Source organism: Mirounga angustirostris, unplaced genomic scaffold, assembly GCF_029215605.1.
Source record: "Mirounga angustirostris isolate CCGP_5_RB_7025 unplaced genomic scaffold, mMirAng1.0.hap1 SCAF_7, whole genome shotgun sequence".
Lineage (NCBI taxonomy): Eukaryota > Metazoa > Chordata > Mammalia > Carnivora > Phocidae > Mirounga > Mirounga angustirostris.
This window is the reverse complement of record NW_026991715.1, coordinates 140441004-140585182: the sequence shown is the minus strand read 5'-3', so window position 1 is coordinate 140585182 and position 144179 is coordinate 140441004. Positions and strand designations below refer to the sequence as shown.

Below are 144179 nucleotides of genomic sequence, written 5' to 3'. Positions count from 1 at the left end.
ATACAATTGTGGCTTACAGCAACCCTGAGCGTTTGAACTGTGACTGACTTACTCATCCCCAAGTCTATCCATATTTCCAGACCTACGCAGGCACTCAGTGACTGTTCAATAAGTCATGGTTTAGGGAATTAATGTGAATCCAAGAGAAATAGCATTTTAAATGTGCATGTTTGTACATGAACTGAGGGTTTATACTCTCCCTGCCCAAATTCATGTGCTAAAAGAAGGGGCCTTTGGTAGGTGACTAGGTCATGAGGGTGGAGCACTCATGCGTGGAATTAGTGGCCGTATAAAAGAGACCCAGACAGCTCTTTCCCATCTCTGCCATATGAGGACACAGCAGGAACAGGGCCATCTATGAACGGAACCTGGAGGCAGGCTCTCACCAGAAACCAAATCTGCCATCTTGGACTTGCCAGTCTTCAGAACTGTGAGAGATGTTTCTGTTACGTATAAGCCACCCAATGGTATTTTGTTATAGCAGCTTGAATAGACTAAGCCATGTTTCTATACATTTCTATACATTTCAATGCTATTTATCATGGACTTAACTTTTCCTTTCTTTCTTGACTGTGTCAGATTTATTCGGTGGAATTTAGAAAACATTTCACTATCTCACGTTTAATATTAAGCGTTTCAAATGTTACAATTATTAATAAATCCATGTCTGGTCAGTACTAATGTCCTTAATTTGCATAAGGGTAGATGGAACGAAACCCATTTCATTTGTGTGAAGCAGCTTGCTTAGAACTGGAACTCATCTTCCCATCACTGCCATCCATCCCCAGGGCTCAGTCTAGATAGACAATGGCGGGTTTCAGATGCAAGGCGGAGATAAGCAAGAGCATACTGCGTGGGGACCAGTCCCTCACTTGGCAGTACACGGCCTTGTGGAGATGAAGTTTGTTTTCTTCAATCACACATTTAAAGAACACTGTGCCCTAGCTCATATGGTCTTGGAGAATCTCTGAAAAAAAAAAAACAAAAAACCATCACATTCTTTTCTCTCAACTTGACCAACCACTGTGTAATTCTAAATTCCCATGAGACGTTGGGTTTGACTTGCCTGGACTCAGCCTAGGGTCTGGAACTAGGTAGTTTTTTTATTTGATAAGATCCTGGCTAAGGTTTCAACAAGACTGGCAGTCATTCTCGAGGAAACGCTATCTCTTTATCTTCAGAAAGTCTTTTCGTACCAAATTTTCAGTGTTCTGATGGATCTAAAAAATTAGGAGTGGAAGTGTTTGCTGTCAAAAGAGTCTCGTCCTCCCCCCAAAAACCCCAACCTATTTGAATCATGAGGGGGTTCGTAGAGATTCTCTGTTCCGAAACCCCTTGATTTTTTTCGGGTTGGGAAACAGAGGCCTAGGGAGGTTCACTGAAATGATCCCAGGTGCTTGCTCTGCAGGAGAAGGAACAGGATCCTCGGTTTTGTGAATGAAACACGACGCCTTCAACATCCTTGCCTGGTTATAAGTTGCACTTTAAGTTCCCGATTATGTGCAGAGCCCCTGAGCTTGGCTGGGTGCTACGGTTCACAAGTGTATCTTTTTACTTAAGGATTACAAAATGTGTGCTGACTTAGCACAAGTGAGCTTTGATCTTGCTCAAGGTCAACGTTGAAAACTGTGCCTTTTATGAAAGAGGAACAGGAAAATCCAGTATGAGATTTCACATACATATTTATTCTCCCGATAAGCTTCATGTTTCCTAATGCTGTGGCTTTCACTTTCCTTGTTAATGATTTTATTGTACCTCTTGGTCCAGATTCTGGTTTCTCTGAAATAGTACGTGTAGGTCAGGGTCGAAGCCTCAATCTGCCTCCCTCCATCATGTGGCATTTGACTGTGGTCTGTATCATCTGGTTGCTGTTTAACCTATAATTTTTTGTTAGTTATTATTTTTTTTCTGAGTGAACTTCACACCACCCCTAAATGTAAGCTACTTGGAGGAACAGGCTCAGCTTAGTGACTTTCACATAACTAATTCTAAATAACATTCCTGAAGCTACTTGAAAACCAGAATTTTATAAGGTGAGCAACTTAAAAGTAATTATGACAAGGTGTTAATTTATTGCCCTGGCAAAGATGAATTTCTGCCTGTCAGAACTGCACTGAGTGAGCTATTCTTATAGTCCCCCAAGTGCATCTTTCCCAGGGATTTCTGGCTACAGCTCAGACCTTTACAAACATTGTATCTTCCCTTTCTTGGTTCCTGTTCTCCTGGAATCAGCTGTTTGAATTACCAGGTGCTTGGCCATTTCCAAGCATGGATCTGTTTTGGAAATTTTGAGCTATTCCCCTTTCCTTAATATGGACGTGTGTGTCTCAAAAGAAATGACCATGAATTGGCCAGCGTCTCACCGATGATGTCCTCCAAAACTCCTGTAAATTTACTTACAGATAATGGACTGTAACTGGGGGCGGCAGGGGGGGCGGTGGTGTTGGGAAACACCACCGTTGATTCCATCCTGTCTATAGGCAATAATTCTTGGCCACTAATCCTATGCCCAGAGAATATTTTTTCTCTGTGGATATGCCTTTAAGACAGAAAACCAAAAGGCTTAAAACCACCAGGCAATTTCAGGAGGAGGGTAACTTCTTTGTTGTGCTTCTGTTAACACCTCTGTTCTCAAGGTTAATTACACATTTGGTTAATTGGTTTAATTAGTTAATTGGTTTGCTGAGCCTGCTTCCCTGGTGAGAATTACAAAACCCAGCGAACAGCCAATTCATGCATGGATATGCCTTTTCACTGCTCATGGGCTCTAACCCAGGCACACACACTGCTTACTTTTTTCAAAAAGAGTTTGTTTTCGGGGGGTTTACTTCTTGTTCTCTGAAACAGGTTTTCTTTTCATTTAGGACACAAGTAGAGCAAATGCCAGCTTACTGCCACTTCCAGAAAAGTCTGCAAGGGAGGCGGTGGGAATGGCAGGTCCCTGGAACCAGGATGTGCTTTCAAAGAACAGTTGAGGTCCAGGAGGTAGTGACCATCCACCTGAGGTTTGGAGGTGTCTTCCTTCTAGGGTGTCCCCTTAGCAGAGGAGACCAGAAAAAGAAACAGAAGTCAGCGTGTCAATTCTGGACGCTAACATTTTCTGTATAACTATTGAAAATGAATTATTTCAGGGCACCTGGGTGGCTCAGTGGGTTAAGTGTCTGCCCTCAGCTCAGGTCATGATCTCAGGGTCCTGGGATCGAGCCCCATGTAGAGCTCCTTGCTCAGCGGGGATTCTGCTTCTCCCTCTCCCTCTGCCTCTACACCCTACTCATGCTCCTTCATGCTCTCTCTCTCTCGCTCTCATATAAATAAATAAAATCTTAAAAAAGAAAAGAAAATGAATTCTCTCTACGTTGCTGGTGGGATAAAAGGAAATAGAAAAAATAGTTTTTAATCATAGATGGGTTTTACAGCTATTGACTAAATTCTGTAATCATCTTTAGCCCTGTTTATCTTCAATTTGCTTCAAATTCTATTTTTCACAGGATGACTTTAGGGATGCTGAACAAATTTATAGCATATCTCATTTGGCATCCTGGGGATTGAAGCTTAGAGAAGAAATACTCTAGGATCCTTTTCCCTTGGTGAGCTGCCCCAGAGTGGTGTGGGAGGACAGCAGGTCTGGCCGTGCACCTTCACTCACATGGCTCTAAAAGATCTGGAAAGAACACAGGGAAAGACTGTAAAACTGGTCATAGGTCTTTTTAACTAGAGAATGGAGCTTCCCCAGTTTAGGAATGATGCTGTTTTGTCCTGAACATCTCTAACTGTTGAGTTTCTCATTTCATTCTACAGGGCTAACAAGTCTGTAACCTCCTTTGTCAGAATCACCTAAGAATCTTCTTTCCTCTCATGATTAGAGAGTTTTTTGGTAAGTTTTAAACAAACTTTTCTTTGAACAAATTTAACTACATCTCATTTTGGCTTTATTGACCAGTGTGGCTAATTGACCTTCTTTCTTCCATAATATTGCTTTATGCATTTTAAAGGCAATTATAGCTCTTTTTATTTTCATTCTTTCAAATGCCAAATATTCCCTGAAAAATTATAATTATTTTTAAAATTACAGAAGTCCTGTAACAGTAGTACTATTTGACTTTTGTTTTTCCTCCTGAATTAGCCTTTATGTTGTTCCCTACAAATCATACTTCAAGTGACATTTTCTTTAGATTCGAGATTTGAAAACCAAACCTGAGACCAGCATCTTGTAACCAGTGCGGAAGTCCACAGGCAGAAGTTCTCATGCCCTTGTGCCATGTGTGGAACTCTTGTTCATACATCCCGATGTCAGAGGCCATTTCCTCTTTTTTTTTTTTTTTCTTTTTTTTAATAGGGAGGCTTGGGGGAGAAGAGCGGGTGGTAACAGTGTCTCATTGATGACTCATGCGCCTGTGTCTGTGAGCATTGGATGAATGGCAGAACTCTCCGGAACAGTGTTCTCAGGGTTTTAGGGGTGGGCAGCCTTACCTACTGGGGTCTGATTTCTTCCGCTTTTTTATGCCTTTCCATCAAATTCTGGCTAGGTGTTCAAATAGCACCATAACCTTAGTGAGGAAATAGGAAATGAGGTCAGAACCCAAGCAGGTAGATCACACTATATGATTAGAAAAGGAGAAGAAGAAGGAAAGAAAAAAGAAAACAACAAGACAAACAACAAAACCAGAGGGGAAAAGAGGGTGACGGAAGGTAGAGAAAGAAATGACATGCATAGAAACACTGCTGAGAAAATATGAAGCTTATAGAATTGCCTTAAAGTAGTTACTCTTGTTCTGGTTAATCCTGTCTTTGTATTGATGGAAAGGAGATGGTTTGGTATCCCAACTCTAAAATGTTCTAGCTGTGGATTTATGAGCCCGGACATGTTCTGTGGGAAAGACGTTTTCATCATCTGCTGACTGTTCCTGGCACCTTGGCAAAGGGTATCTCAGTGAGCTCTGTGTGGTAGGGTGGGCTGTGTGGAAGAGGAGAGGAGGGGCATGGAGTCCCAGAGAAGGACGAGGTGGTTCTGCTGGGAAGCTCCCCTCCGGGGAAGCCAGCAGCCTGGTGAGTCAGGAGAGACCAGGGTGGGTCTGGGTTGGGGAGATGTTGGAGAATGGTCACAGGCAGCTGGAGTGGGATGAGCTGATGGATAAGCTCCCTGGGGCCACGGGAAAGATGAAATTAGATGGCTCAGTCTCCTGCTGGCTGCACTTTATCTAACAAAACAGCCAGGTGAGTGAGGATTTCATGAGAATTAGCTCATATACCCATGCTGCATTTTTTATGCTGTGAAATGATTAACTTCAGGTGTCACTATTGTAGTCCGTCGTAACCTAATCACCTCTTCTGATGTGAAGGGTTTTGTTTTGCTGCTCCTATCTAATATTAACGTAGGCTGTTTGTGTCAACTATAAACTAACATTAAATATTTGCCTTGGAGGCCAGTAAAGTCAGAGATAAGACCGAAACTGGGATCACGCATGCCTCTGGTTTCATCATCTGCGAAACTATCAGGAGAAATGATGAAGGTGATATTAATCGCGTCTGGCTGCCAGGCCACTTCTAACACCTTCCGTTTTTCTTATCTTATGTGCTGGGCACTCTGCTTGGTGCTAGAGATACCAGTAGTATTGCTAGGACCACTGTGTCTACTAGCAATGGAAATAATAAATCACCCCAACAAGTGCTTACTCCACGTCCAACACTGTTCTAAGCACCTGCTCCTGAGCACCTCATCAATTGTTTAATCCTCCAAACTATGAGGAACATTACACTGTGTATATTACTCATATTTTATAAATAAAAAAACTGAGACGCAGGTCAGGTACTATGAAGTAGCAGAGCAGGGACACAAGGTTGGGGGGACACAACCTAACAAGATAGGTTCCCACTGTGCCTTCAGAAAGCTGGTAGCCTAGGAAGAGAGATGGACCATTAAACACATAGTGGCAATTAAGTGTGACTGGTGCTAGAGCCAAGGAATCTCTAGCAAAGGCAACCAACTAAACCAGGAGGCCAGGCAAGACTGCCCAGAAAAAGTGTTACATGAACTGTGTCTGATGGCCAGGGGGGTGGGGGTAAGTGTCAGCGGAGCTTGGGATAAACTGCCTGCCAAGAAAGGATGCTGACAGTCCAAGGACAAAAAGAAGCTAAATGTGGTTGGGATGCTAAGAAAGGGGGGTGGGGGTGGAGGGGATGGTTTGAGGCAGGACACAGCAGCCACAAGAGGGAAGGAAGGCTCGGTGAGTCACATTAGAGATGGATGATCTCTACAGTGAAGGGAAGCCATCCTAGGCTGTTGAGCAGGGAAGTGAACTTGGCTGCTGTGGGAAAGCTGGTTGGGGTTTAGGTAGAGGAAGAGAGATCTGAGAAGAAACGCTTTAGTGATGGGGATGAGAAGTAATAGCTCCCTGAACTAAGGCAATGGCCATGAAAAAGGAGAGAAGATGGATTTGAAAACAAATGAAGAGGTGGACATGTGAGATTTGGTGGTTGACCAGAAGTCAAGTATTCAGGCCTGGGAAACTGGGTCCAGGGTGGTGCCACGTGCTGATGGAAGGAACAGGTTGCACCCTCCTGTTCTATCTCCCGGCAGCCCTCCCATGTCCTGTGTTGAATCCAGGAGGGTGGGATTGAGCCAATGGAGGTGGGAGATTGGTAAGCTTCTGTAATAAACAGAGCGCCCCTGGAAGACCTGTGCTGAGGGTGATGTTGGTGCCTCACCAGGGACACTGCCCCCCCCAGCTGCTTGAGTGCTTGAGTAGACCGTGGTTGACAGCTGCTTGACTCTCTCCAGAAGAGTGCTCTTGGCTCACAAGAGTCATCTTGTCTGGAGATGCATGGGCAGATACTTGAAAGCTCCCCCCACCCCCAACCAGACACATCTTGATGGCTGGCAAGTGAACTAACAGATACGGTCAGAGAATGACCCAGACTCCTCATTTCAAGAAGGGACCAGTCTGTGGTTTGATTAATGGCAGTGATGCCCCCTCACCCCATGGACCAGGTTGAGACTAGGCTTTCCCAGAGACCAAGTTCTGTCTCCCCTCCTTCCTCTTTCTTGTTCCCCTTTTCTAACTTCCCATTATGCACTGAATTGTGTTCTCTCACTTTTATACATTGAAACTCTAACCCCTAGTCCTCAGAATGGAACTCAGTTTGAAGATAGGGCCTTTAAACAGGTAATGAAGTTGAAACGAGGCTGTTAGAATGGGCCCTAATCCGATTTGACTGTTGTCCTTACAAGAAGAGGAAATCAGGACACAGAGAGTCACCAGGGAAACGTGTACACAGAGAAACAACCCCATGAAGAGGCAGCAAGAGGGTTGCCGTTTACAACATAGAGGCCCCACAAGAACCCAACCCTGCTAACATCTTGATCTTATGCTTCCAGCCTCCAGAACTGTGAGAAAATAAATTTCTGTTGGTTAAGCCACCCAGTCTATGGTATTTTGTTACAGAGCTTTAGCAAACTTATACACTTCTTCCGTGTTTTCCTGAAGAGGACTCCCTCAGGAAACCACAAGCCCTGATATCCTGCTCTCAGGCTCTGCTTCTGGGGAACATGACCCAGGACATCAAAGTGCTAAGGAAAAATGTTTGATTGTATTCCAAATGTGTTGATTACTTTGTTGATTACTTCTTTAACTTGTTAGTGGAGAGTCAATACCAAGGAAACAGAAAGGCTGCCAAGGGCTTCCCAGGTCAGTGTGCCCTGCAGCTGCTCCAGGCTTTAGAAGAGGGGTCTGCAAGGTGCATCTGGGACTAAAGCCTCTCTCTTTTTTCTCTCTGTTGCTCAGCTTTCCATGTCTTAAAAAAAATGTCCGAGTGAAAGGACTTCACTACCCTCAGCTTCAGGTTTCTTGTTTTGTTTTGTTTTATTTTATTTTTTAGAATTTTATTTATTTATTTGACAGAGAGAGACACAGCAAGAGAGGGAACACAAGCAGGGGGAGAGGGAGAGGGAGACGCAGGCTTCCCGCAGAGCAGGGAGCCCGATGCGGGGCTCGATCCCAGGACCCTGGGATCGTGACCTGAGCCGAAGGCAGACGCTTAATGACTGAGCCACCCAGGTGCCTCTATTTTATTTTTTAAAACAAAACCAGACAGAAAAAAGGAGTCTCAAATCTCCCCAGTTCCCCATTCCCCTAACGTTCCAATTCTTCTGACAATAAAACGGGTATTTCTTACAAAGGTGTTGTTAGGGGTTCTTGCGTCCTTCCTGTCAGAGCAGTCTCACCCCCTCGCCCTGTGCATGGTGGTCAGAGCCCATTCCTGTGCACCTGTCTCCATTTGGGGGCTTCACCTCCTGTACCTTTCTGTCCTCAAGTCCCACGGCAGGCTCTGCATGGCAAATCAACCTCTCCAAATAGACTGGGAGTCTGGCTCAGCAGTATTTATTGAAAACTCATTATGTCCTGTTTACTTATTCTGCAATCACATTTCTGATACACACTAATGGGAAAGTTTTGGCCAAAGTGGACTCAATTGTTCTGGCTCTGTCCTGTCTCATGATATCAAACATTCATCTGTGGAACCTATTGGAAACCTTTTGTCCACTGGTAGCTACAGTGGTTAACCTTCAGAGAGAGAGACAGAGAGAAATAGAGAGTACTGGGGGTGGTAGTGTTGATTTTATTAGCTTGGGACATGCTATGCTGTGTTTTCCAGGAACTCTCAAAATCCCCAAAGTCTTCTTAGCGTGCAATTTATTTTGCTAAGCCTCTGCTGACAGTGAACTGACCGAGGGACCCCAGCGGTGTCTGAAACGTTGCAGGAAAGAAAAAAGTCTTTTTGCCTTTGTCCAGCAGAGTAGGTTCCTTTCACCTCTCTAAAAAGCTTCCCAATGACCCCCGTTTAAGAAGCTTGAGACATGACTCAGGAAAACTTATCAAAACGTGGATTAGAGACACTCATATTTTTCAGTGTACGATGGTGGTGGAGAAAGCAGTAAGACTTTTTAAAAGCAAGCACCTTCCAGAGATCTGTAACTCCATCCATGCCTCATTTGTTTTTGTATTATCAGTGTTGCCCGCACTCAGCGTGTAGTAGGCGATGGATAAATAAAGTGATGGGTGATGACATTCTGGTTCATGCTGCAATGTTAATCCTGTGTTTTGAAACTGGCAATAGCTTAAGTGTGACTCAAAGTTGCCTACTAACCTCGCATTGTGTGAAGCTGCACCTCTATGCCCGTACCCTGGCTCATTTCTTCGTGAACCTACTGCCTTCACCAGTGATTCTCTACCTTCCCGTGTAGGGCATGTATTGCTTGTCTCCCGGCTAGAATGTGAGCCCCAGGGGACACACACTGTGCATTTCACTTGTAACTGATCCCGCCACCTACGTACATTTGGACAATAATACATTTTTTAATGAATGAATGAGTGTATAAATAAATGAACGAATGCAGAAGGTGTAAAAGCATCACTTACTTAAATAAATAGGGGAAATGGGAAAAGTGTATGTTTTGTTAGACCCTATAAAAGAACCAGATCATGTTTTCAAGGAATGTATAAGCTTCTTGGAAAGAAGAAACAATTATCTACACCCACCTGTAGCCTTCACTTCTCCCACCTGATAGACCAGGTACCCCTGACTCCGTAGTCATTAGGAAAACAATTTCACCATCTACTTCCTGGAGCCATTCACGTGCCTCACGTGCCTCTAGCATTAGATATGGCTCCACACACGTGATTCCACACGTATGAATTCCGAAACAAACAAAACTAACCCATGGTCATGGAAATCAGAACAGTGTTTGTCTTTCTTGGGGAAGGAGGGGGCACAGTTGACTAGAAAGGGAAAGAGGGAAATTCCTAGGGTCTTGAAAAGATTTTTAAACTTGATTTGGGTGGTGGTTTACATATTGTATGCAGTTGTCGAGTCCCCTTGAACCGTGAAGATGCAGGCGTTTCATGATTTTTGAATTATGTCTCAATTAATTAGGGAACAATGCTTGACATAAGTATGATAAAGCCCATTTCCATCCAAGCACACTTGCTTGCCATTAGATCTCACTTTGTTCCTGACCAGATCCCAGCGCCCCGTGGACTCCCCTCCCCTCCAGCAGACATGGGAGGAGGGGTGGGGAAGGCCACGTTCTTGGAAACTTTGAAAACATCTTAGGTTTGTTTGCATTATCAAAGGGGGCAGAATAAATGTGTTTATCCAAAAAAGTGGTAGGTTTGCACCTGGCCTGAATTTAAGCACCTTAAAAGATCAGGAAACAGGCTCAGATCTATCAAGTGATATTTCCTAGGGCCACTCAATTAACCAGTCCCAGAACTGGGTTTATTTATTTATTTTTTCTTTTTAAAGATTTTATTTATTTATTTGACAGACAGAGACACAGAGAGATAGGGAACACAAGCAGGGGGAGTGGGAGAGGGAGAAGCAGGCTTCCCGCTGAGCAGGGAGCTCGATGAGGGACTCGATCCCAGGACCCTGGGATCATGAGCTGAGCCGAAGGCAGACGCTTAACGATTGAGCCATCCAGGCGCCCCCCAGAACTGGGTTTAAAACTCAGACCCACTCCCTCAGCCTACCTTCCAATGTCTAAGTCCTGTTTCCGTTCCATCATAGCATGTGAAGCAGGAAAGAGTCTTTCCTTGAACTAGCCTAGGGTTCCAATCCTTGATCTATCATGTTATTACCTGTATGAACTCCAAGTAGTTTACTTCCTGTCTCTGGGCCTCAGTTTCCACATCTATGAAATAGAGATACGGTACTTACCTGTATGAACCCAATGAAATAATGCCTGTGAGTACTGCGTGTTTAATAACTCTTGGCCCCTTTTCCTTCCACCTCTCTTCATTATTAATTCCATGTACTTCCTCCCCATACTCAGGCCGTTGGTCTGTTTATTCACAAGCTTACAAGATAATGAATCAGCTCTTTAAATAAATATTTCTCTTCATGAGAATTAATAACCCTAAATGTCCAAGTAGAGTTTTAAAAATTCCCCAAGCCTCTTTTTCCCCATCCCTAGCAAACTCTTGATCCAGTAAGAAAATAAATCTCATAAACATGACAAACTACAGTGTACTACAAAGAAACCAGATACTTTTTGTTAAAAAAGAAAATACGTGAAGAGGTAAAAACTCTTGAATTTCCAGCAGACTCTCTGTCGTCTTTGGCAAGTCATTTCACTTTCCTGTGCCTGTTTAAGAACCCTGCCAACTAAAAATGGCTGTTTCTTTCACGAAGTTCTTTGTCTATCTGAACACCTTTCAGGAAAAGTTTGAGGTCCTGCACCAAACTGTCACGTGGCCCCTCGGATGACCTTGAGGACATTCCGATATGGACAGTCTGCTATTCGAAGGGGCCAACTGGGCCCCCTGCTGCTTGGACAGTGATGCATTATTTTGCTGCTTGGCCCATCAGCACCCACCCCCCTTCAGTGTGCACTGATTCTGTCCATTCTGTCCTTCCTCCCCATCGATTCCAACCCTGGCAACAGCTCCTCAGAGGGTTGACAAGGCAACTAAAAGCACAAATAGGATTAAAAAAAGAAAAAAAGAAGGTCTTGTAGACTTTATGGAAGAAAAGCAAGCAGTCCAGAACAAAGTGATTGATATACCCACTACCCTTGCTTCCCGTCATGCAAGGCCTGGCCTTGCCAAGAAGGGCTCTGTCAGAAGACAAGGCCAGGGAGGACAGTGCCCTGGAGAAAGCCATTCGAGAGAGACTGTGCCCAGCACCCTCACAGCCTTCCCTGCAGCTATAGATCTAGCTCACAACAGTGATCTAACTCTGTGCATAAAGTGTGGCTTATCCAGCGTTCAGCATTCCTGCAGCCAACGTTACATGGTTGCTGCTTTTCTTTGGAGGTAGAGTCAACTGGGCTCTAAGAAGGTACATACTGCACACAGGAACACATAAAACGAACATGCTCATCCAGTCCCCACAAAAGCCAGGCCAGGCTGAGAAACAAACGCTAACCCTTCTCACTTATACAGGACGGAATTTGACTGGGAAACTTGAACTTTCCCTTGGAAAATATCAAACACTAAAGCTTCGTTCTTTCTGGGCTCATCTCTTAGACTTGGCACCTCCAGGGACGCACCTAGTGGATTTACGCTAGTCATATGCTTATGCTTAAAAAACAAAAAAACAACACACATTCTGTAGATTCTAGCTGAGGTTCTCAGGTTGGTCTTCAACACAAACTATTCCTTTTCATCACATGGGAAGAGAATTTGGCTTCAGGGCTCTGTTTTTCAGGAGGCCCAATAATTGTTGGGTTGTGCATAGCACACACTGAGTCTTGGGGTTGAAGTTAGTACTGAGACGGGCTTTAGAAATTAGACAGCCAAGATAATTTGAGATATTGGCTTTATTTCACATAGCATGGAACTGGTACATGGCAAGGAGGTCAGGTCCCAGAGCCACGTGACGGCAGACGAGGACCTCAAACCTGGAGCTCAAGACTCCCGGTTGGGTGTCCTCGGCACAGATTTTGTTTTCAACAATTGTGTGGTTTAACCTGCCCATGCTTCCCCGGAGCAAATCATGGCACTGTTTCCCAGAAGCCCATCTGATTGCTTTAGCTTGCGGCCAATGAGATGGGGACAGTGTTGGAAACAAACCGGCGCCCCCCCTGCTCCTGTCCAGGCAAGGCTCACTCCTGCCCTCTGTCTCTTCTCTCCTTGTGCCTTCCTCGTTCTTAGAATTGGGAGGCAGAGCAAGGCAGGAGACAGAGAAGATGCCAGGTGCTGTGTTCTTCTCATAACCAAAGTGAATAGGGGGGTAGGGACTGTTGTTCATCCCAGGTGTCTCTCCAAAAAGTTATCAGTGGAGAATATTCATTGATTCAGATTTCGACTGAATTTTGTAGTTTAAGAAATGGAAGAATTTGATGGAAACTTCTTTCTGTTTGGTTCACCAGAAAACCTTGGGACTGAAGACTAGAAAAAAAAAAAAGTACACTTTGTCTCATTTGCATATGTTTTTCAAAACTTTTCAAAACTAATAGAATGTAGAAAGTTCTGTAAATGGGGAAAAGAATCAATAAATAATGGCATAATGGCAACTTCCAGCTCAATGGGGTATTTTATTCTAGTTCTACTAGCTGTCAGCAATGGTCAAATAAGAGATGAAAGGGAACTAAATTTTGGGAGAGCCCCAGGTGCAGTGAAGGTGGCCCTAGCCAGAGCTGAGGACAAATGAGCAAATCCTGAAAATAAGAATATGCTGCAAAGTCTACATGTCCTTCCAAAGCGTCTTCTCCTAGCATTCCAGGAATCTGGGCTCTTGCCTCTCTTATCCTAAAACCTTGGGTTACATCTCAAGAGGAATAAGAAGAGTCTTTCTTCCCAAACGTTTGCTTCACAACCAAATGGACTGAAATCTATAAGCAGGGTTTGGCACCGGGAGTGGGGTGTATACTTAGGGAAATTCATTTTCTAGCATGACAGAACTATCTTAAATAATGCATAAGGAGCCATTGACTAGAAAGCGCTTATTGAACCCCAGCAATATGCTGAGCTCTATTTATTAATAATAAAACTAACAAAAATAAAGACGGCACTTGGCCCTACTTCATTCACCAACTGGGAAATGAAATCATGAACATGCTTTATAAGTGGTTGGCTAGTTTCCATCAGGTAGAATGCCAAATTTAAAAATAGGAAACCTAGCTTTGAAGTATATATCACAGAAGTTCTTCAATTAATTCCACATTTTACAAAACTGTACAGTCATTCAAATCTGGGTATTTAGAAGGGGCACTTGGTTTTAATTCTTTTAACTAATTAATTCCAATTAATTCCAATTCTTTTTCCTTCCTAAGATGTTCGTAAATTCCAAATTAAAGACTATTCTGCTGGTTTTTACTGCTGGGAATAAAAGAAGCCCTCTTGTGGTCAGAAATTGCATAGATTAAAAAATGCAGAATGCATCCCTTGTGTAGTTTCAGGGTGTAGGGCGGGTTTTTTTTTTTTTTTCCTTTTTTCCCCTTTTCTTTCTTTCTTTTTTTTCCCCCAGGGTTTAGTTTTAACTAGACTAACATTTTAAGCCTCAAAGCTGGTTTCTACCAACCATTAGGAAAAGGATAACACAAATAAAAAGCAATGTTTTCATATACATTCTGAAAGAATAGAGTGCCTGAGAAGAAACAGAATAATTGTAAGTTGTAATTTTAATGAAAGCAGAAAAACAAGCCCATTGTATAGGTTTTATAACTGCTCCTGCTTGCCATGACTTTCTTGTGGGTTTTTAAAATTAGGTGTTGCATCATCATGTGATGAGCAGCATCCAGCTTGGCTTGTTAAGGCCATAAAACATTCTTTGTGGATTTGGAAGGCAGTAAACTCCTGTAGCTGGAGGACAGGGGTCTGGGATCAGAATTGGTTTGGTTTGTACCAAAGCAATTATTTCTCTCCTTGTTCCCCTGTGTTGATTTCTAGATCTAAGAAATGGATGTTGGCATACCTCTCTGTTTTCACTGGGCTTCCGAGGACCCAGTTCTTGGATTTTCAATCGGAGCTACTATCTGTGAGGCCCACCTTTGTCAACCAGTTGTTGCTTTTCCTAAGGACTTTTATTTTTGGATGTATTTTTTTTAATAAAATAATTACAGCTTCATAGGAAGTTGCAAGAAAAAAAATGGACATGTACTCTTCACCTAGTCTCTTCCAATGATTGCATCTTATATAACCATTAAAACCAGGACATTGACATTGGTACAACCCATAGAGGTTAATTCAGCTCTCACCAGCATTATAATCACTTATTTGTGTGTATGTGTTTGTGTGTGTGTGTGTGTGTGTGTAAGGTTCTATGCAATTGTATCACCTGCGTATATTCGTGTTAGCACAACCACAGACAAAATATCAAATTGTGCCCTTAACACAAGACTCTCATACTACCCTTTGTAGTCACACCCAACTTCTTTTCTGCCAACCCCTACCCCACAGCAACCACTAATCTGTTCTCCATCTCCCTTATTTTGTTATTTTGAAAATATGTACATGGAACCAAGTAATACGCAACTCTTTAGAGATGGACTTTTTTCACTCACCATATTTCCCCTGAGAGCTATCCAAATTGTCGCATGTCTCAAGCACTCATTCTTTTCCATTGCTGAGTTGTATCCCATAATGTGACTATACCACTGCTTGCTAACAATTCACCCACTGAAAGACAATTTGGGTTGCTTTGGAACGTCTGTTTGTGGCTATTATGAATAGAACTACCATAAACATTCTTGCTTTTTGCTAAAAAATTCAGATTTTTGCTAAATTACAAAATGTTAATGAAAGAAATCAAAGGAAACCTAAAACCTTTTCTTTAAGGAGAAACAGCTCAATTTCTTCAGCTGAAAGTTACGATTATTAATCTCATGTTAGCCTTTTTTAATGGCTTTTTATGGGACCTTTCTTCTGACAGACGTCATTCTGGGCTCTAAGCTTAAATTCCCATCTTTTATTAAATGCCAAGATAAAATGTCATTTACTGGTGTGGTTTAAATCTTCATATATGGACAATGGCATAAAGTTTTCATCCTTGCCTTTGTTCCCATCCCTAAAGTGTGTGTGTGTGTGTGTGTTTTAAGATTTTATTTATTTATTTGACAGAGAGAGACAGAGAGAGAACATAAGCAGAGAAAGTGGCAGGCAGAGGGAGAGGGAGAAGCAGGCTCCCCGCTGGGCAGGGAGCCTGATGTGGGGCTTGATCCCAGGACCCCGAGATCATGACCTGAGCTGAAGGCAGGTGCTTAACCAACTGAGCCACCCAGGCATCCCTAGAGGGAAATGAATTTTAAAAGAAATCAGTGGGGATGCCTGGGTGGCTCAGTCAGTTAATCATCTGCCTTCAGCTCAGGTCATGATCCCAGGGTGCTGGGATAGAACCCTGCATTAGGCGCCCTAAAGTGCGGTTTTAGGATCAGTGGTTTTCTAAGAGCTGAGTGTGTCCTAGACCAATAAGGTTCAATATGGTAGCCACTAGTCACGCAGCTGATGAGATTGCAGTATTCTTAAGTGAGATGTGCAGAAACTATAAAATACACACCAGGTTTGAAGATTTTGAAAAAAGGAATGTGAAAATGTCATTAGTATATTTTTTATATTAATTACATGCTGAAATATTACTTTGGTTAAAATAGACTAAATAAAGTATATTATTAAAATTAATTTTATCTACTTCTTACTTTCTTTAATGTGACTAGTAGAAAACTTTAATCTACAGTAGTTTCTCCCTCCTTATCTGTGATTTTGCTTTCCACAGTTTCAGTTACCCATGGTCAACCTTGGTCTGGAAGCAGATGATTCCTTCTAATATATCCTCAGAAGGTCAATAGTAGCTTAACTCTGTCAGAATGCCTACATCATTCACCTCACTTCATCTCATCATGCAGGCCTTTTATCATCTCAAATCATTATAAGAAGAATTTTGAGTGCAGTATAAGAGACTTTGAGAGAAAGAGAGGACTCATTCACATAACTTTTATTACAGTATATTATTATAATTGTTCTATTTTATTATTAGTTATTGTGGTTAATCTCTTACTGTGCCAAATTTACAAATTAAACTTTTCCATAGGTATGTATGTATAGGAAAAAACATAGTATGTATAGGGTTTGCTCCTATCCACAGTTTCAGGTATCCCCTGGGGAGGCTTAGAACATATCCCACATGGATAAGGGGGGACTACTCCATGTATGTGGCTTGTACGATGTGTTTGGTGGACGGGGATATCCACTGAGGAGATGAAGGTCTAGGGCAGCGAAGTAACCTACCCCAAGTTACACTGTAAACACTTTATGAGATGTCATCTGCTTATGCCTGTTCTCATTCCAATGACGTAGTAACTGGCTATGTGTCAATGTCATGCCTTTGCATTAAGCTTGTGAAAGCAGGAAGAGATCCTTGTGTTTCTCTTGATGAAACAGTCAGGGACAGTTTAAATGCTTTCGGATGGTGGGCTTCATTTCAGGGGGGCACTGAAATGCTTTCCTTCTGTGCCTCCTGGACGCCGCTGCCCTATGTCAACCTCAAGGAAACCTTGCTTCATACGTTCTAGCTGGTACAGATATTTAAAACTGCCTTCCATCTCCTGCCCCCTCCTATCTTTCATTAGTCCTGAAAGCAGATACTAGAAGCTGTGCTTTAAAACCTAGGGCGGAATTTGTATTGTATCCTAAGCATGTCTGGCTAATAACGGCTAACAATTATTTGGCATAATGCTAAATACCGTGAATTAGGTGCTAAGTACCAATGCTAAGTACCACGAATTATATCACTCAGCCCTCACAGCAATCCAATGAGGTACTAGCATGGCTCCATTTCACAGATGAGAACACTGAGGTTTAGGGAGATTACATAAATTGCCAAGATGCACTGACAAAAAGGTATATACCAGAATTCTAGTCCTTGCTATCTGACTCTGGAATTCCTGCTCTTAATCATTATTTTGTATTGCTCTTTCAGTGGATGAATTGCTTTGCACAGAGGAATGAATCCTCTATTCACATGAGAAATTTTATGAAAAGATTCAGTACCAATATTCTAGAACATCCCTGTAAAACCCACAAAGCATAACCATTTATAGACTGTATTATAATCACATGGCACTCACTAGCACAGAGATTTTAGAATGTGTGCTTGGCACCTATGGACTTACCTTCCATTCCGTTCCGGGGAAGATGTCTGCTCCTATGCCCTCCCAGAACAATATAGAGAATGGTTTTGCTGTATGACCTCAAAGTCCTGAAGTTTCTTTGATCTTATCTGTAGTTCCATCCTTATGTAAAGTGATTTATGGTGACTAAGACTGGGGTCCACGATCCACTATTCGCGCAAAAGCCTTGGCTAATCTGCTACATCCTGGGATGCTCAAATATTAGAGTGGAAGGAAACTGATTTTCTACCGCAGGGGTCCACGAATGTTTTCTGTAAAGCTCCAGACGGTAAATAATTTAGAATTTGCAGGTCATATGGTCTTTGTTGTACCTGTTCAACTCTGCCATTGTAGAACAAAAACAGCCACGGACTATATGTAAACAAATGGGCGTAGGTATGTTCCAATAAAACTTTATTTACAAAAACAGAGGGCCATAGTTTGCCAGCCCCTCTTCTAGTGAAACACTTCCCTTTTTAAAAGATTTTATTTATTTATCAGAGAGAGACACAGCGAGAGAGGGAACACAAGCAGGGCAGAGTGGGAGAGGGAGAAACAGGCTTCCTGATGAGCAGGGAGCCCAACACGGGGCTCGATCCCAGGACCCTGGGATCATGACCTGAGCCAAAGGCAGACGCTTAATGACTGAGCCACCCAGGTGCCCTGAAACGCTTCCCTTTTATAGTTGAGGAAGGAGGCCCAGATCAAGCAGTTCGCTCAATTTCAACCGCTGGTGTGTTGCAGAACAGGTCTAGAAATCAGATATCCTGACTATCAGCAATTTTTCCTACTGAATTAAACTTATGCATCCTTAGTTTCCTTCCTCACTTTTTAAAAAAAATATAAAAATTTCAAACATTCGAAAAGAGACGAAGAATAATGTAAAAATCAGCTGCACGTTATCATCACCAAGCCTAAGGAAGAAATTGCAAATCTGCTTGAAGGTTCCGGACACTTTATAACACACAGTGTCTCCTGAAATGGTGTGTAAGGTTGCTTTACATATGTTAGAATATGCAAATGGCATCATACTATACGTATCTTTCATCACTCCCTCACAATGAAAAATAAACAGTAATTTTAGAGAAACATTTTTTTTTCTAATGGCAAAAGGTTAGAAACCTAAATTACCATTAGCAAGAAAATGAATAAATACCACTTAGTACAGATCCAATTTTTTTCCCTAAAATTCCTGGTCAGAAAAGATTGTTTAAAGGTGAATTGGCAACAAGATATATATAGAATATTTTTGAAATCTAAGGCTACTTGTAAAGATGTAGGCAAACTTTTAGCTGAGTGACCATGGGCAAATTATGCACCGTCTCTGTGCCTCAATCTGTAATATTGGAAGGAACAATAGCATCCACCTTTTAGGGCTCCGGTGAAGCTATGCAACATGCCTACGGCAGTGCCGAGAATATCTTAGCTCTTAAGGCTTTTAACATCTATCCTCCAAGGGTTAAGTTCTAAGCTTCCATATTAGGAATGAAGATAATGCAAATACACCACAGATGTAACTGATTTAGAAGGAATTGCTAATTCTCGAGATTGACAGCCAGCGTAAATTTGAAAATGACCTTGATAAATCGGGAAAGTAGTTGAGGGAACAATTTGCTGACTACGACTTGAGTAGATATGTATGAGAAAAGATGCTGTTAATTACAATCCACGGATAGATCCCGAGAAGGGAATGCAGCATTGGTTGTAACTGAAGACGGGAAACCCAGGGATCCAGCTGCCTACAAGGCAGGCTCCACCACTCACCAACGGGATCATCTCAGGCCAGTTTCTGAATCTCTCCCCATCTGTGTCCTTCACTGTCAAGTGTGGATAATGACAGACCTCCCACTTAGGGTTGCCGTGAGCCTTAGCACAAGGCAGCAAGTTTAGATACCATGTTATGGTTGTTCTTGTTGGGATGATTACAAGGTGGACGTTCAGTGGCGAAATGACCTGGGTGGAGTGGACTCAGTTTACTAAATGACTGTTGCTCAGAAATAGGGTAGTTCTGTGGGAAAAAGCCAGCATGGCACTGAGACTCCAGAAATAAAACGGAAATGGTTTAGGGACTCTTTCTCCTTTGTGTATTCTTCCTTTAAGCGTTCCACAGTAGCCCAAACTCCTCTAGGAAACACACTGGGGGGAGTGGGGGAGGCGGGTTGTTTGTTTCTGCTGTTAAAAAAAATGACGTGAGGAAACCAAAGTTATAAAAATGTTGTAAAGGATGACAATTAGTTCTATGGGAAAGGGTTCAAGGGTTTGGGGTTGTTTGTTCCAGAGAAAAGCAGGCAGAGGGAGGCTTAATGACCATCTTTAGTTAAATGAAAGATCTTAATGTGGGAGATGTGAGCCAGTTTTAAATCAGGTTTGCGGAGGACCAAATTAGCGGGAATGGACTTAAATTAAAGAGGAGGGATTTCCCATCCATAGCAAGTTCTCGAAAGTCTGGCAACCAACTGCTGTTTCAGGGAGCTGCCAGGTGAGACTGGGAGTTGGCATCAGGAGGCTTGAAGAAAAACAAAACAAAAGTATGTCATTAAGATGCTCCTTTCTGAAATCTCTTTCAGGCCAATAGGTCTGTTATTCTTTGGACCTCACTCAGGGCCAAGAATGGAAAAGCTAGAGTAAAAAGCATACCATTATCTTCTTTTCAGCTCAGACAAAATGGTATCTGCTCACTGGTATCAGGGATGTTTATCAAGTCCATCCCAGAACCGCTTTCTCCCGGCCGTTTCTCTGGCTCCACTATTAAGCCAGTCGAACCTGCCCCTGGATGTTTGTGCCTAATAGACTCCTCTCCTCCCTCCCTCTGTTCTGATCCCTTGGGATTCAGCCCTCAGTCTCCAATTAGAGTCACTGGTTTCTTTCCTCCTTTCGAAAACCTCTCTGAGTTGCGTGTATGTGTTTTTATGTGTTTCCTCTTTTATGATTTGTATTTCTAGACCTTAGAATTAAGTAATGTCTTGACAGCATCTGTGATGGTCTGCGGGTTATATGCATTTACATTTTGTGATCCAGAGGCATACATTCCAGAGAAGTATTTCCAGGTATATTTTCTACGAACATGGCCATGGTCAGCCCTTTCATAAAGATAAAATTGGGGTTCATTCTAACATTATAATACAAGTACAGAATAGCATGGTACCATAGGGCATATGTGAGTGGCAAACCAGGGCCCGGGAGTCGAAGCTGGCTGTCCTCTTGTTTTTGTACTACCTGTGGACTACAAATGGCTTTTCCATTTCTTAAATGATAAACAACAACAACAACAACAACAACAACAACACTGAGTCGGAGGGAACACTTACAGTTGGTACCTTCTGTTCTCCTGCTCCTTAAAGCCATGCACCCGCGGGGTGCCTGGGTGGCTCAGTCGTTAAGCGTCTGCCTTCGGCTCAGGTCATGATCCCAGGGTCTTGGGATCAAGCCCCGCATCGTGCTCCCTGCTCAGCAGGAAGCCTGCTTCTCCCTCTCCCACTCCCCCTGCTTGTGATCCCTCTCTCGCTGTGTCTCTCTCTGTCAAATAAATAAATAAAATCTTAAAAAAAAAAAAAAAAGCCATGCACCCAAAGAAGAGTGAAGCCTGGTCCTTGACTTTAGGAGACTAGTTGAGTGAACTAGTGGAAAATCATATTCTCTAAAGCCTTGTTTTGTGCTGTCAGAACTGCAGGCATAGGACCTAGCAATTCCGCTCTCAGGTGTGAACTCCAAATTACCAGAAACAGGCACTCAAGCAAATACATGTGCATGAATGTTCATAGCAGTACTATTTATAGGAGCCAAAAAGTGGAAACAACTGTGTCCGTCAATGAATGGATGGTAACAAAATGTGGCATATTCATTCCGTGGGATGTTATTCAACGATAAAAAAGAGTGAAGTTCTGATTCATGAGACAACATGAATGAACCTTGACAATACTATGCTAAGTGAACGAAAGACACGGAAGGTCATGTGTTATATGAAATATCTGGAGTAGGTACATCTATAGAGACAGAGAGCAGACTGGTGGTTGCCAGGGGCTGGGGGAGGGGAATGGACAGTGCTTAATGGCTAGAGGGTCTTCTTTGGGAATGATGAAGATATTTTGAAGCTAGACAGGTTGTGGTTGTACAACATTATGAATATGCTAAATGCCACCGAATCACACTTTAAAATAGTTAATTTTATGGTAAGTGAATTTTACCTTAAAAGAAGCCCCAATCTATAGGCAGATGGACCTGCAAATAAGCATAACCACCACCACCATCATGGTATTAGCCAAGACTGTGTGCTTCCCATGGGCTGTGAAGCTTGTCATGTGGATTGCCTTACTGAATCTTCAAATTAACCTGGGGACGGAGATGCTTTTTATACCATCATCCTATGTATGGGCAAACTGAAGATTAGAACAGTCAGGTGTTACGTCTAAGGTCACAGAGCTTATAAGAGTCCCACATGAACTTCACCCTTGGTCTAGCACTTACCAGTCCTCTGTTCTGACTCACCAGTTAGGATCCCTTGCATCTCTGCTCCCTACTTTCCCAATGCCTATGTTGCTCTTACATTTCCTGCTTCTTACTTCTCAACCTGCTAGAAGATTTGCCAGTCAGGTCCTTGCTCCACTCTCTACCGAGATTTCTCCAAGCACCTCTGCACTCCTAGACCCCAGATAATACTCAGTTCCCATGGGGCTCACCTATCAGCAGTATTTTATACAGTGACCACCTCTTCTCCGTGGCTTTCTTCTTTGGCCTCCAGGATATCTATTCTCTCCACTTTCCTCCCTACCCAGGCTCCACTGCTGGTTTCCCCTTTTCTTCCTGACCTGTTAGATTGGAGGCACTCAGAGCTGCATTCTTGAGCCCTCTCTTCTCTCCCTGAGTCACTCTCTTGGTGGTGTCATCCAGTCTCCTGACTTTAAGTACCATTTATGAGCTGATGATTCCCAAATGTCAGCCTTCAGCCTGCACCGCTCTCAACTCCAGACTCGTGTGTTCAAGTGCCTACTTGGCATCTCCACATGAATGCTGACTTGAGATCTCAAATGTAAGGGGTTTAAAACGGACTTTCTAGGCTCCCCTCAAAGCTGCTTTACTCACAATCCTTCCATCTTGGTTGATGACAATGTCAGCCTTCCAGATGCCCAGGCTAAAAACCTTAGAGTCACCCCAAGCTCCTCATTCTTTCACTCTGCCATCCAGGAAAAGCCTTTGCTTGGGTTCAACCAACGAAGGGGCACCATTTTCTGCACAACGAAGGGGCACCATTTTCTGCACCAAGCAGGCAGGGGCTCTGCCTGCTTAGCTGTCTAGAGTTGGATCATTTAGAAGTTTGTTTGTGCAGAAGCCATGAATGAAATCTAGCAGCAGGACTACTTCTACTTGGAAAGAGAAATTAAAGCAAAAATGGGTTTCTTACCTTGCCTAAAGTCAAGCGCAGCTTAATGGTTTCAACCATAGCTCCTCAGCATTCTAAGCCCTGCTGCTTCTTCTGAGGCTCAAACAATGTGATACTGTGGTAGATTATGAAAATAGCCACAAGTTTTGTCTCTCTCTGTATCTGTGTCCTCACAATGTGACAGTGAAGATCCTTCTATCAAGAGATGGAGTTTATTTCTCCATTCCTTGACTCCAGGCTGAACTCGGGACTTGTTTTGATCAATAGTACAAAGTAGAAATGATCTGGGTCCATTCTGAGCCTAAGCCTCAGGAAGCCTTGCAGCCTTTGTGCGCATGCGCTCTCTCCTTCTCTCTCTCTCTCTCTCTCTCTGCCAGCCTGGCCTAGGCACTGGCAAGATGAGATGCCACGTAGAAAACAACCAAGGTGCCTCAGTCAACACCTAGCCAACTGTGAGACACGTGCATGAGGCCAATGGGGATGAACTGGCTGCCAGAGGACCCGCCAACTGACCGCACAACCAACAGCTGTTCACAGGTCCAGTGACTAGTAGAGAGAACACAGGAGTATCACCCAGCTGAGCCCAGTCCAAATCTCTTACTCACACAATAGTAAGCTAAAAAGGGAATTGAGATGTGATAATTGGTTCTGCAGCAAGAATTTAACTGATAACAGATTACCATCTTTAATTTACTTCTCTTCACTTTGCCTAATTATGTTAAATTTTCTTTCAATGCAATAATGTGTATGCACATTATCTTGTTTTATAATTTGAAATTGAAGCCTTTGACCTTTTTAAATACTGTGACTCCCAAACCTTACCGACAGGGCAAGGTTTTGTTGTTGTTTCTACTGCATTACTCTTAGGAACCACATCTAGTTATAAAAAGTTTGTATTTTTAAGAGCCCAAAGCCAGGAACCACAAAAGCAAACCCTTGAAATTCAAAGCCTTGAGTAGACGTTGTGACAGCTGGTTTCTTCAAATCTTTTAACCTATAGGTTGTAAATTCAGAGAAAGAAAGAAATTCATAGCCCCAAGAAAAAAGAAATACATTTAGAACATATGGCCGCCCCTACTACCTGTCCAAACATGTTACTTCAGGAAAGGTTAAGTAGGTTAAAATGAAAGGTAATTTTATCTCATTCATTTAAAGAGAAATTATTCTAACCCTTTTCAGTGCTCTACTGGTCAATAATAAAAAGGGATTATTTTAGGGTATTGCCCCTTATGCCAGGATATGAAAGTTAGAATTGTATCATCAGGTAGCAGTAATGATAGGCACGAAATTTATAAAATTTGTAATAAATGAATACATTGAGAAATCAGACGTGTATTTCCTTAATGTCATGGGCACAAGCCATTATGAATACCAAGAAATCTGGGGGGAACAAGAGTCTTTCAGGAAAAAAAAACCCAAAACAAAAAACAGCTGTTCTTAAACATTTGATGTGCAGGAAAACAAATTCCACCCAAACCATTGTTTCCTAAAGGGCAAGAGCTTCCCAAGGGGTTCTTTTCATTGTAAATGCTTTTGCCCCCATTAGGAATTCATAGTGTCTGCTTGTAAAGTCTGCTTTTGATTTTCAACAAACCTGGGGGCCAAAATGAAAAATATGTCACCCTTTTCTTTTGAACTTTAAAACAATTTATTTTGGCCAGCATAGAGAATCTTTCCACGTAGACAGTATTAATCTCCTCATCATAAAACAATATGAATATAAATATGAAATGACATGTATTTTGAAATGTCAAACAAAAAGTTTCACAAGCAACACATGAAATATTCATGCTAATCGATTTCATCTTAATGTGGGGACTACAATGACTCTGCGTGTGTATTACCGTCTAATAAATATCCCAAAGCTTTCCATTGACAAAACGCTCCTTCATGCTGCCACTTGAACACGGGAAATAAGCAAAACCTTCCAGTGAATTAGGGCTAGAGCCAATGATGCCACAGAGTATAAATTGTCAGGTTAGCAAACTAATTTGTGAGATGCTTGTTTTTCCTCATTGTTGTTCTTTAGGTAAATGTTCTTCTAATCCTTATTTTATGTTGTCATATTTTTTTGGATGCGTGAGCTGTGACTAATGACCCCCTACTAAACCTGACACCCGGGGATGGCTTTATAAGTACCTTCTGGGAGTAAGATTACTTTACCAAACAGCAATGGGAATGGCTTGCGTTATATGTCTGACTGGAAATAAAGTGAAAATTATTCCCAGTCTATGCGTATTTATGTCCTTTTGGCTAATGGCTGCTTGCCAAAAGCCTATGGTCAGTATATGTAAAATACTGCTTATTCCAAGTAATGAGGACCCATTGTTGTTTTAATTTTAATTTCTCACAGCTTCGAGGAATAAAAATAAGCAGATGACAAAATGCTTGTAACAGGTTTTGTGTCATGACCTAATGATGGCGGAGCGTACTTTCTCCAGGATGTGTTTTCCCCTAAATTCATCCCTTCCCTCTTTGGGAGAAAGCCCCACGTGAAGTGTCAAAGGCCTGGCCTTGCTCTGACCAAAGCCTGCTGCAGATCTGCGTTGGAATCTGCTGTGGGCTATGGAATCTTCTATTTAAAACCAAATAAGGTGACTTCGGGAGGTAAGCTTTTGAAAAAAATGAAGTGGCAGGAGGTTAGTGCTACTGATATAGTTACTCATTTGGGGAGATTTTTCACAAAGAGTTTCCTCTGGGCTCCTAGGACCCTCACAGCCCCTAAAGGACTTCCATTTTGCGATGATGGAGCACGGGATCTACTGATCCAGCACTCCTTTTTATCTGTCTATGTTCTCCCCATTTTCATCTATTTTTGGTAGCTAGCTCCAGGATCACATAAACATCAATGAAGTCATCCATTCCTACAAGCCCAAGAATGAAGTATGCGGTGTCTTCATTTCAGAAAACTGTTATTGCAGGCCCGCCGTTTAAAAGGCTTTGTCCTGGGTCCTGAGCGTCCGGTGTGGGCTTTGCATTCCGTGCATAGAGCCAAAGGTTCCCTCGAGATGGGGTGCTTTCACATACTCACAGACACGTGTGCCCAGGCACCTGCCTGAAAGAACTTGTGCTTCACAAAATCCACACACTGAGTTAAAAAAAAAAAAGGCTCTCTTTGAGGCCTCCAGTTATAATGTCGGGGGCAGCCTTGGTGCAAACTGTTTCAAATGGGATAGGCCAGATATGACGACCTGACGGGTACCCCGGGGGTCGGGGGATGGCTGTGGAGTCCCCAGGCTCAGCCTGTCAAGTCATGCCAGGTTATAATGAGACACTTTCTAAAGCTAAGAGGGGTGTAGAGTTCATCGATGAGCTTGTTGAGACAGAGTTATTACCTACTTTGGCCTTGTCTTCTCGATATTTCGATCATCATATGGATAGAAGTTAACTAGGGAAATAAAGAATTCTTCTGATTTAACATGGATTTCTCACTCTGGCATTCTTCGTTCCTAACTTTGGGTAGATCAAAGATGTCTTAAGTCTCTGTTTCTTTGGAGGAAAAATACGCATTTTCTTCTCATGTAGACTCGTCAGTATTATAAAACATGGCAAATGAAGGCCCACCACAACCTAGTCTCATTTATAGACACTTGAGTAAAGACAGCCCATACATAAAAACTGACAGTGGAGTTTGGGGGTAGCAGGGATGAGTAGCAGATTCTAGCCGTTAATCTGCCTTCATGGAGGCAGTAATCCTTGCTTCTTGATTCCAATCACCCCCGAAGTTATTGACTCTGAGCAACATTTTCTGGGCTGTGCTCAGGTCTTCTTTAGGTAAGTTAACCAGCTTGTCTTGGTTTGCTCAGAATCATCTGAGTTCTAGTCCCAAAAATCATGTATCCTGGGAACCTCCCCCAACCCTGGGAAAATCAGGGTGGTTGTGCTACCCTAACTCCAAGATAAATACTAAGCATGAAATGGTTCTCAATTCAGTCAAAGAATTTTAGAAACTATTTCCTATCATTTTGCACTTTTGAGGAGATAAAGGACATAACATATTGAGACATTTAAGAAGCTCTCCAGCAAAGACCCCTGTTAAAACTTACTGTTTCCCTAACTTATTTTGCCATGGAAACTTTAGGCAACACCTCTTTAACACTGTTGACCTAATTTGGAAAATACACCTATGGCTACAGCTTTATTTAAGTGATTTCATTTATTTATTTATTTGAGAGAGAGAGAGTGTTCGGGTGGGGGGAGGGGGAGAGAGAGAGAGAGAGAGAGAGAGTCTTAAGCAGACTCTGCACTGAGTTTGGGGCTGGATGCAGGGATGGATCTCACAACCCTGAGATCATGACCTGAGCCAAAATCAAGAGTTGGACACTTAACCAACTGAGCCACCCAGGCGCCCCAGGTTACTCCTTTTTATCTTGTGCAGTAATAAACATATTGGGTGATGGTTTCTATTAAGCAAGTTTCTGCTATCTGGAAGCATCTACAAGATGCTACAAGAGTGGGAGAGACATGTGTTTCTGATGTCCAAAGTTCTAACTAAGAATGTGCTTCTTCCTTCGTAACAAGGTGTCAAAAGCAATGGTCAGAAATATCTAGAATCACATATGGGTTGAGCAGGCTTTTGTGCTTTGACCTAGGAGATTTCCCACTGCAAACTCACAGCCTCTAGAGGAGCAAGAGCGAGTACCCCTGGGGTCCGGCACAGTGATTGGCATACGGAACTATTTATATGGAACTGAACTAACCTTCACTGATACTCTTGCTTCCATGGGGTAATGAATTACCATGGGGTAATTTTTGAATTACCAACATTTATGGCACAATTTGTTTAAAAACCAGAGACTGCCTACATTCGTGTTTGAAGGTTGCCTGTGATAAAAAGATTTTTAAGAGTCTGGATTTTATAGGTTAAAACAGCTCATTAAATTCTCCACCCAAAATAGTTCTATTTGCTATGATGTTTCTGTCTTCTGAGAAGTACATGCACAACCTGTTAGAATTTCAGGATGTCAAAAAATCGCAGTGAGTGTCACCTTATTAATTGAACCAGGTGCCTCAGGGTCATCTACCTAGATGAATAAATTCAAGCCCAAGAAGATGAAGTTGTCTATCCTGTCAGGATGGAGGCCAGAACCTACCTCACCTGAGTCTTCATTCCATGAATAATAATAATTCTTCTTCCCCTTCTTCCCCTTCCCCCTCCTCCTCCTCTTCTTCTTCTTCCTCTTCTTCTTCTTCTTCTTCTTCTTCTTCTTCCCTCCTCCTCCTCCTCTTCCACCTCCTCCTTCTTCTTCTTCTTCTTAAGATTTTATTTTATTTTTTTTTGGCAAACGTAGCTATTCTTTTTATTGTATGTGCAGTTTTGTGTTTTTTTTCTATTTTTTTATTATGTTATGTTAATCACCATACATTACATCATTAGTTTTTGATGTAGTATTCCATGATTCATTGTTTGCATATAACACCCAGTGCTCCATGCAGTACGTGCCCTCCTTAATACCCATCACCAGGCTAACCCATCCCCCCCCCCCTCTAGAACCCTGTTTGTTTCTCAGAGTCCATAGTCTCTCATGGTTCATCTCCCTCTCCGATTCCCCCCCTTCATTTTTCCCTTCCTGCTGTCTTCTTCTTCTTCTTCTCCTTCTCCTTCTCCTTCTCCTTCTTCTTCTTCTTCTTTTTAACATATAATGTATTATTTGTTTCAGAGGTACAGATCTGTGATTCAACAGTCATACACAATTCGCAGCACTCACCATAGCACATACCCTCCCCAATATCTATCACCCAGCCATCCCATCCCTCCCACCCCCCACCACTCCAGCAATCCTCAGTTTGTTTCCTGAGATTAAGAATTCCTCATATCAGTGAGGTCATATGATAATGTCTTTCTCTGATTGACTTATTTCGCTCAGCATAATACCCTCCAGTTCCATCCATGTCGTTGCAAATGGCAAGATTTTATTCTTTTTGATGGCTGCATAATATTCCATTGTATATATATACCACATCTTCTTTATCCATTCATCTGTTGATGGACATTAAGATTTTATTCTTAAGTAATGCCTACATCCAATGTGGAACTCACAACCCTGAGATCAAGAGTCACACACTCCACTGACTAAGCCAGCAAGGGACCCCCAATGAATTCTCCTCAGATGTCATCTTATATTCCTCAGATATTTCTTTCCCTGAGAAAATATAAGGTGAGGATTTAATTCCAAGTCCACAGGAGTTAGCACAAGCTCTTTCCCTTCCCCGTTTCAATACCCAACAAATGGCGTTATATTTTCTGCAAGCCAATGTCCCAGTATCAGATCAGATTTCCTCAAGTTTTTCTTTTTAAGGAACTATGTCATTTGTGGCTCCTCAGAACTCTGTGATGGAGATTAAATACAGGGTGTTTATTAAGGAGTGTTTTTGAGATGGACACCTGTAGAAGGGAGGGAGAGGGGTCAGGATTAGAGGAGGGAGGCTGAGCTGTGATGCCAAAGGCTTGGGCTGACCCATGAGGCTCTGAAACCAAGATGGCCCTGCCAATGGGACTCATCCTGAGGCAAGGGGGCTCAGCCTTTATATCCCTGTAGGGCCGTCACTGGATGTGGCTCTCTCATGATGGAGATACAGCCTTGAGTGAAGAAACTCCTTCCAGCCGGCCCACCGGCCGGCCATGGCAATCCCCACAGGGGGCGACACACTGAGGGTTTGGGGCCTGCAGCAGTGCCAGCAGCAGGGGAAGTCAGCCTTCATTCCTGAAGGGGAATCTGTGCTGAGCTCTCCACAGGGCGCACCACGTGACTCATTACCCCCACCCCCACCGCCGCCCCCCGGAGTTCCACTTTCTCTGGGCAGGAGATTATTAGATGAAACTATTCTGCACTAACTTCTCTAATGCATCAAAGAACATGGACTAACCCAGAAGTTGCTACATAGCAGATTCCTTTTTAAAACGAATCCAGGACAGATAATAATAAGCCTTTTAATGTCAGCCTGCTGGATGCTAATTCTGTTTACTTCAATAGAACGGGCAATAAAAAGGCCTGAATTTCTTAAGGAAGGCAACCATGATGGTGCTGGAGCATGGTCATGGTTCCCCCTTTCTTTTTTTTTTTTTAAGATTTTATTTATTTATGAGAAAGAGAGAGAGAGCACAAGCAGGGGGAACGGCAAGCAGAGGGAGAGGGAGAGAAGCAGATTCCGCGCTGAGCAGGGAGCCCGATGCGGGGCTCCATCCCAGGACCCTGAGATCCTGATCTCAGCAGAAGGCAGACACTTAACTGAGCCATCCGGGCGCCTGTCATGGTTACTTTTATTGTTTCATTAGTTGTATATTCCCACACAATCACGTTTTATGCACCATTTTTTTAAAGTGCGAGTATTGCATACTAGAAGTACAAATTCCTGTCCCTGCTTTGGAGGCAGTCCTTGGAGCCCCGACCCCCAGGGACAGCACAGAATCCTGGCTAATGGCCTCAAGAGCTAGACTGCCTCGTTCTGTTTCTCCAGTTTTACTCAAATGGGCTGTGTGACCATGGGTCTCAGCTTCCCAGGATCCTGCCTCCGAAGGTGGTTGGAGAGTTTTACTCCAAGACACTGCTCAAAGTGTCCATCCTCCAGTTGATTTTTCTCCTTCTACATCATAGCCTTCTCGAGTTCATCTGCTTTGATTCATCCCCTCTTGTGCAATCCAGAACCTCCTATCCTGGCCACTGTAAAGACTTTCTCTATTTCTTCAGCCCATTGTAGACTAATACGTCATCCTTCCGCATGGACACTGTTTTTCTTGGATTAGGTCCTCTCCAGTGGGGGCTGCTCTTTCTCCTATAGTCCCTCTTAATCTAGGAGAGGGAGGTCAACCTTGTCCTCCATTTCCTTTTCTGTGCCTCGACATTACTCCATTTCCCCTGGCTTAAAATCCTCTTCATTTTGGGTCACGCCATCTACTAAAATCTACCCTACACTGTTATGGATCACTGTTATCTGCTGGCCTCCTGCCCTCTCTCCCACATTATGGAAAACCATGGTGCTTGGTTCAAGGTCTCTTCTAGGGTCACCATCTATGACAGTTTGACAAGATCCCTTCTAGGTCACCATCTATGACAGTTTGACATCCGTGTAGATAACCCCCAACATGGCAGCCTCTAGGCCTTCCTGATCTTAGAACAAATAGAATTCACCTCCGTAGCATTCTGGCAACACTCTTCCGCTGGTACGTTCTGCACCCTTTTACCCCCAAACAGTGTCACCTCTGAAAACTTCGACAGCAATAGCCTCCTGTTTTGATTTGAGTCTCACAAGAAGCAGACCCTGAAAAGAGACTCCAGCACGAGTGGTTTATTGGGAGCTAATCCCAGCAGGAGCGTGGGAGGCCAGAGACAAGGAAGGGAAAGAAACAGAGCATCCTTAGAGTTACCTCATCTGGGGGAAGGTGAAGGAGTTGGGTAGTTACTCACTGATTCCCATATGTCATGGGCTGACGTTGCTTCCAGGGGACATCAACGAATTGGTGTTTCTGGCCTGAAAAGGCACCGAGCCAAAAGCAAGTCATGTTCTGGCCAGAGTGGGGGGCATAAAAATCAGGATTGCTGCAGAGATATTGGGGGACATCGAGAGCATCCTCTTGGGCTACAATTTCAGCTTTCTAAGTGCCATGGCATTTCCCCTAAACATGCCTTTTGTCTTTACTGGGGTTCTTAATCCCTTGGCTCATTCATTTTCAGCTAAAATGATCAGCCTCCTGAGAACCACAATTCCTTCCATATGGAGCCTGGGCTCCATGGACAATTTGAGCTTCTTTCTCTCAAGCCTCTCGACTTCATTGTCTCCTTGGTGTTGTTGTTTTTCTTTGTTCTTTTTATTTTGTGACCGCAATTTGGTATTTCTCAACTAAGTTCAGACTGTGATAGCTAGAAAGAATTGCCCATGCAGGCAAATTGGTGCCACTACAAATTAATGGAAGTCTAAGTCTGTCTCCCCAGTTCTTATATTTTTTTACTGGTTTGAGGCCATCTGTCTCTTTAATAACTCTCAGCTGCTCGTCTAAACTTCCCCTCTCTCCTCAAGGCACCTTCTCAGCTTCTGTCCCTTTCATTCTCAGTCAATGACTCAGCCAAAGTTCTTGGTGGAACTGTCTATATTTATTGTCTCCATTTTGTCCTTCTTCTCCCCATCCCTCAACCCGTTCCAGTGTGATTTCTGGCTCCATTATCACATGACAACCATTTTTGCTTGACCTCTGTGTCAGTGGACATTTCTACTCTTTTTTTTTTTTTAAAGATTTATTTATTTATTTGAGAGAGAGAGAGTACATGAGAGGGGGGAGGGTTAGAGGGAGAAGCAGACTCCCTGCCGAGCAGGGAGCCGGATGCGGGACTCGATCCAGGGACTCCAGGATCATGACCTGAGCCGAAGGCAGTCGCTTAACCAACTGAGCCACCCAGGCGCCCCTCTACTCTTGTCTTTCTTCTTAGCAACATTCTTGGATATTTCCTCTTCCTCAAACTGTCTCATCTCTTATTTTTGGTGCCATGAAACTATCTTAGTTTTATTCTTATCTTTCTGGCCATTTCTTTCCTCTCTTCAGTCTGACCATCTTCCATCTAGCCACTGAATGTTTGAGCACCTCACAATTCCAACGTGGGCCTTGTCCTTTCCTCCACATTCTTTCCATGAGGAGTCTTATTCTATCGATGCCTACTCTTTATACGTACAGTTTAGATGCGTCCTCCGAGATCCAGGCCCACATGTCCAGCAGTCCACTTGATATCTACTCTTGAATGCCTGAAAGACACATGAAAGTCACTGTATCTAGAAGTAAACTTGTGATTGTTCCCCCAAACCCAGCCCACTTCCAGTGCACTTCACTTCAGCAACCCACCCAGTCTGTGTAGACTGAAAATCTATGAAGCAGCCTCAACACTCTTTGACTTTATCTTATTGGATTTCACTTCATAAATATCTTTCAAAAGTATCTACTCTCTCAATTTCCACCACTACCATCTTCTCCAAGTGACAGTCCTTTCTTCCAAGGATGACAGAAATGGGTCTATCTTTTCCTTTCCTGACTCCTCTAACCAATTCTCTGGTCTACAGAGAAAGTCAACTTTGTCAAATACGAATGGGATCATATGACTTCTGCCCCCAGCTCTTCTTAAAATTCTTCTATGGCTTCCTAGTTCTTTACAAATGAAGATGACCCTCCTGGACATACCCTACAAGGTCCTACCTGGTGTGGTCCTACTTACATCTCCATCTTCATCTTTCCCCACACTCCACCCCACTCTCCCCACTCAGCCACCCTGTCTTTTCATCCCGGTTCTTCAAATACTCCCCACTTTTGCAGAGCTTTTGCATGTACTGAATCCTCCTCTTGTCCCTTTAGCTGACTCCAACTTGTGGAAGGCTTCGTTGATACCTTAGTAGGTCAATTCTTATAATTTTAAACTCTTGTTGCAGCCTGTAAATCTTCATAGCATCTGTCACCACAGCAACTTTACATTTATTTCTATGAGGTTTTGATTAATGCCCGCCACCCCACCAGATTTTAATTTCTAAGAGGACAAGAATGACGCCGACTATGGTGCCCAGCTACTTAGCAGGTGCTGAGGAAATATTTATTGAAATCCCTGTTCTATTTGACCTCCTTCAATTGTGCTCTTAAATGCTCTTCCTAACCTAGATTCAGTGATACTCTCTGTATCATTCTTCAATCTCTCTCTTGCCTTATTCTTCTCTTGCATATACAGATAGTTTCAAGTCCCATTAGAAAGAAAAATATCCGGGCGCCTGGGTGGCTCAGTTGTTAAACAACTGCCTTCGGGTCAGGTCATGGTCCCAGGGTCCTGGGATCGAGTCCCATATCGGGCTCTCTCCTCTGCGGGAAGCCTGCTTCTCCCTCTCCCATTCCCCCTTGCTTGTGTTCCCTCTCTCACTGTGTCTCTCTCTGTCAAATAAATAAATAAAATCTTTAAAAAATAAATAAATAAATAAATAAATAAATAAATAAATAAATAAAAGTTAAAAAAAAGAAAGAAAGAAAAATATCCTCCTCAACCTTGCATTTTGTCTGTTTTCCTTCACAAAGTCCCCGGACAATAACCCACACTAGCTATCTCCACTTCATCGTTTTCATGTGCTGTCACCTTCTCTTGTGACTTTGAAATAGAACTCAAATCTGTCTCTTGAACTCTAGACTCAAATTGCCAACTGGTGACTCATCTACAGATTTATCTGCATGGTTCATGGGCTCTTCAAATTCAACCTATTTCAACCCTTCCAGACCTGCTTGTCTTCTACTTTTGAATTGGTAAAAAGTGGGCTATCCTTTACTCAGTTACCAGAGCTAGGGTTCTGATAGCTATCCCAGTCTCCTGCCACACATCCTCTAGTCCAGTTAGTCAACATGTCTTGTATATTGTGTTTCTTAAATGTTTCTGGAATCTCTGCATTAATCCCCATGGACACTCATCTTTCGTTCTCAGACGATGATGAGAGCTTTTCAGTGATCTCCCAGGTCGGCCTAGCCCTTCTATAGTCTGGTATTTACACTGCTATAGTGATCTTTCTAAAGCACAGATCTGATCATGCGTAACACCCTCTGAAGACACACGCATGTGTTGTGTCTTTCCACAGTGTCAGCTTCATGCAGTCATAAAGCGAGGTTAACATAATTATAAAGCAGGCTCAGGATTCCAAACTCAATGACATTTCACCACGTGATTAACTTGGCTTCTTACAAGGCACACGAAGCAGAACACAAGACGAGTCACACAACAGACAAGATAACAGAGGGGGTAGGAAGTTAACAAACCAAACTCCAAGTCAGTTTGTGGGTGTGTGGTTGAGATAAGGCCTCGGTCTGGTCTGGGGCAGCTCTCGGCACTTACTGCTCCTTAGGTTCAAGCAGGGAAGGATTTTGGTTCTGTTCTGAGATCCATCCAGAGAGCTTCCGGCAGCAGCTGCCTTTTTAAGTGGTCAGACATAGAGCGGTCAGGTCTGAAGAGTCTGATGGTTTGCTGCCAAAATCCTCCCTTTTCAAAGGGATTTAGCTGGTCTTGGGCCCCTGCAGACCTCCTCCGGTTCTGCTTGTTATCAGTTCCAGGGGGGTCAGCTGATGCCAGTTGGGCGGTATCTCCTAGCAGCAGCCCCTGAACTGCTCGCATCATTGCTCGACCCAGGCCCCTGCTTGACATGAGAAACTCCATCTTGCCCTCTCCAGTAATCCGTTCTCTCAAGGACATGGGCCCCAGATCCTCCCCGCCACAGGATCCCCATACTCAGATGCGGTGGCATAGCATGCAAGTCCCCACAGGAGAGTGTCTTCAGCTTTGCCTCCAGCTCTGCTCCCATTATCTCCTCTGCTCTAGGTCTTCACCAGTCCTTGCTAATCTTGCAGTACTAGGAAGTTTTGCTGTTTTATGCTTCTGTGACTCATCACACACTCTTTCTTCTCCCTACAACACCTTCCCCAGACCTTGGAAAGAGTAGAAAACCCCTACTCGCTTCAGGGTTCAGGTCAATTACTTGTTTTGTACAGCTTTCCCTGATCTTCTCAAAGAGAGTTGAACACTCTGCCTACCATGCTCCCAATGTGCCATGTACACATTCTGTTAGAACTCATGCTGGCAAAGCTACAGCATTGGGTTGTTCAGGTTGTGGACTGCACAACCCCTGGGGCCTTGTCCACAAAATGCTGCACAATTAGCACGGCCACACATCATGATGTTTTCTTTGAGCTGTTTTTCCATTCTTTGTTCTTAAGGATTACAGGAATGGGGAAGAAGGATAAAAAGAAGATTAAGAATATAGTATGTGAAATATACATATGCTGGATTGCTGTGTTAACTCAAGAGGAATGAAGGACAAAGACATGGGTACATGTCGGGAGGCTTGTGCATATAATGCAGGAGCTTAAGAGATCAGTTTTGTGGGGCTTTGATGTACCATGCCCAAGTGGCAAATTGTGCAAGAGATATGACAAGGGGCTGGCTGAGGGTGGTGCTGTGCATGCTTAACACAGAGCAGAAAGAGCTAGAAGAACATAAACAGAGTGTTTAACAATGACCACAGCACAGTTGGCCACTGAAAGAGGAGAGGGGATCCTCCTGCATCTTCATGGAGTTGACACTTGGTGTCGGCAGTGGGGATCTCTCAGATAAATCTCCTGAGCTGTGAGCACTCTGCCATGGATACCCTGGGGAAACCACTACTAGGGTTTGGGGGGAGCCATTTGTTTTTATGTTTGCCCCTCACCTCTCCCAAAGGATTGAGAGCTTCATTAAGCCAGGCATTGGCTCTTTTGATTTTAAATCACCAGTATCTGAGGTGATACCTGGCCCTTAATGGGCCGGCCCACACCTGCCCTAGCCAGAGCGGGAAAGAGAAGGGAGACTTAGGGACTTTGACAATAATAGTAATAATAATAATTATAGTCAACAGGGTGCCTGGGTGGCTCAGTCAGTGAAGCATCTGCCTTTGGCTCAGGCCATGATCTCAGGGTCCGGTGCTCAAGCCCTGCATGGAGCTCTCTGCTCAGCGGGGAGTCTGCTTCTCCCCCTGTTCTCTTTCTCTCTCTCTCAGATAAGTAAGTAAAACATTAAAAAAAATAATTATAGTCAAAACGAATAGAGTGTTTACTACATGCGCAGCATTTTTCTAGGTGCTTTATATATATTAATTCATGTTATCCTTGTACATAGGAGTCATAATAATTCTTGTTTTATGGATGAGGAAAATGATGATAAGAGATGTTAAGTAACCTGCCCAAGGTCACACAGCTCCTAAGCAGTGGAGGCTGTTCCAGACTCCGCCTACTGTGATGGCAATTTTGATCTGATGAGCAGGGGAGGGTTTTAAAGGAAGCTTCTGTGCAGAGTCCTCATGCCTCATCCCCCATAGTTATTTGCTTCTGGGGTAAGATGACAAAGTGGAACCACATTGTAAAATTACTTAATTCAAAAACGCCAGTGTGTCATCTTTATTTTCTCTTTTGTCCCTCATTCTTGGCAACTCTTATGTGTTAATAGAGACCTTTATGGGCTTTCACACACATTCTCTTTTCCCTTAATAGCCCTGATGGGAGAGTCAATGAGCAGATGGGTTGAGACTTCTGTTTCAAGGAGATATTCCACTCCTGTCCCCTGGGGGGCTACCTACCTATCTCCTTAGGCTGCTTCTCTTTAAGGTGGGGAGAAATTAGGGAGATTTTCCCCTGACATTTTACCTGCTCATCTTTCTGTGTTAGTAATGTTTCCGGGGATACCAGGCCAAGATCTACCTCCCCATCCTTGGAAACACATAGCTTTTTCTGGGGAACATTTTCCAGGGATTTAATATGGGTTTTTCCTCCTCATTTTTTAAAGGACAGTTGATGCAATTCATTTTTCCCTAGCTATGCTTTTTCTTATTTTCTTCACTGGTTTTTGTGAATTGAGTAATTTTGCAATTTGGTTCCACTTTTTCATCTTACCCCAGAGGTCAAATAATTGCATTTTTTCCAGTAATAGTCACAATTTAATTTTCCTTTCTACTTAGCTGTATTTCTCTAACCTGTGGAGAAAATGGCAACGCTGAGTTACAATGTGAAGTCTGTGCGTCTGAAGTTTTCTGACAAAAGGAAAAAGGAAAAACAAAATTCACACCTGGCTTGTATTTGACAAGGATTCCACATGCTTCTTCTTCTTCTTTTTTTTTTTGGATCCCCAAAGGGATTTTCAACATATATACATTAGCATTTTTGTGTAGTGTCTATTAATAAATAAGAGCTTTGATTTTTAAATTCTAGCTCTGAGGGAAGATACAGGCGCTGTGTTTCATTTGCACCATATCAACAACCATGGCCAGGTTCCAATTCATTCTTTGATTTAAACCTTAAAGAATATTTAGTTTAAAATAATTCCTTCCCATCCCCACCCCCCAGGTGTTTTCTAATTATGTAGCTTGTTGGCCTAAGAGTCTGCACATGCTGGCCCAGGCTACTCCTCTTATAGGATTTGTCTTCTTGAAGGCATTTGGGGTTCTTAGATTTCCTGTCTCTTAAATATAGAACAGTGTGCCCTTATAACAGTTTCGTCTATGTTATATGTTGAGGACAAAAAGCCCATGGATTTCTGCCCTTAATTCTCTCTAATTTACATTTGGTTTGGTTTTTAAATGGTATCAAAATGATCCATGGTGGTAAAACTTCAATTTCAGAATGGGGCTATTGTGTCCTTCCAGTGGTGGTAAATGAGCCCCTTTTTAAAAGATTTTATAGAGAATTGAGTAAAAGTATTTTTCTAGGATTAAGTTAAGTCCTATTTGGAAGTAAGACTATGGATTAGGTATGGCTAGATTTCAAATACAGGGTTTCTAGTCAGTCGGCTGACTAGAAACAATTTGTATTTGTCAGGCCACATGTCCTAATTTTTAGTTTGGAAAACATGGTTCCTGTATTTGTGTTCTAGGATTGACATAAAAAATCCCACAGATTGGCTGGTTTAAACAACAGACATTCATTTTCTCACAGTTCTGGAAGCTGGTAGTCCCAGATCAAGGTGTTGGCAGGTCTGTTTTCCTCTGAAGTCTCTCTCCTTGGATTGAAGATGGCTGCCTTTTTGAGGTGTTCTCACATGGTTTTTCCTCTGTGTCATAATTTCCTCTTGGAAGGATACCAGTCAGGTTGGATTCGGGCCCACCTATATGACCTCATGTTACCTTGATTACCTCTCTAAAGACCCTATCCCCAAAAACTGTCACATTCTGAGGTACTGGGGATTAGAACCTCAATGTATGAATTTTGGGGGGGAACATGATTCAGCCCATAACAGTTCCTCTAGAACTCATCATCTTATGGCCCCTGGTAGGTACGTGGGATCTGAACATCTTTAGAATCTTCATTATTATTACATTGAAGAACAATAATGATCTCAAGGGGTTGACACACTGCTTGATACCACCAAAGAATATGGAATGTTTTACCCCTAGAGAAAAATAAATATAACAATACAAATAATCATAATATATTATTATCATATAATAAATATAAGAACCTGGAGTGCCTTCAGATAATCATTTAGATTAGCAATCATAGTATCTTGGGCCACAAGCTATGACAAATGGCACTTCAGTACTTATCCATTAGTTAAAATTTGTAAAGTAAGGCATTAATCTTTCATCACCTGTTATGAAGTGGACACTTTGCTTTGCTTGGAGAAAAGGAATATTGTGTCCTCTTGTCTTCGAGGAGTGTCTACTTTTGGATCTCAAAGATTCCAGATGCATTGGTTCACATATTAGAGGAAACCAGGTATCAGCTGGGCTACCCACCACAGCCTTCTCAGATCGAGATCAGCTCTGCTCAAACTCCCTTCCACAGACAATGACAAGTTCAATGCTGTCGACAAAACTTCTGCATATTCCTTGTGTCATGTTCCCAGTCACTTGAGCTTTCAGCTTCTAGCTTCTGCTGAATTTTCATCCTCCACTCTATGTCTCACGGATCTTCCTTTATTTTTTCCTTGGAGTAAGTCCAAACATGGGACTCAACCTTTGATTATTTGCTCCGTCCATTAAAATACAACGCATGCGAGGCAGTTGTACTCGGTAGATTTCTGCTGGCAGGTTGATGACAAGGAAGTTTCCATTGCAGAGCCATAGAGCAATTCACTTAAAATTAACTAACAGACTCCCCTATTCTTCAAAATGTTTCTTGGGCGTTTCCACTGACTCTAATTCCATTTCTCCCCTTCCTTCTCCTTTCTACTCTCTTCTTCTGCCTCCCCCCTCGGCTCTCTCTCACCTCACTCAGCTCCATTCAGCCAGTTCTGTTTCACTAATTAGGCAGGGCTGTTTAACTATCTTTTTTGTAATTTGCTTCTAAGTGATACGTGCAGGGCCTTACCTTCTAGCCCTACAGGGCATCAAGGATTTGCTTATACAAACATAGTTCTACCCTCAATGTGAACCTCTAGAGCAAAGTGAGAATAATGAGTTTTCTTAATTTGATATTCATGCAAACAGATGAAATGTTAGCATCTGAGCCTTAGAGATTTGTACACATTTTGTGAACATTTGGGAAAAGATGTAAGTAGCCATGCCTGCAAGTGTTTGAACCTTGTCACAAGAGGAGGTGAAAGGGAGACAGAGAATGCCCCCTCTGCTTCCCCCATTCTATAGGAAGGAAGCACAAAGGGTGAAGGGTGTACTCTTTGTGCCTGAGCAGAAGGTTCTAGAGGTAGATGGCTGGGAAATGAAGGGGAGGGAGAGGCTGGACTCCAATTTCTGATATAGCCTGTGGTAGATTTGAAGATAAAAGTTTCAGTTACAATTTTTATTTGTTTCACCTTTAGCAGAGAATTTTCTGCAAAGGCTTCTTTCTACAGATCAGAGAACAAAAACCAGAGGCAGCTGAAGTCACCTCCACCCCCTGACAGCAGCAACTCTATTTTCTCAGAGAACAGAAAGATGATCGGAGGGAAAATTTCTTTTGGTTCTTTGTTCTCGTCTATCGTGAGGATACACTTTCTCATAAGGTGACAAGTCTCCCAGGCTTTCCTGGGTCCTCGACATTAAAGGAAAAGATTTCATAGAAAGGGCAAAATTATGATTCTCGTGAAGATGAACATGTATCAAATATATTCTTTTTTCTTTAAAAAATTTATTTATTTTTATTTTAGAAAGAGAGATTGCACATGACAGTGGGGGGAGGGGCAGAGAGTGAGGGAGAGAAGCAGACTGCTGAGTGGAGTCTGACTCGGCAGGGGGCTCGATCCCACCACCCTGAGATCACAACCTGAGCTGAAACCAAGAGTCAGACTGAGCCACTCAGGTGCCCCTCAGATAGATTCTTTAACACATGAATTAAATGAGGAAACTAATAAGATGTTACAACTGGTTCAAAAGAAAATTCCAACAACGCACACAAATGTAGGCAATCGGGGATGCTAAAATAAATCCTAAAAAGTAGATGCAAACTGGTTGTGAGATAGAGAGTTGCAAATACAGAGCTGTGAAATAGCTTGAAGACATGAAAAGTGTGAGCTTTGCAGAGTTGCATAATCTCGAAGGGTAGCAGGACTGAACACCCAGAAGGTTTATTTCTCTCTATCCATTCAAAGTCTTCCACAAGATTACCTTTTGGATTTGTAGTTTATAGTTACAGCCAGGTGGAGCTGGTTAGAAGGTACATGGGCCCATTTCCTATCTGTCATAAACAGGACTCATCTCACATTCCAGGATTTAAGAACGCTTTAAAAGGGACACTTCTTTTTTCATGATTATTATCATTTTATATTTATTTGTAAGTTAATTTTACTAGTTTTTAAAAGTAATACATATAACCTTGTATGATTTTTTTAATTAATACATATAACCTTGTATTAATTTTAGGTGTACAGCATAATGATTTGATATTTGTATATATTCCAAAATGATGACCACCATTAGCTTAGGTTAACATCCATCATCACACATAGTTACAATTTTTTTTCTTGTGATGAGAACTTTTAAGATCTGCTCTCTTAGCAACTTTCAAGTACACAATACAGTATTGCTGACTGAAGTCACCATGCAGTACGTTATATCCCCATGACTTATTTATCTTATAACTGGGAGTTTGTACTATTTGACCACCTTCACTAAAAAGGAGAATTCTTAATCCTCCTGGGAAGTCATAGTTCAGACTTCTGGCCAGTTAAATCCTAGGGGTGTTCTCAACTGGAAAACAGCTTGGCATCTGGAGGTCAAGAACAACCACGAGCAGGGGCACCTGGGTGGCTCAGTCGTTAAGTGTCTGCCTTCGGTTCAGGTCATGATCCCAGGGTCCTGGGATGGAGCCCTGCATTGGGCTCCCTGCTCGGTGGGAAGCCTGCTTATCCCTCTCCCACTCCCCCCGCTTGTGTTCTCTCTCTCTCGCTGTGTCTCTATCAAATAAATAAAAAAACCTTAAAAAAAAAAAAAAAGAACCACCATGAGCAGGCAGCACCTTTTCTGTCTGAACTCTGCTGCCAAAAATTCAGCAAGACTAGAGCAAAGGACTTGATGGTTGCAGGGGGTGGGTGGGGATGAATATGAGGGTGTGGATGGAAGTGTAGGGTCTGTTTATCTGAGCAGATACCTGCTTATCTTTATAGCCAGAGCTGAGACCATCATCGACTAAAAAGGATATCCAGAGGGTCTTGGGTTTATTTTCAAGTAAAAGCTGAAGACCATAATCTCAGGACTTTAGCCAGGGTCTTAATTATGATCTGAAATTATTTCAGAAAGTTTGCTCTGGTGGTTGTTTTGAGCAAGGGTCTCATAAGTTGCAGGGGACGCTTGTACCTCAAGATGTCTGCAAGAACATAGTAGAAGAAAATTGGGTGCAGATGTGTGCTTTAATCTGGAAAAAAAAAAGAACGACACTAAACTCTGCTGCTATTGAATACTCTGCTTGAGAGTAACGCCTGTGTGTCATTTATAAATAAACATGCGCAGATTGAGAATGCCCGCTCGGAAATGTTTTACTGATGGGGATAAAATTATCGTCTTTTGCTTTTACTTGAGAATAAACCCAAGGCCCTTCCGCATTTCCTTTTTTGTCCATTACGGGGTAGAAAAGAGGAGGAGATGAGGCAGTTGGAATAAAAAGGAAGAGGCAGATGGGAATGGTATTTAGGATTTGGTGATTGATGGTCTGTGAGTGAATCCTTGATAAAACCCTGACTGTTCAGTGAGGAATGTCTTGCCTTTCTAGTGTGCATGCAGAACTACATCATTTCTGTGATGGCATTGTAACCTACTCATTCTATTTTTTTTTTAATTTTTGTTTTATTTATTAGAGAGAGAGAGAGAGAGAATGAGCAGGGAGAGCAGGAGAGGGAGAAGCAGACTCCCCACTGAACAGGAAGCCCGATGCGGGGCTCGATCCCGGGACCCCGAGATCATGACCCCGAAGGCAGACGCATAACTGACTGAGCCCCCTACGTGCCCCTCTAACTCCTTCTTTACCACTCATTTTCCTCTCAGTCTTTTGGAGATGTATTCCTGGCAATTGACAGGATGCTAAATAAATGTTGCAAGGAGAATATTACAGTAAATGTTTTAATAGCTCAAAAATGGAAGAGGTACATATTTTCGAACCAGAGCATGTTCCATATAATGCCAGGCTCTCTGTTTTTGCTTCCAGAATGAAATAATAATGCCCTATGGCATGCTATGGAATCGGGGTTAAGACTGACCTTATCATTCTTCATGACAGCCTGGAAATGACTGAAGTTGGTTACTTGCCGATGTGCACTATTTGAAATTTACATGGTGACAAAGGACGCTATTAAATACACTTTACACACTGCGAGTATGAGTCCAAAGGAGGCATAAAAGTTATTTTCTCCTTACAAAAATGGAAGAGTCAAAATTAGCTAGAAAAGTTATTTTCAAAGCATTTCCTTTTGGATACGCAAGGAATGCTGACTATTCAGCAAACAGTAGTTGCATAAAGAAGATTTTGGTCCCATGATCTGGCTGAAGGTTTGCACGAACAGCTGCTTATCTCACGAATGGAATTTCCTGTTAATATTCTTGCAGACTAATTGTTCATCAGAAGTATAACAAATGTCAACAAATATCACAAATGTGTTACATCTTAATATGCGAGAGACAGCAGAAAGAGTTCAGATGTTTGGCTTGGTTGTGCTTAAAAGGCATCAACACAATCTCTAGTTTTTGTCACAAACTACCCTTGACGAGGTTAATGCTATTCAGAGAAACCATTTTGCTTAAATGCCCTTTTAATTTACAGGGACCTACGGCTTAAGATGTGTGACAGGCTGAGGGAAGAAACAAAAGTCTCAGTACAAACCTCCTAGAACATAAGAAAACAAATTTTTAAAGAGATTTTCTATTTTTCTCTCCCTCTTCCACCGTATCAAATTCTGTTCCTCTTTCAGACGCGCATGAAAACGGAATCAGGCTCCAAGAAACCAGAGCTCCCTTCTTACCTTGTTGGCATCTTCCCCCCGTACTTTGGGACAGTATTACCCCCAGGCACTGGGACCCACTCTCTGGTCACAAAGAGGGAATTTATTTACTCCCACCTCTGCTATCCTGTCTTTTCCTGTACATTTGTAGTCATTAACTCTCTCTCTCTCTTTCTTTCTGACGCTTGTGTGTGGTCCCAAGAACTCCCACACCCGTGATGATCAGCACCCACCCCCCACCCCCCCAGCCCCTGCTTTCCCTTGGAAAAAGGCTTGGCAAGTGATGGAACGTGTCCGGTGGTATCATCTATAGGATATTGTCTATAACCAAGGCTCTATGTTTATACATGGTGTTTTTCTTGTTCCGGATAGCTCAGTTTTCTGGGTTAATTACCGGTTCTTGTAAGTATGCCATCTCATAATATCGTATATTCATGAATTGAATAAACATTTGGTGAGCATCTCTTCCCGTGTGTTCTGCTGTAAGTGGGGCACGCAGGGACAGGTAAGACTTTTCCTGCCCCCAAGGTACTCGAGTAACAAGATGACGTCAGAAAGGTGTTGGCAAACTATTGAAGGGCCAAACCTCAAGGTACCACCTGTTTTTGTTGGTCCTGCCCCCTCAGAATGTGAAGAATTATAAAGAAGAAAAAGAGTATGTGACAGAGAAGTATGTGACTTGCAAAGCCTGAAATATTTACTATCCGGCCCTTTACAGCAAAAGTTTGCAGACCCTTGGCACAAGGACTCAAATGCAAGGTAGAACATTTAAAATTCCATCAGGAATGGTCAAAAGGCATTGGAGTCCAGAGGAGGGAAATGCTACTCTTGACGAATGGGATCAAATGGAGGGCTGTGGCTGGGGGAGGCGAGGCTTAAAGAAAAGATGTGGAGTTTCAATGAAAGGAAATGGGAGAGAAGCCCTTTCAAGGGAAGGGAAAGAGCAACCCAGTGCTTCTCAAACTGTAGCTGGAATCCTCCAGGGAGCTTGTAAAATATATTAAGGTCAGGCCTTAAAATTCAAAACAAATGGGAACAAATACACTTAAATGTACACCAAGTTAGAAACATATCACACAGAGAAAGAATCATTTCAAGAGACTTTCAAACTCAGTACTCTGAATGGACACCCCTAAAGGGAAGCATGTAAAGACAAAAAGAACTACACGGAAATCTTAGACTTCCCTCAGCAGTTTTATGAGTCATAGTAATAATACTGGCATTGTGATTTTTGATGCTACCTTATTTGTAGTATGAAATAAAGCAAATTAGTAGATATGTTAATTTTATGAACAATCAAGATTTATGGGGAAGCCTGGGTAGCTCAGTCACTTAAGCGGCCAACTCTTGATTTCAGCTCAGGTCATGGTCTCAGGGTCCTGGGATCGAGCCTTGTGTCAACCTCTGCCCTCAGAGGGATTCTGCTTTGGGATTCTTTCTCTCCCTCTGACCCTCCACCCCCAAATAAATAAATAAATAAATAAATAAATCTTTAAAAAAAAGAATCAAGATTTCTGGTATAAGAAAAAAAGGAGTACAAGTAAAAAGTCAAAGAAGTTAAGACTAAAATTTAATTGGAAATACTGGTATGAATTCATGATTTATATGCATGTATATATCTTAGTTTTGATTTAAAGTGTGTATGTGTGTGTGTGTGTGTGTTTTCCACAGAAAGAACCTAAAACCATGAGATGTCTACTATCCAGATGTGGTTTCTAAGTATCACTTAAAGGAACCAGTCCTGTTGGAGAAATGGCTGATTCTAGGCCTGGTTCAAGGAAAGTTCAAGGTAAGACTGGGAATCTTCTTGTTCCAGAAAGGGAAGAAGTATCCAAAGCTAACAAAGCCACATCAAAAGGCCCTAGGACCAACTTGACAGTATTCCCATTGGGCAAATTCGGGACACTTTGAGAATTAAAAAGAGTGATAAATGGTATTGATTTTAAATATGGATAAATAAAAAATCCTAAGCCTGTGCTATGGTACAGAAAAGAAAGAGAGAAACAGACAAAGGGAAAAGAAAGCCTCACTTGCAGTGGGTACAAAAGATGGTGTAGCCCCTGTGGGAAAGAATCCAGCAATTTCTTACAGAGTTAAACGTACACTTAGTAAACAATAGAAATCCTATTCCTAAGTGTTTATCTAAGTGAAATGAAAACCCGTGATCGAGGAGACCTGGATGAGAATGGTTTTATGATTTTATTCATAATTGCCCCAAACTGTAAACAACTGTCCCTTAACTTGGGGACAGATAAATAAGCACTACAGTACTCCTACAGTGGAATACTATCCAGCAATAGAAAGGAAAGAACTAGTGATATGTGAAACCACATGGATGAATTGCAAATGCATTTGTGCATTGTGAAAAAAGACAGACTTAAAAAGATACACAATGTATGATTCCATGTATATGACATTCTGGAAAAAAGAGATCTAAGGGGACATAACACGTATTAGTAGTTGCCAAGAGCTGCCGTTGAGGAAGTACGGACCATAATCCTTGATGTGGAGGAATTTGAGGGGTCGGGGGCAGGGGAACTATTCTATATCTTAATGGTCGTGGTTGTTGCAGATTAGTATATACATACATACATCAAGCATCGCAAAACTATACAGAAAAAAAAAGATGAGTTTTTACTGTATGTGAATTATGCCTTAATATAAAAGTGAAAAAAAAAATACCATTTTGCAACTCCCAACCAGATAGTTCTTCCAGGCCAGGGCATCAAGGTATGCTAAAATTACTAGATGAAATTTTGTTGGGAGAACAGGACAGTTATGTGCCAGAATATCACCTCACAGATTCCTTGCCAATTGCAAATAGAAAAACAAAAGGTGTTTTAATGGAGAGGTAAGATGTTCTTCACCTTCATCAAAGGATCAAAGTCAGCATCACTAAGAGTATGACAACCTGACATTATATGCCACCTGGTGTGATGTAAAGTGTACATCTCTTATGAATTAAACTTGCCCCAATGCTTGATCTGAATCTAGTTTCTATAGACTTAGATTCTAGTTTAGGACCTGCTGGGTATACGTGAAATGACACCATGAAGAGATATCAGACCAGTATACATGGTAGACCCTTCCACAAGACCACTGGCCTGGTTACTTTAAAAAGTCAGTGTGACTTAAGATATAAAAATAAATAAATAAATAAATAAATAAATAAATAAATAAATAAATAAATGGGAGAGTGATAGACCAAAGAATCTTAATAAGCAAATGCAATGTGTGAAATTTGATTGGATTCTTATCTTTAAAAAAGAGTAAAAAAGGAGATTTTTTGAGACCATTGAGGAGATTTGAATATGGAATAGATATTAGGGAATTGTTTTCTTAGATATGAGGATGCCATTGTGTTTCTGTGTTTTGGATAATTCCATGCCTAAACATGTAGAGGTCAAATGTCATGTCTGCAAATTATTTTCCAATAGTTCAGCTCTATCTATCTATCTATCTATCTATCTATCTATCTATCTATCTATCTATCTAACATACTGCAAAATATTCACAGTTGTAGTGAATCCACAGATTTCCATTTATTATTGATTCAACTCTTCTTGATATTTAAAATTTTTATGACAAAAAGTAGGGGGGAAATTACTACCAGACCCTACTCCAGACTAAATAAATCAGATTGTCTTGGAGACAGGACCTAAGCTATGGCATTTTTAAAAAGCGCTCCAGAAGAGCTTTTGAAAAAAATGTAAAAAGACCATTTTATTGGATTCTGGATTCTGTTGGTCAGGAATTCAGACAGGGCAAAGGGAGGATGACTTGTCTCTGTTCCACAATGTTTGGGGCCTCAAATGGGTATCCTGGAGCCTGGGGCCTGGGATCATCTGGATGCATCTTCACACACATGCCTGGCAGTTGAGCCTGGCTATTGGCTGGAACTTCATATGGTCCCTCCATGTGGCTTCAGCATGTGGCCCCTCTACATGGCCTCCAGGTGATCTTCATGTGAAGTCAGCATTTTACCAACTTGAACAATCATAAGAATTATCTTAGGCATTTATTAAAATTCAGATTCCCTGGCCCTTTACCTGGGTCTGAGATGAGGAATCTCCATATTTATGTCAAAAGCCATCCAAGTGGTCCTCCTGGAATGGTAAGTTTGGAGAGTGTTAACCTAGGGCCTCAGCCCCGTTGTTCTTTCGAGGCCCAGATCTGTCCAGACACCAAGTACCAGACACCATAGACAAGGGGAAATGTCATATTTTTTGCTTTATTTCTGAAACTTTGTCCCAGTTCCTCTCTTTGATTTCTTGATTATCTTGCTGCCTCCAGCTTTGTCTTTCTCTTGGCTGTGATTATGGTTCTCCCAGGGCTATGTGGTTTTGTTGTTTTAGTTGAAACACTTGTCTAAGCCCTTGGAACTTCCTTCCTCAAGATGTGATTATGTGAGAATAGAAACTGGATGCCTTTGAGATAAACTGGGGAAGAGAAAAATGAGCCTAGGTCATACCAGGTCCTGAGTGAAGCTGAGGAGTTTCACTTTATGTCAATATGCAGTGGTAGTCCAGAGAGTTTCTTGTTCACGAGTGCAAAAGGATCAGGGGTGTACATTATGAAAGCTATCAGAAGCAGTGAGAACCTGGAGTCAAGAACAGGTTAGGGCCTAGGAGAAAAGTTGTAGAGGCATTTACCAAGATGGTGGTAATCTCAGCGTTAAGGAGAAGATGGATCTAGGACAACTTATTTTCAAATCCCTTAGAGACAATCATCACATTCTTGGGCATCAGTGTTGGTTGATAAAATGGAATAAACATGCTGTCTTTTATGAAGAAAGATGATACTGCTGACTTACAAACTACACTCTAAATTGATTCTAAGCCAGTCATAATGTATATGAAGTGGTCACGTGAGGTCATAGTCCTCTATTTGTCTCATTTCCCTCTTGACCAACAGGACTACAGCTGAGCTAAGCTTTGTATCTGTGGACCTTTATCTTAGTCATGTGATTTTCCAGCCAACTGAGCCTGCTACCATAATCTAAAACCGAGGAAGAGCTTCTATAACCAAACCAGAAGCAGAGAAATGGATTGTCTTCTGAGGAGATTTCCATTGGTATCTATCAAGTTATTATTCAGATATCCTGGTAGTTTTGTTGTTTTTTTCTTGTGTGTTGTTTTGTTTTTGTTTTGTTTTTTTTGGTAAAATTCTGCCTAAATTTAATGAAGGTATAGTTCCTACTGGTTATTTAGGAATAGGGAGTAACTTCTACCTGAATTTAGGATGGGTCATCAAATTATAGCCCATAACTGAATAGGGCGCAATGCCTGTTTTTATAAGCAAAGTTTCACTGGGACATAGCCACACTCATTCTTACATAGTGTCTATGGGTGCAGAGTACAGTAGCTGCAACAGAGACTGTATGGCCTGCCAAGCCTACAGTATTCACTATCTTGTCTTTTACAAAAGTTTCCTGACCCCCGATCTAGGAGAACAACTTTTCTCATTACCTGGTGGTACACTCTGTGCATGATCTTGGAGGAAGGACAGTGAGAAGAATGCTTTATCCATTCTCTTTTAAGTCAGGAAAGTCTAGTTGGGAAAAACAAATTCAAATTCCCTTTTGTGTGTATATTCCTTGAAGTTATTTTACTTTCCTTTTTTTTTTTTTTTTTTTGAGGGAACTGTTAGTAGATGTGATTTGTGGTATAGCAGTTAAACTCATGGGCTCTGGAACCAGACTGCCCACGTTCACATCTCAATAACTCCACCTACTCCCTGTACAACCTTCCACAAGTCATTTGACTATTCTGTGCTTTGACCTCAGCCATAATACTAGAACATGTGTCTAACGTTATTAGGAGGATTGAACTAGTTAATGCATGGGATGACGAGGACAGTTGCTGCCTACAGTCACCACTGTGTAAACATTAGCTCTTATTAGTATCGATCTGATACAGGATCATCTACAGCCAACATTCCTCGATGAGATCATCAGCATTCTTCTTGCAAATGATGACTTAGGATACCAACATGTTCTCCATTTCAGGGCTCTCTGAAATGTTTTCCTAAGATCTCCAGGTGCAGTCCCTGGACCAACAGAATCAGCATCCCCTAGAAATTTGTTTGAAATGTAAATTCTCAGGCCCCATTCAAGATTTACTGAATCAGAGATTCTGGGAATGGGAGACTAGCCAATGGTGTACTGGTGAAGGCGTAATGTCTGCCTCTCGGGCAGAAAAAAAAATACCCCACAGTTTGCCAGTTCTTGTGGTTTAAATTCGCCCACTATGACTGATTTCAAGCTACCAATGTGACGTTATTGAACATGCAGTTGGGAAGAGATACACACGATTGGCTCTTTTGAGCCCAGAGGAGGAACGTGCTCCAGCACACTGCTGGCCTGGAGATCTGTGTTTTAAACAAGCTTTCCAGATGATTCTGGTGCATGCTGGAATCTGAGAGTCATTGCTCTGACTGATCCCCAAAGAGCTTAGTCATCCAGAGTTCTGGAGAGGAAGCATGGCAGAGTGCCTGGGCTCTGCTAGTAGAATATCTGGGCACAAATCTCATTCTGCCACTTCCTGACCTTAGGCAAATGCCTGGCATATACTTAAGCATAAGTGCACATTAGTTATTGTTATTACTTTGGCTGCATTCCTGCTGCAGTCCACTGACTCCTTCTTCAACACTTCGAGGACTTTTGCCGCCCCCCAAATCCCCAGGGTAAGCCAGCGATGATCTATTGTAGGTAGGTTGGTACGATTTTCCTGAGGACTTAGTCATATTATCTGTTGTGCCTCAGTGATTATATGAAGAGGAAAATGGTTGGTGTTACCCCATTTTACATGACAATCAAAAATAGCCAACATGAGCATTGTGATTTGCAGAGTCTTGTCGTAATGCTAGGTTGGGGTCCAGAATGTACGCAGTCTGGAAGTTCATTTTTGTCTTTCAACAACTGAAACTACTCAGATGAGGAGTCTAACAAACCCTTCCTGATAATTCTGATTTCCACTACCATCGAATAGCTGGGCTCCTGTGTGTAAGAGATGGTAGGGAGCAGAGAGGCTAGCTGGGTAAACTTGAGGTGTCCTTAACTTCTTTGAGTCTCTCCCTTCGCCACCATGCTCACCTCCACTGTTCTGATCTCACAAGTGTCTGTGCTAGTCTTGCCTCCCGTTCCTCCTTCCTTGTTGATTACCAGCCCAACAGCCACCTCCGCTTCCTCCTTGTGAACACAGCCCCCATTTTGTTCAGCGAATGTTGGCTCCTCATGCACGACGAACTCTGATTCCAGCACTGTCCGACAGAACTTTCTATGGGTATGGAAATGTTCATACTCATTATGGAGACCACTAGCTTTGTGTGGCTTGTGTAGCTAAACAAATGAATTTCTAATTTTGAACCATTTTGATTGAACTCTAGATCGCTTCATGTGGCTAGTGGCTACCATATTAGATAGCACAAAGGGTCTAGCCCATGCTAATCCAGTCCTCTTACCAGGCATTGCCACACTCACCATGTGGCCCAGTCCTGACCTACAGGCTCGAGTATAAAGGGATGAGGGTGTTCAGGAAAGACCTTTCTTCCTGCTAAAGGAGAGAGAGGTACTAGGAAGCTCATGTCCTTTTCATGCCCTGTCCTGTCCCCCTCCCCCACTTTCCTTCCTTTTCTGCATGTTGTTCTGGGCAGCGTGAAGCTTGGTGCCTTGGGAAGCCTCTTTTGACAAAGGAGAGGATGATATTAATGAAGAAAGATGATTGATTAGAACTAACCTGTATCTAGTGCTTATTACAAGCCAGCCCCTGGCTAAGCAGTTTATATATACTAACTCACAATGCTAACAACAAACCTGGAAGGGAGGTGCTCTCGTTTTCTCCAATTTTACAAAGGTGCGAACTGAGGCTGGGAGAAGTAAAGTAACTTGCTGGAAATCCCACCACCAAGAAGCGCCCAATCTGGGATTTGAACCAAGGGAAACTGAGGGCAGAGGCTGTGCCCCTCATCACCGCACCACACTGCCTTACTAGAACTAAGAGCATTGCAGACAAGCTGCATAGCTCCGGTAAGATGAACACACATCCTTATGCTTAAAGCCCCCTGAGGTTGGGTGTCCAGTGACTTACAGTCTCATATATCCTAAATGATGGTGTATCTTTGAGTGGGTCTCCACCCAGAGTACTGGGCGGTGCTAGCCCATTGAGTCACTCCCCTACCAAGGGCTGAGTCACAGAAGACATGGATTAGGAAACCAGCACCATCTAAGGCTTGGGGGCACCGATGTTGAAATAGCTAGATAGACACCCCACGGGGCTCTCCATCTGCACCTCAGCCCGGAGCTGCCAGCAAAGCTCAGCCTTTCAGGTTCTGCTCTTTTTCTCTGATTCTGATCAATAAAGTTTGTCCCAAGGTATCATGGAACTGAGAAGCTCCAAGAAATAGGTAGATTTGAAAAACATCTGTAAGAGGCTGCAGTGCACATGCTTCAAGTTTCACCTCCTATTATTCATAATGTTCTCATCATGGAGTCAATGTCTGGGTTTCCCTGTCTTGCAAACCCCCTCTTGTGACTAAGAATTCAGGCGGACGTGAGGTTGTATCACTGATAAGTAGGTGTTTGTCTTTCCAGGCTGATGGAAACTTGGAAATATGTGAATGTTTAATTTACCCAGCCAGGAGTAAACATAGGTTTAAGAGAATAATGCTGAAAATCTCTTGTCCGTGTCAGCATGTGACACGCTGAGTTGGGGACAGAGGAGGCTCCCATCCACAGGTGTTGTGAGAAATCCCCTTCTGTCCCCATAGCTGTCCTTCCTTCCTTCCTGCCGGGTGGCCCTCTCTCTCTCTCCCCCACCTCCTCCACGGCCCCTCTCCCTCCCCAACCCTGCTACTTCCTTTTTACTACACCTAGAATTAAGCAGGGCCGGGTCTGCCATGGCAGAATGAAGGGGGTGATCCAGGAGGAGGGAAGAACAAGTCTAAGGGGCCAAGAATCCCTGGGCCTCCCCCTCATCACAATCTTCATCTAGCCCTTCACTCACCCAGCAAAGAATTATGGAGCTCCTACTAGTTCTAAACGCCAGAGATCCAATGATGGAAAAGCTCTCCCCAGGAGAGAGAAAGGAAACCTCCTCTGTAGGATCCCTCTGGGGTTTTATTTCTTCATCTTATTTTAGGATTTGGTGAATCCAAAGACCTAACATTCTTTTTATATTAAACTTGTGAGTTAACAGGTTAGGTATTGTCGCCCCATTTCACAGGTGGGAGCATGAAGACTGAGGTCTTCTCATCGGATGTGGGTGAGTGGCAGAGCCAAGCCTCAAACCCAAATCTTCTGACTCACATATATTCTCCTGACACTGCACACTGGGTCTGGCCTGTGCAGAGCCACCCACTGCAGCATTCACACTGCTCTGAAGCCGACCCCTGAAAGTTCTTTGACCAGGATCCCCTCATTGCAGGCAGAGGAGGGGCCGTTGCCTACATGAGCCTGCTGGTTAGTCTTTGAAGTAAAAAAATCTCGAGATCAAAGGAAATATTTTGTTGAATTCAGTCATTTGTCCTTGATCTGCTGGAAACCTTAATTTAATTAGCAATATAAACTTTGTAAAGACTTCACTTTGCCAGCTTGGTTTAACCTATATCGTTTCTTTTATGTCTAAATGACTTGGAACAAATAAGGGAAAAAAATATGTAAAATATCTCACAAAAGACCTGAGCTGTGCTGTACGTCTATCTCATGAATTTTTTCCCACAGTACTGACCCAGATTTGTATGCTTCTCATGCTCCAATGAGTAATAAGTTAGGGTGAGAAATCTTTTGGAGGAAATTATCTAGTTGTGGTCCAGAGAGGCAAAATTCCCAGATTCCTTGATGTTTAGAATCACAGCATTTTAGAAAGAGGGTACTGGCATTACATACCCCACAAGTCAAGAGCTTGATATATGTTTAAAGAAGTCAATCTTCACCAGAACCTGTGACAGGCATTTCTCTCTCGAGGTTACCGAAGAAATCAACAGACATTCCCATGGTCCCCCAGCTTGGAAGGAGCTAAGGTTGGAATCCACACTGGCAGAGGCTGAGCCCTACTGTGTGCTCATAGGCCACGTGGTTTGTGAGTCACTAAAGAGCCGCCTTCGGACCTTCACAAGTCATCTGGCCCACTTCCTCCCCCATGTTAGAACTGAAGTAAGTGGGGTCCTGAAACTTAACGTACTTGGCCATCCCGGATGGAGTACAGACAGAACTCAGGTCACTAACTCTCTGGAGGGTGTTCTTTTCCCTTGCCCTTTTGCAAAGGTCAGGAGTGGGAAAAGTTGTCGAGGTGGATGAAGGCCACCTCTGGGGTCCTTGAGGAAAATCTTCCATTCCAGAATGCTTGATTGTTGGCAAGGGGTCCCCCAGGGCATTAAAGCCTCAAGACAATGGGTCTCCTCATTTCTGTTGTGTATGGTGTGTGTGTAATGGATCTGCTCTCGTCTGTGAGACAGCATTCATTGTAGACACATATCTCTGCCTTAAGCATTTTGTTTCTGGGAGTAATACCTGTGGATGTGGAGATGCCTCTGGCCAAGATTTCAGGCCGTGGTCTATTTTATGCCAGACCTATTGTCTGCTGTCCCATAGACATTGTTGGTATTTTAAGGCAGTCATTTGCGTTCATCAAATCCCACAATGGGAGGTTTCAAATGACTCTGGTGATAAATAACATGGTTCGACCTTGAGCTAGATTTGGTACCCACTGCTCATATTTTCCTTCCCCTTTCACCTGCTAACAGAAAGCAGAAGAGCTTGGCAAGTGACGGGGTGGCTGCTAATACTGATATGTGTTCAATTTTTTTCTTAATAAGGCATGTTCTTTCAAAAAAAAAAGGAAAGAGAGAAAGAGGGGAAAGGAGAAAGAGGGAGGGATGGAGGGAGGCATGGAGGGAGGGAAAGAAAGAAGGAGGGAAGGAAGGAAGGGAGTTGGGAGGAGGAGGGAAGGAAGTTGGGGGTAGAGGGAAGGAAGGAGGGGGGAGGGAAGGAATAGAGAGAGGAAGAGAGAGGGGAGGGGAGGGAGGAAGGGAGGGAGGAGGGAAGGAGGGAAATCACAAGCTACTGCTGACAAAGTTTTAACAGACAGGCCTATGTCTCTTCCTTACTCAAGAGTGGTGAACAGTTCTGACTCCCTCTAGAAGAGTCTCCATTGACTCACACTAAAATGATCTCCCAGGAACTCTGTTTCAGCAGCCTGAAACTAAATTTGCATGACTCTGCTGGAGTTTTCAGAAATCCAGGGCTATTTGTACCACTCCTGCTCCCTGTCCCCCACCCCCACCCCACCATTGCTTTCGCTGGGAAATTTCTTAGGCTTCTTACTGGAATTTGCTCTATGTGGTTAAATCCCCAACAAGTAAACTGTGAGCTTGGCATAAATGGTCAGTTTTGTTTCAGAGTCACATTCAGAAGAGTAAGCGAAAAGGAGATAAATTCCTTTTTGGGGAGGTTCCTAATTCCTATAACCGAATGATATCCCTGAGATGTAATTGAAATTCAGAATCTGAGGAGAGTTTGCAACAACAGATTGTATGTAATTTGTGCTGAGAACTATATCAGTCTGGGTTCCAGTGTAAGAGGGAAGATGGAGGAAGTGGGGGATGGACTCCAAATTTTGTGCCACATTTAATGCATTTTTTTCTTTATTTTTTTACTTTTTGGAATGTGTCTACCGAATATAGTGGCCAAAACAAGCCGCTATTTGCTGAAGCTGGGTGATGGGTACATAGGACTTCACTGATCTTTCCTCCATGCTGTTGGGCATGTTCAACACTTTCCTTAATAAAAGAGAAAAGGAAGAGGGAACAGTGGTTGAGCAATTATCATGGCTGTAGTTCGGGGCTGTTCTCAGCTTGCAAGAGTCAGTCATCCAGCTGAGCTAAACAGAGGGAGAAAAGCATTTAGTTCAAACTCAGTTTCTAAGGAGTCTTTTTTTTTTTTTTTGGTTTTCCTGGAACCTTAAAAACACGCTCAAAAACCGTTTCACCATGGTCTGGCCTGGCAGGGATCAGAGACGGCTGGAGTACAGGACGGTGGAGAAAGCCTATGACATTCAGTTAGTGGCTGGTTGAGATTGTTTCCGAGAAGAATTATGACCAGAAGATTAGAAAAATAGCCTGTACCCCGGGATCCGGAGCTCGGTCATGTGGCTGCCGCGTATTTTTGACTTTACCTGGGGGCCAGGGCACAGTTCTTCAATTTTAGGTTCTTAATTATTATAATTACTACAAGGCTTGTTCTTTTGAGTCCCTGTCCCACCCCCTCCAGACAAGCAGAAGGTACAGCCACGCTTAGACCCGACTGTTCTCTGTTTCGGATTGTCCAGTGGGAAAAAGGAATGTACACCAGGCCGATTATTTCACCTTCCCTCCGTCACGCTAGGGTAAGCCTCCTAGACCAGCTAATTCTTCCCCTGCGAGGACTGGCAGCGCCCAGCCGTCCGCTGGGTGGAAGGGAGCTCCCTCCTCGTCCACCGTCTCTGGGACTCCAAAGGTTGCTCTTCTGCCCGGGGGTGTCGACCAGCTGACCGCAGGCCCAGCGCTCCAGGCAACATCCCCCCCACCCGGCAGCTCGGAGGACCGAAGCAGCCCCGACGCGGGTGGGTCCCGGAGGCTGGCAAGTCCCATTCTGCCGGCCACTCTGTCGTCTGCTGGGATCACCCACATTCTGGCCCCTCCGGTAATCCGTTATTTTTCTTAGACTCCTGCACCATCCTGCTCCCTGGGTCTTTCCCTGCGAGTCCTGACTCCTCTCCCGTTCCCATGCCATCGCTTTCCCCTGGGCTGTGTGGGGTCCTTGTTCCACGCTGGATAATCCCTTCTGTGTCCTCAGGGGTCTTCAAAGGATACGAACCCTAACTGATATACGGCTTTCTCCAGATTAGTCTGGTTTTCCACTTTTCCACGTGTCCTCACCTGGGTTGGGGATTCAGCGTTACGTCGTCGCTCCACGGTCACCTGCCATCCATCACTCTTCTTTTTGGACAATAGCTCCCCTCTGTTGGGTCCTTGACGTTTTGTGATTCCTCTCCCTTTCCACCTTGCTGTCTCCTGTGTGATCTCCTGGTGACAGCCACCTCCCACCTCTCCAATTCCATTAAGGTGGGAGTGGACGCGTGCGAATGAGAGTGCGGGCGTGTGTTTACCTATATAGGGTCAAGAATCAATGACTGAGATTCTAGTTTTGGCTTTGTACTCACTAGTTTGTGTGACTTAGGACATGTTATTGACTTCTACAAGATCCAGGTAAAGTATTTCCTATAGCATTGGGCGATCGTGAGGAGGAAATGAGCAGATCCATAGAAAGAGATCGGCACATTTCTGGCATAACTCAGTAATTGGTAACTGTAATTGGATGTGACCTGCTTGCTTTTGTTCCCAAATCCCACCATCATCTGAGGAAACTTGACTGTTCTTTGGAACTACACAACCTGTTCCCCACCAGAGACTCCTGACTGCTTTAACCTGGGACGTGCACGTCCCCTGCATGTCTGCCCCACTTTCTGTGACAACCTTCTATTCTACACGCTCTCCCTGTGCTCTTTGTCTTTGTCTTTCTGGATCACTAGCTGGAGCTCCTCAGCCTTGGCCGGGGGGCTTATATTCACTGCAAACTACAAGGGCTGTGATGTGTATGTCATTCATCTTGTATGAAGGTCAAATTAATTCTATGGTTGTATTTTCACAATTTCTCCATTATAAGGATCATTACAAGGTTAAACCACTGCCTATTGCTGACCACAGGTCAGATAGCATGTGAAGAATCTCGTCATCTACCTTTAACCTGGAGATTGGGCCTTAGGCCAGTAATAGTTTTGATCTCAGGGATGAATTGTCTAGGACATTGGCTTGGCAGGGAAGTGAAATGGCACTTTTCACATAATTCCTCAGTAGCTGGGACACCAGGAAGCCAAGAAGTGGTCGTCATCATTTGACTTGAGTGTATGAGCTCCAATGAGGGATAGGAAAGATGTCTGAGTCTTGGGGCAAACTCAGCTACGTTTCTGTGCTTCCATGATTTGCTTTGATTTCCCTTCTTCTTTGGTACTTTCGGAAATTCCAGTCTGTTTCAACCCTGCTGAGGTGCAGTAAGGATAAGGCATTTTCTCCTAGTGTGGGCCAGACCTTTAAGATGGTGCTCCTCTTTGGGAGGCAGAATGGCAGTGGCAGAGGGAAGCAGACCTGGGGCTCACTAAAGCACTTGGAATGAGCTTGGCACAACAATCAGCAAGCTAAGGACCTCCTTGTCCTAGAAAAGTATGGAGCCAGGGAGCATGGGGAGGCTTAGCTTGGCTTGTGCTTGATTTTTTTCCGTCATTCTGAGAGGTGGAGAGCCTCTTTCCTCTCTCTCAGAATGGAATGGGGAGGAAAGGGGAAGAAATTCTTGTGGATACTGGGAAATTAGAATATGACAATGTACTTGTATCATTTGGTTTGAGGTTTTATGAGTTCCCAGGGACAGTTCTATCCAAAATATAGAAAAGGTCCCCAAAAGACAACTTTTGAACAACCACAATTTTGGAGGATCTCTTCACTCTTCTCTTACAGGTGGATAATTAAAATATAATTGTGTGATATTTAAAGGAGGCTATTCAAGGAGCTGGGAGATCTATCTCCCAAACCCTGCTTATCACTAAACAGCTGTGTGATTTAGAACAAGATGATTAACCTGGCTCTGTATTTCCTAACGTTTAACGTAACTGTTGTCATTAAATCTTTTCCTTAAAGTATTATGAAGAATAGGGAACATTTACATCAAATACTTAGAGCAACTCGAGGGAGCAAAATACTTTAAAAATGCCACCTGGACTATGAAGTTTTTAGCTATTTGCAGAGCCATACAGAATATACCAGGAAAAAAAAGACACATCCCCAGAAATCACTAAGAGCTGTGCATTTAGAGATCAATAAAAATAATGCCTTATATTTTAAAAATTGGTATATTGGAGTTGGACAGACAGGAAAAAAGGGAGAGAGAGAAAAGAAGCAATTCCTTAGAGACTTATGCTTGGTTATCTCTTCATTGCCACTCCCAGAATTCCATCTATGGTTTCTGATTTGGGTCATAAATAATTACATAATTTCCTGGGGATGCAGTAACAGAGCACCACAGAACAGTGGGCTTAAAACAACAGAAATGTATTTTCTCACAATTCTGGATGCTGGAAATCTGAGGTCAGGGTCACAAATCTGAACAGGGCTCTGTGGGGGAATCTGGTCCATCTTTCTCTCTGTTGGCAACCGATGGCAATCCTGGAGTTCCTTGGGTTTCAGAGGAGTCACCCCAGTCGAGGCCTCTGTCACACAGGACTTCTCTCTGTGTGTCCGGGGGTTGAAATCACCTCTTCTTAATGACAGCACTATCATATTAGATTGGGGCCCACCCTAACAACCTCATTTTCACTAGATTACCTCTGCAAAGACCCTTTCAAATACGGGTACATTCATGTGTAGAGGCTTGGGGGGAGTGGGGAACGCAATTCAACCTGCAACACTGACCAAGTTAAAAAAAAAAAAATCTTTATTTTCCCCCGGTGACCCAGGCACTGGCAACTTCTCTGTGTGGGGAAGGCCTCTTACTGGCGGCCTCGGAGTGCAGGCAGGGAGCTCAGGCACCGTGGTGGGGTCTGAATGGTGCAGTAATGCCCTCGCTCTTGGTTCACAATCTCATGCGGGTTCAGGCTTCCGGAACACCCATATAGTGACCTTAGTATAGGGCCAATTCTGGATGCCCAGAGTCAGCTACTTTTTACTTCTGCTGCCAGAAAATCAATTTTTTTTTCCTTCAGCACAAGTGACAATAGGGGCCTCTCATTTTGTGAAAACAATTCACTCTGGACAATGTTAATCCAACGACCTGAGTTTACCCAAGTGGATTGAAGGGTTGCGTTCATTCCTGTGCTTTGACTGCAATGCCCCCTAGTGGAAATTTCTATGCTATACAAGGTTCTAAGAATGTATTTTAATGAACTCGTTGTTTTCTAAAGTGGGCCCATATTTTGTTTTTTGGGTTTTTTTCCCCCAACTAAAGATTACTGCGATACATGACCAAATTGTGTATAGATATAATCGTCTGATTGTTCACATGAAATTATCTACACATTCCCCTCTTTCTTGTCTTAAGAAGGAGGGGCAAGGGGAGGAGAGAGAGGTAATAAAAGAGGCACAGAAGGAAATCACCCTGAGGGCTTTTGAACTGTGGTTGGTAACATGGTATATATGTATCTAGAAAATGAAAATGCTGAAAATACAACTATAGTGAAGCCTTAAAAACAGATTATTGTGACTAAAAATTTTTAAAAGCAGGATAGGAGTATGGATTCCCTCAGTGCGAGTCTGACAACTATTTTCTGTGACAAGAGGTTGGGGAGGAAACAGTCGGTCCCCAGATAAAGGCCACCTTCTTACCGCTTTGCATAAAGATGTCCTGCCTGTGACTTTAATCCCAGTTAATTCAGCTAAGACCAGGATGTCCCACTGCCCTGCATGTTCTTTCTCATTCTGGTCCATAACCAGGGTAGAGACCAAGGCCCTGGCCTCACTTCCTTGCTCTGTAGCTTCCAGGAGACCTCAGGGTGGCCAAGTCAGGGGATACCATTAAGGACCGTCATGCAGGAGACACAGATCTGGAGAGTTCTCAAGGCTTCTCCGAAGTAACTGTAAAGCTATTGCCGAGATTCCCAGATTTTTAGATCTTACAAACAAGCCACAAAGTAAGAAAAGATTGCTCATGGCGAAAGAAGTTTCCAGGTAGTGGCATGAAAACTACATTCCTTAAAAATTAAACAACCATCTCCATCTTTCTTTTCATAAAAGAAAAAACAACTGAATACAAAAGACAAGACATAATTTTAGAAGGACATATCTTCTCAGGAAAAATGTGTTTTATACATGTGTGTAAAATAAGTATATGAGCATGTGCACGCACACACAGTTCCTTCCTTTTCTTTCATTTTCCTGTGGAACAGGGAAAAGCTTGTCCTGACCTGGCAGTTATGTGTGGACTGGCATTTGGGGACAGTGTGAGTACTTTCCCCCTGAAAGCTGAAGTCCTCGTGTATTTGCACCTGCACTGTTCTTTCTTTGGAATTAGGACGCAGGACCCATTGTTGTGTAAGGAGAGACTAACTCCGAGGGAAAGCCTGTCCTCTAGGGTTCCAGAATTTGCTCCCTGCTGGCCTTGGCTTGCTGTGGAGGGCATGTGAGCATGTCAGACCTCAGAGAGTCTTGGGGACCACAGGACCTAAACACACTGCCTGGTTAATCCTCTCAGTTCCGTGCAGAACCATGCATGAATCATTGCAGACAGATGGGAATGTGCTCACGTTCAGCCCCTCAGAGGAAGGATTCCAAAACATCCGGGGACATTGCATTCCAATGCTCAGGAATGCTCACTCTCAAAAAGGAAATGCACAGACCTTTAGAGTCAGCAATTTAGAGCCAGAACAGGCCTAAAATCATATAGTTGAATTTCCTCAGATTACAAATCACCAAGTCACCTGAAAGAGGCAAAGGACATGCAGAGATTCACTACAGTTTTCTTTGGAGAGGATGACCCTACCCGTATGCTCCACTCAGCCCAACACTGTAACCTTGAACATAGACACACCTCTTAAACGGTGGGTGGGCTGGGCTGGGGTCTTCTGACACATAATGTCACACCTGAGATATTCCCGAGCCTCTGAGATTCACCCGTAAGCTGCAAAACCCCTGCGAGCTGAAGAAAAGCCAACATCAGAGACCTTTCTTGAGAGCCTCCCTTCCTTCCGCTGGGCCAGGAGCTATTATTTTATCTTTCAGGCCTTGTCTTGTCCATGTTCAAACTTTTTATCCCTTCTTTAAAGGGCTTATTTTACAAATATTTAATTGTTTGATTTTTTTTTTCCAATTTAGTTCCTTTTTCACATCTGTTATTCCAAAGGGTTTACAACAACCTAATGCCCAATGGACCCTGAACATTTACACAATTTATGCATTCTCCTACTTTGTGCATTTTTTAAAAGATTTTATTTATTTATTTGAGAGAGAGTGCATTCGCACACAAGTGTGTGGGGAGGGGCAGAGGGAGAGGGAGACAAGCAGACTCCCTGTTGATCAGGGAGCCCGACTCAGGGATGGATCCCAGGACCCTGAGAACATGACCTGAGCCAAAGGCAGACGCTTAACCAGTTGAGCCACCCAGGTGCCCCCTATTTTGTGCATTTTGAGAGCCTCCACACGACACACTCCTCATATTTTTATTTGCTGTGTATCTTTCAGTTTGCCTTGTTTTGTCTTCCTAACCTTTGAATTACTTCTATATTTCAACCATTTCACTTAATTGTTTGGTTTTTGATGGTGTCTCTGTAGTGAGCTGAATAACGGCCCCCCTAAAAGATATGTCCACATTGTAACATATGAATATTCCCTTCTTTGGGAAAGGGGATGTTGTAGATTAAGTGATGGATTTTGAGATGGGGAGCTCATCTTGAATTAGTCCAGTGAGTTCTCAATTCAGTGACAAGGGTCCTTCTAAAAGACACACACAAGAGAGATGCCAGAAAAAGGGATAGCTACCAAACTGGAAGAGGCAAGGAATGGACTCTTGCCTAGAGTTTCCAGAGAATACAGCCTTACTGATGCCTCGGTTTGGAACCTCTGGCCCCTGAACTGGGAAAGAAGAAATATTTATTGTTTTAAGCCGCCAGATTTGTGGTCATCTGTTAAGGGAGCCACCAATAGTCCAAGAATTTGCTTGACACATTTCCTATATGGTGCTAGGCAGCTATTACTCCCAACATTTAATGTGTAATTTCCCAGCTGTCAATGTCTTACTCCCCCCTCTTAGGTCACGGATCCCAATCACTTTGTGTATTCTACTCATTGCATTTTATTGTCAATTTATGGGCTGTGTCTAGAATTGAAAGCTTCTTTTTCTCTACTAGTCAACAGAAAATAAATGAGTTTATTTCTAACGCACCCATTTTGGAGCAAAGACTTGGAGAACTTACAGAATTGAATGGTCTGCCATCTCAAAAGAAAAGAGGAATCATGTGAAGGTGTTTTAGAGTAAATACACTACCACTCTACTAGCAGTCAGGGTGTGGTTTGGAGCTAGGCTCCTGGAGCTGGAATCCAACTTTAGTGATTAATTGTGGGCAAGTTATATATCTTCTCTGGGCCTCAATCTCCTCATCCGTGAAACGGGTCTAATAGTTGTACCCATTTTTGATGAGCATGAAGTGAGGTAAAATGTGTAAAGTTCTTAGAACAGCACCAGGAACATTTTCAGCACCTTGCAAGTGCTATTGTACATGTGTTTATGCTTTAAACATCTAATTCGTGTGAAAGCACCTTAAAAATAGGGAGATACCAAATAGAGAGGTTATTAAGTTATTAATAACCTTAAATTATTCCCTTGGGGTAAGAGCATTAAGAAAGTGCTCGTAGGGACCCTGTGCGACCCTGAAATAGGGTTTTGAGCAGAATTATATATACTCATGTAGGACCGAACAAGGGACGATATATTCGTAAAGCTAGCATTAGTTACTGTGTCATATGCTGTTGATGGTTGTATTTAGCAGGCGGTGTAATGACAAATGCCCTCTCGTATGAAGCCAGCCACTCTGTCTCTTTTCTTGGTCCTTTGTAGTGTCTCTCAAGTTTATTCCATCATTTCGGTTCAGGGGCTAGGAGATGAATCTCAGTTAGCTCACTACGGCTTTGTGCCTATGTGATCATAAATATTCATGGAATCCCTTCCCATATGACTAAGTCTTTTCCCTCTGGCAGAATTTTGAGCACAGCGTCCTGCAGTTCTGAAACAGCAGTGGGCTCAGAGCCCTTTTGAACTGCACACAATCAGCGGGGAAAAATTAATGTGCCATATAAATAATATGCAAATACTATTATGCTAACCGTATGTATGTGATAAAATACAACCATAGAAAATTTGAAAAGATGAGTTTAGGGGCACCTGGGTGGCTCAGTCGGTTAAGTGCCCAACTCTTAATTTCAGCTCTGGTCATGGTCTCAGGGTCGTGAGATCAAGCCCCAGGTTGGGCTCTGCCAGTCTGCTTGAGATTCTTTCTCCCTCTCTCTTTGTCCCTCCCCCAGCTCACACGTGCACGCTCTCTCTCTCAAATAAATAAATAAATCTTTTTTTTTTAATATGAGTTTAAGCTGAAATAGAAAGTATTTTTATTTAATTAATTTATTTATTTGAGAGAGCGTGCACGTGTGAATGAGGGGAGGGGCAGAGGGAGAGAATCTTCAAGCAGACTCCCAGCTGAGCTCGATGCCAGGACCCATGAGATCATGACCTGAGCCAAAATCAAGAGTTGGATGCTTAACCAACTGAGCCACCCAGGTGCCCAACACTGAGGGTCTCACTCAGCCTGTATGTTGGGTGGTCAATGAGAATGTGAGTTTATCCCAAAGTGATGTGGGTGACAGAGGGGGCTCTTCCCATTTCTTTGCTGCTTGTTTATTGTCAAACTTATTGTTTAAGGAGCTTACTTAAGATTCTCTCTCACCCTCTCCGTCTGCTCTGCTCCCCCACCCCACCCCTGCTCATGTATGTGTGTGCGCGTGTGCTCTCTCTCTCTAAAAAATAAAAATAAAAAAAGATCCATGTCAATTTCCATATTTAATATTGACTGAAGAGAAGACCTGATGTGTTCATCTTGCCTCCCATTTTGTGCTCCTTCAGGGTGGATGTGCATCTCTTGGGGGACTATTCTCTACAGATAAAGTCCAGATATTTTAGCCGGGCTTCCTAGACCTCCAGAGCCTGGTCTCCATTGGCCTTTCCTGGTCCAATGGTTGGATGGCTCCTACAGGACCTAAACTGAATGTATGCAGTTAGGCCTCAGTCTAAACAGACTGTTCACTATCCCCTCCAGCACACTTAGTTTTTACCTCTAATGAGTCTTTGGACTGCCCTCCTCAAGTTCGAGTAGACAATTCTACTTTTCCAAGAAACTGTAGGACAGACCTCACCTCTCCACAAAGTCTTCCCTGATGATATCAAGGCTTAGTGAGCACTCCTGTCTCTGACTCTGGGAATAGTCTTTTGGCAGTTAGACAAATTGCCTTGTTGAGGTATCTTCTATTATTGACTTCAACTATTATTGAAACTTTTATTATTATTATTTTAGTTTTACATGCTTGTGTCTATCTCCCCAACTGGATTGGTAATTCCTTGATGATGAGTCTGTGTTGTATCATTCTTTTTTTTTTTAATTAAAAAAGTAACATATGCACAAAATTTAAAACATTATCAGTACAAACAGGCTCATTATGAAAAATACCATTCTCTTACTTATTCCTTCCCATCTTTCTTTTTGCCTTCTTTACAAACATTCCTTTTCAATTCTTAGTTGGTTCTCCTGCAATTTTCTTCAAATTTTACTGTTTATTCTCTAGTTCTTGGGTTGCCACTTCTAGACATTATCTAGCGAATTTCTGCTCTGGGATATGATAGGGTGTTCTGATAGTCTTCTCCTGTCTTTCCCTCCCCCTTTTCATCCTTGCATTTTCCTAATATGTCACAATTTGTTGTTTAATTATTAGTTAGCATTTACATTATTATGGCCATATGAATATGGTTTACCACTGAACCAACTAGAGTAGATGAGTTCATTTCTTTTTTCTTTTTTAAAGATTTTATTTATTTATTTGACACAGAGAGAGAAAGAGGGCTAGAGAGACAAGTAGAGGAGAGGGAGAAGCAGACTCCCTGCTGAGCAAGGAACCCGATGCAGGGCTCAATCCCAGGACCCTGAGATCATGACCTGAGCTGAAGGCAGATGCTTAACCGACTGAGCCACCCTGGTGCCCCAGATGAGTTCATTTCTTTTTACAAACTTATTTTTCCCGAAGCTGCCACATTTTCTCATTTGTTTTGTTGTCTCTGAAACTAAATTTGTTTTTTTTTAAAGATTTATTAATCCATTTAGGAGAGAGAGAGAGAGATCATAAGCAGGAGGGAGAGAGAATCTCAAGAAGACTACTCAGTGTGGAGCTGGACATAGGGCTTGATCCCAGGATTCCAAGATCACAACCCAAGCCAAAACCAAGAGTTGGATACTCAACTGACTACACCAGCCATGTGCCCCTGAAACTATATTTGTTTTATTTCCAAATGCTTTCAAAGCACTACCACTTGTCTGTCAGTATTATCTTCCGAATTCTCAAATGCATCATGTAATCTTCCCATTCAGGTTTTGCTGGGAGACCTTCCTCCCATAGATTTTGTTCACTTGCTCTAATCTGGCTGAGTCAGCTGATGTCTGAATCCACAGCACTATTGTTATCCTGTGACTTCCCTTTGACACTGTCCTGTGCTGGACACCCTTCTTTTTTGGATTCCATGTCCCACTCTTCCTTAGTTTTAATCTTCATTCTGATGGGGGTCCTTTAAAATCTGAAAATGTCTGTTCTACCCTTACTTTTGGTGGATAGATTGGCTGAGTATAAAATCATAGATTGAGAATAATTTTCCTTTAGAAATTTTAAAGTTTTATATTCTTACTTCCAGCATTTTCATTCTGATTTCTGATTCCATTTATTGGTTTCCTCTCTGGAAGGTTCTAGCATCTTCTCTTTATCTCTGGGGTTCTGATATTTCAAGATGGTATGTTTGTTGTGATCTTTTCATTCACTGTGCTAGGCATTCATTGTGCTCTTTTAATTTGAGACCTGTGATTCTCAGTTCTGGGGAAAATGTTCTATAATGTCATTGATAATTTCTTCCTTTCTGATATCTTTCTGGAATTTCAGAAAAGTTGGACCTCTTGTTTTGAACCTTTATCTTTCCTTACTTTTCCTATTTTTCATTTCTTGATATTTTTGTTTTACTTTCTAGGATTTGTTCCATGTTATATTCTAAACTTCTGTTGAAATTGTGTCTTGGTTATTATATTTTTAATTCCCAAGAAATCTCTCTTGCTTTCTGATACTCATTTTGTATCTATCTTCCTGTTCTTATTTTATGACTAAACTCTCTTCCCTGATAGCTCTGAGGGTACACAGAGCACACACACATCCATTCCTGCATCACCTCTATGTCCTCTAGAGTTCTTCCTTCCAGTCTCCAAATCATGTTGCAAGTTTTCTTAAATACCTGATGATTCTTGATTGTCCTTTTATAATGAAGACCAAGATACTTGAAAGTGATTTGCAAGTTGTGTGTGTATAGACAGAACTGTGGACAAATGAGCTTCAAAATAGGTGCCAAACTAAAATTTTGGCTGGGGGGCCCACTGACCTTTTCATTAGGGGCCCAGTTCCCCAGAGAAGCCTCTGATCTCTTGTTTGGGGGCAGGATTTTCCTGGCTGTGGCCTTCTGGCCTCCGGTTCTTGGAAGTAGGCTGGGTAATCTACATCAGTAAGCTGGCTTTCAGTGAATTCCACTATTTTCAGGTCTGTGCCTCACACTGTGTACTTATCAGTAACAACTAGACTGGCACCTCTTGAGATCAGTTTCTTTAGGGCACATTTCCAGTCAAGGGTGGGGACCAGGGAGTATGGAGGTGGTTGTCTCTATTGAATGATTGGTAGGAAACTTGAGGCTGCATTGATCTACATAGAAATGTTCAATTAATCTCTTGCACTGCCCTCAACTTCGGGTATCTCCCACCTCCAAGTGTTGGGCCTTTGAAAGTTCTGTAGGGAAAAATGGCTTTCAAACCTTCCCATGAAAGAATTACAGTTTAAACCATTTTCTTTGTTATTAAAGGGGCCAATCACCAAAGTATTGTTGTGAATTGTCTGATGGGGTGGAATTTGTGATACTTGATCTGGGTTGAAAGAATCAGTGGAAACTGCAGGGCAGGATCTACATCACTCAGGAAATTGGCTGTTAACTAGCAACTATCCAAAACTGTTTTAAGAACACTAAGTTGTTGGGGTACCTGGGTGGCTCAGTCAGTGAAGCGTCTGCCTTCAGCTCAGGTCGTGATCTCAGGCTCCTGGATCGAGTCCCACATCGGGCTCCCTGCTTGGTGGGGAGTCGGCTTCTCTCTCTCCCCCTCCTTCTTCCCCTGCTTGAGCTTTCTCTGTCTCTCTCAAATAAATAAAATCTTAAAAAAAAAAAAAAAACAAAACCCACTAAGTTGTCAACATTATGAAAGGAAATTTGTATTCTTTGGAACATTAGAATGTATTCTTACAGAAATAGTAAGGGGATAAAAAATAATTCTATTTGGTACTAAATAACTGACCCAGACATGTAGGAGAGTGTGCCCTTTCCTTTTCTTGATGCCAGGAACTCACTATCAGAAGTGAAGAGCACAAAGTTATTTAATGGAATTGAATTCAAAAATTAGAATATTTTAGATTAAGTAATTTCCTTCATTGGTTATATTTAGTAGTCAAAGAAATGTGTACCTTTGGAATAATAGAGGCTGCAAAGACAGAACAGGGGTGTCAGGGAAATTACCACTAATTGTTCAATAAATATTCTTGAGCATGTGTGTCCCATGGATGGCACTTAATCATCCGTACATTTCATCCCTCTCCATGTAGAAGATATCTTAGCTTCTTTATTGGACTCTAAATCTCATCTTAAGCTTCTCAATGATGCCGACATCTTATAGTACAAATTAGATGAAGCCTACATGTGTTTTATCATGAATATGGCAGGTAAAGTGAATGAATGAGAATAATGGTTGATGATATTAATAACTTAGTATTTTCTATTGCTTAATACATATCATACATGGGACTAAGTATTTCACAAGTATTACTTCACTTATTCTGTGACTGACATAGGTATTGTCAGTCAAGTTAGACTAGGTAAGTTATGCCACAGTGAAAAAGAGCCCCAGATCTCAGGGGCCTATGACAACACACACTTATTTCCCACCCACACAGCATGGCTATCATGAGGCTGCATAATTAGGGATCCAAAAGGTGTAGCAGCATCTGGGTGAAAACAGGTAGTCTCAGGTGAAGGGGGAGGAGACATGGTGAGCCAGGAGCTGGTTCTTAAAACCTCTGGTCAGAGGTGACACATGTCCATTCTCCCTTCAATTCAGTGGCCAAAGCAAGTCACATGGTCACTCCCGACCTTAACGAGTCAGGCTGATTTTATTCTATTTCATGGAGGGGCATCTCAAATCTTGCAGCTAGTCTGATATCAGTGGTGGGGAAGTACAGTCCTTTACCAGGGAGGGCAGCAAATATTTTGAATAGTACCATCTACCATAGATAAAACAAAACCAGCAAAACCAAGCAAAAACACAGTATCAAGGTCCTAATTATGCAGAAATGTTAGAATCAAGCCCCTCTGTATCCCACTTCTCTTTTTTAAAATTTTTGTTTATTTATTTGAGAGAGAGAGGGAGAGCTTGCAAGCACGAGCTGGGATTGGGGGGCAGAGGGCGAGGGAGAAGCAGTCTCCCCGCTGAGCAGGGAGCCTGATGCGGGGCTCGATCCCAGACCCTGGGATAATGGCCTGAGCTGAAGGCAGAGGCTTAACCGACTGACCCACCCAGGCACCCCATCCCACTTTTCTTAAAGAAAAATAACTAATTTTCATTTGTATGGTATTATTCCAAGGTATAGTTGGAAAAGAAAAATAAAATGGTAAGATATTACTGTGAGGAATACCACCAAGAGATTGCCTTACATAAAGGCCAATCTAATGTTAATTGTACAAATAAAACTCAGGGTCTAAAATTTAGATTTCAGACAACTTACGTGGTCTCGAAGAGGATCTTATTTCACTTTGGGGATTCTCTAGTGTTTTACATTTATTGTGTGACTCAAACTTGCCAAATATGAGAAATAGTGGAGAGGCAGTAAGTGTTATTGTTTTAAAGGGGAAATAATTTTAAGAGGAAATAATTTCACATCACCAGAAGTATATCTTAAAACTCTCGGGGACTTAGCCAGTCTGTGCATTTTATTTCCTTTCTCATGCTTGCATCGAGTCTTGTCTGTCACAAGAAAAGTAAGTACATACACATCCCAATGCTATCATTTGTTTTTTAGTTTATTCGAATGTTCATTAAAAAGTTACCACTTCTCTGGTTTTTGTCTTTATTATGCACTAAAAATTTGCCAATTAGGTGACACTGTGTTTTCTTGAACGAGCCTGCCACCTTGTGGTGATTAGGAAAATCTGACTTGGCAAAACTAGCTCTCAGATATTCGAAATATCTGCTGCCCTCCCTGAAAACTCCTTTCAATAAGCCCCTAACCCTGTTCTAGGTACTGAGCTTACAACAGCAGATGAATTGGACAAGAATCCCTCCCCTCCCGGAGCTTGTGTGTTATAGTACAAGGACTTGTGTATGTAAGTTAAAACCTTTGTAACTTGTAAACCTAATGTCCTCCCTACACATGTGCTCATCTTCCCTATATGTTATCTGTGAGCGATACATCCCTGCTGCTGTAAAGGCTAGCTCTTCCCCTTTCTATTCTCTGGGTCCAAGCACCGCTTGTTTTCTCAAGGGCTCGGGGACTTTGCATCTGTTATGACCCCCTCTTTCTCCAACATTCTCAAAGGCTGCCTCCCCCTTGTTGTGTCCTTAAATATACACACATGCTCAATGGCTTCCAATTAAAAAAATCTTTCCTTAATCCCAAATTCTCTCTGGCTAAAGCTATGTTTCTCTGCTTCCCATCACAACAAAGCGTCTCAAAAGTTTTGTTTTTATCTCTTGTGCCCACAAGAAGCTTGTCTGCCTTGTTTATTGCTGAATTCCCAGCACTCAGGAATCATTTATCTAGTAGGTGCTTGATAAATATGTTGAATCTGCCTATGCATTCCTATGGCAATAATGGCAATGCCCACCCTGCCCTAGTCTAGGGGTAATCTGGGATTTGTAACACAGAAGCAGAAAGGGCATTATGTTGGCGAGAATCCTGCTTAGCACATGGGAAGGTTCTTTAACCTGATGGTTCCCCAGTTTGTAAAATAAGGATTGTACTATCTTGGAAGTGACAGGTACATGACAGCCTTAGGGTGAGATCTGATTGGTAGTGGTATCTGAGTGCAGTACTATAAATAATGTTTTGGCTGTAGGAAAAAACCCGTGATTAGTTGATATTGATTTATTAGTGATGTCCACCCTGCATGTGGGAGGTGACATTGGCTGTAGATTCTTGGGCAACTTGGTTCCTTCCAGCTCTAAATGTGAAGAGTGATTTAAAAAGATGGAATCTTGGGGGCACCTGGGTGGTTCAGTTAGTTGAGCCTCCAACTCTTGATTTTGGCTCAGGGCTTGATCTCGGGGTCGTGGGATCCAGCCCTGCATCGGGCTCTGCGCTGGACGTGGAGCCTGCTTGAGATTCTCTCTCTCCCTTGGCCCCTCCCTCTCCCTCTCTTCCTCTAATAATAAAAAATAAAAGTAAATTAAAAAAAAAAAAGAACCTCAGCACGTTGCTGCATTTTAGATTTAAACTAGACTAAAACCTTTGAATAGTTCTCAACATTTAATTACAGAGTAAGAATTAAAGTCAGACTCAAAATTACAAACTGCAATCTCTAGGAGTGAATCTAAGATAAATGGATATGGATTTGCATCTATTTTATTTAACTGGAGTTCATCTGCTATCCCGTATCATGAAGGAAAAGTTTTTTATTGTATAATATTTAAAATCATTACTTTCAAAAAAATGTACTGCACTAAGTCTGACATTTATTATGCTTAATATTTTATTTTCATTTGAATATGTTATCTTTCCTTCTCTTCTGGATGGCTGACTTCATTTGCTTTCCTTTCCCCCATTTTGCCTCCCGACAAGGACGTAATTCCAGACTAGACTGGCAAATATGTCAAGCTATATTTCAATTACTGGGACAATAAATGTGAAGTTAATGAGATTAAAATACAATCAGCCTCAGAAGTGAGTGTAAGCCCCTTTTAATGGAAATCAGGATTAAATGCAAATTTTCATCACCTTATGTGTCAGTCATAAATGTTTTGAGTCCATGAGAAAACGTCTGAATGGATTTAGAGACTTTGAGGAATGTAGAGTTTATCATAGTGAAAAGAAAATGATTTGAGAATATAGACTATTCACATGACATTCTGTATATAGCATGTTAGAAAAAATTGCAGAGCTCCTTTTTGTTGCTTGCATTTACTTGTTGCTCCAGAATAATTTTTTAAGGCAAATAAAAGAAAGCATATGAAAAATTTGAATTTGTGAAAGGAAGCTTCAAACTTACTTTATTACAGTCTAGGGGTGAATTTTGTAGGGGTGGGCAAATTGCAGCCCCTGTGTCAAACTGACCTGCCACAGGGTTTTGTAAATAAAGCTTCACTGGAACACAGCCATGTCCATTTGTTTTCAAATTGTCTGTGGCTGCTTTCCTGCCAACGTGGCAGGGTTCAGCAGTGGCAACAGATATCTCGTGGCTTGCAGAACCCAATATAGTCACTGTTTGGCCCTTTCAGAAAGAAGTTTGTAAACTCCTGCCCTAGATTGTAAGCTTTCTCCATTATACTGCATATTTCTGAAGGCTGGGACTCTGTGTTGAAACTTAGTTTTTAATTTCTCTTATAAAAGTATCCGTTCCTTTGAGATGATCAGTTAATAACAACTTGAAGAAATACAGCATAAAATACAGATTTATGCAAGGGGTCATATTTTAAAATTTTTATAGCAGAAGTTACATGTGCTTGGGTCAGTCCTACTTTTCTCAGTCCCTGGAGGAAGGGTGTGTTCTCTGCTTCTCTGCCCTCCCTTGGGGTCTGCAGCCTGCCTCACGCCGGAGGGAGCCCTGCTCAGCTGGACATCAGGCCTATCACTTTCCAGCCTGGAGCTCCTCCTAGTGTTTCCCTGGAGCAACTTAAGGCAGCTTAGAGTCCATCCAGCTGGTTGATGTGGAACCAGGGCTCTCAAAAATCTTCCAGGTTGCCCTTCCATCCTCAGTGCTTCTGGCCTCTGGAGCTTCCAGTTGGCAATTTGCAGGCTCTTGAGCAGATTTTAAGTAGCTGCCAACCAGATGTGGGGTTCCCACTACCAGACTCCCACGGCACCCCTTTCAGGCAGAAATGGGAGAGCCCTTTGGCTGGGCCAAAATACAAGCTAAGTTTAAAGAAGAAAGGGGAAACCTTAGAATACAAATATTTCGTGCTACTTTTCTGGCACTCCAATACTGGGGCAGTCCATTTTGCGAGGCAGTGTTAGTTTAAAGTTCACATCAAAATGCAGAAGACGCTAAAGAGAGGGATGAAGAACTCCCTCATGGCCATCCCCAAGTCCCCTAGGACTCTGGGCTCCCCAAGTTGGAAACCTTTGCTTGAGACTCAAAGGGAGAGGCTGTAGCAGAGTCTGGGAGAGGCGTGGATGTGTATTTTCAATAGATCTTCTCCCCCAGTGGATATTTTGCATGGACCAAGGAGAAGCTTCTGCTTCTTCTCTCCACCCTCCACCCACACGGACAATCTCACTACACTCTCCAGCACAAAGTTCCCTGTCTGAACCACATTATTAATTAATCAATCAATCAATCAATTAATTAATCACTATTTTTAGAGAGAGAGAAAGCTTGGGGGCAAGGGGGGTAAAAGGGAGAGGGAGAAAGAGAATCCTAAGCAGACTCCCTGCTGAGTGTGGAGCCATCCAGGAACCCTAATTATAAAGTATTTTTATGAGAAGGTAAAAATAATGTGGTTCAGGGATGCTTGGGTGGCTCAGTCATTTAAGTGCCTGACTTTTGATTTCGGCTCAGGTCATGATCTCAGGGTCATGGGATTGAGCCTGATATCCGGCTTTGTGTGCAGCGGGGAGTCTGCTTAGGATTCTCTCTCTCCCTCTCCCTCTGCCCCCACCCCCGCACACTCTCTCTCCCCCCAAACATAAGTTAATTAATTAAAAAATACTTTATAATTATCATATTATATTTCTAGATTTTTTTTTTTTTTTTTTTTTTTGGAGAGAGAGAGCACACGCGCACGTGGGTGGGGAGGAGAGGCAGAGGGAGAGAAACTCAAGCAGGCTCCACACCCAGCACAGAGCCTAACTCGGGGCTCAATCCCACCCCAAGACCATGACCTGAGCTGAAATCAAGAGTCGGACACTTAACTGACTGAGCCACTCAGGCACCCCCCAGAATTCAGAATTACAATATGAATTATAAAATCCAGAATTTTCATTTTCAGAATTGTGATATGATGGCTTGTGGAGTTTGCAGGTTGATGGCCACATGAGAAAATTTCTACCTCTCCAGTAAAAATCATTGGAAAATTGTCCTTTATGTAATTCACTATCCTTTACATAAAGGGCTATGTTGATAAATTCCTCTGAAAGTCGATCGCTTAGAAGATTTGTCCCTCTGGACACATGGCAAACATTTCCTTTATTAGATGACAGTTAGTAGTCCATACTATTTTGACTTTCTTTTCTTGGCTGCCAGGAAGCTTAGAGCTAAGTTTCTTGTGCAAACATAGAGTGATTCTGTGCGCTATGGTTTCCAGTACGGCGACCCCTGCTGTCCCGCGCCTCTCCCTAATTGACTCTTCTTACTTTATTCCTTCCTCAGTGGCTCTGCTGGTGGTGCTGTAACATCCGTGTCTTTCGGACACATTTTTTGGGTGTGTTTCATGGATTGGCTGAGGGATTTAAATGAATTTTCTTGTAGAATCCTCAGACCAACCTAGTGAAGTTGGAGATATTTCCATTTTCCAGAAGAAAAGACTGAGACTGAAAGAGATGAAGATCTGTGCTCAAACTCATAAAGCCAGAAAGCAGAGGCAGTTAGGACTTGGAACCATTAATATCGAAAAATCAAGCTGGTCTGCACAGCCACTAAGATGGGCTGCTTCTCCTAGTCCTATTCCAGCCAAGTGCAACAGAGGTCAAAGAGAACTGGTCTGTGGGGCGCCTGGGTGGCTCAGCTGGTTAAGCAACTGCTTTCGGCTCAGGTCATGATCCCAGAGTCCCGGGATCGAGTCCCGCATCGGGCTCCCTGCTCAGCAGGGAGTCTGCTTCTCCCTCTGACCCTCCCCCCTTTCATGTGCTCTCTCTCTCTCTCTCTCAAATAAATAAATAAATAATCTAAAAAAAAAAAAGAACTGGTCTCTAAGAATGAAATCAACTTTCCCATTGAAAAATGATTAAAGGGATGAATAGAAGACTTTTATCAACAGAATTGATAATAATGCTTTCATAGGAGATAGACTGTTAGAGCAGATGAAACCCATACAGTGAATCAACATTGGGGGGAAAAAAAGTCTGAACCTGTCCCTAATTAAATATATGCAACTTAAAAACATTTTGCACCTGTGAAAAGTTATAAACTGTATTGGGGTTGGATCTCTGGGGAAATGAATTCTCTTTGTTTCTTTTGGTTGCCCTGATTTTTGTTTAATCTTACTGGAGGACAAAACCATGAAAAGCAGCATAGCAGTGATTGATGGATCCCCTTTCTAGAAATTTAAAACCAAGAAAATATTTCAAAAGATGAGAACTATGTGTTAAAGTTGTCACAACAGCGTTATCGGGAGTAAAAAACAAAAAGGAAGATAATTGGCCTCCAATAGAAGATATAATGCTTAAGTGATTTCGAATCAGCAGCAATGCTGTGTAATAGAAGATCATTCAGATACACAGACGTACAGAAAACAGAGTGTTGGGTGTGATTATGGGGCCATCGATGTCAAAAGTAAGTTCATATATGGATGGCACAGTAGGCGCTAACTCTAGGTTAACATCTTGTTCCTGCAATCCCCACCTCAAAAGCTGGGGAGGGGTGTTTTTTTGCATTCGAGGTAGACTGGGGTGGGGTCCCCCAGAGACCTGGTCCAGCAGCTGAAAGGGGAGTGTCAGGCCATATTCTTCGTCTAAATCAAACCACCAGTTTAAAGATGAAGAAGCAGGAAGTTACAAGAAGTAGAAGTATGGTGTTAAAAAAACATAGAGCAGGAAAGCTGATGAGAAGGCAATCTCCAAATGGTTTCTTAGCCCAGCACAGGTCTCCCGAGCAACGTACCAGATTATATATTCTGCCTCCCACAATAATGAATGGTCACTGCAAAAATATTTGTTTAACATAGAACTGTGTAACACGATGTTAGAAAGCTGAGCAACCCTCCACCCACCTCTGAAATGATACCAGTTCTCAGTGGGAGCCACTGGTAACAGTTTGGGCTAAAACCCCACAAAATATTCCCACGTATCTATTGACAGCACAATACCACATGGACTGTTCAGCAACTTGCTTTAGTACTTCAGAAATTTTTGACATCTTTCCTCGTGTTTGATTTTGATCAAATGAATATTTCAATTACAATGAAACTGTTTTTCTCTTTTGTTCCGAGTCCTTTTGTAACACTGATGCTTTAAGACAGGGACCATGGTGCTTTGTGTCAAATACCCTGGCTCGGAAATCATTCTTTCTGACATTGACTTGACCTTGTCTGAGTAGGAGATTCCTGGGCTTGAGACACAAGAGGGTCATGGCATCTATTTGGGGGTCTTAGGGAGTCTATCCAAAAAGCAGAGTTGGGTAGAAATATTGGAATTTGGACAGTACTTGCACTTGGAGAAGTAGGCAAAGCAGCATCCTTTAATTAATTTATAACCAAAAATGTGCATCTTCTGCATTCTGTTTGGCAACTTGCTTTTGCACTTAGCAATTTATTTTGGGCACCATTCCTTGCATCGGAGTTAAAGTAAAAATATTTTAATTGCCTGTAGGGGCTGATCTGAGAGTAGAGGCAGGTAGTAACAAGGAATGGGCTAGACCTCAGGTTCATGCTATTTAACACTAGAACCTCTCCCGTCTCCCTTATTCAAAAGTAGAAGCATGTGAGTAACTGTTTTACAACTGTCTTTATGCCATTTAAAAGTAACTTGTTCTTTGGAGGTTTTAACAAATGATTATAGGGGAAGTGCAGCCAAAGAATTAAGGACTGTTTTCCTAAGACTGAGGTCCCTCTGCTTTAATACCCTGCCCTATGTCTATAGAAACAGGTGGGCACCGTCTAGAAAAAGCCCTTGTATGTGAGTCAGGCAAACACCCTTTATCATTGGTTTGATGTATTTCCTTAATAGAAAATGCTGGTGAGTAGAAAAGTATTTGGGGACTGATGGGATGGGGGGGGGGGCAGAAATTACAGTGTACCAAAGGGAGAAGAGAGGTGGGAACGGGAACATTCAGGTGGAGTATGAGATTGTTTTAAATCTGCCTTTTATCTTGGGCAAAAATGTTCCTAACATAGTGCCAAGGCCAGCTGGCTCTTTCCAAGTCCATGTCCGAGGCTTTATACTAAATACATGTTTGCTCAGGTTTCCCAGCTAACGTTTTACAGGACATAAAGGGGAGGCTGAAATTGGGAAGCCAGGTCAAGTCGTGTTCTTCCAGTTCCTCAACATGTAGTAACAGAGACTGGAATTCAAAATCCCTGATGTTAATCTTTGGCACTGCTCTCGAAGCTCCTGCTCAGATTTGTGTTATAGTCAGGGAGGGTGGCCAGTGAAGGACTCAGGCTGCATGGTGGGCCCCTGCTTAAAGGAAAATCTCTGCTCCATGTCGTCCCTCCACACCCACTGCCTGCTAGACACCCTGACGCACAGCAAGAGGCAGACCCCCTTGCAGTATGTGCTCTTAAATCAAGTCTTTTCCAACTTCATGCTCTTTTAAACCAAGGTTTCTCAACCTTGTCATTATGGGCATTTTTGACTGGGTAATTGCGGGTTGTGGGGCTGTTCTGGGCGTACTATAGGATGTTTAGCAGCAACGCTGATTTTTACCCATTAGATGCCAGGAGCACTTTCTCACTTGCACCCTCTCCCCCCAAATGCCTCTAGATATTGCCACCTGTGCTCTGGGAAGCAAAAGAGCACCTGCTTGAGCAACACTGATTGAAACGAAGGAAGTCCTTTCACTTGGGGATGTGAATGGTGAGGTTGTGATCATGGGAGGGTGGGGAGGGTAGGAAGGGAGAAAGACGGAATACATTTAAAGATTTCAATATTTTCCTTTGATTAAAAATCATAAATATATTTCAGGGGAATGAAAGCCGTACACTTTCTTATGTAATATTGGCTGTCTGCCTTTATAAAGCTCGTAATTTGTAGGTCAGGTCTTTGAACATTTACAGAGATTCGGTTATCCGCCCAGTACTTATGTATAGAGCTGAAGTGATCAAATCCTCTGTCTGGGTCTCCGAGGGTTTGGGTTACCCCAGTGGCCTTCAACGGGAGCTAGCCAGAAAGATGTCAAGCAAGGGTGGCTGGGGTAACATGGGTGACAGTATGTCACCATGCTTTTGTTTCACTCACGTTGGCCTATATCTTTTATTTGGGGCCTTAATCCTTTTTACTATTTAGGAGAAAAGAAGGGGAAGTGAGGAAGATGCCAGGCCTGGGTGGCTGATTTCAGAGGCCCAGAGAGAGGAGAGGTGGGTGAGGGTTGGAGGTGACATGAGGTCTAGACACTAATCTCTTGTAGACGCCTTCATTGATGCACTCGATAACAATTTGGAAAGCTGAACACACGCTGAAGATCTTGGAAACTGACTAGTAACTTAAGTGACAATGTGTCCATTATATTGCAAGCAATTCTTGGGCAAATCTTTTAGGAAAAATCAGTAGTCACTGAATAATTTGTCTTTTTGTTGAGTATTTTCATAATGCACGTTATGCTTCACTGAAGCAAATTATGCAGGCAACTGAAAATGACAATAGAATTCATTTTACAACCCAGGAAGTGCAGCTTTGTTTATTAAAATATATTCATTCCATTTGGAGAGTAAAGCAGTTTTTATTTTCACGAGTGTAATGTTGACAGGTAATTAAATTTGTCATAAATTGCACCTTTAACGTATGCATCCAAGTCCATTAGTTTATAATCTAAGCAGCTAGTGATGTCCACAATAGTTAATGTTAACAAGTTTTTTAAACTCCAGAGCTTCAAATGCTTATTCATGAATTCCCTAAGTGTGTGTTTTTAAAAATTTTTCAAGAGCATGCACCTTAAAAATGTAAGATGTTAGAAGAACGACTAAAAGTCAGACTAAAAACATCACCACATTGGATTTTATGTAATAATGGATTGAGATGTAACATTTTGGTCACCATTTGATACATGTCTACAAATTCTGGGATTAAAGCACTATCAACCAGTTACATCATTGTTTCATTAAAGAAGAATTCCTAAAAGAAATCCTTTAAAAGGATAACTAAATCTGATGGGAGATAAAATTGATGAGACACAGTCTCATTGGTGTAAGCTTTTGCCTCTTATTTCTATGGTAACCTGTGATCTGTTTTCTAATCATACCTTTGAAAGGCTTGTTTTCTCCGTCATGAACATTTGGCCAGAAGCACTGAAGGTAACAAACATTTTTTTCTGTATTGTCTCTCTCTTTCTCTCTTTTTTTTTTTTTTGAAAAAATGGACAAAGGGAAAATAGAAAGAAGATAACATTCAGAGGCTTCTCAAGCAAACACAATAGGAACTTACATTTACTAATTTTCAGATGACGGATATGTCTGAAAGATCACAGAGCTAAAAACTGAATATTAATGAAATAACTACTCAGATGTCTTAACAAATACATTCAGTAAATGCCTTGAGCTTTAATAAAATTGCAAATGATCATTTGATTTGATAAAGTAAAAACTTGGAGGCTTGCTCAAGATGACCTAAAATTTATAGTCCAGCAGTTTTCAACCTGCAGTGATTTCTGGGGACATTTGGCAATGTCTGGAGACATTTTTGGTTGTCCCAACTGGCGTCATGTTAGTGGTGGTGGTGATGGTAGAGTGTGTGTCTATGTGTGTGTGCGTGTGTGTGTGCACACGCGCGTATACTCACTACTGGTGACCAGTGGGTAAAGGCCAACAGGGAGACTAAAGCATTCAACAGAGCCCAGGACAGTCCCCGCTCCTCCCCTCTCCCATCCAAAATAAAAAAATTACCTGCCCCAAACAGGAGGTTGAGAAAACCGGCATATAGCCTCATAGATGCTGTTCTGGAATGAGGAACATACATTGAACATATGAAATTATTGAGCATAAATGTTCAAATATATAAAATGCTTTGGAGGCAACCCTACTTGTAATTTTCTTCCCTGTTCTTGTGTTATATTTACTTCTTTGCTATTTCATTTAAATGGCAAAAAAAAAAAAAAGAAAAGAAAAGAAAGGAAAAAAAACTACATAGAAACAAAAATCACCATTTTTTTTTCTTATCCCCTTTTGGTTAAAATGTGAACATTTCCAGCTTGCACGTGTTTAATTTGTTGTGGTCACGTATGAACTGTAAATATCCGTTCAGTCCGATAGTCTAGTGTTTCCCCTGCATAGCTTCTAGCAAAATACAGTATTGGGTTGACATTGGCACCCTGCTTCATTTAAATGTAGTTAAGTTCTGATAAGTTTTTTCCTGTTAACTGAAAATGGACTTACCTTTCCTCAGTTGAATGCGGACGCACTTGCCTTTGGCGTCCTCCCTTTTAACTATGGTGGCATTTGGTCATTTTGGAGGACAACCCTACCCGCAAATCCACGCACAGGTCAGGAGCGCAGATCCACCTTGAAGGCGATCTTGCAACTCAATCAAAAGCAATCCACGCACAGCCAGAGGGCGCCAAAATGCCGCAAATAAAAGTTCCAAAGGTTCGGATGGTCGCGGGAAGGTAAAATCGGCTTTTGTCTAAGGAAAGTGCTGCCGTTGTAAGCGTTGTCATGTTACGTTATTTTTCGCATTTGCTTCTTGCCAACAGAGAAGCAAGGTGGGCATACGACCCCACCCTGGCGGTTATTTTATGTCCTGGTGTTAAAGTGGCGGTGCCTCAAGCCACCCGACACGTCGTAGTTGGCCAAGGCTTGGACCTGTGCGCTTCTAGGCAGCCCTGTAAGGGTTGCCTCGGCTAACCCAGTCTTCCCGGGAACTGGCTGCCTCTTTTCAAGCACAGACATAAAACACCGACGGTTCCTTTCCTCGGGCTCTTGTCCTTTCTCCTTCCTCTCCCAAGTCCCGAGAGCATCCTTGCAGGGGGACGCCGCCCACCCCACTAAGGTGGACCTCGGCGGTCGCGCTAGTCCCAAGCCGCAGAACTCCAGGCTCAGCCCAGCGTGCGAAGGAGCCGCCTGCCCAGCTCGTCTGGTCCGCGGGGGCGCCGCCCAGACTTGCCTGCAGTTAGCAGCCACCCTCAACCCCGAGGACATCTGTCTTGATGGGCTGAGGGGAGCCACCAGGTCACCCTCAACCTCAGCGCGCGTCCAGGTATCGGAATCTCAGGCGGACGTCGCGCGCGAGCGGGACTGGGGTGCTGAGAAGGGTAGCAGGTGGCGGGGGCGTCATTCCTCACCTCGAGGCAGCCCCTTAAGACTGAGCGAGACCGAGCGCTTCCTATCCAACCATTCCAAGGGGGGGGGGGGGGAGAAAGAGAGAGAGAGAGAGATTAGAGGGAAGGGCCCACAGACAGCCCTGGCGCGGCGGGGGAGGGGAGGCGGCGCAGGGCTGGGGGGCGCGGGAAAGGACAGGAGGGGGGAGGGAGGGGGAGCGGGAAGCCCTCGTGGTGGGCAGATGAGGACAGGCAGGAGGGGCAGGGGGGCGGAGGGGAGGGGAAGGGGAGGGGGACCACCGGGGCGCAGGGAGGGGAGCGGGATGGAGGGGAGTTGAAGGGAGGCGGGCGGGGCCGGGCTGGAGGGAGGCGGGCGGGGTGCGCGGGAGGCGGGAGGCTGGGCGGGCGGACGCGCCGGGGGAGGGCGCTGGGCAGGAAGGGGAGGGGGAGCGCGGGCGCGAGAAATGCAGAGGCTGCAGCGGCGGCGGCGGCGGCAGTAGCGGCAGCGGCGGCGGCGGCGGCGGCAGCGCTCCAACTCGCTCCTCGCGCCGGGCTCCGCCGTCGAGCCGGGGAGAGAGCCTCCGCCTGCGGCCAGGCAGCGGCCGGACGACGCCTGCGACCCGGGCCCCTCGGCGGCACCGCGCTCACCCAGGGGCGGCACAGGCACCCAGAGCCGGTAAGGAGGCGCGCCCCGGCGGCCCCACCGCCCCCGCGGACCCGGGGCGCCGGCTGCCCGGGGGCCTCTGTGCGCCCCCGCCCCACCTCGAGGCCCTTTGTTCTCTCCGCGCCGCGGCCGGGGCGGGGGGCGCTGCGGGCCTGGTTAGACGGCGCCCAGCGTGGGGGCCCTCCGCGAGGTTCCCGTCGCCCTTCGGGGTGCTGGGGGCCCAGGGTGGGTGGCTCCAGCCTCCCGGAGGGTGGGAAGGAGGTGGGGGTGGCGAGTCTGCCAAACGGAGCTGGGGGTGGGTGGCGGGAGGGAAGCTGCCCTTAAGGAGGAGATTGTCGAATGCGAAACGCTTGAAACGCCCTGAGTCCCGGGGAGACGGTTCTGTGGGGCTGAACGGAGCGGGTCTGTCATCGGAACCTCTCACGGCCCGGAAGAAAGCGCTCGGTGCGCGGGGCGCCGCGGCAGAAGATGGGGGGGGGGGAGTGGGGGGGGAAGGATACGGGGTCTGGTGCGATCGGAAGGAGGGAGGCGCCTCTTTGGTTTCTCAAAGGGGTCCTTTGACCCGGGGGACTCCTGAATCGTGGCCTGCGGTGGCCAAGGGGCGCGAGGTTCCCACGGCAGCTGCCTCCTGAGGCACGTCTGAGCCGGTCAGAGCCACAGCCTCGGACGTGGCCGGATTGCCTTCCGCCAACCTGTGGGCCATCTCGGAGCTACTTTTTCGAGGCTCGGGCCCAGAGATGCCCCGGCCGCGAGGGTGTGGTCTTGAGCCTGACAGCGCGCCGTCCCCAACGGCCCAGCCCCGCCGGGAGCGAAGGCTTGGGGCTTAGCAGGTCTTGCCGAAAGCGCTAACGCTGAAACCCGACGCCCGGTTCCTGTCTCCCTCCCCACGCCCCCCCCCCCCGAAAAATAAAAATTGCGGAATCCCTGGATCCGTTCGCACGCACGACGCGCGGCTGACAAACCGCATTCTCTGCATGCATATTCATCGAGCGCTCGGCCGGGCTCCTTATCTGCTTCCCCAGAGACATTTCCGCCTGGAAACGAACTCCGTGGACAACCTTTGCCGTGTAATCCTCACCCTTCCGAAATCAGCACCGCGCTCACGGGTGCGTATTTTAGTACCTTGAACAGGGTTGACACACCTCGGCGTCCCGCGAGGCCACGAGCACGTGTAATGGCGGGGGTTAAAACCCAACAGTCGCATCGAGGCGGTCGTTTTGCTGCAGGGGTGCGGATCAGCCTCCCCGGGATTGCAGCCGGGGCGAACAGAGCCTCAGCACTGCGGGCAAAATGAATGAATCGCGACCGTAATTACCTATTCCTTTGTCTCGGCCTCGCGCATGCGCCGGAGAGCAGGGTGTGGAGGGCCCCGGCAGCCCCATCTGATCTCTCTCCATCACCCACCCACCCACCCACCCGCTCCCTTCCGAGGCCGAGGAACAAAGGCGTTTGCCCTAAATGTGGCGTGAAATCCTTGGACACAAATGACAGTCCCCCCCCCCCCCCCCGTGTGTGTGTGTTTCTTCTTTTTCAGGTTACCTCTCGTCTTTTGCTTTCTTAGCGATTTCAGCTGACGAAAAATAAGATTGCCCTTGGTGATGAGAGCAAACTGTGCATTAAATATTTTCGTGGCCGAACACTGCTCTTTTCCTTTCTAGTACTGTCCATTGTTCTTTTTTTCTGTAACATATTGCACCGCAGTGATGGTGGCCCTCGATTTGCATCAGTTAACCATTTGACAGATTTTTGCTGCTGGTCCTTTAATGAAGGGACATGGCTTTCAAAAACTGACAGTGGCTATCTGCCCCTAGTGTCACTACTTGGGAGAAATTAAGACATTTTGGCGTTTATAGGAACAAGATGGCCTACGAAACCCAGAGCAGAGAAAATGGTTACCTTGTCAGAATCCTAAGCCTGTCTGTTTTCTCTTGATTCCTGCCTCATTGTTTCACTAGGGATCCCAAAAGGCCAGCCCCATGGAGATGGAAATCACTGATGGGGAGAAAGGAGGAAGAAGGCAACCAGGGCTGTTGGGGTGAAGATGGTTGATTGAATTCATAATGCTTCCTTTTTTTTTTTTTTTTTTTGGCATTATCTAACAGAAGCCATGATACATATACCTTTGGTCGATTTTCTTAAAAATGGTGTATTATCTAGGTTATGGCCATTTAGATTTCTTTTTGGCTTTGGGGGCTACTTTATTCTACCATCCAAAAGGTGACTTATGGATATAAAATAGCTAAATACCATATTTTTGCAATGGCCCGTTAAGAATTTTATGTTTAGTATTCTCAGTACACCCTGGTGGGATGACATGTAGCAGGCAAATGGAAGTCATCTCTTTTGTTCCTTTTAATAAAAGGATATTGATATTGATCACATTTAATATATCAGGGCCTGTACTTGATAGGATAGCTGGCTGGTACCCTCTCTATTCCTTACTGTTGAGCGGCTTATTATGGTTTAGAGGGCTATCAGCAGTTTTTTTTTTTTTTTTTCATTTTTTTTTCCCTTTAGGTTATGTTTTTGAGGGAAAAGTGAGTTGGAGTGTAGATGGACTTTGATAACAAATATATACCAATATGCCCCAATTCAGTGAGTCTTAGGGTTTTAAGCGAGGTAATTTTTAAACTGAATTTGAAAAAATCATCCGTTACCTTATTCTTTTATCCAGCTAGTTTTTTGACAGTCCTTAGCAGGTGGAGAAAGGGAGTTAATGGGCCTTTTGACAAAATGCGCCAACAATAAGCATACCAACAGTGGCATTCTTGTCTTTAACTGGTGCTCATGCTTTCATTATGGCATGCAGAAGAGCACATTCTCTCCTGCTGGACCACCCTAATCTGAATGTGTCCAACAGAGGAAGCTCTAAGGGCTTTGGCTCTCTGTCCTTGGAGGCATCTTTATAATCTTACTGGATTTACTAGAAAACATCATATCATAGTCTAAGATGTGATGTGTTCTGCCTCTTTAGTTTTTGTGGTTTTTTTTGTTTTTTTTTTAAACAAATTCACATTAAGAACAGTTTAAAAACCATTTTTCATTCCATGGTCAAGATAAGCAAAGTATGGAAAACTTAGGTTTGGGGGAGATTTGGTCACTGTAAAATGGATGTCTGTGTGTTATACACAGTAGTTTTGTAAAAACCTGCAAAATCCAAACATGTTTTAAGGTGCCATGTAAATACACATGGGTATATACATTAAACACACGCTCATATATACACATTATGTATACATAGGCAATAAAATGAAATCTTATTAATGATATAAAGCTAAACTAGTTGGTGTAGAATTTTATATGGTTATTGGTTATTTTATAGTGCTTAATACTGGTCTTTGGAAAATAATCAATTTTTGGTCTTTCTAAATAAGTACTTGAATGGGGGAGCCTACCAAGTGTCCTAAGAAACTCATTTCCAATTTCTAGCAGTGTGAAACAAATGGGTTGCCTTGAACATCTTAAATTAAGATGCTCATTTACAGGCTTAAAAACTCACGCGAAGCACCACTGAAATAAAAAGCCATAATCAACAATGCTTACAAAATAAAGGACTTAATAAAATTGTTCTGTCTTATTTTTCTGATCTCTTCTAAAATTTTATTTTGAAAAATATCCAGAAAAGGCCTGTCAACTATCGTGTGTCAGGAGCAATTGCTTTTGGTGTCTGATTTTGTGGAAAGAGATGCTCTGATTTGCTTAGGGCTTTAGCGTACATGGAGTTATACCTACTCATTTTACATCTTCTGTATCAAAGGTTGACGTCTTAATGACCGTTTTAGCTGGTGAACTGGAAGCCACCTAACGGCTGAGGAAAAACGGAGGATGTAGACAAGTTGTTCTTGGGGGAAATGGGTGCAGCATCTAGCATTTCATCAAGTTTTCTCAACCCACCCAATTCTTTACATTTATTCCAGTTTCTTAAGACTTCGGATAAGCCAATACAACATGAACTTTACTCTTTGGCTTAATTGTGGTAGATTGATAATCAAGAAATAGCTTTGAGATTGTGAATAGCCCAGAATTTTTTTTTTTTCAGTGTGTTTTGAGGAGGTGCATTTGGGGAGACTCCCTAAGCTCAGTGGAAAGTAATTGGGTTTGAAAAACCTCTATAGACACTGGCTAAACCACTGTGGGAAAATGACTTCAAGCCTCTCTGGATTTCACTTTCTTCAGTTGTAAAGTTGGGGGAATAATTCTTATTTTCTCACGATAATAAGGACCACACATACGGCTAAAATGTGCATAAGCACAATAGCTAGCTCTCGGAGGCTTCTTGACCTCTCAGTCTGCATTTTCAACAGTCGTGTGAGTGACATCACTAACTAATTTCTGTATATTGAGCTGTATTTTTGTCCCATGCTGATTATTCAGGACCTGTGGGTTTCAGTGTATTCAGTTAGAAATCAGATTATTTCAATTTCAGAGATGCTCAAATATCACAATTGCTAACTACTGTCCTCATCCATGTACATATTTGAAATTTAATGGGACGCTGTATGGGAATTTGCCCAAAAGTGGATTGAATGGAGTCAGGGTAGCCACCCTCCTTAAATTTCCCATGGCTGCTTATATAACTCAGGAGGTGACATACATTCTTTTGAGAAAATAGAGGGGTAGTCCTAAAGCCACAGATGCTCCCAGCCTGCCAAAGGAAGGTTCGGTTAAATGCTGTTCCCTCCATCACTGTTAAGACAGACATCTAGGTAAGTGTCCAGTGAACCACATCGAGAGTAACAACACTGCAACACTGATTAAACCGCATTCTCTTTTTTCCCTCTGGAAGTCAGAAATGGGCGACATGGATGCAGAGAGAGTCCTGTAGTGGATTTGCCTTCTTCTGCAACCTGAGGATTTAAATTAAAAAATCAGGCTTTCCAGAGAGTCGATTTTTTTGAACAACAGCAACAAAAAAGAGTTTTTTGACTAGCTAAGGCCATTGGTGAGGGGAGGTTGCAAGTGAGCAGGTTTCAAAGTCTAGGAATAAATTCCTGAAAGCTTTGGAGATTTAGAAATAGAAACCATCTGCATGCACACCAGGGGCCCAGGGCATTAGAAAACATTTCAAGATAATATAGAAAAACGGCATTTAGTGGGGAAGGCAAAGCATTTGCACAATATTTCCTCCTTATCGCTTAAACATTTTATGAACTTGTTTTTGAATTGATTATTTTTTCTTCATCTTAGAAAGGACTGGGTTTCACCGGTTAGTTGCTTAAACTCCTCTTTGAAATATATATTTTAGCCATTGTACATGGTGTAGGAGCATGATTTGAAGAGCTAGGTGTGGTAGAGTTGGGACTTCGGAGCCAGCTTCACTGGGTTGTTTACTAGCTGTGTGGCCTTTGGCAAATTGCTTGGCTTCTCTGTGCCTCAACCCTCATCTATAAAATGGGGGTTACAATATAGAGTTTTTGTAAGGATCAAGTGAAATCATCAGACTGTCTCACATATTCTGCACGTCTTTGTAACAAGGCACATTCACCATAAAGTGAGAGAACCAGCTTTGCTCTATGTTTAGAGCTATTTACGTGCTTCTTTGGAAGAGGTCATTATCGAGAAACAGGTCTGTGGTGATGCCTTGGACCGAAGTTGGTAGAACGTAGAAGTGTGTGGTTAGGAAAGCCTGCCGGGTGTAGCCATGATACCTTGAATATGTTGCCAGGGCACTTGTCCTAGTTTCAAAAGTCCGTAGTGGGTCGATTGATACAAACCCAGCCCCCATATTGAACTGATATTAAAATGGAAAAAAAAAAAGTGAAAGTCCTGGCAACTTCAGAGACCTTCAGAGAAGGGCTTACGGTTTTGATAAGGTTGAGATCTGGGCAAAACTGTATGACCTGCTGGGCAATAGAGTAATTCATTCAGATTCCTGAAAGTAGGCAGTTTTGTTGTGTCCTGAATCAAGATGCATTCCTTTGCATTTGAAAGGAGTATCTTAGTCATTAATACTGAGCTTGATATAAACCAGTCTTGATATTTAAAATTCTGAGGACACGTGGTATATACACTTGCCCACATCCCCACTGCCCCATGCCAAAGAGTAAAAAACTTGTATTATTCAGGAATGTAAAGGTATTGTCACCTGTTCACGGAATTTTTGGAATTATCCCCGTGGAGACCTTAGTCACCCTGGCTTCTTAAAAGCTAGAAGGAAGTTCTTTGGAGTTTCAGATATTTGGGTTTGAAGGATCCTGGAATCAGTTTGACCCTTTTAGGCATTTAATTCAGGGATCTGCCCAAGTGATTTATTTGTATTTGTCCTTCTGGACACTTGAGTTTTGCTGTTAGGTGAAGGTAAAGTCATTTTCATTTTCGTTAAATCATTTTTCTTTCTTTTTTTTTTTAAGATTTTATTTATGAGGAGGGGGAGAATGAGTTGGGGAACAGAGGGAGAGGGAGAAGCAGCCTCCCTGCTGAGCAGAGAACCCAACGTGGGACTCCATCCCAGGACCCCGGGATCATGACCTGAGCCAAAGGCAGGAGCTTAACTGGCTGAGCCACCCAGGCATCCTAGTTAAATAATTTTCTCAATAGTTTTTTTCAAACAGCTTTTGAATCTTAGGGATTCAGGAGGGAAATTATATTTTGCTTTATCTGTCAGGCATTCACTGTAGGAAATGTTTTGGATATGGATGTTGTATCTTTTAAAAATTTTCCCCAGTGAAAGCTTGTTTTTTTTGTTGTTACTGTTTAATCTGGAGAAGTTAAAGGAGGAGATAGGACATTTGTTGATATTTCTTGTATATCATATGCTCTAATTGAATTTTATCCCCTCAAACAAATTGTAGAATGCATTTTACCCAGGAATAAATGAAAAATGGAGGGCTCAATAATGTATGTGAGATTGTAGAGTTAATAGAAAGTCCTAGAATTCAAATCCACGTCTGATGGCCCTGTTCTGCTGTCCAGTGCTACACGGTACTTGCCGTAAACCTTGGCCATTTTATCTTAAGTCAGATGGACGTGGGATAAAGTGGGTGACCTTCTGAAATATTGGTATCTTCAGTATTCTTTTAGAGAGAGTTGTCCTAAGTTCTTCAATGAAAAATTACTTATCTAGAAGAGATACAATGCAGAATAAATATTTAATCAGTAAATACATTAAATGACCTATAGATTAGAAGTGCTTCTTGTCACAGTGAACATGAGCTAATATCCTTAAGTCATCCTTTTCTTGGATGGTGATGATGATGGTGATGATGGCTAATAAGGACTCTTAGGTGGATGTGGCTTTGGTTGGCCCCTTCGCTTTTCTCATTACACTTCACAAGTGGAAATAAGCACTCAGATGCCTTACCTGTAATTCTGCCTTTGAGATACTACAGAGATACTTTTTGACCCCCTTCCTGCTATGTACTTAGGGTTGACTGATGAGAGAAACAAACTGAGTCCCAACTTTGTGACCCCATTTTCATTCTGCCTCCTTGCAGGATTCATTTACAGAAAATTGGTGGCTGCTTTTAAATACCATCCTAACTACACCTTCAGCCTTTTGTAAATACTTGTGTCATCCTAACAGTAAGTTTGAAAAGCTCATGACCTAAACACTTATTTTGGAACTGAAAAGGGTCTTAGGAAAGTTAGTGGCTTACTCAAAGTCTCCTGAGCTGGTTAGTGGCCGAGTGGAAAACCAGGTTATTTCCCAATAAAGCCACAGTCCTGCTGCCCCTCCCTTCTGGGGAATTGAGTCAAACTCGTACTCAATGTCTGCAACTTAAATTCCTGCCGTTCTTTTACCCTGGTACCATTTTTTGAAAATCCAGTCCTGATCCTGTGTGTCTCTCCCTGCTACCCTCTCTCCCCTCCTCTGCAGAAAGAATCTCTCCTGCCTTTGATGGACCCACTGGTAACGTCTTGTCTGCAGAAAGCTCCTGCTGTTGCCTTACTACCTACATGTCCTCTTTCCCCTTCAACTTCTCTCTCTTTTCTTCTTGCATCATAAAAGCATTTGTGGCATGCAGTAAAATAACTTTGCTCATAAAACTAAATTTTGGCGTCCACATCTTTGTTTTCCTCCTAAAACGAACTGTGGTGCAGGCTTGGGGGGCTGCGGAGGGGGAGGGTACACAGTTGACAAGAAAGCCAGCTGGCTTTAGACTAATTTGGGGGCTGTAAAGTGAGTGGAACAGTCCAGCAATGTGCCCTAGGGATACTCAAGGTGTCTCTTGGAAGATCCAGTGTGCAGTGTTGTGGAGAAGGGTGGACACCAGCTTTTGTGCCAGTTCCTAGTGTTATCTGGCCTGTTGCTTTGAGAGCTGCATAAAACACGAGATTTAATCGTTTTTCTTCAGAATTGCCGTTTATAGTATTTGGGCCGATTTAGAGTATTTAAAAGAGCTGCAGGTTTCTGAAGCAGCCATGAAAATATGGCACTTAAGTACTTACGTTGTTAAAAACACTTTGTAAAGCTTAATAATCAGGTATTTTAAACTTCTTTTAGCAATGTGAATTGTTTATGTGCTTTTGCACTTGGAGAAACTGTGGTAAGTTTACTTCTGATGAGAGACAGTTTTAATTTCATATTTAAAATGATCTATTTAGATGTTTCAATAAGTGGAGAATAAGCTTTGATGAATTTATGTTCTTTCCAGGGAAACCTGCAATACAGAAGTGACTTCACGGTTTTTATAATGCTTTTAATTATTACAGTTTTGTAGGTCAGAAGTATATTCCTAAAATAAATCCAGGTGAAAACTTCTTTTTTAAGTTGATGAAGAAACAGACAATAGAGACCGGCCTTTGCTGGTTGAGCTTTCTAAATTACGAGTTTCCTGGATTGCTTGGCAAACCGATTTTGAACAGACCCCCCTCATTTACCTGTTGACCGTTACCACATTGACTCATACAGTACCAGGTTAAATAGTAACACCATCTAGTTGGGGAAACACTGTATCAAAAGAGAAAACAACGGCAACCCACCTAGTAACTGTAAGAACACTCCTATTACTTCAGGATATATAGAAGAAAGGTCTTCATGGGTCTTTGTAGAGTACTGTCTTAGCTTCTCTGAGCTTGTCAAAAATAGTAGGGGCTGGAGGAATATTTGCTGTCTTTGACCTTTACAAATGTTCTCAGCTGTTTCAATACAGAAGAGCAGCATCTGTATTTGCCTTGGGCATATTTGAGACGATTGTGGAAAAGGCAAATCTAGAGAAATCAGTGATCTATAGGTGGGAAGATGCCAGGTGCCTTTCCTTTATCCTGAATTTCATCAAGAAGATAGGGGGAGGTTACGTGACCACTTGGGCGTTTACTAAAGATATTCAGATGATTAAATAAGGTGGTCTGGAATCTTGTCTGAATGGCTCATTTTCCTAAGGAAAAAAGCAAGAATCTCAACAGTTGGTGATGACAATAGCTCCTGGGGTTTCTCATGATCACCCAACCTCAGTGAATAAGGAAGGCTCTGTTGACAAGGAGGTTCACCCGACCTCACCGAATAAGGCCCTGTCGACAAGGAGGTTTGTTAACAGCACTCAGATTTCCGCAGTAGCCCTGGTGATCTTTTGTCGAGACCTCAAGCCTTGAATTCCTAGGGTTTACCTAACTGGGCTTTGGAAACCCGGTTCTAGAATTTCCAGGGCTTGGCTTTCAGGCAAATAGTAACAGGTGTTTGTAACAATGTTCTCCACAAGGTTGTTAATACAAGATTCATAATGGTTTCTCAGGTATGTGTTTCTTCATGTGACTACCATCTGAATGTTACTCTTCTCCCTCCTCCAAGCCAGTGGTTAACTAAGGACTGAAAAGTCTCACCGAAGGTTTCATTGGTGCAAGAGACAAAAACACCAATAGCTCACTCCATTCCCCTCTGCCCTTTCTGTTCTAACTGGTTTTGTTTCCACCACCCAGAGAGTTTAGCTTTATTTCATCTGTCCTAAAGTCTCTTGGGTGGGTGGTCATCCTAGGAGACCCCAACTGGCCACAATGCAGAGAGAAGTAACTGCACAATGGAATTACAACACATGATTTCACTAAGGTAAGAGTGGTAGTTGTAAATGGAATAAACTCGGCGGGAAAGGAGTACTCAGTATTTCTAAGATCTCATGTTTAACTTTCCACCAACTTTTGAGTGCAGGGAATGTAACCAAAAGTGAATGTTTTAAAAGATTTTATTTATTTAAGAGAGAGAGAGTGAGAGAGAGCATGAGAGGGGAGCAGACTCCCCGCCGACCAGGGAGCCCGATGCGGGGCTCAATCCCAGGACCCCGGGATCATGACCTGAGCCAAAGACAGACGCCTAACCACTGAGCCACCCACGTGCCCACCAAAAGTGAATTTTTGTAAAAGTGAATCTAAATGTCCGTAGGCTTCACATTGCTCCGCCTCACCCCAAAAGCCCTGTTCATTAGCCCTTCCTGCTTATAAAATATCACTTTGTTGCACTTTGAACTTGAGTGCTGTCAGTACTAACTCAGTCTTTGTATCCTTGCTTCCAACAGCAAATACTGCAATGGGAAGGAGAGCAGGTAATGGTTAGAGGGAGCAGTTAGCAAATTAGGACAGATGAACTCATGTTCCCTTTAACTTGCCTGCTCTAAGCCGAGAGCTCCTACTTGCAGTTCTCCTTCTGGTATTGATCTCAATTGGCTAGGCATTCTACCAAAGGAGAATCTTTTGTCATTACTTTCTGTAGTGAAGTAGCCAGGAATCTCAGATAAAGGGCAAAGAAGTCCAGAGTGATGTAATACTGCAAAAAATGTGACCGTTGTCTCTAAGGGGAGTGAAAAAAAACAAAAAAAAACCCCAAGCCAGTTTTGAGTTGGGGCATGATTCCTATGGGAAGAAGGTGTAACATGGGGGAGATAGATCTGCAAAACCCACCCAACCAAACCCAATCCCTTAGGGCATTTAGACAGTTGTTAGTATTAGCAGCAGGCCCTGGCATGTTAGCAATTGTTTGCATAGTTTACCTGGTAGAGAAATTATCTGCTTACATAAATGTGTTAGAATGCTAAAATGCACTGTGGTGAGAGTGCGAGGTTTCATTGGCATTTCCATTTGAATCTGATTCTGAGAATATGTTAGCCGATCACCCTACCTGATGATAGTCTGATCTTGAGGGCGGTAGGGGTGCGCATTTGTGCGGTGGCATTCCTTGTTAAATACTGAGGTTTGTAAAAATGCTTCTGCAAAGGCAGAAGGGGCTGTATTTGGAAGTTGTTATTTGGTAATTTTGCAGCCATGTTTCTGGCTGGAGAGAGGGGAACACTATTCCTTTCTGTTTCTAGGAGTGTCTAGATTCCCTGTGTGTGGGCAGGATTTCTGGTAAGTACAGAAAGTAAGCAAAACTACACTGTTCCAGGTCCGCAGTCAGTGACCTCTTGTCAGTGAGCCCCCCTGCTCCCTCCTCCTCCTGGTGTTTGTGTGACAGGAGGAAGGGAAGGGGCAGGAGAGGTGGGGAAACAAACATGTAGTAATGGAAACTGTAGAAGACACCAATGCTTTGTTCCTGTCTTGGTCTTCTCGGGCTGCCATTATGCAATACCACAGACTGCATGGGTTAAACAAGAGAAATTGCTTTTCTCATAGTTTGTGGAAGCTGGAAGTACACGATCAAGGTGTCGGCATGTTTAGTTTCTTCCGAAGTCCCTCTCCTTGGCTTGTAGATGGCCACCCTTTTGCTGGGTCCTCCTGCATCTGTGTCCACACATCCCTCCCTGATGTCTCTTCCTACTCTCTATAAGCACACCGGTCCTACTGGATGAAGGTTGTCCACCCTAACGGCCTCATTTTAGCTTAATCTCACCTTAGAGGCCCTGTCTCCAAATACATTCACGTTTTGAGGTACTGGAGGTTAGGGCTCCAATGGATGAATTGTGTGGGAACACAGCTCAACCTGTAACAATTCATGCTTGATATTAAGAAATAGAAACCTTCGAAAGTTTTGTGCAGAAAGCTCCTTCACTCGTCCCTGCCCTTGAGAGGAGAGCGGAGAGAATCAATAGTACTTGAGCCCCTGGCTTGGTCCTCACCAACCCATGGGGGGCAAACATAAGGACCTCCATTTGACATGAGTTGCAGAGAAGTTAATTTCCCCAAGTTTCACATCACTAGAAAATATCAAGCCTGGTGTAAGATTCAAAGTCGTGTTTCTGTGGCTTTGTTGTACTGGGGATGGCAAAGGGTGTAGGCAGGTACTGTCCCCTCTGTTGGGCGCATCATGGACGTGGGTACATGCCAGAGGCCTTGGAATCCCCAACACAGTGCTCTGAGCAGTTGCCACCAACTGGTGAGCATTAACGTGTGGTGAGACCTGGTTTTCACTCTAGCCTTGTATTAAGATTTTTTGCCTCTGCCTGAAGGCTTTCCCATTTGGATATCCACATACCCAAATGTGACAAGAGAGTGAACAATGGAAGTGACAGAAAGACTTACTTAGGACAGTGTAAAGAACTAGCTAGTCTTGAGTATATTAAGATGGAGTTATTTGAGGAAAGCCCTCTTTAAAAAGCTCCTACCAACAGTGAAAATGGCAAACACACCTTATTGTTGATGAAAGAGTTGAACAGATGCATAGGCTAATTTAAAATTCTCCTCTAGCATCAAGGCTTTTTGGTAGGGATTCACCACACACAATCTTACCATGGAGCAGGTTTTAATGGATGGAGATGATGGAAGACAGGGGTTTTAACAAAGGCGGGTGTGGGAGGAGTGGGTAGAGTTGTGACGAAAGGTTTACCATACAGTGGGACACTAGGGGGTGGAAAGTAAGGAGTGTCAGGAACCATATGAAGTCTGGATGACTGCAGAAATCAAGGCTCATAAATTTTGGGTCTTTCCAGGCAATAAAACAAGTAGTGATGCTTACGGGATTTTTTGAGGGGCATTCTCAACAGATGTGGATGTGGGTATATGCTTCTGCTTAACACTTCGGAGAGACTCTTTCTGAAACAGTTTGCAGTGTTGGAGGGTGCCCTCTGGAGTGATTCAACCACTGCCTTTACTGTTTCAAATTTCAGGTCACGTCATGTTGTGTTAACTCCAGCAATAAAAATATTACCTCGTTAATCCACCACGAAATTGAATATAACAGTTCAGTTTTACTACAGCAGATCCACAGGCCCTAAAATAATTGGAAGTTGGTACTATTTAGTAGTATCTTTTATAAAAACTTATAAGTGGTAAATTACTTTCTGCATAAAATGTGCTTTAAGTAATAGAATTTTTAATTTTAACTCTTCAGTTTATGCAACATCTATTTTCAAGCCGATGTCCATGGTCCTCATTTAGCGCTCATTCTTGGTCAGTCCTTCTTCCTCTCATTCCTGAACACTGGGCTCTTCCTGGTGACAAAGCTCTAGTCTACCTTGTCATTGTCTCTCCGTATGTTCAATGCCCTCTACTCTAAGCCATGAACCTAGTAGAGGCTTCTATACTCTCCTTGATTACTGCCCTAATACTCTTCTATATCCGAGCATGGCATCCCTCTGCCTAAGACTTTATATCATGACTTTCTGGTCCACTTAGAATAAAATACAAAAATTCTTGATGATCTACAAGTCCCTGCACACTCATCTTCTAGTTTCCTCTTCAAACTCCCTCATCCTTCTCTCTCATCCACCCTCTGTTCTCAGCCATATGGCCCCCCGCTTGGTTCTCTCAGGCTCTTGCCTACTATTCCTTCTGCCTGGAATATTCTTTCTTCCACTGCCCAAGTATTCTTCAGTTAAATGCCACTTTTTCAGAGATGCCTTTCCTGACTGTCCTCACATGTCTTGTAGCACTTGGCATTTTTGTTCTTGCATTGATCAAAACTGATAGGATTATTTAATGTCTCTACTCCTCTGGATGGAAAGACCAGAAGGCAGGAATGTATTGGTTTCGCCGACCCGTAACAGTGTTCTAGGACACTTCGGATGCGTGCCAAGCACTCCATGTTTGTGCAGTGTACAAGGTTGCCTGCCATACATTATATTTCTTCTGGAAATCACCTTGGGCAGCTGAAAGGGCTTCCATTTATGGACACTAAATTTCACCTCATCTGTTGTGCTTACTAGGAAGATGAATAGCTGATGAACTCTAATTAGTGTAATTATCCTGTTTCCAGGCAGTAACTTTAGTAGTAATTGTTATAAAGCCCTGAGACATTACGAATAATTAGTACTAACGGCTTATGCATCTAAGCTTCCTCCCCAGGTAGGGTCTCCAAGGAAGAATGAAACTGTATTATTTGTGGGAAACAAACACTGTTACACTATGGAATCTTTTCAGAAATAAACCCACAGCGAGTGAAAGCTGGGGCTGATTATATTATAGGTACGTTCCTCATCTTTTCCTCCAAGTTACTGGATATCATGGGTCCGCACTGGATCGGTCAGGACTGAACAACTTAACCAATGCATTACCTAACAGCCTTTGTGAAGTTGGGCGTGTTAGGCCCCCAGATGGCGTGTGGTTTTAAATCTTTACACATTAGTTGATTATAACAAAGTAAAAACGAACTTAGCCCTGGTTCTATGCTGTAACCACTTACTGTAACTTGTACATCCCTCCATGCTGGAAGCTTGCTTCATTCATCATTGGATGTCAGTTTCTAGTTCAGAACCTGTGGTCATGGGAAGGGCTGAATGCACAGGAGGGCATGTTTCCTTTGGCCATTTGGCATCATTCTATACAAATAGGGCCTATTTCAGAATGTTACTTGTTTTGCCTTCAAGTCCAGGAACCAGCTGGTGATGAACCTTTAGCAAACATAGTGTTTCCTTTAGGGGGTGAGGGGCACACAATTAAGAAGGCATTTGTGATTTCCCCTTCCCCTCCTCCTTTTCATACACTCCTTGATGGCCAGCAGTCAACTGTCATTGTCTCCTCCCTGAGCGTTGTGCTTTAGTTTGAACTAAGATGATTAGAGCGATAAATACTGTCAACTCTGAGATCTCTCACAGATCTGTGTCTAGTTTCCTCAAGTTGAGTCTTATTGATGGGATTCTTATTAAATAAAAAAAAAAAACAAAAACAGTTTGTAGTTTTTTACATTGATACAAAATGGATTTCCAAATCAATCTGTATTTAAGAAATAGTAACACAGGGTTTCAGTAAACCTGTATCTGACAATAACAGTTTACTCATTCTAAAATGTTTCTAGATATTGACATTTTTTATTTGCAAAATTTTTCTTGTAATAGGTTTCTTTTTTACATATTAAAAGTATAGTTGAGATGATCATAGCCTTTATTGCCTACATTTGTGAGCTGAGTTGGGGTGTGAGACCATCTACATGATTTATACCCTAAGCACTTGGTACTTATACTGTTAAATCAATACTTCATCTTTAAGTTGTCTCATTTTAAATGAATTCAGTTTATGAATTAGCTAGTTAGTGGTGGTCTCTGCACCTGTGACCTCCGCCCCCTAATGCCCCTCAGCTCAGCATTCAGAAGGGCACTTCTCTATACATCGAAAGCGCCCTCAGGAAAAGAGAGAGTGAAGCTGTAAGTTGGCTAATCCATAGGGTCAAGCCAGTTTGATTTAAATCGGAAAGTAGAATAGAAAGGGCAGTGATAACTCTTTGCAGTTCATTTTTTATCTTAGGCCCTATTTAGTCTCCCTAACTTCACGTGCTGTTTGGAACCCTTGGCCCCGTTGTAGGTTAGGTACTCGGAAGATGTGATTCGCTGGAATGACATGGTATCGATGGTTGAGCAGGAATTTATGACACAAACTGACTGACTGAGACCCCTTTTATGTGTATTTCCAAGCAGTTTACTAGATGATATTTTCCATCCTTTATTTTTCCTTAAACCCTCTGATGTGACTTGCATTAAGGAAGCCCAAGCAATATTGCTGTAGATGTTTAGATTCGGTCATCTTTGAACTCTGGGAAATTCATGTGGGGCCTCAGTCTTCGGCTGTTGTGGGCACATACTTTGCCCCCCTCCCCTTCAGTTGTGAAGATTATTTGATTTCTGCTTCATAAACATGTTATTGGGGTGGATGCACAAGATGTACACTCACACATTCGCAGTCATAAGTAAAAAAAAAAAAAAATTACATAGTTAAAAGATACAAATACTGCTTTTGTGATGAATGTATCCTTTATTTAAAGATCAGTGTGGAGACCAGGCTTTTTAAAAGCAGTTCAAATGAGCAGCCAATGTGGGATTTTTCTGCTCTGTTAAAGGCAACGTGGGAAAATACAAACCACATTAAACTATTGCAGAATTAATGTTTGTTTATTGAATGAGCTGGGAGATACAAAGACCGTTTCCTTCCTTTAAGGAGCTTAGAGTTGGGGAAGGCAAACAAGCACACCAGCAATTACAGTGAGACAAGTCTTGGTCCCTACATACACAGGACAGTCATTGCTTCTGTCTTTTCTCTGTTCTACTGTACCACCTCTTTTACTTGACTAAGCCATGTGAGATATTCCAAGTTCAGTTGGCAACGATTGAAAGAGCTTTATGTGAATATCCCTTTGAGAATATGGAATTCAGGATTGATTTTGTTTCATTTAAAGGTCTTAATTACCAGATAGAAAAGACATGTATGTATCTTACATTTCCATCAAAAACAAAGTATTTTAAGGATTAGAAATGGAAGGAAGAGCCTTCCAAAAATAGTTAGTAATTAAAACACAGTAAGCATATACTTTGTATCTCTACCCTACAGTGCCTGAAGGACCTCTTGGGGAAATGTCCCCAGCAGGTGCTCTCTCCTGTAAGTCTAACCACACTGACAGGGTACTTGGCTGAAGAAACTGAGGGAAGAGTTTCTGTTGCTCCCATCTTCAAGAGTTTAAGATGAGCTCACGGTGGTGTGCAGGATCCTACAAATCCTTATTCTAGGGAAGCTAACTTCTTGAATCTAAGGTATAAGTGGTGTTTGTCCTTTATTCCAGAGAGCGATGTAATCCCTAGGAACACAAATTGGGCATGCATGGAAACGACTCTGAAATTACACATGACCTACACATGAAAAGGGGCTGATCTCTGTACAAAGAAAACGTTTTATTGGGATTAAGTCTGCTTTGGAAAATGTTAATTTCAGAGCTTCTCTATGAATTGGGTAAGTTTGCAGTGCTAAGGTGGACAACAGATCATTTTTCCCTTAATATTTTGTTACGGGTATTCTATTTCCCTCCATATGTAGTATTAGTCCCTTTTGCCCTAAAGTGCTGGTTTCTCTGGACTCCTAAATTGCAAATAGTTTACAGAAGTAGCTGAGACTCTCGAACATTTTTTTTTTTTTTTTAATCTCAACAAAGTTAGGGCAAGGTTGGTAACCAATCTCTTATAAAGCCTCTAGCCTTGTACTACCTGCCATCTCTAATGGCTGACAAATGATTATTTCTCACTGGAACCCTGTCTGCTTCACTATGGTTTTCCTAGAACTTCAGGCAGTAGGTGGCCCAGAGTAATTCCTCAGTGTGAATCAATGCATTAATCCTTGAGATTATTCTACCTTTCAAGGAGAAAAGCAAAAATGACTTATTACAGGTGTTAAACCAGTGTATAATGGGTGGTGATCTTGCGCAGGTAATTCAGAGAACTAGTTTCCTGGCTGGTAAATAGGAAATCAAGTGTTCCCTTTGTGTTAATGTTCTGTCCTAAATAGTTAAATGGCTGCTGAATATATTCTGAAAGTATGTCTTATGGGCTTAGTTTTCATGTCATTGTTAAAAAAAAAAACCCAATATTTTAATAATAGGAATTAAAGATTTTTATGAAGTCCTCATAGATTCTGATATCTAGAGGCTGAGTAGTTCAAATATGATTAATGCACACTTTTATCTTTTTTTTAATTTTTTTTTTAAAGATTTTATTTATTTATTTGAGAGAGAGGATGAGAGGAGAGAGAGAGCACATGAGAGGGGGGAGGGTCAGAGGGAGAAGCAGACTCCCTGCTGAGCAGGGAGCCCGATTCGGGACTCGATCCCGGGACTCCAGGATCATGACCTGAGCCGAAGGCAGTTGCTTAACCAACTGAGCCACCCAGGCGCCCTAATGCACACTTTTAATTAAGTCCATATTTTAAGAAAAATTGTTAATAGGCAGTTTTGATATAAATAGATCCCAATTCTGTGTATCAAAAAAGCTGGTGTGTTACTGTGTAATTCCCCTGAAATTTTCAAAAGCTGGAATTTTTCTGTAGACCTTGAAAGCTTGTTAATGGAATCTCCCAGCGCACATTGCAGTAAACACCCAAGGATTCCTCATGAAAGTGTTGAAACAAAGACTGAAAGACTGATAGGGCTATCTGATTAGGGACCTGAAAAACCTTCCTTTGAGCTCATCTGGAATGCTTGTCTGAATTAAAACACAGACTATAGTCCTTAACCTTGGTGACTTGGATTAGTTTTCATTTTGGAGAAGGAAAACTGCCGAAGTCTGTGGTTGAACTTTCAGGTATTACAGGTGTGGACCTGTGGGAATGAGGTATTTCAATGAGGATTCTGTCACCTGACTCTTGCTAGGTCTTCCCTGATGTTGCTTTCTCAAGTGAGAGTACTCGTGTTCCCAACCTGGGTGCAACACGATTGTGTGTGTGTGTGTGTGTGTGTGTGTGTGAAGAGTCTGTGTAGTTATGTAAGTGATTTTTGGGGGATCATTGTCTTTTCAGCTTGGCACTTCCATTGACACTTTATTTGGTTTTTGACTTGAAACATGTTTTGTGAATTGTATTTATTGTCTAGATGCCTTTCTGTTTTCTCTTTATTGAAATTGCCTTTTTTTTTTTTAAAGAACAGCACTGTACTTTTCTTTCTCCTTAAAATCTTAACGGATTCATTTGGTTCTTGCCATTTCAGCCTTCTTACACAGGAAAAGTGGTTGCTGTTTTCAACCAACTCAATTTACATAGCTGGCTTTCCTAGTTTTTATTGAAACCAAAATAAAACTTCAAAGAAACTGCAGAAGCTTGAGCCTCCCATCTCTCCCTTTCAACTAACACCTACCAATGTTTATATTGGGAATAATTTGATGTTTATTTGATGAAACGTGTAGTTAAATGTAAATGAAGAAGAATGTCAAGCTTCAGAACGGTGTGCAGAAACCTTTAATACTCTGTGTTGAGCATTTGATGCTCTGTGTCAGGGGTTTCTGTGGAACCTATGAAAGCGAGGAGGAAAAATGCTTGCTTGGCCCCTCCCTGGTCTCGAACGAATGTGCTGGAGGGTAGCCACAGCCCTTTCTCATTGGACGTTGGCTCACCTTTTCCTCTTCATCCCCTGCCGTCTCTCTGACTGCCTCATGCCATCTCTAGTTTGTCATCCTATTTCCTAGCACCGGGAATTATTCGTAATTTCTGGTAAATATCTGAAGTGTGACATAAGCGATATTGCTATTTAAACATGACTCATTATGAATTGCATTTAAATATTGTTGTGACAATGACTTTTCAAAGAATACGTGGAAATTTCTGTTTGAGTGTAAACTGTTAATCACCTGCTTTCTGTTCAACTTTGGTAATCTTTGGTAGACTTTTAAGTATCTTTCCACTCAAATGAGGAGTGTCCAGTTCTGATAAATGCCTAGGAAAGGAGGATTGGGTTAGTGGAGTTGGCTTCATCCAATAGAATATATAAATGAGTTGACAGATAAAACCACTCGACACCTTCTTACCTGGATAATCCATCAACACGCGACTAAATATTGCACATGACCTTTAGCTCTTTCTGGAAGAAGATATGGCATATATGAAAAGTCCTCTCATTCCCTTTGTTTTTTCTTGGTAAACCATTTCTGAAGCCACCAAATTCGGGGTCCGAATACATAGGTCAGTGTTGGTACCTGTAACAGAAGACCGTATATTTGGTGATAATCATTGACCTCACACTCATCCTGGGATGGAGGGCCTCAGTGTCCTGAGGATGTGTTTAGATAGCCCGGGCTATCAGTCCAGATTACAGCTTCATGTATCTCCCTTCCACGGCCTGGCAAAGCAAGGCTGATTCTCATTAGGACCCATCCGGGATTTCAGATACGTGTGGCATATTTGCATCTCATAATGTCCTCTTAGGGTTGAAAATCCATGCTCCAATTAGTGAGGCAAAACTTGTCTGGATTCCCCTCAAATCTGTGAATATGTACTTATTTAGAATCCTTTTTACTGCTAACTACCATGGTGGTGGTGGAGTCTTTGGAAATGTCACTCCCACAGTGTGGTGGCGTTTGCCTTTCCTCTTTCAGTCTGTAATCCTATAGTTGGAACTGTTAATAGAGATGTAATTTCAAAGACTACTAAATAAAAAGCCTGGATTGTTGTGATTTCGACTCTAAGGTGACAGCGTAAAACCATCATTACAGGGAAGACAAAACTCTGTAGAGATTCTTTTTTTTTTCAATGGTATTTTGCCACATTTTATAATCTCTTTTAATTGCAATATATTGCAATATAAGAAAATAAAACCTTTTGGCCTACTGAACACAGGCTTACACTCAGGCAGTGTTCCAAGCTTTCCAAAGATTGACATTTTAAGGTAGAGCAACCTGATGAGGTAGGTACTGTTGTTAATCCCATTGTACGGATGATGAAATTTTGACACAGGGAAATAAGAGTTTATGTAGCCAGTGTGACTTAGCCCTTCTTGGCCCACATTCCATGCTAGTAACTTGCCGGAAGCAGTCCCAGTCAACAGAAAAACTTACTTTGTTGCTTCTAATTTGGGTAACTTTTATTCTACTTCTTTAAATAAGTGCTGTCCATGAACTGCATTTGTTGGAAATGAACTAGATTCCGAAGCTCACACAGATCTGTCCTGCAACTGGAGCAGAGCCAATGCCCATGGCCATCCTGGTGCGTGTGAGCCCCTGAAGGCCCCTGGTGTCCCAGACACCCCCTCCCCCGGTCCCTTGGCCTGGGTGATGAAGGGCTGTCGTGATAGATCCACCTGGACTTAAATCCTCAGTTCTCACCTTATTTATGTCTACATTGGCTTGGGCCATTGCCTCCAACCTTCTTAGCTTTGGTTACTTTTATGTCTGATTTGATACGAAAGAGGTCTAATTGGGGTTGTTGTAGGGATTAACCAGGCAGGGAGCACCCCTGAAGAAAGAGTGGTAGTTGCTGTCATTCCTTTCCCTGCTCCAATCTAGATCTCTGTTTCCTTAGAGCATTTGTGACAGATTGTCATTATTTTGCTTGTGATTTTGTCTTACTTATTCGTGGACTGTGTCTTATTGTATGATCGTATTGTTGGTGAAGTTGTTTGATTTGTGTGTGACTCTTTAACTGTCTCCCTTATTAGCCTATCCTGTCTGCACTCTGCTACCAGCCCCCCTGTGTTCTGTGCACGGCTCATTTTCCAGCATCCTGTACCTTATATGTCTTCAATGAATATTTATCTACTGCCAACAGAGAACAAAGCGGTAGAGCTCTTGCCAGAATGTTCATCAGGCAGTTTCTCCAGTGCAGGATGTGCTGGGTACTATGTGAAATCAGGTAAAGTTAATTCTTTGCAAATAGATGCTTACACTGTAAACCATAAAACAGGGTTCAAGATTTCTAATTGATATTTTAGATTCTCAAATAGTAGAAGATAAATTTCTGTTCTGTGGGAATCTGCATATTCAGTATTTCCAATATATACCTTCCTGATCAGAATGTGTACATTACACATTTCCAGAGGAAAGTTTGGTCCAGCATTGTGTGTGTGTGTGTTTAACAAGTAATTTAATTCATGCCAGTATAATTGGATTTATGCTTATGAGTGATCTGCTTTAACTTCAGACTGAATTTTATATAGTTGTCACTATTGTTTGCTTTGCCCTGTGTGTACCGGTAAAAATTATACTGAACCTTAAACATGAATAAAATGTAAGAGTGTTATCCAGTATCAGGAAAACACATTCTGGCCGAGCAGTATCTTATCTGAATATCTGGGGACCTGTGTTGTGGTTAGTAACTCCTGCCAAGCTGGGGTCTGATATTGAATCCTGGGGGTCACCTCTTCAACCCCCATTTTAGGGAGGAGGGAACTCATGGTAGAGGACTCTGAGTTACCCACACATACACTGCTATTGTAGGTACTGTCAGATCCTAAAGTGATATTTTAACCAAAGTAGGACTTGATAGAAGTATATTATTGAATGTATATTTGCACTGATGTGCACTGAAGACACTATAATTACAGTTTTTTAACAGATAGTTAAATGTCAACGTTGAAATAAGACCTTTTCCCCTGTAGTGGCTACCAAATAAATTACATTAAATTAGGTTATTTTAAAATTAAAATCGAATTTTTAAAACATTATTTTTTGCTCTCATTTTGAAGGTGGAGTGTATCTTATCATTGTTGATGCTATTTTTAGCTCCGTGGAGCTATTCCATTAACACTGTTTGGTTTCACTATTATATTCTAATTGTTAATAGACATTGTATAAGTGCTAAATCTAAGTACCAAATATATATTTTGTGTATAAATCTGTACAAATCTATAAATACCACTTTGCCTCTATGATTAATTCTATTTCTTTTTTAAACATTCTCACCTCAGCGCTTTAATATATGAAATTCTGAGATTAATGATAAATAAATTGTATAATTTTATAGGCTTTTAGAAATTACTAGGCCTTGCATAGAAAGTTACATAATCCCCCCACCCCCCACCCCCGGCAGAGTATCTCCTTAACTATTAGAAAAATACAGAGGGGCGCCTGGGTGGCTCAGTTGGTTAAGCGACTGCCTTCGGCTCAGGTCATGTCCTGGAGTCCCAGGATCGAGTCCTGCATCGGGCTCCCTGCTCGGCAGGGAGTCTGCTTCTCCCTCTGACCCTCCCCCCTCTCATGTGCTCTCTCTCTCATTCTCTCTCTCTCAAATAAATAAATAAAATCTTTAAAAAAAAAAAAAGTTTAAAAAAAAAGAAAAATACAGAGAAAACTTGCTGGGGTGAGAAAAGACAAAAATAGAGAAAGGGGGAAGGGAGGGAAGAAAAGAAAAGGAGAGAAAGAAAGACTTGAGATCGTAGGGAATAAATTCATTGTGTGGGATAACTCGGCTGGTATCAGGATGGATTATTTGAAAGCATCAGGATTCAGACCGATGTGCGTGTGATGCCTCAGCTTGTGTTTGCTTTCGTAGAGTCAACATAAAACTGGGAAATGTAGTGAATTACTGATGAGTGGATAGTATCAATGAAATGTGGATAGAGAAAAAAATGTTAAGAAGACTCTAGAAAGGGATAGATGTTTTCTAGAATTTTTCTAGAATTCTTGAGGATGGCTTCATTGTAGAGCCCCATCCTACTCAAAAGCATTTGGAGGATGGGGCACCTGGGTGGCTCAGTTGGTTACGCATCCGACTCTTGATTTCGGCTCAGGTCATGATCTCGGGGTCCTGGGATCCAGCCTCGTGTTGGGCTTCACACTCAGTGGGGAGTCTGCTTGAAATTCTCTCCCTCTGCCCCTCCCCCTGTTCCTGCTCTCTTTCTTTCTCTCTCAAATAAATAAATCTTAAAAAAAAAAAAAAGTATTTGGGAAAGGTCTTTCAGCCAGAAATAATTACCACAACTTGTCTCAGCTCTGAGGATGGGCTTAGTCCTCTTCAGAGGACAGTCTCAACTATATTGACAAGAACCAAGCCCTTCCCGTAAAAGACCTTTGGGAAGGTAGAAATTCTAGATCACAGTGGCCACGACAGCCCTGAAAATTAGGTTGAAAACTGAGCCCCCATGATGGCACTGGGGAGCCAGTGGGACTGTTATTTACTCGAAGGGTGAATACTAACAAGGCAGTGGCAAGATCCCCGAGTCTATAGCTCTCCAATGCAGTGTTGTTAGACGGGCAGGGGAGAAAAATCTGAGCCAGGGGCCAAACTCCATGCAAGCTGGTGAACTTGAAGGGGATTTTTAGATTTAGAATGGGGTTCTGGTTATTATTTCAACTATTGCTGTTTAATTTGAATTCCGTTAAGCACAGCTTATTATTAGAGAAATGGTACTATGCTTTGGATCAACTCAGTTTCTGTAACTAGACACAGGCGTATGAGGGTCTTTGTAACTTAGAGGAATCTGAAAGAGGGGCCTCATTCCCTAATTGCCCATTTCCACAATTTGCTTTACAAGCCCTTCCATAAGAGACCTTTATCAAAATTGCCTTTTTGCACCCCCAGAGTCTCTGGGGATCTGAACTCTGGTGTAACCATTGAAGAGAAGCACCTAAGCTTCTGTCAGTCATCCTGTCTCACCTTATAAAAATCATTTCAATTTCTGAGTGTTGAATTCTTACTTCTAAACATGGATCTGAGAGGCTTTTGATCCAGGGCCCCAGAGACTGAGGAGGGTTCCACAGGTGCTCTAAAGGATGTGGATTCTTCATACGTACAAGTAAGTTATAGTGATGTTTTCGTTTGGTGCAGGGGATTGAAAAATATAAATGTTACTGTGTCTTCATTCAACTATGGAAGAAACAGTTGAATACCAGACTGCCCAGTGGGTGGGTGTTCCATATACTCTGATCTGCAAGTTGTAACTCTTATCTGGAATACTCCTTCAAAAGGTGTGCATGGTTGGGAGTCAACTTTGATGTGGCCTATAAAGTTCCTGGCCCAGCACTTAAGCTGGCCTTTGATGGAATAACTCCTCAGTTAATTTTAAGAAATTGTACCTCTTTCAGTATAAGACAGTGGCTGGAATTAAGCACGTGAAAATGGCCATCTGAATCCCACTTCGTATGTCCCAGATTTAACTTAAAAGAATTGGTAGACTTTGTGTTATGAGAATCAGGGGATAAATGTACTGCAGAGGATTTGGAAAATATTTAGCATTTTTGTGGTCTCTTTAACAGTGCCCCAGTGTTTCCTGGGGGAAAAGGCATTAATGATCAGAGAAACTGTGAATCTCTGCATCTGGGCCACCACGGGGCTGTCTTGGCCATGGGCTGGCCAGTTCCCTAGGGTCATGCGTCTTCGTTTGTCTTGTTCTCACTTACTTATGATTGTTTCAGTTCAAACAGGTCTGAGATATTCCAGACCTGGGATAGTGAACAGATGGTTTCATGCTAGTCTGTATTCTAGTAATGTGGGGTGCGTGGCTGGCTCAGTCGGTAGAGCATGTGACTCTTGATCTTGGGGTCATACATTCATGCCCCACATGGGGTGTTGAGCTCACTAAAAAAAATATGTATATGTATAAAAATAAATAATATTCTTCTGGTAAATATATTTTAGATGGTTTCCTGTAGCATATTGTTGGAATTCTCCCTTCAGCTGTAAATGCAACAGTCTGGCACACACTTATATTTAGCCACTGTAAACTGATGTGATGGAAAGACCAAGATCCTATCTAACAATGTTTGTTACCTGGAGAAATTGACCAATAGGTGTGCCTATCAGAGCAGCCTCTGTTGGGACCTTCATCTGCTGATTTGAAGTGAAAGCAATTACACTATACTTTTTAAAATAAAAGGTTATTTTTTATCATGTGCTGTTGCTGTGTGTGATGGATAAGGCTACAAAATTTTGAACTTCAGTGCATATGTGGCATTAATTCTGTGGTTGACTGTGCTCTGTGTATCTCAGTGATGGGCGGGGGGGGGATCCCTTCAGTAGAATCATTTAAAAGTATCTCCAGCTCGAGTTGGACATTACTCTGGGGAATGGTGGTGTTTAGTAATCATTACCATAAGGATAGTGCAGTGTGTCTTCTATGACGGAACATCCTCATTGCGTGCACTTGAGGACCAAGTTCAGTCAGAGGTGTTCTTGCAAACTCAGAAGTGAGGAGACATCGTGTTCCACTGTAGAATGTGAGTTGCTTTCAGCCGAGAGGGTAGCACGATGTCCTAAAACAAGCATGTTTATGGTTGCCCACATTAAATAAGAGGGCCGGATGGCACCCTAACATCTGGATAAAAATACATGCCCCATTGCAATGGTGCTTTCTTGTAGCTCGTAAGGTGCTTTCCCATATTGTTGCTCCTTGATTACCTTTTTCCTAGTCTCATACCACCATTCCACAAGTTTTAGCGTCTCTTAATTATGGAGGGCTTATACCACATCATATTAAACTTTAAAACGCTCACATCTCAAATTAAGTGTATTTTGCATTAATCTATATGTGTTTGATAAATCCATATGTGTTGATTTGTAGAAGCTTGATGACATCACTATTACTGTAAACATTTGTCTTAGCCCCTTCAGGTAGCTCTGACAAAATCCACGAGAGCGAGTGGCTTAAGCAATAAATACTAATTTCCCTCGGCTTTGAGGCTGGGAAGGCCAGGGTCAAGGCACTGACAGATTCGGGGTCTGGTAGGAGCCCTCTCCCTGGTTGATCGAGGACTGTGTTCTTGCCCTCGGCTCATGGGGTGGAGGGGGCCAGGTCCTCTCTGGGGTCCATCTGAGAAAGAGCGCTGATCCCATTCATCAGGGCTTCCCCGGTGTGACCTAACACCCACCTCCCAGAGGCCCTCCCTCCAAATACCATCACACTGGGGATTAGGTTTCAACATACGAGGTTGGTGGGGGGCATAATAAGCATTCTGTCTGTAACCACACTTAAGGACTTCTTCATTAAAGTCTCTTTGTATTTTGGAGGCTCTGCTTTATTTCTTTGAGATCTCAAAACTTTCAGACTTTACAGGGCCCTTGAGAGCTGACACCCTTGCCCCACGTCTGCAGTGCCCCGCGACGCAGGAACCTTCCCTGTTGCTGGCCTGGCCTTGCCTCACCTCTTGGGTGGGTCTGACCTGTGCGAGCGACCATGTCATGTCAGGTATCAGACTCGCAAAGCCTTGTTTTTCAGCCCGAAGAAGATTAAAGGTAAGGGGCTGTCTGCTCCTCTTGCTGGGTGCGTGCATGTGGCCGCAAGTCAGAGTTTTATCTCCCTGGGTCACAAAGTTCAGGGTCTTCTGTTCCCTCCTGAGCCGTGGGGCTAGCAAAAGTCTACATAGACGTGATTCACTAACGTGGAATTTGCAAAGCCAAATTCAGTTACTAGTTCCAGAGACTTCTTTGGTCCTGTTCCATCAGTGGTGAGGCAGTTCTCATCATCTTTTTTTTTAAACCCTACTTAAAATCAGTGGTGACACACAGCTTCTTTACCCTTTTAAGCCTTCGGTGTAGACTCTCTAATGTTTTCTATAAATGGCTTTTTTTTTTTTTTGCACATACTAACATTTCTTTTTTTTTTTTTTTTTAAAGATTTTATTTATTTATTTGCGAGAGAGAGAATGAGAGACAGAGAGCATGAGAGGGAGGAGGGTCAGAGGGAGAAGCAGACTCCCTGCCGAGCAGGGAGCCCGATGCGGGACTCGATCCTGGGACTCCAGGATCATGACCTGAGCCGAAGGCAGTCGCTTAACCAACTGAGCCACCCAGGCGCCCCCATACTAACATTTCTATATCTTTGCTTTGCATCTTCTTACTTCATTACTTTTTCTTAAACCCACAGTCTGATCTCTCTCTCTTTTTTTTTTTTTTTTTGACTGTCCCTAAGGCTTCTCATTTGAACGTGTTTTGAGGGTTCCATTTTGCTTTTACTTACTGCTAAGACTCTTGCTAGTGCTCTTTGTTCCATCCGTACTAAAATACACCAGTGTCAATTTGATGTTTGTCCCACTTGACTAAACATCACTTTATTCTTCATAAAAACTGCATTTTATAGAAAATGTATTCTTTGATGAATGTATCTATTTTGTGACATTAGCTGCATTGACTTTACAGTATTAAAAATCAACCTAATTTTTGTTACTATTTATTTTTCACAGCATCAGTAATATTTTATGTGGTGAATTCATTTAGCAGATTTGGTATTTTCAGGTGATACCATATTCCAACCACTAATTGTTGAGAAATGTATGTTTTTGAGAGATGGTCATGGTGGGGAGGGAGTCCTGTGAATAATGTTATTGCCAAATGTGTTGAGATATTTTAACCTGAATTTTTGCTGCTTAAAGAGTGGTTTTGAGAAATTTTACTCTGGTAGAATTAGATTTTTTTGCATAGGTAGAGCAGAAAATTTTAAATTACAATGGCTTAAATGACAGAGGAGTTTAATTCTCTTTTACATAAAATTCCAAAGATGGGCTCCAGGGCTGATGTGGCAGTTCAGTGGTGTTTTCAAGGTACCAGGCTCATTCTCCACGTTGATTTCTGCCCTCATGATCAAAATGGCTGCTGGAGTGCCAAGCTCTCTTTTTTCAGAAGTACCTATAATACTTTAGATTGGATTTTATTTGCCAGCACTCAATAGTGGAGTTACGAACTTATTTTAAGTAGAAGAAGGACACAAGCAATTGGATACCTTGGTGGTGCAGGTTGGTCCACAAAACCCCAGTATTTCTGCCTGGGCAGTGGGGCGGATGGTGGTTCTAGTCTCTTGGCTGGGGAACACAGGAAAAGGAGGAGGTTCAGGTAGGTGGGAAAGGTGGTGATGAGCTCACTTGGGGAAATCTTGAGTTTGAGGTACCCAAGGGATGTCCGTGTTGGGTCAGTGGTATACCACAGCATGGCTGCATTTGTAGCTCAGGAAAGAACAGTGTGGGTAAGCTGTCGACACGAGACAAAGGAACCCCCAGCATCCCAGAAGGCTCTTGAGACTGTGCAAGTGGGTGACTCTCTCAGGAAAAGCAAGACAGCTCAAGTGATGAGAACTACCAGTGATGCCTCTGTGAACCTTTGAAGGAAGTCATGGACAGAAGAGAGAAGAAGAAGGTTGAGGCTTGAAGATGAGAAAGACAGGTCTGTGGAAAATTAGAGGGAAACAATAGCTGTGTTTTCTTTTTTTCCTCTGTTTTTTAGAGGGGTGGGGAGGGGCAGAGGGAGAGGGGGAGAGAGAGAATCTTAGGCAGGCTCCACACCCAGCGTGGAGCCAAACTTTGGCTCAGTCTCACGACCCTGGGCTAAAATCAGATGCTTAACCGACTGAGCCACTCAGGCGCCCCAATGGCTGTGTTTTTTGTTTTTGTTTTTGTTTTTAGCTTCACTTTCACCATTGGACTATTGTTTGACTTTTTAACTTCAAAGAAGGCTAGGTGTGGTATAATCCGAAGGGCACCACAAGACCACGCTGTCTGCTCAAGAAGAGCACTAAAGTCTTTGTTGTCTCATTTAATTATTAATAGATACTCTCTCAATAAATCTTCTCTCACGTTAAAGGTATTATTATCCCCATTTTATGCATATGAAAAACAGGCTTACAGAGGTTAGGCAACTGTCTCTTTGCCATGCAGGAGAAAGGAATGGAACTGGGGCTTGGAAGCCAAGTGCATTTATTGGTTCTGGTCGGGATTTTGTGCTTTAGTCCCATGCATGCCTCCTGAGAGGAGGTTTTTGACCTGGTAAGTGCTGTATTGATACTACAACCTAAGTTTCTTTGCTCTCCAGTGCTCAGAATACACAGAGTAAGTGATGAGAATTAAAAAAAAAAAGAAGATGACGAGGACAACGGCGACTATCTTGTTTCCCAATCTTAAAACATTCCCATGTGACCATCTTCTTTACTGATAATAATATTGCAAACCAAAAAGAGCCTGATCTATCTTTGCAGCATCTTTCAGACTTGAATCACACCCTCCTCTGATAGTAGGAACTGAGTCACTGGTCAAGTGTGTTCATCTAAGACTAGACAGGGATCTGCAAACTTTTCCCCAAAGGACCAGATAGTAAATGTTTTAGGCTTTGCCAGCCATGTGATTTCTGTCACAACTACTCAACCCCGCTTGTGCAGGATGAAAGCAGCTGCATTGTGCAAATGAATGGGCATGGCTATGTTCTTCTAATTCAACTTCATTTTCAAAGGCAAGCAGGCGACCCAGTTTGCTGACCCCTGCTCTGGAAGAACGCTAAATTCTACAATTTCTGCTTTTAATCCTGCAAGTAAAATCATTTGACAAAATTGTGAAAATAATGAATTATTATTTATTTCCAGAACTCAAAAAATATTTAGCTAGTTTTGTTTTGAAAATTAACTTTATCTCTGCAATGATCTTTTATAAGTGTAATGACAGTAGTTCTGGGAGAACAGATGCAAAGTAGGAAATTGGAGTCCTCATCTTATTTGCGATTTTATTTTCTCCTGTGTAGTCTTGATAGAATTCTGAGCTACCAAGGTCCTTCCAAATCGCTCAAAATAATCTATATCTTTCAAGTCAACCCCTAAGTCGCGGAGAGCCTTGATCACCGAACTGAGACTTTTGAGTCTGCACCCCGATAACACCTGTGGTGTTATAGACTGGAAAGAGGAGGCTTGGATACTCACACTATTGGCAGATTTTCATGCCTTATATTCCCCAGCGATAAGCAGACCACTAGTGTGTTCAGGAGGCTTCAAAGAACAGAAAAATCCTTCCAACAGTAGTTCATCTGGTGTTTTTGATTTGTGTTATGCAGATGAACATAGCTCTCTTAGAAAAGCATTGTGAAGTGCAGTTCGCATGGTGGTCGTTTTACAGGAGGTTCCAATTGCAAATCTTTTATTTGTACCTTCGCTGAGAGTTTTTAGTAATGTGACCTAGACTAGATTTTTGAGAGAAATATCTTTTTCTCATAAAAGAACAAACTAAGAGGACGTTAGCCTTTTGTATGCAAATCAGTGCTGATTATGACAAATGAGCATAATTAATTTGTAAAGAATCATAAGCAGATTCTCATTCTTTTTAGCTGTTAGTTCTCATTTATTTGTAATAGAGAAAGCAAATTTTTGCTAAAATGATTATAGTTCACCTTTTGTGTTCTTTAAAAGTGCCCTGTCCCTCCCAGGCAGGCTGCATGCATTGCAGTAAGTACAGGATGGCATTTTTTTTCTTTTTCAGGATTTTGTTTATTTATTTTGAGAGAGAGAGAGAGGGAGAGAAAGAGGACTAGAGTGAGCTGGGGGCGGGGCAGAGGGAGAGAATCTTCAAGCAGACTCACTGCTGAGCTCGATGCCAGGACCCATGAGATCATGACCTGAGCGGAGATCGAGAGTCGACACTAAACCGACTGAGCCACCCAGGTGCCCCATAACAGGATGGAATCTTTAGCACATGTACCCTCTCCTGGCCTTTGAGTGCTAGTATCTGTGTGACCTTTGGCTCTCTTCATGACTTACAGGAAATAAAATATTTTCTCCTTGTGCAAAAAGTCTCTTGAAGTTCGAGTGGCTGGAGGAGCTAGAAGACTGGGTGTGGGGAATCCTAAGAGTCTATGATAATCACGCAGGACAGTCAAGTTTCGCTAATTCTAAATAAAAAGACTCCGTTTTGCCTGGCTTAGAGGATCGTTTGGATTGTAGCATAGTTCTACTTTCAGTGCCACGTTACGAGTGGAATCAATCTGTGTGAATAAGTAAAGTGAAGTAATTCCGGTAAACTGTTCAATTTGCAATGAATCTTCAGTAGATAGGCAATAACTCAGTGACAGTTTTGAAGAAACTACATTTATTTCTCAGATTTTAATTTGTTGAATTGTAAATCCCACATTTGAGTTGTCACAAAGTGTGAGTCATGTGATCTAGAATAAAGAATTTTTACTATACACCATGCTTGGTACTGATTCCAAAGACATTTCAGGTTTACATTAGCTAAGAGGTCCCGTCCAAAGGTGGAGAGAATAAATCTTAAAGCGCTGTCTCTGCTGGATGTCTTCATTTCATATATGCTTGGCCAGCCTGTTTCAGTTGACGATAAAAAAAATAACAGTGTTCTGACAACTGATCTTTATTTTAATGAATGCTCCGTCTTTTATGGGTGGTCTTAGGTCATGTTAGTTCACGCTGTACATCTTTTCAGCCTTCCAACTGACTGAAGGTACAACTTTGATTTTCCTGTATTTTCCATGGTAATTTACTCTCACCTTTTATTTCTATATTTATTTATTTGGACCCATTGTTCCAAACATGCAAATAGTTTTGGACCTGCAAATTTTTCCTCTCTTGGTATTTGTTGTATCGATGTCTTAGATGTCTCAAATTTTAGAGATGAAGTAGCTCAGTCCCTTTGTTTTATAGAAGAACATTGTAGGTCCAGAGAGGTGTGGGACCAGGTGTCCAGTCACCAGGGGTCAGGGGTGCTGTCCTAACCAAGATTCTCTTTCCCTTTGATTCAACTTAATCTATTTTAGGTCTCATGTTCATGACATAGTAAAATAATTTGCCCACTTAATACTATAATAAGTTTGCTAGGATTTTCTCCATTAAAACCGACTCATGAGTCATAGTTGAGTGTTACTTTCCCAGCTTTTCTTCTGTATTCTCCTTACGTCTAAGAGTCCCATGGAATCCGTGGTACTGTGTCACCCTAAGGCTGCTTTGGGTTTTGAAATCTCTTACCCAACACCCATGCCTAGTGTCAATCAGGAAATGTTGCAGTTTGTAAGCCACTACTCTGGATGGTGTTACAGGGTGTAGGAAGTTGTGGGAATGCAAGGTCGGTGGCAGGAGTGAGTAGTGGAAGTCTCAGAACCTTTTCTGAGGCTGAGTTTTGCCAACTTGTATCAGTCAGATCGATTTTGTCACCTTAAATACATCTCTATCACTCTGCCTTCTGTTTTAAATGGACAGTATGTTTGCCTTTGACTTTCTTACTAAGACAGTACTACCTCTCCTCGAACACATCTGTCAAAACTTCAGGATTGCTTAAGACTCCCCCCATCACTGTGTGTTCCATTTGGCAATGTCCTCCAGACCGGAGTAGGCTTATAGACAGGGAACTGCAGACACCCCACATAGAAGACATGGGTTGAGTGCATAGGATGGGATCCTTTGTCTGTTCATCAGAAGGAATTTGTGCCTAATTGAGTGAATGCTCACGTGTCTGGGATCAGCCTGACTTCCCGTCCTTGCCTTTATTTAGCACCCCACTTTAGCGACTCCCACCTTGTTCCCCATCTCAGACAGTGCACAACAAATTTGAAAGGCATCCCTAGGAGAGCCCAGAAAGCCTCGTTAGGAAAGATTTGGGCCACTGCCTCTGCATTTTCTGCTCTAACTCTTGCAAAATAATTGATTTTTTATTTTAGTGTACTTGTTAAAATTGTTTAAGCCACACTGTCAGAACCCAGGCCCCAGGCTAGCATTCATTTGCTTGTTACCTTTGACCATTTTAAGAGGCATAGTTTTCCTGCGATGTAGACCAGCGAGACCTCTGGGAACTCGGAGTCAACCTAGGACTGTGCCTGGATATTGGTGGCGATTCTGAAAGAAATGGCCGTTCTCAAAGTGCTTTTGAGTGCTCAGTACAATCTCATCCAATACACACACAGTTATTGCACATTTGTACAAAGGTCTAAAAATTATAGACCTGAGGGATACAATGATAGTCACTAATACCAAAAATGAAATAACCAGGCCTTGGGGAATTAAAAAACAGCTTGACATAAACAGCTATTCATGGCCACCGATGTGAAATGTTGGGAGTCTGAGAGCGAATTGTGAAGAGAGACATCTTGCGGTGCAAAAAGGGTCATTTTGTTAAAGCCACGGGGACAGGCCCCGTGGGCAGAAAAAGTTGCACTGGTGGTGTAAGGAGTGACTGATTATATACTTGCAAGTTGGGAGGGGTTTAGGAATAGTGCAAGTTTCTGAGGAATTTGGAAGCAAGGTTTCCAGGACCTTGAGGGGTCGTGTACTACAGTCTAGTAAAACCTTAGTCGTGAGACCTTCAGATGTATGGAAGATGTGAGCCGTGTGTTTGTGGAGGATGATTGCTAACATGGATCTTGTGCGTGTGGGGAGGGAGATAAAGGAAGTTTCCAAAGGGATTTTCATACGTTAAAGGAGATTGACAGGATCCTGGAGGTCGGGCCTAATGTCAAGCTAAGGTTGCCTTTTGCCCTTAGCAAAGTATTAACGTGGAGGCACTTGAGTTCCTGGAGGAAGGTCACTCTGCCTATCCCAAGCCCTTGTCGAGGGGCTGTAAATTGTAAGGAAGTTTCATTTTTTTCTGTATTTCTTTTACCTTGTCTCCACATCGGCCATAGTGAAATTCAAACCCAAGTTGAACACATGTTGCTTAAAGATTCAAGTTCACAAAATCATGCAATTAATGGTGTTAGTTCCTTTTCTAAGGAGAGTGATTGGGGTGAATTTTTTGTGGCTTAAACACCTGGAGACGGGCTCTCCTGAGGCATTGAATAGGTGCTTGGTTTTACGTTCGCATATTGGGATGGTATTTAGCATTTGGTCAGCAGGCGAGTCCCGAAGTGCTCTTGGTGTGGCTTGGAATGCAATACTTCATTCCCTAGTGGCTCCCTAATTCCAAGAAAACTGCTCATGAACTTGGGCAGTCTATTTTCTTGACTTGCTTTTTTCTAACCTATGGGGAAAAAATAGAGAAATGGCTGACTTCTTGCCTGAATGTTATGCTAAGATTCAGGAAGGGTATCTGGTAATTCTCTTACTTTGTGTTCGAATATATTATTTTATAGCTGTAGATGGAAAATAAAATATTCCTAGGAGAAAGGTTTTATTGATATTTCAATTTTAAAACTATTATTGAACTCCAGGTGAAATGGGCAAAACAGAGTATTATGCGTGGCCCTTTGCCACAACCTCTCAATCTACCTAAAGCAAGTAAGATGGAAATATAGTTTGGAAAACACTCTCTCTTTCCCAGAAGTTGCTTTAAAGACATTTTGATTTTTTTCTGGAACATTTTCCGGTATATACTGGGCTCACTTAGTCATTTGGTGTTCCTAGTTGGCATTCATCTTTTCTCAGCAGGAGGCATCTGTTCTTATCATTGTAAGATTTTGCACTTTTAGTAACATTTACTTGCTCTTAAAATCTACGGATTATAAAATGATTATTGCAGGCTTTAACCTAGGATTTAAATGTTAAGGAAAATGATTATTTTGATCATAATTGAATCGATTTCCATTCGTTTGCCTGTTTTGAATGTAGTACTTTGATCCACCTGTCTTTTACTTAATCTTAAAATTCAAGGTTACCTAGTAACAGGGCAGAGAAGTGGTTTTAGGCACAAAATTTTAAAGATCTAATTGGCTTTATCAACCTAATCACGAATCAGGCAGCATCCCATCTGGCAAGAAGGGGGGAGTTCCAAGGAATTGTACAAAATGAAGGTTTTTATAGGAAGGAGGGGGCAAGGAAGTTATTAGCAAAAGGAAAGAGGATTGTTTCAGGCAAGGTCACCTTCCCTAAGTTGCGGGGAGAGCAGGGGCTCCTGTCCTGTGGATTACTTCATCTTCCTTTGAGGCTGGAGAGAGCCCATGTGACAGATTACCTCATTGGTGCTGATCAGAAAATTCCTGGCTGACTGGGTAACCCCACATTTTTAGGGGAGGTTGAAACTGCAGTTAGCTTAGGTGTTCAGCCCTGGTTTGGCGACTTGGCCTAGCATAAGTGACTCAATTTGGGACCTGTGGTTTTCTTTTTAACAAGGTAAAAGAAGGTAAAGGAAGATTTCCTGAATCCCTACTCTGTGTCATGAGCCAGACTGTATTGTGTCCTGCAAATATTCCAGTTAAAACTATGAACAAGCTCCCCCCACCCCTTTTTTATCTTTCATAGGGGAGATTGAGTTTGCCGAGGCTAACTTCCCTGCCCAAGTTCACATAGCCGAACCTGGTCTGCTGACCCCATTGCCCATGGGCTTTCTTCCACAGAATATATCGGATCAGGGCTCAAGACTCATGGCCCAGCCATCAAAGTCCATTTGAAGTAAAAGAGGAAAACCTGTTTTTTAATGACATAAAATGGATGCTTCTGAAAACAGTATTGGCTCAGAGGGAGGGTTGCAAACCTTGAACCACAATTGAAGCCTGAGTTAAGTAAAGAAGGGAGTTTACAGAGCCCTCTGGCTACTGGACTGTGTTTCCCCGACCTGTGACAGAAGTTGCTGGAGTAACAAAGGACGCCCTAAGGCGTGGTGTAGGCCTGGGGGCTTCTCTGCAGCTGATAAAACCTGCTCTTGGGTCAGGAACCTTGCTTTTCTCTGGGAGATGCCCCTTCTGTGCCTAGACAGTGGCACAGCGGGGTGGGGGGCAATAGGGGGGGTAGTAGAGGAGGTGGGGTCAATTGGCTGCTGGGGAGTTTCTGGGTGGGAGATTAAGTCCTGATAATTCTAATGTATTTGTGATTCTGCTAGCACAAAGAGAACTCAGATAAAATGGCTCAGTAGTTGCTGAGTCTTCCTTGGGGCTGACGCCACCCTGTTCTGTCCACCCTTATTTCTACGTTAGACCCAGCTAGGGGTCCTAATCACGCTGGTCTTTGGGATTTTCATTTTTCAGTTTATACAGATGATGCAAAAACCTTCACTGACTCGTCACTGCCGACTCCATCTGTCTGTATTGCTCAGTGAGTGGCCCCTGAGCCACTGACTTCAGCTTTACCAGGTCAGTTTGTGGAAAGGTCAGTTTTATCTCCACAAGAGTCTGGAGATAAAAGATCTAGGGAACACAGACAGCTTGGGGTGGGTGGAGAAATTTCGGGAGATACACTGCCATTTGTAAGAGGGCGGTGCTAGGTTACAAAGGACATTAAATGTTGCACTATGTTGTTTAAACTCAACATTACATGGACTCCTGGGTGGCTCAGTCGGTTAAGTGTCTGCCTTCAGCTCAGTTCATGATCCTGGGGTCCTGGGATTGAGCCCTGCGTCGGGCTCCCTGCGCAGTGGGGAGTCTGCTTCTCCCTCTGCCTGCCGCTCCCCCTGTTTGTGCTCTCTCTCTCTCTGTCAAAAATAAATAAAATCTTAAAAATAAATAAATAAACTCAACATTGCAGTAGCCTCTTGAAAATAGACCCAGAGTATCCTGTTCACCTGTGGATTTAATATTCTTTCTTAATTCAGGAAAGGTTTACTAAACCCTGATTTGTTTTGCGCGAAGCCTAACACCAAGACAAAAAGCAAATTCTTTGTTGAAAAATCAAGGACATGTATACAGTATTTTAGAATGGTTTCCACTGAAAATGATTAAAATATGAACTAGCTTCAGGACTGGAAATAATACATTCACTATTGATGCCAGAACCAAAGGATACATTAAAATGTCAATATGTGGCAATTTTAAGTGGTCATAAAAAGTGTGAACCAGCCCTTTATGATTGGAGATAGAAAATACTGGAAATAAAACTGCGGTTATACCCTGAGTGGGTGGCCCTCCTCCCTTCTCTTTGGCTACCAGTCAGTGTCCAGTGGGCTACATTGAATGAGTCTGTTATGGCTCTAAGCCCAGGATGGTCTGTCTAGTTCACCAGTAAGCTGCAAAAATATCTCAGCTTCTAGAAGGCTTTTTTATTTTGTTTTTCCCCTGTGCTTTATTTAATTCTGTCTCGAGAGTCTTAAATTAGTTGCAGCGATAGGACATACTAGTTTCCCGGGTCTGTGGATGGGAGGAGTGATTCAGGAGTGATTTTAGGTTGCATTTCCTGAGTTGGTTGTGGTTCACTTACTAGCTTTATCGATTAAAAGAACAGGTGATTCCTATAAAGTCAAATGTCAGAATGCTGGAAATAGGGCTTTTTGAAAGGACCACTCGTTAAGTGCACATAAATAATGATATAAGCACACAGCCAACTCAGAAAACGTACTTAACTATTGATGAGAATGAATAATACATGATTTCTGATAGTGTTTGCTGCATGTGGCAGGATGTTTTAAACGGGAGGAAAAAAAGCCCTCTGCATAAGGCCTGCATTTGGTTAACTTTATATTCAAAGACAAGCTTAACTGTCATCTGTTATATTTATAGAACCACCATCAATTCGGTTTTATGGTTAAACTTTATAGAATCGATAGGAGGTAGACTTTGAAAAATTGGTTTCTACAATGTGCATATAGCAACTTCAAAGATACCTGGTCAATATTATTGCAGTGATTTGTGTGTTCTCTTTATGTGGTGAGCCCTAGCGCCATAGAATTTGCCATCATGGATGATCTCTGGAACTTGGCCATGTCTCATTTAATGGAATGGCATTTCAGTTATAATTTAGCATACTTCTTTCTACTTCTAAGTGAAAGCTGAGTTTATATAATTGAATTTACACTCATGGTTCTTTCATTTTATAAGTTTATAATTTGAAAATTGCATGTTTCAGTGTGTAGTAAGTCAGCAATATTTATCAAGAACCCATCGTGAATTAACCTAAAAATCTTTGTTCTGGGGTTTTCAGATATATGTTGAATAAATTTGAAGAAAGGCTTCAGGTCAATGCTCAAGTAAGGCTAGGTCTGTTTTACTGCTAAAACTCCCTACACAATACAACAGAATATAAAAGAGCTAAGCAAGGATGCTACTGATAAATACCACAGGTGGATGGCTTATTAAAGACCCAAGACCAGATTGCATGATCAGGAAAGAATAAGTGTAGTAAAGTAGTCCTTTTTATATCTCCATGGAGAATTAGCGTCTAGAGACCAACTGTGCATTCCCTTATCTCAAGCCCTTTTATAATGCAGGGAGCCTATTTGCCTTACTTTTGCCCATCAAATCATTTCACAGTAAGACCTCTCCAGGTTTAGAGGTCACTGTGTTCATCCTTTAGCATTTTAGTTGATGAAATGTCTGTCCTTTTCCTCCTCGCACTTGAGAAATCCTAAATGTTGTAATAAGAAAGAAGCTAAGTGATAAGATGACTAGACAAATACAGACCTAAAATGCTAAAAAGATAAACAACTATTTCAAATGCTTATGATTTAACATTTACTATAGAGAGATCTTAGCGAATCTTTGTTCCAGAATAAATCAGAGTTGACCATATTCACTTGAAAGAAAGTGATGTGGATGCGGAGTCCGGGCACACTGTTGGACTTGGATTTGTTTGCCCTCACTCCTTTCTCTTTCTCCCCATCTCTGTAGTAAGTAAGCTTTACCATACTTGATTTTGACTTTCTGAGTCTTCCAGAATCTTAACTATCAGTGATTTCTCCTTCTTGTTTCTACTTTAGCTTCTTTCTTTATTCTTTGTCTCTTCCCACCTCCCCATATGTATTTACAATTCTTTCCAGTCCCTGTAAAGTCTGTCTTGACAAAATTGCAAGTTCTCATCTTGACTTTTGCCTTTACTTAAACAACACTCTTTTATGTTGACCATTGTGGATGGTCCCTGGCTCTTCCTACACTGTCTGAGTCCTTCCTAAGAGACATATGTCCTCACCCCTCTACCTGGGTCACTCCAGGGTCAGCAGCTGACAACTCGTCACCAGATCGAATTGCACAATTTCTGTCCTTATCTCTCTTAACCTTTTCGCAGTAGTGAAGAAAACCTCCAGGCTGCATCCTAAAAATCCTCTCTTCCTTTGCTTTCTGAGACACTTTCCCTTCTTTTCTACCTCCTTTTAAGAGCTCGTTTTCTACTTTCTGCCACCTAAATACCACTATTCTATTAGACAACCTTTATAGATTTATATTCCATCATCCCTCCTTCCAGGTAAATACATCCTCCCCTGTCCTAAATCTCAAGAGGGTTTTCTTGTAATCTCGACTGGACCTTCCTGTTTTTCACATACGTACTTTCTACTTTCCCATCTTTATCTACAGGTAGCGTAGCCAACTTTCAAGGCCGTTTGTCATGGTGGCTGAGACCTCAGGTAAGAGCCAGCGTGCTTGGGTTCAACACCATGTCCAGGCCAGGGATTATATAATCATCCTAGGTGAGCTGTTTACCTGCAGCCTGCCTTCGTTTCCTCAGGGTAAAGTGGAGGTAGTAATAATTCCTTCTTCCTGGGATTGATGAGACAGTTAATGAGTTCATACACATAAAAATTAAATAGTAAGAGTCCTAGGCAGAGTAAGTACTGTGTGTATAAGTACTTTCAATATTTCTGCCATCTCAGACCCCATCTTCTCTATAAAATTTTCCTGGTGCCCCGACTCCAACCAAAGATTATCTCTTTGGGGAAAACTATTGTTTTGCACTCTCTTCTGACACTTCCCTTCCTCTCATTTTAATTGTCTCTGTGTGTCTTCTCTCTCCTGCCAGGCTAGAGTAGAGGAGGCATTTTGTTCACTTGTCCCTGTGCATGACTTCTTACACTTGTGTGTACTTCCAAAGAGTTCTTTTCCCATTAAAATCAAGTCTGTTTTTCTTCTGAATAATTTCTGAATATCTGACGTTCTTGAGGCCTCTCTGCATGTTGAATTATTATTATTTTTTTAAGATTTTATTTTTAAGCCATCTCTGCACCCATTGTGGGGCTAGAAGTCGCAAACCTGAGATCAGGAGTTGCACGCTCCACTGACTGAGCCAGCCAGGTGCCCCTACCTGTTGGATTTTTGATGAGAGATTTCCAAAGATAGCTTGAGGATGCTTCCGCAGGGCTAGTCTGTACTTCATGAAGGAGAATAATGGAGAGGTCACTTGTGGTTCATTTTCTTTTGTATCAGAGACCTTTCTGATTTTGTAGATCCAACTCTTCTTAATAAACTCTTTGGGAAAATTGGGTTGTAGAAGTATGAGTGTGTCTATCCTTTTTTCCAAATATTTCTTGCACATTTTTATAGTACACTTTCACAGTGCTTTTTGTTATGACAAGGAAATAAATTGTCTTAAATGTTTTAGAAACTTGGACATAGGTTGACAATTCTTGCTACGGTTCCCTCCCCAAAGGGCATTCCCATCCCCTCCATGGTGGTGATGTTACAGTTGCTGAATAGAAGCTTTGACTGAACCAGATACTGAGAACAATAATTCCAACAATGGAAATTATCATCAGGCATTGATGAAACCTCACAGCAAATCACTGTGGCCAAGCACACTGTGGTAGGAATACCAAAAATGCACATAGGCTGCAGGATCTTGATTTCATTTTTTCTCTTAGAATAAAAATTATGACTATTTAAAAGAAAAGGAACAGTCATTTGTTGATTTAGAAATTGTTGGACATAACCAAATGCTTTCTTTCCTCTCTTCTTATTGAATATAGTTTTTCAATTTGTTGTGTTTCTTCATTCTTTGTAAATTCTCTCTTAAAAGGTCATTCCCCCCAGCCCCTTTTCTCTTACCCTAAAGTTTGCTTCAGCTGGGTTTGGCCAATAACTTGGATTTTTTTGTGGCCAGAGTCATTATAAACCCAGTTGGTCTGGTGAAGAATTTGTCTGCCAATGCAATTCACAAGTCGGTTCTGTCTTTATAGGTTACTTTAAAAAAATCAATAATGGATTGCTTTGTTTATAAACCCGTTGAAGCTTTGCAGCCCTGAATTCGCAATTGCTTGTTTGAGGATACAGTTCATATGCTCTGGCCATACATTTGCCTTTGTCAGGAAACATTGATTCATTCTCAGCATCTTTGGAAGCAGATATATTTTCTTCTGATTATAAAATGGAAACAAAATCAAAAAGAGACTGTTTCGTATTAATCACATCATGAAGCAGCAGTCAAACCAGGAATAGCAGTCCCGTCTCTGACGCATACTGTGGCGTACTCGTGTTGTTTTGCTATATAGGTGGTCGTCTTCTTCATTGTAATCTGTTTGCTATCATCCTTAAAAACTCTTTCCTCCTGGTTCTAGGTGAAATGGTTAGTTAATCCAGATTTGCATTTTCAAAATAAAAACTTGGCAATGGATGGGACCTTTGTATGATTCAAACTGTCCTACATAGGAGGTGCCTAGATATTACTAGTGCAGAAAAAGAAGACATAAATAGGAATAGCATGTGAAGTTGCAAATACAGTAACTTTTGGATCATATGGGAGAAATTTTATATTAGTCGTATTTTTTTTGTTTGGCTTTATATACCAGTTAAGTATACCAGTGATTTCCATTGTCCTAGAATTGTGTTGTTGTTCACTGACAGAGTAACAAAAATGTGAAAATATGCTAGTAAGAAATGGAATTGGGTGATATCGTGGAGTATGTAGTAATTGTAGAAAGAATACAGTGCATGTAATCCCCCATGGTTTTGAGGTAGTTAATGCCTGGAAACTATGTCATTATGCAAGGTTGCATTTTCTGAAGAGGGACAATACTGTAATTGTTGGGGCTTGCATTTTTGTTCCAAAGACTTGGGCATCACTAATGGATATAACCAGCACAGCGCTACTGAAATAAAGATTCAAAAATCACAAGTGGTGATTCTCTGCATATTAAAACATCTAAAATTCAGTACGTGGGCTAAGATAAATATTAACATTTAACTACCAATAATTTTGCTTGCCACCAAGATGCAGATGGATTCTTGAAAGCTGTTTGGAGGGGGTGGGAAATGAGCAAAAATAGGTAAAAAATGAGCGGGGAATACAGGCTTCCAGTTACAGGATGAGTGAGTCTCAGGGGTGAAAGGTATAACATAGGGAATACAATCAGTGGTATTGTTAATTGCGTTGCGTGGTGACAGACAGCAGCTACACTTGGGGTGAGCACAACATAGCATATAGACTTGTCGAATCACTATGTTGTACACCTGGAACTAATGTACCATTGTGTATCAGCTACAATGAAAAAAATAATCTGGGAACCATGAGGCATAAAAAAAATGTTTTTCAATTTAAAATTTTTTTTAAAGCACCAGAAAAATAGATATGAAGGGTCCCCCACTACGTAGAGGAAGAAAGTGAAGCTTGGGAAAGAGGAATTCGTCAGGTAACACAGGTAGTAAATAGAAGCAGACTCCTCAGTGCTACCCTGAAAACACGCAGAATCCTCAAATCCTCCTCCTCTCCATTTCTCATCACTGAAGTCTGTTCTGATGACAGTGGGACGAGGCGGGTGAGAAGAGTGTTCTGGAAAAAAGAAAAAAAAAAAAAAAAGGCAAGCAAGCTGTTAGGATGACCCAGGTCTTCGGAAGGACTCTTCTGGGGTGGCTGGTTCCTTAGACTTGCCTCAAAGGACTGAAATCTTCCAGCTGGTCATGACAATGCTATGGTTTCTTCTATTCGGAACTCCTTTTGATTCAACATTTCTCCTTTTCTTGTTCACCTGCACCCAGCCAGACTATTTAGTGAGTGTTTTATTTCAGGGACTAAAGACAGGAAAGTGTAAATGATAGCTCGCAGAAACCCGACAAGTTTGGGAAGCTGTAGGAACAACTCCATCATGGCTAACACAGTGACCGATGCTCTCCAGGTAAGTAGGGCTGTGCCTGCCTTTGTTTTAAAACACTGGCAGTTTTCTTGACTGAACTCAAAGGCAGTTGGGGTGAAGCCATGTGTTTTCACTTAGTAGCAGCCATATAGGATTTGAGAACCTCAGTTCTGGAAGAGGGAGAGCGGTCTTCTATCTACGGAGGCTACTGAGCACCAAGTCAGATCAAGGGCTCCACTCACCACAGCAACGGGCGTCTGCCAGATTGGGCTCCTTTCTGAGCACCAGAGAACAGAGAAACTATTTTAATGGGCTTCCTGATTGAGAAAGCCATTGCCATAGCTTTGGTGCACAAGGGCACCAAGTTACAAATCCTGGACTGCTAGATACTCTTGTTCTTACGTGCCCTGAAGGTGTTAGAGAAGCTTGCAGGAGAGCATATTTGGCTTCAGTTTCCGTAAGTTAAACAATGCAGAAAGAGACTGGATCTGATGGAGGAGTAGATTTTCAGAAGCAGCATTTTACGGAAGGTGGAGGGAGACTTGATTCAAAACGAAAAATGTTCTCTCTTGCCTGTCTCATTCGCTCTCGCTCTTGCTCTCTTTTACGTGAAGGTAATGAATCTTTGCCCTTACTGTGTTTAAAGTCACCGTGACCTGATGCTGATATTCCCAAAGCAGAGTTGGCATTTAATACTTGTAACTGGCCTGAACTCTTTCTCAACTAACAGACTCCAAAGAAAATGTAAAATGTTGCTTTCTGATAGCTTTGTTAAAATGGTGATATGTACTGGTTTTCTTGCATAGCTTTTCCATGACAATAAATGCAGAAATGAATTATCCCTTGATAAAAAAAAAAAAAAGCTATTCATGAGAGATGTCTTAGATAAAACTGTTTAATGAAGTTCTGAACCTATAAGAGAATCTAGAAAGATACGGACCTTTATGAACAAATTGAATTTTTTCCTTGGAAGAAATGTTCCATATTTCTGTGCTCAATTAAAGACAAACAAAAATGGTTCTACCCAAAGTAAGTGGTATAATTGATTGATGATCGTAGTACTTATGGTTAAAATCTTCAGACTTCTCAAAGGAAGGAAAAGAGAATGAGTCCTCAGTGAAAACCTTCAACTTTGGCAAAATTTAGACCCTTTTTATGATACTGGACCATCTTAATATTTATTTTGTCTCAGGAATTAAATCCACCTTTTCCCATAAAATTGAAGATCCTTTTTTTTTTCCATGAGAAGATCAGCCTAGGCATAAGCAAAATTGCCTTGTATAGTTTAAATACCTCTTGCCAGCTCTCGGGTATGAAGGATTTTGTGGATAGGAGCTTGAGAATTTTAGCACTTACTGAAGAAGAAGTGAATCTAATCACTGCTTAGATCATTTTTCTCACCCGTAGCAAGTGGGTGAAAGCTGGTTTCTGGCAGACAAAATAGACTTTGTCAGGAGGCCACACATGACTAAGCGCTTAGTGTGAGTGTCCTATGAAACAGTATAATTTTGCTTTAGAAAGAAGGCAGATCCTCCATTTACATTGAGCAGTGTTCCTGAAGGATTTGCAAACACCGTTGGTATCAGCTAGTTCTGGATGAGGCAGTGGGGATGATGGCAAGAAAATAATTTCCACATTGTGCAAGTTTGTTTATGTTTTACAAGTGCTTTTAAAAAAATATTTATTTATTTATTTCAGAGAGAGAGAGAGCAAGGGGAGGGCCAGAGAATCTTAAGCAGACTCTGCACTGAGCGTGGAGCCCTACACGGGGCTCCATCTTACCACCCTGAGATCATGACCTGAGCCGAAATCAAGAGTTGGGACCCTAACCAACTGTGCAACCCAACAGCCCCTATAAATGCTTTTTGTATACAGGAAATAGATTCCTTAATCAGTCTTAGTCTTCAACCTAACGAATTTTGGGAAGACACAAACATTCAGTCCATAATACTGATCATAACACATTTTTCACATACGTAGCATTTTGTTAGTATCATTCAGAAGACACACACCCACGCACATAACACACACATCCCCCACCCTCCCACCCCTGAGAATGAACTTTAAATATCTTCATTTTGTGGAGTAGGAAATTTGAGACCCAGAGGGGAAGATGATTTGCTCAGTCTTAAGCAAATTATTTACAGCTGGGACCAGCGCTCAGCGTGCTTGCCATTTTTAGCAGACGACATACTGAGTGCTAGGTGGTTTGTTTTTGACACGTCTTAAAAGATTCATAATTTAACTTTTTTCTAAATGACATTTTGTTGTCTGCCTTTCTGCCTTTATTTTCTCAAAATGAGAGACTAAATTTTAATTCAGGAGGCTATGCTGATGATAGATTGGTTTGTTTTAAGGTAAGAAAATTTTAAGTGTGTAAGAGGAAAGTTTTGGATGAGCTAATCACATTCGAGTTTGCAAGAATTGTTTTTTAATGAAATTCTGGATTGAATTCAGCTTGTATAGAGGTGATTTCGACCCCTGTGTATCCTGGCAGTTGTGTGTACAAAACAAATATGACTTAGATGATTTTCAGTGGCTAAGAAACATCTTCCATGTTCCTTGACAGCCTTCCTAGAGCAAAAGTAAAAAAGAATTGGAAGAACTTTGTGGGGGAGATCATTTCTATTAGAGTATGTTGATTACAACATAATCTTGCAAATGATTTCTTGCCCTTAATCCCCCGAAGAAATTTTTTATGTAAAATTTAAGTGCTCAAGAGTCATTTTTTTAGGTTTCTATAGTGGTGATATATAGGATCACATTGTTTTCTTTATATAGATAGATGGATAATAGATAGAATCTAACATTAGCTTGTAAACAGGATTTTGTTTTATAAGGAAAAAAAAAATACTTGGGGAGCCTGGGTGGCTCAGTCGGTTAAGCGTCTGCCTTTGATTCAGTTCATGATCTCAGGGCCCTGGGATCGAGCCCCATGTTGGGCTCTTGGCTCAACGGGGAGCCTGCTTCTTCCTTTGCCCCTGCTCGTGCTCTCTCTCTTGCTATCTCTCTCTCTCAAATAAATAAATTAAATATTTAAAAAAAAAGTACTTGTCAGCTTTAAGGCTCAACAAAATACTTGCTTTGGAGAAAGAATTAAAACCTGATTTTTAGGTCATTTATTACTTTACTTCATGTACTTATTTCTGAGGCCAAAGCCCATCACCTCCCCTTGCCTGCCTCGCTGTGGAGTTACTCTTTTATGTGCCTTCCTGCGCCTGAAGATGTTAGAGAAACACACCTTTGGAATTTTCATGAAAGTTCATGAATACACACTATCATTTATTAGGAAAAGTCATTAGCTGCCAGTAAACGAAAGCACATTGTATCAGAAATGAGTGTGTAGTGTAAGCTCACAACTGGGCTGTGAGGTCAGTGTCATGAGTGGTGGGTGTGGATGTGGGCTCGGAGTTTCCTGGCAGGTGAGGCCAAGAGAACCATTAGAGAATACACCGCCATTGGTCCCTCCTGTAACCTTTCATGGCCTCCCTCTGGCTTCCCACTTCCCATCCCAGGTTGCTTTGATCAACAAACAGTGCTAGAGTGACCCTTTATCTCCTCTCTTCATCAAAAAGCAGGACTTTAATTCTTCTGGAATATTTGTTTATAGCCCAGTGGGATTGATGAACTAGACAGAAGTTTGGTTTTATAAGATAGGGGGAATAAGTTCGGGACAGCTGTGGGAGATTTCAAACGCTACGTTAGGACCTTCAAAGTATTAAAAGTATTGGTACTTTATAAAAGAAAAAAATTCTTCTGCAGAAAGTTAAAAAAAGGGGTGGGGGGAGGCATTTGACAGTGTTACCTTCCCTCCTAAGGAATTGACGTTTAGCTTATTAGCTGAGATAAGGCGTAGATCAAGTTTTTTGCCTTTCACGTAATTAATAGGCAGTAAATGAGTTTTAACTGCAGAATTTGGGTTCCGTCTTCATCCTGATGACTGAAATGGATTTTCCCTTGTTTCCTTGGAACAAAGAAAGAGGTAGTGGGAAGATGAAGTAATTCTTCTATGGTCGCTCTCGTATGAGCTCAAATTTGGAGGAAGTAGATTTGGTGACTAGTCTGAAGTAGACTAATTTACTATTAGCAGCATGGTGACAGAATGGTGACAACATATAAATGCACCAGCTTCTTTTCCACATACACCCAGTCAGCAGGAGCAAGCTTGAAACACATACCAAAAATCTTCTTGATGACATTTAAAAATATTTTTAAATACTCTTTTAATTACAGCGCTTCTCAGGCCTCATGGTAGAGCTTGTGTGTTTCGAGCCCACGTTCTACTATTCTCTTGGAATTTACAAGCATAGAACTACCTAAGAATTGCAAAATTAAATGATGGGGAAACTAATTAACATTTATTGCAGGCCCATGACATGTCAAACATTGTCCTGATGCCTCACATTAAATTCTCTTAAGGTTGACATTTTTTACCGGACAGGGAATGAAAGGACAATGAGGTTAAGTAACCTGCCCAAGGATTCAGGGCAGGGGCACCGGGGAAATGTGATTCATAGCAACATCTTATGAGTCAACCATGACGCAACATGCAAACGCTCCATGAAATAATTCTTGTCCAGAATTTTCCCGATTACACACAGTGAAGTTCTCTCTCTGTTGTTGCTGACTGTTAGTTATTTTCTGTGCCATTCTGAAGCCATAAGTCTATAGCTTTGGCCCTTGTGGCATCAGATTCTCTTGTAATTTTAAAGGACAGCTCTGGAGTTTGCTTTCCTTTGACATGTTTTAACTAAGAGATCAACTTAAGTGTTTGGTTATTGTATCAACACATGGAGCTTAGTTCACTCCATCGGCATGGGTCTGAGTTTTTAATGGCTAGTGAGCGTCCCAGATGTGCAGTGCAGAAATGCAAAGGTAGTCTTAGCCTTCACTGTAGCTCAGATTTAGGTTTCAGTGACTTCCAAGGTGGATTATTTGTTGCTGGGTTTTTTTACACCAACTAATTTCCTTCAAAATTAGAAGTAATACATACGAGAGAAATGATTAAAATATATGCCCATCGCTCTCCTATTTCTTAAGGATACCAGTACAAAGCCCCAGTGATAAACGGGGCAAGGAAAAGGTTAAGGGCAGAGAGTACCTGAAGTTGTGAATTTCATCATTACCTTGATGACATCCTGAGTTCTGAGTCACCCCACATCTGCACCAACCTTGTGACCCAGGCTGGGTAACATTCCTGAGATGAGCTCTGTCCAGTTATCAGCTTGTTCATGACCGTTCCCTTTGACCTCCTGATGGTGCCTTTTTGCCTTACTTAATTTTGTTGGATTTGGCCTTTTGCTTATAGTTCTGCCCCATGAACTCAGCTAGTTGGAATTTCCATTTGGTAAAAGGAGGATGCTAATGGTATATTTACTACCTTATGGTACTGTCGAGAAGATTAAATAAAACAATTTAGTAATGTGTTTAGGATTACGATAGTGCTTGACACTCAGGAAACCATTAATAGGTGTTAAGTTTTAATTTTAATTTACCCCTGCGTATATGCAGGATTTTCACTCATATTTTCTTGGGAAAAACCAGACTACCCTGCTTTTCCAGGGTTCTAATGGATTCTCTAAGCCTTCCTCTGATACCCCACTGTAACTTACACAAGAAAATTAGCAAAAAGCAGGGGTGTTTATTAACTTTGTGTTTGAAAAACAAATAGGGATAGAGACTTTCTTACTTACAACTTGATGATGTACATTCATTTCCTACCCAGAAATGAATCGCAGCTGGGCTTAAAGAATAGAAAGTGGCCCTAACTGTGTTTCAGAAAACCAATTTTAGTAACACAGATTTTAGGTTTGTAAACCAACATGACTTTAAGCCTCTGGGGATAGCTATATAGAATTTCATGCTGTGTGTGTCAGAAAGAGGCTGCATTTACACTTTGTCCTCTATTCTGTAATTTCTAAGTTGGTGTATGGGTTTCTATTATAGAATTGGAGAATATATAGAAAAAAGCAGAGCTGTCAGGTTTCCTGTTTCTTAGCTCTAACCTAATGTACCAAAATATATCTCAACATATCAGAGCTGAAATTATTTTGACATTCCTGCACACTGGCTAATTAAGAACTCAGCTATAAACTCTATTTAAAACACTGGTCCAGTTTATTTCTTTATATTTTCATTTATTGCTTTGTGATTGCTTATGAGATTAAAATGTATTTAATTATATTTTACCATATGTATTTGCCCTACTTCTGAGGGAAAAATAACCAAAAATTAAGTCAAATAGAACCCATTGGGTGTCTGAAGTGGGTTATGACCAAAAACCATTCCTTTTTTTAAAAGAGATATGTAAGAGAAATTCTTTCAGAACATAATAAAGGCCTTCCTTCAGACTAGGAACATTATTTTGGTCATCTTTCAACTCACTGCTTTTTTCCTCCTCCAACATTAAAGGCATTCCAGACAGGAAATTCACATATGGGGTGGAAATTAGCAGATAGAGACACATTTTCACTGAAGAATAGCGCTCTCCTATGTAACACCCAGCTTTTAGAGATAAATGTAGATATTTCACTCTCGTGAGTCATGGTTCGAGAAATATAAGGAATAAAATTTTCTGTTCCAAATGGATGACATTAAAAAAAAGGGGGGGGACTGATCAACAAGAACTTTCTAACTAAACCCAGAGTCGTCCTTCACCTGGGACAGAACCAGGTCGTCTGTCATCTGTACTTTATAAACCTCCACTGGGGCCCAGGGCAAGGCTCTCTCTACGAGACTTGTCTTAATTGTGGGGACTAAAGAGTATTGACAATGGATCTCTTCCATGTTCATCAAGGAGAAGCAGCTGATCTTCCTCTAAAGAGCAACAGTTTCATTCGGTTCCCACTGATAAACGTGATGGCATCAAAATGAACTTGAAAATAAAAATACCATGCCTGTGTAGTTCTGGCAGTGGTTCTAGACTGAATTTATTATTTATAATTTTATAATTTATCATGTATTTGGATTCATTTTTGTGCCAGAGGAGAAAAATTAAGGATTCAAATACAATTGTAGTTTCTGATGTCAGAATCAAAGGCCTCCGAGAAGTTGGGGACTTCACCTGGAGTAAAAAATTCTGTTAATGAGCACTGAATTAGTTTGAATTCTAGTCGGGCAATTGACCATGAGGGACATTTTTACGTTGCTGTGGAGTATTTCTTTGAAGCCAAAATCATCTCAAAAAGCAATGAATACAAGTCTGACACAACTAACAAGCTAGATATAACTAGAGACGCTCTAGGCTTTTCATTTCTTGGGTGATAGTTTTCTTTTAACTGGTCCTGCTTATACTAAGGAGATAGGCCAACCACTACTTGCCTTCGGTCTTCGAAGATACACGTGCTTATATGAGCATGTATATGAACAATGGAGTTTCAAAGGAGTTTGTAGTTGGAGATTATTTTCTAGAAATTTGTGATTTGTGCTTCATCAACAGCTGTGCCATTTCTCTGGGAAGTATTTCAAGATTGTGAAGCCTTTTATAAATGGCTGCCTCTGCCATTTTGTACGTAAGTGCTCGGTACTTAGTATCTGAGCTGCTCATCAGAAAGCACTTAAGAAAAAATAATGCTCCACTTCTCTTCACCATTGACAAGCTTGCTATTTAATCACGGAGTCTTTGGTCTCAGTTTATTTCTTCCCCTTGCTGCGACTAGACACTGTGTAATGGAGCTCTTTACTTTTTACGATGCGCTTTTTAAGAATTTTTGATTGTGGCCAAATACAGGTAACACGAACTTCACCCTGGTCACCATCGTGAAGTGGCATGCTGAGCTCTTTACTTCGTGAACGGTAGCCTTCTTCTAGTTTTCATGCTTCGAAGCATCGGGGCCCGTTCTGGCTGCCAAAACAAACTACCGTAGACTTGCGTGGCTTAGAGAGGGAGGTTTATTTCTCACGGTGCTGCAGGCTGGGAAGCCCCAGGTGAAGGTGCGGGCCGAGGAGGTGTCTGGGGGCGGGTGCTGGGCGGCCTTCTGGCTGCGCCTCACCTGGGGGCCAGGGCCCGAGCACCGCGGGGCGCCACCTTTCTGGCCTCATCACCTCGCAGAGGCCCCGCCACCTAGTGCCATCACCTTGGGGGGGGGGATTTCAGCCCGTGAGTGGGGCGGGGGGGGGCACAGAGGGTCCCTCGCGGAGCCACGAGTAACTCCTTCTTGTGTTGTGTCCCGTTGTGCTCTGTTTCAGAGCTCCAAGATGGGAGGCAAGCTGAGCAAGAAGAAGAAGGGGTACAACGTGAATGATGAGAAGGCCAAGGACAAAGACAAGAAGGCCGAAGGCACCGGGACCGAAGAGGAGGGAACCCCGAAGGAGAACGAGGCCCAGGCGGCTGCCGAGACCGCAGAGGTGAAGGAGGGCGAGGAGGAGAAGCCCGGCAAGGATGGCCCGGACGCGGCGGCCGGCAAGCCCGAAGACCAGGGGGGCGACACGGGCCCGGCCGCGGCGGCCAAGGAAGACGCCCCGAAGGCGGAGCCCGAGCCGGCGGAGGGCGAGGCCGCGCCCCCGAAGGCCGAGCCCGAGCCCGAGCCGGCGGCCGGCGCCCCGGCTGCGCAGCCCGAGGCGCCCGCGGAGGCCAAGGCGGACGACAAGGGCCAGGGCGCCGCGGAAGCCGCCAAGACTGAGGCTCCCGCCGCTCCTGCCGCGCAGGCGACGAAAAGCGACGGGGCCCCGGCTTCAGACTCAAAACCCAGCAGCACCGAGGCGGCCCCGTCGCCCAAGGAGAGCCCGGCAGCCACGGAAGCCCCCAGTTCGGCGGCCAAGGCCCCGGCCCCCGCCGCCCCCGCAGACGCCGCCGCCGAGGCGCCCGCCGCCTGCGCCGAGCAAAGCGTCGCGGCCAGAGAGTGACACGGACAGCCTCCGGAGCCCGAGTCCCGCCGACCCCGCCCGTCTCTGTCCCTTGTCTCTCCCTCTGTCTCCCTCTCCTCCACTAACGCGTTCACACTGGAAGTAATGATACGTATCCCAAGGAAACTAAAAGATGCATAGGTGAAAAGGATGCTGTCCCATGGAGGGAGGGAGGGGGCGGGGAGAATCCAAATAGTATTTTTGTGGGGAAATACCTAATATACCTTCGGCCAGCGTCACCAGTCAGTCCTGGGTTTTGAAGATCGCGCCTGGAAGTGCAGTACACCTGCACCTGACGGCCGGCACGCGCCCCGCCGCGAGGAGCCCGAAGGTCGCCTTCTGCAAGGGGGTTGGGAGTGATGCGCTGGCTTCTGCCCGCACGGCCTGTGCCAAGGCAAGCAGATCTTTACGAAAGCAGTATTTTCTGTGTTTCCTTTTCAGTCTACTGCTTTTCTTACTTTGATATTTTTTTTTAATGTTGTGGATGAATGCCAACTTTCAGACAGCCCACTTAGCCAGTCCACGTGTATCTATCTCGATGCCAATACTCCATTCTTCCTCCCCGGGTATTCGTGGGAGTAACAAACATTCTCTCATCCTACTTAGCCTCCCTAGACTTCTCATGACGAGTTAATGCATGTCCGTGGTTGGGTGCACCTGTAGTTCCGTTTATTGGTCAGTGGAAATGAAGAAAAAAAAAAAAAAAAAAAAAAGTCTGCGTTCATTGCAGTTCCGGTTTCTCTTCCATTCTGTGTCACAGACACCAACACACCACTCATTGGGAAATGGAAAAAAATGAAAAAAAAAAACAAAAAACAAAAAAATGTACAATGGATGCATTGAAATTATATGTAATTGTATAAACGGTGCAACAGTAATAAAGTTAAACAATTAAAACGAAATAATGAAGACTGTTGGTTTTCTTTTACCACCCCTTCCTCCTTGGTAATTACCTCAGTAGAGAACAGAGTGCTCTATTGGACATGTTCCTGGTGACGTTTCCATAGAAGTGTAAGGCAGGGGGCGCCTGGGTGGCTCAGTTGGTTAAGCGACTGCCTTCGGCTCAGGTCATGATCCTGGAGTCCCTGGATCGAGTCCCGCATCGGGCTCCCTGCTCGGCGGGGAGTCTGCTTCTCCCTCTGACCCTCCCCCCTCTCATGCTCTCTCCATCTCATTCTCTCTCTCAAAAAATAAATAAATAAAATCTTAAAAAGAATTAGCTGGTGGATCAGTGTCAATCCATTATCTTGGAGAGGCTAAACTGAAAACTGACTTTGGCTATGGATATGCACCCTCTAAAAATGGGTGTTATTAATTTACTTAGAACAAATATTTTGAATAAAACGAGGCAGTAGGTGGAGTTGATCTTGAAGGCTGGGAAAGAGAATTAGAAGATCTTGTAGAAATATCCTATGTATGTACGTTGTGAGACCACTGATGATCGTGTGATCCCTTTATTTGTCATACTCATGCAAAGCCTGGAAAGGGGACCCAAGGGCCATGAGGAGGCAGTGAGAACAGCACTGTGAGAACAAGCATGGAACTGGGCTTCGTGGTGGCCGGATTCCTGTCCTGGTTTTGCCACTAATAGACTTGTATGGCTTTTAAGTCACTTAGCCTCCAGGCCTCCATGCTTTACCTACAAGAGGGTGAAGCCTTTATGATCGCTAAGGAAAGACTCCTTTCACTTTGGAGTATGTAGTAGTTTGTGTGTATGCCTGGTGATAATTTTATAGGATGGAGAGGTGCGCACCGACAGATGTGACTTTACCTCCATTCTTTGAGGGTGCTCGGATCCCATATATTCTGTAGATGGGGAAGAGCTTGGAGAACCCGGATAAGCAGTGACTTTTACTGAGAGTGCACATGGACCTGGAACACGAGAAAAGAAGAAATTGTCTCTTGGATCTCTTGGTAGTCATTTGGGTCTTTTCCAATTGGATTCTAGAAACTAAATCTCAAATGTAAAGTCCTTTAAAATGAACTCAGCTCTAGCCACAAAAAGTTTTCTCATGATTGAATCAGATAAATGACAGATTTTGCGGGGAGTGGGATTGGGTGGTAATTAATCAGGAATAAATACAGCTTCACACCCTAACATAGAAAATTTTCTGTAGAACTTGTGAAGGGTCAGTACACTGGAATTAATTCCCAAAGAGAGATTAGGGATACAGGGGATGCAAATGAACCTGGTCCTGTTCCTATGGGTTGAAGAACTCGTCTCCAGTTAACCTCTGAGTGGTCTGTAGTGTATACCACGTCTAAGATGTTGCCAGTGGGTAATGCTGGGAGAAGTAATGGTCAAACTGAATACTGGGCAGATATACCTGTGGGTTCAATTCATGTCTGTCATCACCTTTTGGCACTTTTGGTTCTTGTTTCTATAGTGAAATGAATTTGAATACTTAATGCTTGAAAGCACAGCATACAAGAAATATGTAAACACCTTAACCACCAAGCACCTGTTTTAGGTAAGGAAAATGGCAGAGGAATGTCCAGGTTGTTCAGGATGTGTCCTGGCAGATATAAAATAGCCTGGGGGCAGGTTGCTGTTGCGGAGAGGGAGAGAACAGATTCAGTGAGCCGTGGAGGACATTTATATGGTTACTGATATTAAATGCCGTACATTTCTTACAGGTAAATGTGATTGGTGGGAGTAATATGTTATACATTCACTGTCTTTTCATCCCCTTCTTTTAGTTAAAAAATTCACTAGGTTTTTTGGTGATTAGAACAATCAAATCGGGGGTGCCTGGCTGACTCAGTCAAAAGAACATATGACTCCTGATCTCAGGGTTGTGAGTTCAAGTCCCACGTTGGGTGTAGAGATTACTTAAAAATAAAATCTTAAAAAAAAACCCAATCAAATCAGCCTCCTGGATTAGTATTTATTACTATAAATCACTGTTTAGGGATAAGTGAAACTAAAGAGACATTGTTTTCTCCGTTGACTTACCCTTAGACCTGTTGGGTAGCATATAGGAGAATTAAAATCTGAGCCAAGTATTCATTTTATGTCCTCTTTTCTAACTCTTTGAATTGTGTTCAAGCAATTAAAGACAGTCATAAATGTGGTCACCAAAATATTTAAATCAGACTTTTAACCTAACTATGGTTCATGACATTCAGTTCTACCATACTCAAGAAAACTTAAGATGTAGTCTGAAATCATATATTGAGCAGAAAATGTTGTATGTGTGGGAGTAATTGGCTCAGCCAGGAAGGGAACAATTGGGCAATCCATGTTAATTTTGGATTAACCTAGATTGTACCCGCATCGTGAACAATCTAAACTGAAGAGAATGCAATACACAGGCTGTGCTTGACAGGCAAGTCAGCACTGTTCGGAACTCACCACCTATTTGGCCCATTAACTCACATGAGTACAACCTCTATGAAGAACGAAGGGTTCCAGGGTCTAATACTTGTTGGGGACCTAATGGGCATACACTACAGGGGAAGCACAAGAATGGAACTTGTCCAAGGTTACCAGCTTTGTCCCTCCAATCTTGAAGGTCCTGTCTAGGGGCTGACACTGCCTCTGCATGATGGAAATGGACCCAAATCCAAAGAGCAGGGGTGCACCAGGCATCCCAGGGTGGCCCTATCTGGCCTCAACCCTAGGAGAAGATCATCTTCAGCCTGGCCCTGTCCATTGAAGCAGAGGTCACACATGGCCATGATCCATCCGGGAACACGATTCACTATTCTTGGAGAGTTTTCCAGTGGGGTCCAGACCCAAGGTCTAGCATACAGTAGGGAATTGGTGGCCAATTCTGGTGCTGACAAGATCTAGACATTCTTCGGCTGCCCGAGTTGGGTAAATTGGTAAGGGCCAGCAGCTACATGAAGTTTGTTTTCATAAGGCATCCTGAATCCTTAATTTTCACTCAATGAAACATCATGGTGTATTGAAATACACTATCTTTGTCGAAACATAGATACAACATATCCCTTAATGTCCACCGTCAAGAGCTGGCTTTGGGACACCCATCTTAGGTTGCTTCTTTACAGATAGAAGGCTGTGACAGACACATGACTGATTTCAGTCAAGTTTCATTTATGCTATTTATAAAATTTACTATTTTGGTGATCAACTTCTTGTCTCAAAATCGATGAGATTAATCTTCATTCTTTTGATTGTTACTTTTAACTAATTTCTTCACTACTGAAAATTGGATGCTCAGAGGGTAATGTTAAGAATATGCCAAATAACACCATCACTAATAGTTGTGAGAGAAACCAGATGAGCTTTTATATGCATCCTTATAAAAGGAGGCAAGATTTGCCTCATTTTTAGCTGGCACTGCTTTTGGTCTGCCAAGTAGTTAATATTTTAAACATTTAGTTCAGGGACTGCAATTTTTTAATTTCATTTTTTAAATTTAATTTTTAATTTATTTTTTATTATTTCATTTTACTGTTATTTTTTTTTTTTTTTTTTTACCCTCTCTGCTACTGGAAAAGTGAAAAGGACAATGTAGGGAGTTTTCATGGAGATATATGTCTTTGGTTTAAAAAAAAAAGCTATACCTTTTCCTGAGCCTGTAAGTTTCATGCCCCCCCCCCCAGCTTTTTAAAGATTTTATTTATCTGACAGAGAGAGAGAATGCAAGAGAGCACAAGCAGGGAGAGCTGCTGAGGGAGAGGGAGAAGCAGGCTCCCCACTGAGCAGGGAGCCCAATGCGGGACTCTATCCCAGCACCCTGGGATCATGACCTGAGCCGAAAGCAGATGCTTAACTGACTGAGCCACCCAGGCGCCCCTGTTTCATGCCTTTTTAATCAAAAAGATTTTATTGATGTATGAAATCTCGAAGTCCCAGAAACCACTGTTTTGGAACATTTCTCTGACTCTTTCTCAGTCTTCATTTTATTAAGAGCAATTTTCTTTCTAAAACTGTATTCTTCTACCTACATAGAGACTTAAGTAAAGAGAGGGAATATCTTTTTGGAAAAGAACTGTGATCGTTAGAAAGAATACTCTTAGTGTAACTGTATACACCAAAATGAAAAATCAAATAACAGTATCATATATCTCTATCTCATGTACACTTGACCTTTGTATTTTTTTAAGGTCCAAATATAACATGTGTTCCTCATTTTCTTTCCTTTGAGGATAGTTTTATGTTTCTCCTGAGTTTCTCTCTGAGTCCAGAAAGTTCACTTTTAATATCACTCATTTATAAATTAATTGGCCTCATATAATGTATCCATTGCTTTTGTTTTAGCTCTCTCAGGCCAGTGTGTTAAATTGTCAAGTGACAAAATGATGAAGCAATATGCACTGATTTAGAATCATTTAGAGAGTGTTCATATTTGTTTTCTTCACAAATGTTTTTGCTTAGATAGCCCAGGATTTAAGAGAGTAGGAGTAAAGGGGCCCTCAAGAAAAATGCTGTTTTGGGGACTTCTCATCTTAAATATGATTTTACATCTATTTCTTAATTCTGAGGCAGAGTATCAGATAATGAAAGCAAAGCCTGGTAGGCTACAGGCTTCCCTGAAGCCATGGGTGTAAAAAAACATAAACTAAAACTTAAAAAGAAATCTATTTCTTAAAACCTCATAAATATTCTGATAAATTAAAAAAAAAATATGTTGAAGACTGAGTTCCAATCACTAGTAAGAAAGGCTTATTACTGGCAACCTCACTCTCTTTTGGCTTTTTAAGCTACGAATGTCTTGAAGTAGAAAATATCTTGGAAGAGGCACCAAAGACTTGCCTCATAATAGAATAAATTAATCCTTAATGTCGCTTGGACTGTACTTAAGGGCCACACAACCAGAAAGCCAGGCCCATCGTGTTGTTACTTAAAGGAAAAAGTCACCTTTTTTTTAAATTTTATTTTTACCTTGAGGAAGATACATTTGCTTGTAATAAAATTTTGTTAACAAAAAGAATGGGGAAGAGAAATGAAAAAAACGAAAAAAACAAAAAAACCCCCAAACCTTCCAGTTCCTAAAAAAGCACAATCATTAATGCAAAGGAAAGACCACATTTCAGTACTTTCCTGATAGAAACAGCCCTGTTTTGAGATTCGCTGTGAAAAGAAGGGGATGATGTGTCTGATTACAACGCTCTTTTAGGCAGGTTTGGAGCATTTGATCTGACAGGTGAACCCTGTTAAGAGAACTGACGGAAGGTCCTGGAGCAGCGGTGACCAGTTTTCATCCTCCTGTCTCAGCTCAGACATCTAAGAATAGAGCTGCCTCTCAGCCGGAACCACCCACTGCAGCTCACCGAAGTCTGACTAGTATGCAAATCCCCAGAGGGTTCTTTTTCTTTTCTTTCTTTCTTTCTTTCTTTCTTTCTTTCTTTCTTTCTTTCTTTCTTTCTTTCTTTCTTTCTTTCTTTCTTTCTTTCTTTCTTTCTTTCTTTCTTCTTTCTTTCTTTCTTTCTTTCTTTCTTTCTTCTTTCTTTCTTTCTTTCTTTCTTCTTTCTTTCTTTCTTTCTTTCTTCTTTCTTTCTTTCTTTCTTTCTTTCTTTCTTTCTTTCTTTCTTTTTTCTTCCTTCCTTCCTTTTTCTTTCTTTCTCTCTCTCTTTCTTTCTCTCTTTCTTTCTTTCTTTCTTCTTTCTTTTTCTTTCTTTCTCCTTTCTTTCTTTCTTTCTTTCTTTCTCCTTTCTTTCTCTCTCTCTCTTTCTTTCTTTCTCTTTCTTTCTTCTTTCTTTCTTTCTCTTTCTTTCTCTCTCTCTCTTTCTTCCTTCCTTCCTTCCTTTCTTTCTCTTTCCTTTTCTTTCTTTCTTTCTTCCTTCCTTCCTTCCTTCCTTTCTTTTTTTTTTAGCCCAGTATAATGGAGACTGTATTTTGCTTGCTCCCTATGCAGTTGCTGTCTCTTGCAGCAGTTGAAATTGCCTTGACATTCAGAGCAAATTCTACCTTTTAAAATAAAACACACACACACGTAAAAGGAACAAAACCTAAAATAACACAATTCAGAGACAAGCTAATTAGAATACATCAAAAAAGAGCTGCTTACATTTCTGATGCTAGTCAGAACCTCATTATAACTTTTTGTCTTTTGTTTCCTCCCCTCCTTACTCTGTTTCCTCTGCATTTGTCTTTCCCGTCAAATTTTCTCCTTTTTTTTTTTTTTTGTCAGCTAATTAAATTCTAAAGTGGTAATGTCACCCGCTTCCCTCCCCCACTCCTTCCCTCCTTACTTCCTTCCCTTGACACATGGGCTCAGGCTGGGCCAGAACGATAAAAATGACATACATCTTAAATGTGTAGTTTTGTTGTTGTTGAAGTATAGTTGACACACAATGTTACATTAGTTTCCGGTGTCCCACAAAGTGATTTGACAAGTTTGTATGCTGCGCTCTGCTCACGGAGAGTGTAGCCACCATCTGTCACCATACAAGGATATTACAATACCGCTGACGATATTCCCTTTGCTGTACCTTTTATGCCTGTGACGTTTTCATTCCCAAACTGGACGCCTGTGTCTCTTCCTCATTTCTTCACCCATTTTACCCCCCTCCACCTTCCTTTAAGTGTGTAGTTCTTAAATACACTTTAAGTGTACTGTTCTTTTTGATTTTGCATGACCCTTATATTCATTGGTTCAGAAGTTTACTTGGAACGTACCTGTCCTTTACGCATCTCTCTCCCCCTGCCCCCACTCCCCGATTTATCTGTAACAGGGAGATTGGGAGGATACATTCAGGATACAAGGTAATTTGAAATAGTTTTTGACGTAGGATGCTTATTAAAAGAGCATCTTGAATGTTACACCGCAAGAAGCTCTGTTCCAGAAGGTGGGGCAGTGGTTCCTAGATGCCATACAACCTGGTTACATAAACTCTTCTTGGATGTTGAGATAAAAACTTTCCAGGCCCCCAGCCATGACTGTGATTCGGTAGTTCTTACAGAAGGTGGAGGGATAGGAGGAGTTTTGTAAAGTCCTTCTTTGGGGATTCACTTTGATAGTGTAACTTCCACAAGATTGTAAAGACACCGGGTTAAAATCTGGATTTTGTGGCTTATACTCTCATTTTAAGTAAATTCCTTAACATCCTGAGGCTCCCTGACCTCCTTAGAAAAAAAAGGGAATAATAACAACAATAGAGGGGCGCCTGGGTGGCTCAGTTGGTTGAGCGACTGCCTTCGGCTCAGGTCATGATCCTGGAGTCCCGGGATCGAGTCCAGCATCGGGCTCCCCGCTCGGCGGGGAGTCTGCTTCTCCCTCTGACCCTCCTCCCTCTCATGCTCTCTGTCTCTCATTCTCTCTGTCTCAAATAAATAAATAAAATCTTTAAAAAAAAAATAACAACAATAGAGTTGCTGTGATGTGAATATTTTCAGTACAACCTAGGAGAAACCAGCTCATGAGATATACTCCATAAACCATAGCAGAGGTTTCAGTTCCTTAAAAAGGCTAGGATCATAAGTTCTGGCCTGATTGTCTATTTAAATTACACAGGAATATGTAATGGGAAGACATTTCTTAATGTTTCCTTAGAAATACAAAGGCAATACCCATGGAACTGAGACCCAAATTATCCTAGAGAAGACAGCCTTGTTTGTAGGAAAAGAATAAAACACATATACGATGTATGGAAACCATTTGGGAGGGGCAGCAGAATTCAAGATGGTTTTCCTGAGAATATTCAAATTACATTACAGAGTTAGCTAAGGTGTGAATCAAGGAGAGAGAACAAATTGCCTCGGTGTATGGCAGATGAAGTCATTGGAGTCCCAACTCTATATGCAGGCGGCTCTGTGACCTGGGAACAGATTTAACTTTTTGGAACCTCAGAAAATGCTCATCTGAGAAGTAGAGAATGTTCCTGTCTCAGGGGCTAGTGGTGAGAAATGAAGGTCATGTTTAGCACAGTGCCTAGTACCTAAATGCTCATTAAATGGATGCACTACTGTGATGTGCATTTCCTTCCGGAACGAGTGACAGTGAAGATTGGGGCAATTTCATCCTTCCCCTCACCCTGATTTTTATGATCAATTTATCTTTTAAAGCAAAATCATATTTTTATGGGTTAAGTCTGGTGTGGTCTTTATTCATTCTGTGTATATCACATGTCACGTGCCCAGTGGCTTCCGTTAAGGCAGGGATGTAGAAGGGGTGCTCTAAGTAGAGCGTTGAGGTAAAAAGGAGTTGAGGGCATGTAGTGGAAGAGGTTGGGAGGAGTGGGGGGGAAGCAAACTAAGTCTGCGGCAAGGAAGCAAAATGCATTATGGGGGTGAGGCAGTCGCAGCAAGAGGGAACCCATGATAGCTGACCATTGGGTTTTGGCTGATGACTAGAGAGGAGAGATGGAGATCAGGGTCCATCACTCCCTTTGAGGACGGTGAGTTCTGGCCCTAATGGCCATTGGTTTTATTTCGTAAGACCTGGCGTGAGGTCTTTCCAAGCAATGGGTAGAAAGGTGACTAATTCTGTTCCTGAATCGCTGTGGGTGGTGACTTCTTGGAATTAGATGCTACCCGAATGAGTAGAAAGGAAGAAACCCTTCATTTTCTCTAAGATATCCACTACTTTTCCTCAGTAGACCTTGCAGGCTGGACCTCAAATAAAGCCCAGGTGGGTGAACCTGCTTTGAATCTGGGCTACGCACACTGTTCTGATCACCTGAAATCTCTCTGAAGACTTCCAGTCAACTTTGCTTCTTGATTCTCCCTCTCTCCCAAACTGCATTTAGAAGATGCTGGCAGATCCCCTGGTTTGAAGCCTATCTCTGAGACTTTATGAGCTCAGGGACCTTGGGCAAGTTACTTAACCTCTTAGTGCTTCATCCTCCTTATCTGTAAAATGGGAATAATAATATCACCTAACCAAGCTCAAATCACATAATGGATCTAAAGCACAGGACCTGGAACCTACTAAGGGACTAAAGAAAATATGCAGCGTTGTCTCGTCCTATTTCGTGAAATGTTCCCTAAACTCCAGGTTTACTGGACTTCTTCAAATTCACCTGTTATCACTGCTCTGTCCTTGCATCTGCCTGGACTTCTCTTCCTTCACAGTCCCCACCTCTGTGTGTTTCTTGCCTTCACCACCCCCTACCACCCAGTGCCTATAGGTTTCTTCTCATTCTGACTCAAGAAGACTAGAGCATAACAACTTGGGAGGTCCCTTTGTCGCTGGCAGACAGCTCCCTCCCAGCCAACCTCAACTTACATTACATTGACTTACTGCCCTGTGATTCTTCCCCACTAGGCTGAGTGACTTGAGGGCGGGGACATTTCTTCTCATTTCCTTATCTCTAGTACTTTGAATGTTGCCTCACACTTAGTAAGTAGTTTAAAAATATTTGATGAGATGTAAATGATTTATGTAATATGACATCTATGTCCTCTCCCAGTCTTATTTGCCTTTTAAAATGAGATAAAATAATTTTAAGTAAAAATGATTCTCAATTGTTCAATTTCAGGTAAATGGTCAGGCAGAGGAGAAACAGATATTTGGGGAAGAGTGGGGTGACTTTGGGTGGGTAGGGCAGTATTATTAATGAAGATCATCCTAGAACCACTGAAACTGTGTCATGCCTCGCCATTTTTGACTCTCTCAATTAATGTAGCCAATCCTGTGTTTGATAGCAACATAATCCATTATCTTATTAACGATTTTAAAATGTAAATCATATTTGGAAAAGAAGGAATGTGAGTGCTTGTCCTAATTCAAATATTATAAATGAAAAACATCTATGACTCACAGATTGAAGCCAAGCATTATTATTTTATGGAGATGTTGAATGAAATGGCAT

General features: G+C 42.4%; 1 protein-coding gene across 5 annotated transcripts; it reads left to right on the top strand.

Annotated features, from left to right (window-relative positions):
- Positions 1-50532: 50532 nt before the first annotated feature.
- Positions 50533-134359, top strand: BASP1 (brain abundant membrane attached signal protein 1). 5 transcript variants are annotated; one of them, XM_064596831.1, is made up of 3 exons: positions 81564-81774; positions 82785-82868; positions 132798-134359. In XM_064596831.1, the coding sequence occupies exon 3, from the start codon at positions 132807-132809 to the stop codon at positions 133452-133454; it is 648 nt and encodes a 215-aa protein (XP_064452901.1). In that variant the 5' UTR covers positions 81564-81774; positions 82785-82868; positions 132798-132806; the 3' UTR covers positions 133455-134359. The 5 variants fall into 5 exon arrangements, with proteins under 5 accessions (XP_064452902.1, XP_064452901.1, XP_045719149.1 ...); XM_064596832.1 differs by lacking the exons at positions 81564-81774; positions 82785-82868 and adding an exon at positions 50533-50551; XM_045863193.3 differs by lacking the exon at positions 82785-82868 and having other exon boundaries at positions 81565-81774.
- Positions 134360-144179: the final 9820 nt, after the last annotated feature.

Bases quoted from the DNA above. Each gene is read 5' to 3' on its own strand.
- BASP1 (XM_064596830.1), top strand. From the start codon at position 124,569: ATGATAGCTCGCAGAAACCCGACAAGTTTGGGAAGCTGTAGGAACAAC. The intron at 124,653-132,797 runs GTAAGTAGGGCT...GCTCTGTTTCAG, and splicing joins CAGTGACCGATGCTCTCCAG to AGCTCCAAGATGGGAGGCAA.